The sequence below is a fragment of the Xiphias gladius genome, chromosome 1 (genome assembly GCF_016859285.1).
Source record: "Xiphias gladius isolate SHS-SW01 ecotype Sanya breed wild chromosome 1, ASM1685928v1, whole genome shotgun sequence".
Taxonomy (NCBI): Eukaryota; Metazoa; Chordata; class Actinopteri; order Istiophoriformes; family Xiphiidae; genus Xiphias; species Xiphias gladius.
Window position 1 is genome coordinate 31,085,924 of NC_053400.1, and position 144,179 is coordinate 31,230,102.

General features: G+C 42.6%; 1 protein-coding gene across 5 annotated transcripts; it reads right to left on the reverse strand.

The window, feature by feature from the left end:
• Positions 1-21,364: 21,364 nt before the first annotated feature.
• On the reverse strand, positions 21,365-92,402 carry mpped2a (metallophosphoesterase domain containing 2a). 5 transcript variants are annotated; one of them, XM_040136422.1, is made up of 7 exons: positions 92,114-92,402; positions 88,919-89,221; positions 68,281-68,462; positions 59,588-59,813; positions 25,748-25,863; positions 24,482-24,595; positions 21,365-23,552 (listed from the first exon to the last, which is right to left on the reverse strand). In XM_040136422.1, the coding sequence occupies exons 2-7, from the start codon at positions 89,029-89,031 to the stop codon at positions 23,434-23,436; spliced, it is 870 nt and encodes a 289-aa protein (XP_039992356.1). In that variant the 5' UTR covers positions 89,032-89,221; positions 92,114-92,402; the 3' UTR covers positions 21,365-23,433. The 5 variants fall into 5 exon arrangements, with proteins under 5 accessions (XP_039992356.1, XP_039992373.1, XP_039992364.1 ...); XM_040136439.1 differs by lacking the exon at positions 92,114-92,402 and adding an exon at positions 91,973-92,067; XM_040136430.1 differs by lacking the exon at positions 92,114-92,402 and adding an exon at positions 91,757-91,946.
• Between the last annotated feature and the right edge of the window lie 51,777 nt (positions 92,403-144,179).

Genomic DNA, 144,179 nt, shown 5'->3' on the forward strand with positions numbered 1-144,179 from the left:
GCAACAATCTGACAATTGTCACATCTATGTGTTGATAAACAGCTCATATTAAGCCTGGAGGACATGAACTCACTCAGCAAAGTAATGATTCCATTAGCACACAAAGCAGCCGGAGATGAACTTCAGAGGTAACCTTTTTTCAAACCACTTCACCGCATGAAATTGTTGTCATATTGCTGGCTCATTGTCACGGCTGCTTTAATAAAAATGTCTTTTTTGTGGATATGTAAATTCTCAGTAGCACGGCCAACTCTGTGAGCCAGCGTATGAGGTGAACTTAACTCGAGGGTTTTAAACGCCTACTGTGAGATAAAGGAATTTTTAGCTGAGGGATCTGAGTGAAAGGTTGGCAACTGTCTTCGCTGGACGGCATTCAAGTTGTGTTTAATCTGCTCGTGTGAACTCTGTCGCTGTGGCCATCTGCTCACAGCCACAAAAGCTGTGCACCGATGCAGTTCAGTGAGTTTTTCAAATTTCTCACATGAAAACCAGTTGTTTCACAAGTGGATGTTTTTCTGTCTTTGTGGGATTCCCTCAGCCCCATGAACATGAAAGCTCTGTTTTTGCAACTTGAGGTGAACTTGGCCAACACTTTGCATTTTAACAAAACACTGAGGTTGTAAGGCAGAGAAACACAATATTTTTAAAAAAATATGACCCTTCATCCTTCTTCTGTCAACTGCAGTGGTATTCACAGCCACAGTAAACGCGTTTGCTATAATTTAGACCCCTTTTTGAGAGGGGAACTAATACAATAAATGACTTTTGAACTGTTCAGGTTAAGTAAAAGGTGGAACTGAGGGCAGGCTGGACGCTGCAGTGACTTGCTTTCTGAGAGGGACGAGACGGGCCGGCCCGAGCCGGGGCTAGCCGGTTAGCATGCTAACTTCAGCAGAAGAAAGGAATGATAGAAATAGAAGGAAAACAGGGGTTAACACCGGCGTCGCTTTCCCTCGCTGGAGACGGATCTCGGCAAGGAAATCAATGAAATTTGAATTCCTAACGTTTCTTCTAGACTAAACAGCTGTTAATGCTAACGTTGGCTATGTAGCGATGGCAAAAACGTACATATAGCTCATTTAAAGCAGATAAATGTTTACTTCAACAAAATGTCATGAGTGTTTCTGTGGATGTATATACGATATATGAACAGATCAGTTTTATCATAAAAGCCGCTAATAATCCGATTCCATCTCATACTGAAAAGCAAAGCCATGTGCCAAGGGGAAAATTATGGACAATGGAAGTGTATTTTTTAAAACCGTTAATTAATCCAATATTTCTGCTTTTAGTAAAATATTTTAATGAACTGACAAACAGACACAGACTTGTTTGTTACTTTCCTCCCTCAGCTAACTCTTGCTAACGGTAATGTTGTTTTTTGTTTTTTTTGTTTTACGTTAGCGAGATGAAATGCTAAAAATAATCAGCTTAGTCCTGTTTACTTGTTTACGAACGGAAAATAAATCATTATGTTTTTATGTATTCCACAGGAACTAATCATCCTTCGGGGATTGCTTGGAATGGATCTGCCGAGGTTACGTTAGTGGCAGTATTGGCAAACCGTGAGGCTGATCCAAAAGGGAAATAAAAAGTGTTTATGACTTTCCAGACACCACTGACTCTACTCAAACAAAGTAGGCTATTGGCATTCTTTTAACCTCAAATTGAGGTACTGCACTTGTTATTTATTCTGTACTTTCGTGTGTTTATATCAGTATCAAGTTAGTTGTTTATTCTGGATTTACTAACTTTACTATATTTCAACGATGTGTGTTAGTCGGTCACTTAGTCGGCGAGGGCCTGACACTGCCTCTGTGCCCAGGAAAAAACACTCTACTCCTACTGTGGTTTTATTCATCAGGGCCCAAAGGGGTTTTTTTTGGTCGCAAATGTTTTTAAAAAATAGAAAAGACCCGAAGATTTTTGGCACAGAGATCGCTGCTGGCATACTGTGTACCTGCTGCCATAGTCATGAATTACCCTTTGTACTCTGAGTAAAGGCACGTGAGACCTCTGTGGTGGGTATCTGGGTGCTCCGCACGGCAACTCAACACATCATCTTCCTTGTACGCAGGGCGTTTTTTTTCTTGAGAAGAGGAGTGAGTGACCTTGTGTGATGGGGCGACGCTCTGCGGAGTGAGGGGAGCTGTACATTCTCAGTCTGGCCACGACTCTGTGACTTGGGCCGTAACTCCGGGAAAGAGAGCAGCGGGAACATCGCAGCCGTGTCCTTGATCGGTGGCTCATCACCACCCACAGCATGGCACACCAGCCGAAATGCCGCGGCACTTTATGGCGGCCTGACACTGCTCAAGTTTAATGTGTTTGTGCCTGTCACAGCTCTGACAAAAAGGCGCAATACATAACACGGGAGTAATAATGGAGGACAAGCCAATCAATAGAAGAGATGCCGTTTGATCCAAATGACAAATTTCCAGCCTTGCATCGCTGAGAGTGTCTCTCTCCTTTCAGCTCCGGCCAGAAACAACCTGGAGGGACGGTGTGCAAAAATAACCCGCGCGGACGCAGTGTGTGTCAGGTGGCAGAGTCTCGCTTTCGCCGGCATGCCACTGAAAGTACAGCTGCCTTCTACATGTTTGTAATCTCCGTTTCAGGTCCAATCTCAAAAAGGCCAGAGTGAAAGTAAGAGTCTTGTAAGTGAAGACTGGGGCTTCACCTGTGAAAAGGGGCTTTTGTAGAAGCAGTCTCCTGTTTCCCGACAGATAAAGCACATCTGCTTTACCAGGAGATAATACCCTGCATACACTCACACAGACCCTCTCACTCACACGTTCACCTTTTCTTTACCTTCCCCTGCCTCCCAACCTCTGCTCTTCATTCATATCTATTTCTGTAATTCCCTCTCGCTAAAGCAATCCCGGCTGCATATGTTTCTGCAGCGTTTGCTCAGGTTTTTCCCTTGTCTGCACCCTTCATTTCTTCTCGGACTCATCTCCAGTCTTTTCCCAGCCTGCCCGAGCACCAGCTGCTTCACATGAACGCTGTCCGCTCTGTTGTAATGCGTGTGTTGTCCTGAAGCGGACTGTCCAAGGGATTACCCTGCCCTCTGTCAGGGTGCAGCCTCTGCCTTAGACCGGTAACCCCATGGGTTGTGTTTGTGTGTGTGTGTGTGTGTGTGTGTGTGTGTGTGTGTGCGCACGTGTGTTTTGCTTGAGGGCATCTGGATAAATGCCTCAGTGGGAGCTACCTGCTGTTGTTCAACTTGCTGGATGAATCATGATTATTTCTAGAAAGCTAATAATGAATCTATGGGCCTTTTTTTTAATCTTGACTCAAACTATCTGTCTGTCCTGTTTCCTTTTGCCATCTACAACTAAGAAAAAATAATTTGCATTTAACAAATGTGGCAAATTAAAGTACATTGAAATTAGTACCAACGTGAAATAGCAAAAGGTTTATACTGCCCATTACCTCCAATCTCTTGAGAAAGAAAAAATAATAGCTCTTAGCAGACGTTTTGTGCCTGCAGGGGGAGAGTTTGATCACTACAACACTGAGATAATTTGATAAGTTTCATCCCTGCATCCTCCAATCTTTACTTTTTAAAGACAATACTGCAGTGCTTCAATAAACAAAATGACAAAATGGGAGAAAAATGCCCTTAAAAAAGAGCTCAGCCAGTAGAACAACACCCTAAAAACTGTTCTCCTATCAAACAGTACAGAGGACCAGGTCTTTCGAGAATATCTACATTAGTGATTACTGGTCCATCTTGTGTTATGTGTAGAATTTCATCATTAAGTAATCAGTTAAACGGTGCTGACCTCTGTAATTGAAGAGAGGACGAGACAACAATCAGAACATGGCAGCCATAATAAATGCTCCTGAGCTGCATAAACTCCGGAGAACATTTAGGATCAACTTTAAGTGTCAAGGACTTCCTCCCGATTCGAAGCAGTGGCCCATTTTTGCACAATTACGTATGCGCATTTCTGAGGGGAAATCAAAAAGCAATAACCTGGATTCATCTCATGCTGCAATTTCTTGTATTTTGAAGAGTGGATTCTAAGTGTTTCAATAATACCTTTTGGTTTTCTGACTTTGGAAATGTCCCCTTGCTTGGAAAATTGGCATTTCGGCATTTCAGCTAAGATTGTTTAGGAAAGAGCGGAAAAAGTGTATTAATAATTGTTTAATTCTAGTGTTTAATATTCAGTTTTTGTTTTTGTTTTTTTGGTTGGTTGATTTTTTGGAAGATTTAACCATTTTGACACGGAATAAGACCCTATAAAATGTTCACTGTGATGGACATATGGAGTTCACATTGTGATATTTGGCTGGACTGCAACAGCGGGGCCGGCCCTATAAACACGAATGTCGCTGAATGACTGACTGACTGAGCGCTGACGTTGCACCACTGGTCGGCCGGCCGAGTGTTGAAGTTTCCCCATCGGCCGTCGCTCGTTCAAAATGAATCTGCATGAACAGTTTTTCTATAACGTCATCGGGGGGGGGGGCATTTACCAACTTCTCAGACCCCTTTAGTGGCTGTTTTAAAAAAAAAGCACCTAGCGACAAATCTAGCTACCTTTCGGATAAACCTTAGCTGCTTTCTGTAGAAGAGAGTCGGTTATAAACCCAGGATTTTAGCAGAGCGGAGCGGCGGCTTGGAAATGGCTCGGAAGTGGCTGCTGCTCAACATGTGGTCTCGATGGGCCACGTGTCAGTCACTATTTCGTACGTGGTCCGTCGTCTGACAACAGAAACAGAAAAACATGTAAGTGAGAACAGCTTTATGGGGAATTCGGCTGTGTTGAATCACTGTACGTGTGAGCAGAGAGAGCGGGAGAGAAGCAGGCGGGTAACGGACTGAAACCGACTGACGCTAGGCAGAGTGCACACATGACGTGGTGGTGTCGTGAATATGCTAATTAGCGTATAACGTCATCCGTTGCCGTTTAGCAGCTTTTCCAGCGGGATTTAGCTACTGTTCACTATGTGCTCAATTTTCACACATTGACCACAGCCGTTCAGCCGTATACTACGTTTTGACCTGGTCCTTTTTTTTTGGATGAGGCGACACCACAGTATATCTGCTTTGATTGAACAGCCAGCATTTACATTTTAAATTCCATAATTGTTTGTAATACTGGCTGACCTTTGACTGCCAACGATGTAATATCAGCATTTTCCATTTGTTTCATATTTTCCTATTTCTCCAACAGTATAATTATTTTTCAACTAAAATTTGGTTTTTAAAATATGTTACCCACTTTTCTTCCCTGACTTGCCGCCATGAAAGTGAAACCCATTCTCGGTTAGTGCTGAATTCTCGAGTCATTTTTGGGAATTTATTCACAAACTGGGTGGGTTTTTTTTTTGGTTTTTTTTTGAGCTCAGAATCATTTATGCTTTTCAGTATTGTTAGAATAATTTCATGATCCAACAGTTTTCCACCCATTTTTCTGAAATGGCTGTTTTTAATGTCAGCATGTTTGGAAAATGTGAAAACATTGAAATTTAAAAGATTTTCAGTTTGCTTTGTCTGAGGAAAAAGTACAAAAGGAGACGCAGAGGGACACAGAAAACATGTCAGATAAAATAAAAGCAGCATCAGAGCATAACATTGATTTGACAAACAAGACAGAGCCAGAGCCATTGATTAGAAAATCCACTATTAATGACTTTGCTCAGCACAGTACACAGTGTTATTACTGCTGAATATCAAGAGGATTCAAATCAGAGAAAAGCAAACACAGTCTGGTTAGAGTGACTTTCAATATCTATGAATTCATTCAAATAAATGCAAAAAAAATATGAAATATCAGACCGATAGTTTGGTAATGGCATCACTTAGATGTTTGTAAATGAAATCAAGGCGTCACTGCACCGAATTACAGGTGCAACACATACTGCGCACTATATGTAAATATGTTTTAGTGTAAATGCAGATACTGCCGGTTTCCTGGTGTGTGATGGGGGATGGAGAGAGGTCGATGTGTGGAAGGTGGGAGGAGGTGTGAAGGTGGTATTGGGGTGGGCGTGAGGGGGCTGGTTGGAGAAGCTCATTCATCAAGTCATTACGGGAGGTGGCTCCTGTGGTATTTCAGGCTGTCCATCAGCAGGGGAGGAGGAGGATGGGGAGAGATTCCCAGAGGAGGGCCGGGGCTTGGTCGTCCTTCCTCCATATCCCCCCCCTCCTCCGCTCCCACCTCTTCCTCCCCCTTGGAAGTCCCTGTCCTGCTTCTCCTCTGACAGCTCACCTTCTGACTGCTATTACTCCCCCTTCTTCCTCTCCTCCATCACACCGTCTTCCACTTTATCTGCCCCCTCTATTACATCTTCCATCTCTCGCCAATTTTCCATCTCTCTCTCACAAACACACCGTCCTCCCTCCACATTCTCAGTACTTCCCTCACTCTCTTCCTTTTTACATTTCTCCCGGGAGGCAGCCCTTGACTCTCAGATGTCCCTTGCATGCCAAAAATTACTATTGACATTTCAATTTAGTGGGTTTTTTTCTCTCACTGCTCTCCGCTGATGCCTTATAGCAGGAGGACATTTACATGTCAATGGATCAGACAAAAGAGAGGCAGAGTGTGCCTGCTCCCCTGTCCTTAAGACAGTGGCCATAACACTGAATTTGTGGCTTCTGTGGTGACAAAGAGGCTTTGTGTGCTGGATCTCTGGCTTAGTAAATGGATTGTTACTATATAAAGAGCTGAACTGGCCTACAGAGCCACTACACCTTACCGGGGCTACGCTATGTTTCGGCATTTATCTAGATATATAAGTTTGCAATGTATATTGAAACAGTAAACAAAATTTTAAAACTAGAGTTCAAAATTGCAAAAGGAAAAGCACAGCATTGCAATAAAAGTATGAAAAAGGACAACAATTAGTTGCTGCCCTGGACATTAAACATTAGATCGGTTATTGTGCTGCTGTTCCTTCAATCGTCTTTACCATAGAAATAGCCTGAAATGGGCCTTGTTCATGCATGCGAGAGCGTGTGTTTGCATGTTTCTGAGTATGCACGCCTGAGTATATTTCCCTCACAAGAGGGTTTTTCACACATGCATCTTCATCTCAAAAGCCCTGTAAGGTATCACCACTTGACTGGTCCCGAGGCACCAGGGCTCCTGCCTTGCTGTGATTGTCTTAAAGGAGATGCATTGCATATGTAAATGTCCTGTTTTGGAGAGAGCTGGCTGCTGCTCAAGTGAGGGAAAAAAGCCCCTCGGCATTGATCTGCCCTTCTGCATTTAGTCTGGGTTAAGTGTTCAGCTTCCATTAGGACCAAATTCATGCAGGGGTTTGTATAATTATGCCAGAGTCAATCCCCATTACTCCTTAGCACTATCGAGCAGCTGCTTACTTTAATAAAAACACATGTCAAATTCAGGGAGAGGGGCTGCTGTGTATATCTGTGTGTGTCTGTTTGCCAGTGTGCGTGCATATTCTTGTGCTTGCACATCATTTGAATCAATACACACAGGAAGCTTGCAAGCGGCAGAAACGGCAAGCAAACCTCGTGCACCAAATGTTCCTGCAACTCCACAATCCTTTCAATCAGTGCAACAAACAGCTCTTTCAACATTTGTCTCTTTCTACCCCGGGACACGATTCCTCTTCTCTTTCTGCTTATGGGAGACCATCAATCTTTAGCTTCTCCCTCTTGCCCTTCTTTCATCATTCCAGTTTTTTTTATCCTTCCAATGAGAGCTTTCAAGCCTGACCTTTGTGCCCTTGGAGAAGGACCGCTGCGGGTAACAAAGACTGCCAACCAATCACGGATCGGTCTGAGTGGCCTTGGGTATGTGAGCCTCATTCTTAATGACACAGGAAAGCCTGAAATGGATTTTAGGGTAGCTAGTGATAACTCCTCGCATGTACTCCCGTGCAAGCACATGCGCAAAATCTACCTTATAACTCTTACTTTGAAGCTGAAATCCATTTTATTTTGTAAGTTATAGACCAAACCATCTTGTCCTTCTAGTAGATGTTAAGACTGACATACTTATGTTTGGTTTACACTTGCTCTGAGAAGCAGCTTGCTGTTTTTTTTTTTCTTGTTCAAAGTACAGTATGGCAGGGAGTGACAAGGTTTCCGCCATTTTTGTAGTGTTCTGCATGAAAGTCAACGGCAAAACATGAGTAGAGGATTGAAGGAATGGAGTTAGATGACAAGGTTGATACCAATCTCATGTCTGCACAACATCAGATAGGGCCAGGCTTAGCCCCCCCCCCTTTCCATTTTTTGTGCTAATCTACGCTGATGCGTGATGACGTGGGTTTGTTGGCTTCATCAGACTGTGACGCAGTTGGGATGAGGGTCAGGACCTCCAAGTCTGAGGTCATGGTTTTCTGCTGGAAAACGGTTCGTGTTGGGATGAAGTTTCTGCCCCAAGTGATGGAGTTTAAACATCCTATTAATATATAGGATGGAGCAGGAGCTTGACAGGAGGATTGGTGCGGCGGGTGTCCCTCTTCACCCACTGTTGTGGTGAAGAGGGAGCTGAGCCGAAAAGGCAAATGTTTTGATTTGGTTTATGGTCATGAGCTTTGGGTAACGACTGAAAGAATGAGACTGTTGATACAATTGGCTGAAATGACTTTCCTCCATGTGGTGTCTGCGCTCAGCCTTAGAGATAAGGAAAGGAGCTCTGGCAGCCGCGGTGAGCTCGTAGTTGAGCTGCTGCTCCTTCACGTCAAAAGGAGCCAGTTTAGGTGGTTCGGGCATCTGATTAGGACGCCTCTTGGGTGCCTTCCATTGGAGGTCGTCCAGGCATTTCCATCTGGTAGGAAACTCTGAGGTAGACCCAGAACATGCTGGAGAGGTTATTTATCTCATCTGGCCTGGGAACGCCTCAGGACCCCCCAGGAGGAGCAGGAAGACATTGCTGGGGAGAGGGACGTTTGGGATGCCTTGCTTAACCTGCTGCCACTGCGACCCGACTTGGGATAGGTGGCAGAAAAAAAGGATGGATGGATAGATGGACAGTTGCAGTGATTGAAACACATGCCAGCCTTTGACGCAATATTCTGCAATGAAAAAGAAGAAGAAGAAAAAAAGAAGAAACATCAATCTGAGGCAGGAAAAAGGCCAAAAGTGAAAGAGAGAAAAATCAATTCAAAGATGAGGTTGAACATATGTTTAGGGGCCTTTGCGTGGTGAAAACAACCACCACAGTGTGGCTGTTCAGAACAGCTATAAAAACTTCTGTGTTTATAGGGCGGAAAACATGTTGTATGAACCACTTCATACAATTTTTCAAACAAAGTGTTTGTTGCATCATCCAACAGAGTCTGAAACGCCCAACAAACTTTGTAACACCCAAAACCGACAATCCAACATTCACACCCACTTTTTGCAGCGGCGGGCCAGGTGTGCAGAGGTGAGAAAGAAGGCGGAGTTTGAACTTCTCTCTTAAGGTCTCCTTTCTCATTCTTCACACGGCTACTTCTGTCACGTTTCGTCTGCACCGCCAAGTGCATCAGGGCCCTGACGAAGGCGAGAAACACGCCTTGAAGATAGAGCGTGGTGAACTGGAGAAGGGTTGTGCAGAGCGTTTCAACTGTGACGGCCTTGCACTGAAGCCTACACTGGTCTGCAGGTTGCTGTGTGTGCGTTCTCAAAATAAGAAGTTGTTACAGCTAAGTGCAACACCATGAATGCCTTCAAAGACAGACTACATGAAAGTGTTTTGCATCTCTCTGTGATAGCAGGTTTTTTCACACCGCCTACAAGTGTGGCCATCGGGAATAGCTATAAACACTTCACTTTAGACATGGTTGGATGACAACAAAAGTTTCTTTTAGGGGTACCCTGGCCTTTAGTCAGGTCTGCTAATGGCTTAGCTTTATCTCCCAACAAATGCTATGTGAGATCACTAAGCAGAAGCTCCTGTAATTATGTGATTTGTGATTTTTTTCTTTAAAAATAAAAAGATGATTGTGTCAGAGTGCGTCTTGTAAAACAAAACCAGCACGCCTCTGTTAGCTATGAACAAAAGCTACATCCGCAGTAATGTAATACCCCCAGTAATAATCACCATCAGTATTTTACATTTGTCAGCGGCAAAGTTTTCAAACAGTCACATAAAATGAGATCATCTTGAAGGTGAAGGAGATGGTGATAACATCTAATGTTTTGTGTATAGCAATAATCTCTCATTTTCACGTATCGCGTCGCCATTATCCGTGTGACTGATTTAACAGCTATAACATGCGCATCAGCGGTTAGCTGGCCTTCAGATGTCTTTGCCGTGTGGTAATGTGCAACTTTTACAGCGGGGACGCCAAGCGTTTGATCAAGCAAGCCTTTGTCAGAAAAAGTTCTTTAAGGATACGTACTTGGAAGTTGAAAACGTGAATGAGGTAGAATACATTTTTGACGATCTTCCAAAAGGGTTATTAAATCCAGATCCACCCTCGTGGCTTGTGTGTTGACATATAAAGCTGAGGAATTCGGACAAGGGACAGGAATTTATCTGCATACATATTTAGGAGATACTCCGGTGCAGTATATGCGGCTGTCTGTGCGAGTGTCTTTGCGATTATACTGATCCACGTAGAACAGAGCGGGAGCACTGCTGCTGATGAGAGGGGAGAACCTGGGTGTTTTGGAGATGGAAACAGGCCGGGGACTGTGCAGAGAGGCTGCTGCTGGCAGTAAAAGACGAGTAGGTGGAGCTCCGTGAAGTATCCACAGGGCAGAGAGATCTTTGAAGACCTGTCTTTCGTCTCTGTCTGGAACTGGAGACGGAACTGCAACCAGTCCCACTGAAAGTAATACGCAGACCTGACCAACCCATCCGCCTGTCCCCGGTTTTCATCCCGCTGCTGCTCGCCCCCCCCCGATCTCCCACCACACTCTCATTCATCAGAGGTTTGATGTTGCTGTAGGCCTCAGCGGGTCGTGACAACAACATTTTTCTTTTAAACAGACAAATTATTGTTTGGACACATTAATACGAGGAGGTATAATTACTTTCAAAGTGTGGATTTGAGTCTGTTAATCAGGGTTATGCGGGAGCCAGTAAACCAAATAGAAAGAGGGCGACAATGTCAGGGATTTTCACCTGTGTATGAATCAGCGGGTAAAATTAAGTGAACAGCAAACTTTAATATATTTTTTTATATTCAGCACGGTTTTGTTTGACATCAAAAGGATCGGGATAAAAAACATCAGAGGTGCAGACTCCCGACAGATTAACCAAGAAAGTCAGTAGACCAATCAAAAGCAGGGTCGAGTTTAGAAAAATGATTTAGAAAAAACCCTAACAATCACCTCAGACTTGGTCTTTGGGTTCAGGGGAAGCTCCTCAACCTCGGCCTCAGGAGCAAGAAGAGCAATGACTTTACTTCCCCTTTTTTTTCTCTCTCCATTCTTATTTTTAACAACCTGATCCCCTTTGTTTCTTCAGGTTGGCTAGCTAAGGCTAATTTGTGAGTTGCATAGCAACAAGAACAATGATGAACGCTCCTTCAGCCCTTTGAGCTCCCGCTCTCCCTGTTGCCAGTGAACCTCAGAGCCGAGCTTTGTGAATGAGCTGCAAAGAAACCCCGTGTGACCAAATAAATCGTGACGGTCATAACGCTGTCTCCCCATAACCCGGTGGCTCTATAAATATGTCGTGAATGTCTGCATTCATATAGATCTATACCTCTTCTAAATCTCTCATCATCTATTTTTTCCCTGACATCATCTGCAGTGCTATAACTACTGGGGATTAAGTTAGTCAGAGAACAAAAGCAACCTGACTTACTCCGCAGATTGAGGATAGTTGCGCACGTCACACAGACAGGAAGCAGACAGTTCAGATTTTCCACCAGTCCGTGCTCTTCCACGAATAAACTTAGTAGCTTTGTAATTCTTGACCAAACACACGGATTAGATACCTCAATACAAACTCACGTTGAGTTATTTACCATGTTTACGGAATTGGGAATTGTATGTGCCGTGTTTCTGAGCACCACAGGTTCGCTCACCTTTGCTGAGTTTCACAGGAGAGAGGGGTATGCTCTTGCTATCTCCCTAGCGCTCACAAAGACAGTAATTACACAGAAGGCCATTCAATTAAAGGAGGCCGTGCACCTACATGGCTTGTCACAAAAAAAAAAAAAGGAAAAAAGAAAAATCACCATGGCTAATTAAATGATTCAACCCTGGATTTGAGGCCACAGCAATGAGACGCAGTCGTACACAGGCGGGGGAGGCGCTCTGGGTGTTAGCCAACATACAGATGACTACTGTGATCTGCACCTGAGAAACACAACACACAAAAAAATGCAATTAATAGATTCTTTTCGATTTGTCAGAGAAACTGTGCTGAAAGTCGAAAGGGCTACCAGTCCTGTACGGGCCGCTGATGGATGAATACGATCATGATAATATCCACGATGAGTCGTTTGTCACTGCTACTGGTACAATGAAGCATGGGAGGTTTTCTGATCTGCCACACACCATGGTCAACGGTGCCACGTGTAAGTTTTCTCCGCCGCTGAACGCAGTTTCTTGCCGGTAGCGGGCGGTGGTGGTGGTCGCTTGCCAAGAGCTTAGAATCCGCGCTCTGGGCAGCGCTACTTCTTCATCCTCTCACGTTGGACCGAGGGCAGCCTGGACGCTACGGTGACTCAGTATCGCAAAGTGGTGTTATGAGACGGGGCGGGCCGGGGCTAGCTGGTTAGCACGCTAACTTCAGTAGAAGAAAGGAAGCGATAGAATCAAAAATAAAAGAAAAACAAGATTTAAGACTGGCGTTGCTTTAGGAATGAAGTTTGATGCTAACTCGGAAACTTGCAGCAATGCTTATAGACTGGTAAGTAAAGAGCTGCTAATGCTACCGTTGGCTATGTAGTGACAGCAAAATCTTACATATAGCACCTTTAAGGTTTGTTTAAGTTTAGGCATCTAAAACGACTCGGTTAAACCTCAAATTGAATTGAAAATTGAATTGAAACAGTTGCTAACTTAAATGTTGTTAGTTAAACCCGGAAAGTAAAAAGACACTGAGACTTAAAGTTTCAGTAAAATGTTTACTGGCAATTTCGTTTGTTTTCAAATTCGTTTGTTTTCCGCCAAAATATCTGAGCTTGCAATGCCATATCTACTCGTAGCGACTCCAGCCTCATTAAACATCGTTTGGTCAGGCCAAGGCTGGGGAGCTCGAAGGTTCAGGGATAGAAGGCCTCTGTGGTTGACAAACACTGATCTTTGGCACAAACCGCAAGCTTTGGTGTTGCCCCACAATCCGCCCCGAACAGTGTCACACTACTTCAGCCCCGTCACTCACACGTGCACAAGGCATCAGTTGTTAGAAAAATGAAAACAGATTGTTTAGTGACGGAATCAACGGTGGCAAATTGATTGATGGGTTGTTTTTTTTGAGTCGAGAATGCGTGTACGAGTCAACATTTCTGTCTAGACCGACATATTCTTTTCTCTAGTTTTTGGCTTTAATGAAGCCAAAGTTTTGCAGTGAAAATTTATGCATCCTTCAAGTCCTGTTTTGTGTGCATGCAGCGGTTACACAGTAGAATAAAGAGCCACTCAACGCGTCTACTTCATTCGCCTAATGGAGACTTCAAATACTTTCACATTCTGCGGTCAAACGTCTTGAAATTCACGGTGAGCTGGTGGAGAAAAGCGAGTGGCTGGGTAAACAACTGTGACACCGACGGTATCATACTCAATTAAGCCGTCATTTCCCAGATAGAAACGGATCTTTTGTCGAGCTGAAGGCAGAGGGGCCGAGGGTGAGGCGGTGTCTCATGTCGAGTGGCTGCTGTTAACTCTCAGGGCAAACACAATTGACACTGTGTGCCAACTACAACAGCTGTAGTGCGTCTGAGTGAGCCTGAGTGTATATGTGTGTGTGTGCGTGTGTGTGTGTGTGTGTGTGTGCGCGCCAGGGGTATGCGTCATCGGGGTAAGGGAAGAAACGCTGGCGCCGACTGACTGTTTCACAGGACAGGAGGAGAAATTCCACAGGATTAAAGTAAAAATCCCTCTCAGATACTCTTACGCCGTTGCTGATCTCGGTGATTTCTGATTTTGTTTGCTGTAGTTTTTTTCCGTGAAGAAAAGACGTGCGATGTGAAAAATGAGGCCGTGTTTACCACGTCAGCTTGAGATTGAACCGGTACTCCAGATCTCATAAATGGACGTTTGCTGATAGCTTCAAGATTACCGGTTAGCTTGATGAAATGTCTTGGAAGTCCTTGGAAGTTAGTTTGTTGTGGTTTTTTTTTCTTCTTTCTGAACATAGCCCTGAAAATATCTAAATACTAAATAATTCAGCAACAAAGAGAAAATCCTACAATGTTAAAACAACTAAATAAAAGTGGTTGCGCACGGCTGCCCTTTCCAGCACAGGGAGGTTCCACAGTTTGTTTACTGACTCTGTGGGACTTGGAGGGAATTTTGTACAATTTCTTCCCATCGCTGTTACATTACTGTTTTATTATCCCAAAAGATATTGTGAGCAGAGCCGTAACCAGAACTTGCCCTTGGCGATATAGAAAAAAAAAAAAGAAAGGTACCGCAGGCTCCATGGTTTATTCAGGGCGAGTTGTTAGCATCCTGCACCATAAACTCGGCTGTTGAGCCGGTTTATGGTGCAGGCTGGGAAACCCTTTTTTTTTCTTTAAAGACAGTTTTTGCCAGTGCTGGCCGCACCCTCCCAGCCAACACAGCCATAATGCTCCCCCCCATATGGCAGACAACATCTCCTGCTGAGGGACTCCTTCACCTCTTTAAATACACAGTGGAATAAAGGGCTCAATTGAATTAATCAGCTCGAAGACATTAATCAGACATTAATGAAGTATTGACCTGTGCACTGCACTGCTGTTCACGGTGTCTGTCTGCCTGTTTACGTCTAGAGTCATATCGACCTGCTGCTCTTTTTCTTCAAGGCTTTTTTTCGTTGATTGTTGCGAATCTCCCGATTTTCAGCTGCACGACAAGCCGACAGCAATGGCCGTCTGGAAACAAACACTGGGGCCACTCAGAAGGAAAATAAAATCAGTGTAAGAGCAAACAGACATTTTCAGCGTAAATAAATCAGCGTGCTTTTGGATTCACTCTGAAACACGGTGTGTGTGGGTGTGTGTGTGTGTGGGTTGGTGGGGGGGCGTGGTCAAGAACAGGCTTTCAGACGATTAATAAACAGCAGGAGTCACTGAGGTAACGTGGTAACATTGGATGAGCGATTAAACACCCCAGTCGCCTGAACTTCCTGAATTTACAGACTCGAATAGACGGTGAATTTATGCGTAGCTGGTTTTCAGAGTAAAACATTCTAATGCTATTAATTGAGATGGTATTTAACTTTCAGAACTGACGATGATCAATGATTTCACGAAAAACCCAAATTCTATGGCCTCTCTCTGCTTCTATATGTACGTCATCGCCTGCAGCAGATTTGGGGAACATTGTGAGAGAAGAAAGTGGAAACATCCACACATCAGTGGTTTGGGAGCGCCTCACTTTTCCGTCCGTGCTGTCGTCGCTAAATTCACATGTAGAAAAGCGTTCTCTGCAGAATCTGGAACCGTAACTGGTTTAAAGACCCGTACGTTTACATCTAATCTGCTACGCTGGTGTCAAAACCAATTAACATATTGTAACATATTGATGGGTCCCAGTATTTTATAAATGGCTGATACGGAGATTTCACCACAGGAGGAAGAACTGAACTGACCTATTCAGTTGTCAAGGACTTTGACTGTCCACGGAGTGATGCTCTTGATCAGTGAATAGTTGGACAATGGGGCCCAATAACTGTTATTACGGTAATTTTCCAAACTCCACACAACTAATTAAAGAGGCGCTTTAAAAAAAACGGCGGCGAGAAAAGAGCGAGCAGAGCGAAAATCAGGAAGGAGGTAAATTATATACCATTAGGCAAATGTAGGCTTTGTCTCTGTGGAGATGTAAAGATACGGCGGAGGTAGTAATCATCTCCCATCGTTCAGCCGATCCACTTGTGATAATCACGTATTGTTACCGGGGTCGGAGGGTCAGTTCTCTTCCACTTCAATCAGCTCTCGGAGATTCCTTTGGAACTCAGAATCTAGAGAGAAAAACGGCGGCATCAGTCTACTGTACAGGGTTGAAAAGTAATTAGGAAAGCTCTATCATTAGCCAATGAACTTTCAGTGTAATTTAATCATGCTTTACATTTGGAACTGACTAAATTAAAACTGAACCAGTGCCTGTCTGACTTGCGCATGGCTGCACATGGCATATTGGCACAGTATATTCGCATTTCTGTCAGAAAAATATGAAATTCCACTGTGTCAGTTTTGGTTTATTTTTAAATTTTTTATAAATCTCCATTTCCAAACATCTTCCTCAAATAACGTAAAGTGTAGCAGTAAAATAATTAGTCTAAAGAGGTGTTAACTTAGGCCACATGGGAAAGATGACTGCATGGAAAGCATGAGCCTGCATGACTCTGATTCAGAGAATTATTTCATAGTAACTCCACTCGTGCCAAATGAGCTCCAGATTATAATAATACCCCTGGCGGGCAATTAAGTCCATATAAACACTGCATGCAGAGCGCTGGCACCAGAGTAAGCCACACACACACACACACACACACACACACACAGGTTGATATGGGCGCTGAGACTCTGTCAGCCTTCACCGTGTCTTGCCCCGCATCCATCAGCAGCAGACGAAGGCTAACCTGACAAACACCCAATATCACCAGCAGCTGCCTGGGCGAGGATAATTAATACAGCCAGCAATTTGGCAGAGCTATAAACGTCCCGACACTGAGACATGAAGGGGTGACTGGTGGAGAGACTATCACAAAACAGACTGGGCAGGAGGGGGAGAGAGAGAGAGAGAGAGAGAAGCACTGACAATCCAGAAAACAGAGCAGGCGTCTCGTCACACACCAACATAAACGTCTGTCAAAGGAAAAATTAAGACACTTCTAAGAGGCAGTCCTCAGTTCGGTCGCCGCAGAGACAATTTAAGGGGGACTGACTGTTGGAGCACTCCCGAGGCTGGTGGACGGACATGGAAGTCTCCCGGTTAAAGCGTCGGTGCAAAAGAAGAACAACTGATATCGCACGTGTCTTGATTCTCGGATAAAGAGTCAAAAGTAAAAATAATAATAATAAAAAAAATATATATATATATATAGAAAATAAAAAATAAAAACCTGAGCAGAGTGATTAACTACGGCTCCCGAGGTGCGTTTGGTTAAGAAATACACACTTACACACTCCATATTGAACTGACAGCCACAAACAACATAAAACCTTTAGTATCTTTCAATTATCCAGGAGGCTCCGTTGTTTCTGCTGCGTACTGAGGAACCCTCAGGATATCTGCAATGTGTTGTCCTCTCAGTGTCTGGCGCTCTGGGGCCGTCCTAGCAAATTCCTCCCGCACAGTCGATGCTACCCGACGTTCAAACCTTTAACATGTTTGTTGGCGCCGCGTTAACATGCGTTCAGTATGTGTTTCAAAGGTTGAGAGCATTTAGCATGTGTTGTTTAGCTCGCGAGCGTGTTTGCAACCTAATGTCCATCGTGTGATGTTCTAAAACGTTAGCGTCCCAGCAGGTTGTGGCTGGTTCAGGTGACAGGCTAATGTTAGCCAGCGTTCGGTAAGAAACACGAAAAACGGGACTGAGTTACCCTCAGCCTACATATTAAAAGGTAACTTACTAATTACTCAGCAGCAAAAAAATTTAAAAAGTAAAGACCTACATCACTGGTTACTTTCGAAGGCTTTCTTCAGACTTCAGCCAAATCCGGTTTGTTTCTCAAATCAGACTCTTTGGACAGACGGTCCGCACTGTTTGGATTTGTGTGTGTAGACATCACCGACCGATCCGCACGGGTTGCTGGGGTGACGCCGTAGGCGTAGCTACGCTGGTGACACAGCTTTCCGATGCCGTAGCATTAGAAGTGGAGGTCCATCATCTCTCCAAACTCCACGGCCGTTGTCCTCCGTAGCGCCAAAAAAACCATACTCTCTCCGATGGCGCTCCGTCACTCTTGATTCGACGCCGCCACTGGGTGTCTCTTTGCGACTGAACCAAAACACACTTTGAAATCTGATTTGAGCGGTCGGAGCGTCTGGACTGAGACGTATCAGTAGAAAATCTGATTGGAAGTCGCATTCCTAACCATCTCCAAACGTGCTTTGGATCCGATTCGCAAAAATCGCATTTCATTTCATGTTTTTTTTTTTTTTGCTGTCCAGACTTTCTAAAATAAAAAAAAACAGATTTGGGCTGGGCCTTTGAACCCCGCTCTTTGCAGGGGTTTACTTGCATCACCAGCTCTCTGAACCTCAGCCCCACTGAAGCCCCGAAGACATGGGGTTCACACACACACACACACACACAGCCGACGTGTAGACACTACTTCGGAGTCACCGGGAGTCGCATTTCTCCTCTTTTGGTCGAGGCCAACAGCCTTCCCACACCTCCAGCCCCGGTGCGACTGATGTCGACTCGCCATCTGTGTAACTACTACTACGCCAGCGAAAAAGCCAACCCCCCCCCGAACGGGCAGTGGAACGGCTTTAGCAACTGCAATGTCAGTGACCACATTACTGGAAAAGCTGCCAGGCACTGATCTGAGGCTTATTAACATTCTAACGAAGAGGGTGTAATGTTGAAATTCAAGCATGTCATCAGGTATACATCTAATATGTTAAACGACGCCAACTAACGATTATTTTCATTATCGGTGATCCGTTATTCGTTCTGTCTATAAATATTAGAAAATGGTGAGAAAAAAAAAGGAATTCCCTGCTCTAATTTCTCGCAGCCCAAGGTGACGTCTTCGGGCGTCTTGTTTCGTTTGATCAACAGTCCAGAGCCCAAAGATGTCCAGTTTATTGTCATGTACAGCAAAGAAACGCATGAAATGCTCTCACTTGAGAAGCTGGAGCCAGAGCATGTCTGTCTTTTTTGCTTTAAAAAGACTAAAACGATTATTTTAGTGATCCAATTAGTTGCCAATTATTTTTCTGTCGATCAGCTAATCGATTAATCGACTAATTGTGGTGGTTCTAGCACGTTAACATGGGGATGTTTAGCATATAACATCCAGTGTGTTAGGGAGTATAGGGCTATATTAATGGACTTAGAAAAACCCAGTATATTAAGGTTCTGCTCACTGCTGAGACACACAGCGCGGCACAGAAGTGCCCGTACGCATTCACACCCACACTAAGAGGCTGTACGACACAGCAGAGCCAGAGCAGCCGTGTCTCCTCCTGCTCATCTGTGGCCTATGTTAATATGATTAGACTGGATTATGGTAATGTGCAGAGGGAGGGGGGGGGGGGGATCCGGTGGGTGTGGGGCGATGCTTTGCCGCTCTCGTTTCGGGGAATAGTTAATTGGTTGGGCTGCTTTGATGTCGTGGTGATGAGAGAAGGGGGTTGGTGGGAAAGACTGGCAAAGCCGCCCTGCAACTCAAGCCCATTTTATTTTTGGCCTACGAGGGATCTGTGCTGGCAAGCGGTGAAAAGGAATGAAACCTGATGAAACCAATGAAGAAACGATGCAGATCTGGAGCCGAAACATTGTGAATATTCAGATAACAAGTACGGGGGAAACACAAGCCATAATTTCATACGCTCCCACTGAGTGTGGCGTGCCGAGGCGATTGTTGATCTCCGTTGCTACTGAGTTGTGTTCCTGTTGTTTCGAAAAGCTGTCCTCCTCGTAGGGTGTCACGCGCCCTCGTTGACGGCGCCATTAAAGTCAGTTCGGAATCGGGGCCCAAAGAACCGGAAAATATCGGTTCAACGTCACGTTTTTCCTGCATGGAAGTTAACATCGAAAAAACAAAAAACACCCAGTGCAGGATGTTACAAGTCATTAGTGGTTGATACAAATACACAGCGGCCTTCCACAACTGATCTGCCACTTTAGCTGTAGTTCCAACATCGTTTCAAACAGCCCTCGCAGCTGGAGAGGTTATAACAATGTGCAAAAGAGTTTTACGTGTCAGCTTTAACGGTTTTTAGCTACGCAGCCGCAGCGGGGAAAAGAACTGCTGCTGCACTGCCTTTATGTTTATCTGTACGGGGGCAAACCCTGGACAGGTCTTCAGTCTATCACAGGTGTGTTAACACGGCATGTCAGGGACTGGGAAACCCACGCGGGCACGGGCGAGAACAAGCTCCACGCAGAAGAGGGGTCCGAGGCCAGAACCCTCCTGCAGTGAGGCGGCAGCGCTAGGCCCATTTACCTGAAGTCTGATCAATAATTTATTATTCAATTAGCTGTGGGGCGTCGGAAACTTCAAAACAAGCAAAGGAGAACGCCTGCAATGCTGGTTTGGCTGTTAACGATCACCACGGAGCACAGACGGTCTTGCTTCCGTTACAATAAGAGCTAAATGCAGCAGTGTTCTGGAGAGGTGTGGACTCGAATCACGTGACTTCGACATGAAGTTTAAAAAAATTTGAAAAAATACTCGCCACTTCAGATTGAATTTAAGACCACCGAACTGTGGACTTGAGCCTGAACGAGAAAAATACGCTCTTTAAAAACATGTTCAGCGAGCCAGCTCTTCCTTTTTCCCTAAAAATCCACGTACTTGGAATCGATCGGACAGCAGCCAATCGCATTGTGCCGGCGGGAGGGAAAGGTGCATGCAACGGCCGATGATACCTCAGGCTGTCGCGTTCAGACGCAAGGACTCCGCCGCGGCCACCAAGAAACACAAAAGAACGGCAACGTGAAGAACACGTAGGTCAGAAATGACAGATGACTGAACATTGGTCACAGATCGTCAAGCCACACCTGGTGATTTGATTTTTAAATGTTACAAACTGTGAAACTAATGAAGTTGAATTTTTAAAAACCTCAATATTTCTGCAATTGCTACACTTTTAGTCAGTTCTAAGATTTTTAAAAAAAAAATGGCATTAAATTTGGTGAAGGACACGTAATGACTCGTGTGGGACTTGGACGTGACTTGGGACTCGTTGGTCTTGACTCTGGACCTCGTAGCCAAGACTTGAGACTGGCAAAAAGACGACTTCGTCCCACCTCTGGCCAACTGCTCACCCTTCTTGTCCTAAGTTGACCGTGAGGTGCAAAACGTAGCATTTCTGAGTTGCGTTTCAGAAAAACTGTTTTATGTTCTGTTGATTTGTTTTTGTTTGTTTTTTTTATCTAATAATGTTTTGCGCCTTCGTGCCTCTGTGCAGGCAATACGATAGGATTTACAAAAGATTTTCGAAAATCCCCAGTTTCAAATGATTAAAATAGTGTGAGCTTGATCTGAAGTACTGAGGGACTACTGACCCCGGTGACTCAAAGTTGGATTCAAACATTCAGGACCAAGCCGGGACTCGAAGGCTCGGTCGCATTTGAAAGATTAAAAACCAAGACAGAGATTGATAAGTAAAAATCTTGCAATTTTATTTGCATATAAAGGCAGCTAAATATATCACAATGAACTGAAAGAGAGAACTAACATTTTCCATGAAGAGGGATACAATCAGAGAGCGAGAGAGGAACAGAGCACGAAAAGAGCATTTACAGCGGCAAAGTTGAGACAACTATTGGCAACATTTTTTTTTGTGCTAGCAAGATTGCATTTACACACAGTGCAAAATTAGAAAAAAAAAAAAAAAGCAATAAAACACAAATACTATCAGATTTACACTTTAAAGGACAACTTAACAATGTTTAGGCAGGTGTGTTGTTGGGAACAAGCAGCACCTGTTGGATTGTGACTCTGACAAATTTTTCCTCTCTCATCCAAGATGAATGTCTACCCTACTGGGAGAGTCGATACAAAAAACATTAAAGAAACCTCTGGAGAGCGCCTGATGGGAGCCTTGAAGAAACATGTCAGTCATACAGGTGCATACAGGAAAAAAAAAAAAATGCACCAGATTTTCTTTTTTCGTCAAACACAACTTTTAGTACGGATGTTTTACAACATGAATATATAATATATATATTTTATACATACATTTTCCAAATTAGATCAGAAATCCATAATGCGATGTTTACAAAGTAAATTTTACGGGCTGTAATTCGACAGCTTTCTGTCCCTGCGTTAGTCAGGTCTGGTTTTTTTGCGGGGGATGATGGGTAATAAATAAAGACTTTTCTCTGAGCTCGCAGAGAGTGGGGCTCTAGCCGAGAACATTAAAGCTAGTTTAAGGCAGCGTCCCTGTCAGCGAATATGAAAAGAGGAACTGACGAGAAAAACAAACGAACAAACAAAAACAAACAAACAAACAAAAAAAAAAAAAAAAAAAAAAAAAAAAAACGAAAAGAAAACAGAAAACCTACTCGCGGAATATCTGATGATACAACATAAAACAATGGCATCCATTGTCCGGCCAATGCAAACCAAACAAAGAAATTATACAAATTCACAAAGCATCATTTATCTTACAGATCTGTCCAATATTTATCAAGAGCAAGATTGTTTAACCACAGAATCCCTCTGAAAAGGAGAATACCGGTGTCTATTAGACTCGTAGCTCATTTGAACATTCCCTCCAAATTCATTTTGCATCCCATGTTGTAACTATCCAGATTATAACACTTCTTCTTTTTGTTGTTACTTTTTAAAATACAAACTGTCCAAACTAACTGCTGTCAGCTGACAAAAACACAGACTAAAGACGCGCAGACGTGACGGAGAGGTGGTATGAAAGGCCAGAGAGGACAAGCGTGTAAATGATCTTCACGTTTTGTTTTCCTGTGATCATGAAATAGTTATTTTGTGATCACAAAAAAAATAAAAAAAATAAAAATCAATTCAGGATCACCAAATAGTATTTTCCTTTGGCCAAAAAAAAAATTACTGTTCTGTTGTCTCATTATGTTGAAAAAAAAACAAACAAAAAAAACCAAAACCTTTCACGATAAAGAAAAAAAAAATGCTCTCGTCTGGTGCTCTGCTCTAAGGCAACGTATTTTTGAGGGATTATTTCCTGGATGAGGTTTCCATTTCTTCTCGTGGCTGTCGGGTGACTGACAGGAAGCCAAATGTGACATGACGTAGCGCTGACATAAAAACGCTCCACTCTTTTTGCTCCTTCATGGATAATCTCGCTCTTTGTGGGAAGTTGTTTTTCCTCACTGAACAACGCTGGAACACATTCTTGTTCTTCTGGAGGAAAACAGAGCCCTGATGTCTGCATTTATTCTGACTGCATGCAGAGAAACAAAACTCTGGGAGGGAAACCAGCACTGTTGGCATGAACTTTAAAAAAAAAAACCCAAAACACCGATATTCTCCTTTAACCCTCCCAGACAAACTCCCTCCGCCGCCCTTCTCCGAATCTTCTCAACCTCAACAACAGCTTAGAGAAGACCAAAAGTTTGCAAAGAAACACTTAGAATTTTTTTTTTTTTTTTTTTTTAAACTCGACATATTTATAGAAAAAAAAGAGTAGTTTATCCTGCCCGTGACCCTCCCCACCCCCCTCGTCCTCTGGTCTCAGGAGCTGGAGGGGTTGGGCAGGTCAAACACGATGGGGGGGTTGGTGGGCTGGAAGCTGACGGTGCAGGTCGACGCGTTGATGAACGTCGTGTAGCCGTCTGTCATGATCCCATAGCCTGAGGACGGGTGGGGGACACAGGAGTCAGAAACAGGCCCCGTACACTCAAAACACCTAAACATCGACGTCAAAACCACACAAAAACACATTCGGGTGGAGGGTGGGGGTGGGGGTGGGGGGGTATTTGATAAATTGTCACTCATTTGTGTGCTCAATACACTACTTTTTGTTCAGCTTACGAATTCCTGCCGTCGACTTTCCGCGTTCATTTCGTAACCTCCGTTCCATTTTCCTGTCTCAGCACTAATTGGTATGAATAGCTTGGGTTTAATACAGTTTAAATTTGATTTAGAGCTGAAATATGTGCATAGAATTTTGGGTTTGGGCAACTAAACACAACGCTGTGTTACCTTTGACACCCCTTAAAAGTTTTTTTTTTTTTTAATGAACCAGGGATTGTTTCAAGGAAAAAACTTTGATGATATTTCATCCAGTGAGAATCCAGTTAATTAAAAGTCAGTTTCAAGGTCCTGAAGCTCTTTATAGCTCAAGATGGATCACAATAATTGGATGTAATGTATTAATTGATTTCAAGGTAGAAGCTTAGTGAACAAAATAAATTTATTGAGTGTATGAATAAGTAATTTGTGTGAATTATCTGTTATTTCAGGGCGTGATGTACTAATCCAAGAAAACCATTAATCTAAACCTTTCTCCCTCTGCAAAACAACACATTCCCCCTGAATTTGTCTTTACTCGTGTGCTGGTCAAAGATCCCTTTTCTACATTTGCCCACTATCCTGCTTTTGCGTAGATTAGAAAAACAACTCTCCAATGCAGTTCACTAGAGGAGAGTTGCAAATATATATATATATATAAAACCGCTCAGATTTATGGTCAGAACAAGCTTGGGCGACAAATTAGATAACATATCGTCCACTTTTTCAGACCCTCCCGACCCCTGACCCTGGATTTTATTCTCAGTACCTTCATGTATGCCTCCAAAGGCGTGAAGTTTGGGTCGCACCCTCTTCTGGACCGTGTTGAGCAGCTCCACACAGCCGACCCGCTGCAGCTCTTTAGGGACCCAGTCTCGAAAACCTGCAACCCGACAGACACATCAGTCGTTTTAAAATTTGCAGTTCCCCAGGCAGTCCTGGTGTGGTCTATCAGTCTTATTCAGTGCTTTCCATTATGCCTGACCCATCACATGGCACATATAAATTGTGCTCATTGAATCTGGTTTTTTACAAAATCCTGGCTCTGATTCCTGTCATATGGTCGGAATAAGAATAGAAACAGATTTTACTGAAAGCAAATATCTGTATTTTTAGCAGAGTCAGGCTGCCATATGCAGTTCTGGTGCATCACAGGGCGACCGTACTGACGAAAATTCACTGGCACTTTATTTTCAGAATCCAAAAGTACTTTTTAGAACAAATTCCTAGTTCTTGTGTATTTGCAGCCTTTTCAAGTTCAGAACCAGCTCCTGATACACAACCCTGTAAATAAGTGAAAGCCTCACAACAGAAAACCAAACACATTGTGGCAGATGAAACCCGTCCTCGTTATTTCTTCCACAGTTGTGCGGCACATGGATTTTTCCTCCTCCTGTTTTAGAGAGCCACCCTACATCTTCAACAGGCCCCCCTCCCCCAGCCCCGTTCTCCTTTCCCATGGTCTCTCTCCAATCGTTTGCAGCGTCTGTCACTTTGCTGCAAAAATCGAGTTTCCGTGCAATCAAATGGCCACAGTGGTTGCTGCAGCGGCAACAGCAGCAACCCTCCGTAGGCGAGAGGGAAGGAAATCACTCAATAAAGCCAGATGGAGAGCAGAAAGAAGAAAAAAACAAAAAACAAAATGGGGAAAAACAACCCAGAACTCTTTTTTTTTTAGCTAACAAAAAGAAGGAGAGGAAAACTGAATCAGTCTGTCGCGAAGAGAAAAAACTGTAACCAAACAGTATGTATTTTATTTTTCATAAAGTCAAACACAAATAATGAATCATGGACTGTGTTCGGGGTGTTTACTCAAGATACTGTTGGACTTAGATAGAAAACAGAGTTGACTATAACATAAGTCTCTCTCTCACACACACACACACACACACACACACACACACACACACACACACACCTACACACACACAGCCTGCTGTGACGCCTCCAGTGATTTCATACGGATTCTGAATAATGAGGCACAACCTCATTAGATATGGTGATGAGGGGACCTTGATTGGTTAATTGGACTCACCGAGAGGAGGTCCGTGGGTCATCAGGATGTCGATGCCTTCGGGGACGAGGTTCCATTTATCCAGCAGAGACTGGCCCCGAGGCAGGTTGAACCCCCAGCCGTTAAACCACGGAGTCCTGCAGAGAGAGGGGGAGAGAGATCAGGAGACTAACTCTGCCACGATTATGGCATGAAACTAAATCGGTACCGGGAAGCAATGGATATATCACTAAATTTAAGCACCTTTTTGTCAGCATGCCATTGCTTAAAAGATGCAACGACAAGAAGGTCTTGCTTTGATGCTATTTACTAAATTCACTTAACAAATTTATATTATATTTATACCATACACTTTTAAGGCAAATAACCGCAAACAAAAACAAAGTGTTCACATGACAGACAGATGCATGTTTAGGGTTTTATAAAAATTCTAAAATAGTAAATTAAAAAGGCTGTGCATAACACAAAGTGCTGCGAGCTTTCTTAAAGCAGGTTCATACAACAACGACGCGCTAATGAAGTATGTGACTGTTACCCACATTACGTAGTGAAAGTGCATGAGATGGTCAATCACTGCATACATGGAGCACACACCTGCAATTGGTCAGACTGTTTACCCATTGACAGGGAGCGTTTGGTTGGATGCACCACCGAAGGCGACTTAAATTCGGAGTCACAATCAAGTTTAATTAATTTTAGAAGCCAAAAATATACGACCGACTGTGCAGAGCAACTGGGGGGAAAAAAAACAACACAAAACAAAAAAGAAAAACTGAATTTCTATACAGCAGGGAGCCACATCATGTGTCAACCCCCGTCCCCTCTGCTACCCAGTTACAGACTGATTGACAGCAGCCAGGCCACCTCCAGCTGGATGGGAGTCTGCAGCTCCAGGGTGAGAGGCAGCATCTCAGCCTCCCCCAGCAGACACAAAGAAAGCCTCGATCTGGCTGAGTGGGAAAGAGGGATGGATGGATGGATGGATGCAGGGGGGTGAAAACAGATGAAGAAATAAAGCAAACCGTGCAGAGGTTCGATGTAGGAGCGGGGGCGGGAAAACAGGGGGGAGAAAAAGAAATCGAGCAGAGGCTGGTTGATAAATTGAGCCTTCATTTATCACAATAGTGGTAATGGCAGAAGAAAGCTGACAACTGAGGAAAGGAAGATAGATTATCATCACATAATACCCCAGTATATAAGCTGACCTACCGCTACACCCCAAGAAAAAAATCTTTTAATTTTACTTTGAGGTTTGCAGCACGGAGCAGCAGAGAGTTGCTGATGAAAAGATTATTTTGGCTCCGTTATTCCCAGGTTACTTTGTGACAGGCCGCTGAGTTCTGAGCAGCTCCCAGTCACTTAGCGATGGTGCTACATATGGTTTTTTACCGAGGGGAAATCAGGGCTCCACAAACATCAATAGCCTTTGTTACAGTGAAGGATGGATGCTCCAGCACCAATCAATACTTACTGTTCCACAGGAAGGCCGAGTGGGGCTAACCAGAGCCAGAGCCGACTCAAGATGTGTAAAACGTGAGATCAGAAGCCCTCCCGGTTCATTTTAAAACACAACCAAGCTCCTAAAGTATCTCCTCTGAAAATAAGATGCAAAAAATTCCCATTAATTCAGCTTGGCCAGACAAAGGAGCATTATAATGCAGTCTAAGCGCCGGCTCTGCCCGTTTGGGGTCTGGTGGCTAAGACAGTATCGAGTGTTTATGCTCTCGGACAAAACGGCAGCGGCAGACCTGAAGCTCGCTCTTTGATTTGCTCGCTCGCTCGTTGCCTCAGTCTCTCGCTTGGTGGAGAGCTGAGAAATGAGGTTAAAAATGAAATGTGAGGAGAGCGCAGGGGAGTGAAGGCCACAGACTGAACTGATTAATTAGAACTAATCACACAAATCGGAGCTAATGGAAGTCTAATGGATTACTGGGAAGACTCGCCGCTTCTTGGATGGAAATAGCGCTGATAGCGCTGCTGCTGCCGCCGCTGCTGCCACTGCTGCTGCCGCAGCAGCTACGGAGAAACTTAGAAAGTAGTGAATCAGACCTGAGCTGGTCTGGTCAGCCGGATGCACAAAGAAAGCACCAGCAGGGTATTTGTCATTTGTCTGGCTCCGGTTTTGACTAATAGCGACAAGGCCAAACTTTGAAAAATGGCTGAATGCATCCCCCCATTTGGAAAAATAAATCATGGTTTCTTGCTGCAAAAATAAATAAACAGCTGCAACGCTGATATTGCTCCATGCTCCACGTTTTCTCCCGCACATACACATTCATCTGGGAGACGAAACATAACCCCTGACATGAGCTGTGGATCCAGAGCCAACCAAAAGGTCCTGACTGAATGCAGAGCGGGGTGCTGCAGCTCGACGGCACAATGGCCCCATTGTCGGCTGTCTGCCTAAGAAATATACCTTCCACGTAAGTGCATTTGTTAACCTCCGCCAAGATTAATGACATCCCGGTCACATAAAGGAGAGATTGTTTCCTGTGTGGCTGTGACACAGGTTTTATTATACTGTACTGCTGAGGCTGTGTGTGTTTGTGTGTGTGTGTTTGTGTGTGTCCCCACCAGCTTCTGAGTAGGATGTGAGTGTTGAACAGAATGTACGCTGCCAGTGTCTCAGTCTGTTCTCAGAGTGCACATACAGTATGCGGACCAGTGTGTGTGTGTGTGTGTGTGTGTGTGTGTTGTGATCAGACTACATTCAGAGCCCAGTCTTGCCTTGACACTCACCATCTGGAGCACGTCGCCGTGGCAACAAAGGAGAAGTGTCTGGAGGCAGGCACAGTGGGAAGTAAAAAAGCAATGCAGAAATAGAAAAGAAAAGGAGCAAGGAGGCGACAATCAGAGAAAAGAGGGAAAGAGAGAGATAGAGAGAGAGAGAGAGGAGGAGTTCTGCAGAAAATGACGAGGAAGACGAAGACAGGAAACTCCACCTTCCAGCTTTCATGGGATGTCAAGGGTTTAACTTCAGGAGGAACATCATCAAACCTCCCCGCAGCCAGCAAGAAAACTTACTGAAGAGGAAACTAGAAAAAAATACACTCTTTAACTCAAACATCGGCTCCAAACGTCGACACACATAATGAAACGAAACACTGCCTAAAAAGGACGAGAAGCCGGTAACCATGGTAACAGGGGCATTTAAGGATCCCACTCCCGGGAATCAAACGGTGGAAACAGGTTAAAAATCTGCAACCCAGGACGGCAGCGGGAGGTGAAGCAGACAGAAGCCCTTTAGCTCTCGTGTGCAGAACGTCAATATTCAATTAGGCCTGTGGACATCATTAGGACGGCGGCGTGGCGTCTCTCTGGACGTGACACAGCTCTTAACCCCTCTGCTCCCCGAGCTGCTCTCTCTGGGTCCCTAGGCAGGCTATGATATCCCCCTAATACCACACACACACACACACACACACACACACACACACACACACACACACACACACACACACACACACACACACACACACACACACAAATTGAACGCTTCATTCCTCTCATTACGCCTTTTAATCTGACCCCTCCCACACTTAACGGATCTTTGTGACCTTTTTTGTTTTTTTCTTTTCACACCTCACTGGACCAGCTGTTTAAAGGGAAAGCTTCTCTAATGTTCTGGTGTCTCCAACCCCCAAATTATTTTGGTATCTCACAGCACCTGGCGATATCACACTGATTTAATCACATCAAAATTCTGGTGTAGAAATGAATGTTTCCAAAGAAATTGTAATTAAAAACCATATAGCTGAAATATTTAGTCCCATTTGTTGATCAACAAAAAAATAATTGGCAACTATTCTGATAATCAATTAAACATTGAAAGAAATTGTAAAGCAAAATCATCAGGGTTTCCCTTGTGAGGATTTTCTCAGTTTGAAATAATTGCAAACAGAATATCTTTGGATCAAACGATTCATCGATTATACCAAAAACTGATCTGCAGGTTGATCAATACCTAACATAGCTGGAGCCCTATTTTGGAACTGACTTGTATGGTTTTTTTTGTGACATTTCCTGACCTTCAGTTGAATCTCATCATATTGATCATATGGTATGGTTATCATATTGTTTACATTAACGATTCCAAGCAAACTGTTATTAAACTAAAATTAAATTAAAACAAAATGAGCTGTTCACATTTTTTTTTTTTTTTTACATGTAAAGAGAATTTTTCTGATGTTATGTTGGTAATAGATAACAGAAGAGCACAGTTCACCGAATTGTTGGTCTATATTTGGTCAAAGTTTGTACCACTGAAGCTGCACACTGGCAGATTTGTTTCAAACAAAGACCTCCACACAGGTCTTTGGTTTCCAAGCAGTGTGCACGCAAATCCATGCTGCATTTTGCTAAACACAGTGTTGTCTTACATCTGGCACTTTACATAACCCCCTGTATCTTTGGCATTCATGGACTGTTTGACTCAGTGCCATCTACTCTTAGACATTTTCTATTTTCTGAAAAATTAAATAATACAGCAATGATTCTAAACTGGGAGCCTCTGAGGTTACAAATGTTCAATCATTTTCCCCTTCATATAACCTGTTGTTTAATCAGAGGTTGGCCCTACAAAGCCCCCCCCCCCCCATTCTGCTTAACAAACTCTCTTTCATACTGTCCCTGAACCACACACACACACACACACACACACACACACACACACACACACACACACTCATTTACCCTGTGCAAAGCAGACTGTTTACCAAACACAGACGCAGACTCTCAGCCACCTCTACTTGTGTCTCATTCGTCATACAACGGAGACACAGCACTACAGACCTGACAACAAAAAACACAAGCTGGAAAGATGAGGCTGTCTGTCTTTCTGTCTGTATCACCACACCTGTAAGACCTTGGACTGCGTTCCTTTCTTGAGCCCGGAAACTCAATGAGGACCCCCCCCCCCCCAAACACTGTAACAAACAATTCCTATAATGTCCTGCAAAGTTCCTAAAAGGCCTGACTACACTCCCTAGAGGCTGCGATGTCCATTTCAAAGATATACCGATGTTTCATTTACTTAACACTCACCATAGTCGGGATCAACAGTCTTAAAGTCCTACTAGAATTAGGACTTTAAGAAATGTATGTCCTGAGATGGCACTAGAGGATTCAAGTTCATACTGATTGAGGTTCATATTCTGAGGAGAATAATGTGGTCGCAAACTTCACGATAATCTGCCCATTGGAATATTATATTTCTTGTGTACAGGTGAAAACCAAAAATGTAGTTGTGTGCGTAAGTATTTGGACGGTGACACAATTTTCGTAATTTTTCCTCTGTACGCCACCACTATGAAATTGAAATGAAGCCATCAAGATGTGATTGAAGTGTCGACTTTCAGCTTTAATTCAAGAGGTTTAACAAAAATATTACATTGACCGTTTAGGAATTACAGCCATTTTTATACATAGTCCCTCATCAGAGGCTCAAAGTAATTGGACAATTGACTGACAATCAGTCTAAAGGCCAGGTGTGGCTTGTTCCCTCTTTATTTCATGACAAATTAATCAGATAAAAGGAGTTGATTCCAAGTGCTGAATTTGCATTTGGTAGCTGTTCATGGGAACTCTACAATATGTGGTCCAAAGAGGTGTCAATGCAAGTGAAGGCGGCCATCATTAGGCTGAAAAAACAAAAACAAACCTATCAGACAGATGGCAGAAACTTTAGGAGTGGCCAAATAAAGAATTTGGTACGTTCTTAAAAAGAGGGAATCCACCGGTGAGCTCAGCAACACTAAGAAGCCCTGAAGACCTATCATCTGTTCAGATTCAGCCAAATACTGCAAAACTGACGGACGGTGCCTCACAGTGCAGATGGATGATTACGCTTCTCAAGGCAAAGAAACGGAATATTCTTCAATGGCCAAGTCAGTCATTTCACCTCAACACAACTGAGCATGCTTTTCACTTTCCGAAGACAAAACTGAGGGTGGAAAGACCCACAAACAACCAGCACCGGGAAGCAACTGCAGTATAGACCTGGCAAAGCATCTCAAGGGAGGAAACTCAGCATTTGGTGATGTCCATGGGTTACAGACTTCAGGCAGCCATTGACTGAAAAGAATTTTCTGTTTACCAGTTTCGGAAAAGTTACCGACACCAGTTCAACAGCCCCGGGAACGGTCTTGGAAACGTGTTGGGGGAGGGAGGGGGCTTCCAAAGCTATCCGACCACCTGACAAGCAGGTCGGACAGTGTATGAAGCCCGCTTAACCCTCGACTGGACCAGCAGTAAAGTGAGAACTAGCAAGTCCTCACATTAGAGAAGTTGTGTCACCTCCGTGTGAACATTTGGTCTGCAGAAGAACAGCAGAAGAACACACACAACCACACACAGATGTACAAACACACGTCCCTGTAGGGTGAGAGGGAGCACTTTGTGTGTGTGTGTGTGTGTGTGTATTTTGGTCGCGTTGAGAGCAGAGAAACATGTCTCAGGTAAAGGATACTCCTCCACCTAAAAGCCGGAAAACAGCTGCACCCTGGGATATCAGCCTGCCAACGAACACACGACGGGACGAACAACCTGCACCGTGAATAGCCCAGAGATAAAAGGAGAGAGGGAGGCGGGGGGGAGTTGAGAGTGTGTGTGCAGGTTCAGCGATCCATCGTGTCTGACCTCTCAGTCAGAGCAGCCCTGGGGTCAGCGGGGGGAAGGGTCTAATTGATCAACCTGCCAGAACCAATGAGGAAGTCCATGTTAATGGGACTTTTATAAGCCCCGCGGGACGTACCACCTGACACTCAAAGCTGTATGAGTATGTGCAAGGCAGAGTACATGCCCTGTGTGTGTACGTGTGTGTGTGTGTGTGTGTGTGTGTGTGTGTGTGTGTGTGTGTGTGCAATCCCTGAGCCCAGGTAGCCTTATTAAAAGGAGCCAAGTGGAGACTCCGGCTGGGTTTTGACAAATGGCCTCTCAACACCAAGGCCACCTTTGCAAACTTTGGGGACGAGGTAGAGGGTGAAGTCACAAGGGGGAAGGGGCCGTGAATGTGTGTGTCTTTCCGTGTGTGAGTGACTATGTATGTATGTTAGCGTGTGCTCTGCTCTGCCCCGGCACTAATAACCTGTGCCTATTGACTGATGGAGTGTGGAATGGATTAATCTCGCTGCAGTCATGCTGCCAAATGCCGAGGCGCTAAGGGTTAGCCACCAGACTTAGCTCGCTTAGGAAAGGCTACGACAATGCAGACGGGCTGGTGTACACACACACACACACACACACACACACACACACACACACACACACACACACACACACACACACACACACACACACACACACACACACACACACACACACACACACACACACACACACACACACACACAAATACTCAGAGCAGAGAGAAGCACACACGCTCTCTCCCTTGGGTTTGTCCCCACCCTGAGATGCAGCCAGCTGCAGTTTGACCTGCAGGCTGCTAATGTAAAACAACTGCTGCATCAGCCAGCAGACGCTTCGCAGCAAACACAGCTGCCCTCAACGACCCGGCAGCTCCCAGCACTTCATGACATACAGGTCTGAGTGAGTGTGTGTGTGTGTGTGAGACTGTGTGTGTGAGTAGACAGAGAGACGTTGAGAGAAAGAAAAAGAAAAGGGCAAGTGCCCAACATTGGAGCAGGAAATCAAATGAGAGCACAGAGGTTCGGAGTGTATACCCTGTCATCATTACATCTAAGAAACTTCTTCCTGGGGGGGGGTTAAGGGAGGTTTACTGAAATAATATTTGCACTAAATATTTGCGCATTTATCCCCTCATAAGCACCTTACATATTACTAAATTCCCCCAATATGTTTTTGCTGTTCCTGGGCTTCACTCTGCCATGATGTTTAAACCAGACCCAGACTATTACATTGGCCGATATTAGCTTATCACAGATATACACCTATCAGTATCAGTATGTGAAAGTTGGCAGACTGGAGGAAACGAAAAGTTTTACTGGATGCATCTTCTTTTTTTTTTTTTTTTTGCACAAATGTAACATATAGGCTGCAACTAATGATTGTTTCTATTACAAATTTATCAGCTGATTACGTTCTTTGATTAATCAATTCGTTTCAACTATCAGATGTCAGAAAACAGTGGAAAATGCCCATCATAGTTTCCTAGAGCCCAAGGTGACCTCATCCCGTTACTTGTTTTGTCTACCAACAGTCCAAAACCCAAAGATACTCAATTTGCTTTTGTATAAGACATAGAAATGCAGAAAAACCTCATATTTAGTGTGAACTACTAAACGTCTTTTAGCGAAGTAGTTATAGTAGTTGTAGTGGCGCTGGTACAAAACTACTTGTGGATGTGGCAGGTGGGGTTTGGGAGGAGCAGCAAGGTGTTATGGGAGCATGGATATGTCTACATGTGAACATGGAATCTAAACACTTTGAAATATGGATCTGTCAGGAAGCTGGGCAGGACTGGAGAAACTGGAGACCAGAATAATAAACAGAGGGGGGAATCTGGGTCCTATTCAGAGAGCCTGTATGGGGGCTGGGGGCTGGGGGCTGAGGGCAGGGGCCGAGACCCATTCAAACTGCCCTGAGACACAGGGACAAGGGTCCCATTACCCTCCTCCAGCCCCAACCTCCATGAACTTGATCCCGGAGAACAATGTAGAAAGAGGAAGAAAGGAGTGAAGGGAGGCAGGAGGAAGGATAATATCTCTGGGAAATAGTATGCTTTCATCTGTGACAATAACTGACAGGCAAAGTTTCATTTTCCAGCTCCGCTCCAAGGACCGGGGCTGCAGCCCTTTTTCTATGGGTTTTAAATGGAACGAGGTGATCTGAAAACGGAATGAACGCACTTCGTTGCACAGGTGTGTCTTTTGGGCCGTTTCAAAGCTGTACCCTCTTCACTGCCTCTCTTCCTCAGCACAAAGACTACAGCTCCAGATCTGCAAGTTAATTGAAAAAAAAAAAAAAAAAAAAAATGAAAAGCTGTGAAAATCTCAAACTTTCATTTATGACATACAATACTGAGAGCAGATAAAGGATGAAAGGAAATTATTAAAAAGGACCATAGTGTGTTTTGGCCTCTGCCAGTCATTGTGCCAATTCAGGCCCAACGCCGACGGTCTGCTGCTCTATAAAAAAAAAAAAAAAAATTTTTACCAGAAGGAAAGAAAGAAAGAACAAAAACAACAAAGTGAGGTGGCTTTGACAAGAATTAGCCCAGAGGGGTGACATTAGAAGTTGGGAGATTCTGACTTAAAATCCTTGTTACTTTAATAAAAAGCCAGATTGTTTCTGAAACCATTCATTATTCAATACATGGGCCACTATTTTTGCCCCTGTCCCAATTGTCACTCCTTTTTTGTATTTTTACACCAGACTGCAGGAGCTGTTTAGTCATTTTAGCCTCACTTTCCACCAACTAATATACAGTATATAAATCAATATCATAGACGCATTCTTCGCGAGTTACGTGCATGATGTTACAGGGAGCCTTCAGTGCCAAATGCACAAGGACACAGACGTCGGTAGTGTGATTTTATAGCTGCGTTCTCAGCTGTTTGTGATTTGACTCCCTTTTGATTACTTGTTGTAGCCTGGGGCTCTAGTATAAAGATTTTACTGTTTCCTATTGTGAGCTCGATGCCTTACAAAAGTCTATGACCGAAACATCGCATTTTCAATAAACTTACTGCTGGCAGCGTGAAAGGAATTCATTCTTTCCTCTGCATAATTTCATTTTTTTTCTCTACGTACCTGTCTACCAGGTGTCCATTAAACAGCAATTAATCTGACATAGTGAAGTTTTAAATTTGACATCATCATGTTTAACATAAATTCAGAGTCAAGAGGAGTGAGGGTCAAGTACGGCATTTTGTAGAAAGAACGATTATACCACGTATACTCCAAGACTCCATGTAAAAGTTATGAACAAATAATGGTCACTAACGAGGCCTTGCTTTGAGAGTTTACAAGAAAAACAACAAGCACTCTAACATAAAGTTCCTAACAAATTTTGCCACGCAGTGAACACTGAGTTAGTAATTTAAGATTTAAGCATCAATAAAAAGCATTTATTTTAGAGGTTTTTATGCTATTAAAGATTACAAGTCGCAAAGACCTTTTGTACCCTGACAATGGCCAGCATTTGCCTCAGTGCAAATTACATGCCCTTGATTACTAAACAGGTCCTTTTAAAATTAATTTCCCAACATAAGGGCGCCCCGGCTTTGTTTCTCTTCACAGCTTTCACACTAGTTGGCTTTCCTTGTCACAGTCAGATGAAGAGGAAACTAAAAACACTAATAAAGCATACTGCAAGCTGTTAAATGCCATTACTGCTTTTTATTATATTGGTGATTGTCTGTTCTGCAGTGTGGAATTATTCTCCTCCTGAGGATTATGAGAAAGAAATCAGCAGGTTCTCACAGCGCCCTGTAAAAATGCCCCCAGTGCACCCTGCCTTGTCCTGACATGACAGGCCAGCCAGTCTTTGCTGCAGAGGTCAAAGGTGAAGGGGGAGCACGAGGAGTTGGCGTTAAAGGCAACAGGAAGGGCCACGGGGTCAAGCCAGTGCAGATTTGTGGCACTCTGTTAGTGGTTATTGTCCCGACCTTACAACGAGTGGATGTTAGTGAGGACACAAAGACGGAGTGGCAACAATAGGCACAGGAAAGCACACAAACTGGCATTGTTAGTCTCATGGGTTTGTATACAAAGAGCCGGAACACAGACAAAACAAAACACAATTTGAACAGGGCAGCCTGAACAAAGGAACTCAGGGGTTGTGCAGACGCACCCATAAAATATAAACCAAAAAATACAAAGTTAATATGAAATATGATTCTTTAGGGGGACAGAAAATGTTTGAGATATCCAGAAGCACAGGGTTTGTTTGTTTTTTTCCCTATGGAAGGTAAACCTACATCGATCTACAAAAAAATTAATCAACAAAAATTTTGATATTTGATGAGTCATTGAGTGCTTGACATTTGTTGGTTCCAGTTTCATGCAATGTGAGGATAATCTGCTTTTGTGTGTTATACTGTACATATCTGAAAATTGAATAATGTAAAATTTTGGAATGCTGGTTGAAGAAAAGCCGTCAAGGACATCAACTTAAGCACCGGACTGAACTATGAAGGGCAATTTCACTATTTTTAGATATTTTATCAGCTAAAATGATTAATCTGGAAAATGACAAATATTAATCAATAATGGAAATTTAAGATGTTAGTTGCCCATGCTACAGCCACCACACTGGTCAATAAGCCCTTCTCTTTTCTCCGTTAATTTGACATCTTCCTTTAAATACTTTTCCTAAATATAAGTGAGTTTCGTTTCTATCGTTGGTTGTTTGCCTGACACTGATCACTGAGTGGAGGTCACAGATTCCCCACCTTTTTATTTACGATGCTACATCCCTGCTGACACCTGGGTGTTCCTACCACCGCCATCGTGGGTCTAAATTCAGCAAGTGGAGATAAGCAGAGGCCCCGTCCTTGCCACTGAAACTGTGCAGAGGTCAGCAGGAAGGAAGGGAAGTGCCGCAGGACGATGTGAATGCTATCACCGCAGAGCAGAAAACCAGTAGGTAGGCTGCCCTTCTGTTTATGGAGCTGTCGTTAACGCTGTGATTGATGGCACACTATAGACAATCCACGACGCCCTCATGAGCCACATGGTGTGGTGGGAGACGAAATGGAAGGAATGTGTGTGAGTGTGTTTGTGTGTGAAGAGGATTGAAGAAAAAAAAACTACTTAGAAAACCAGTTCCAGCTGTGGTGAATGTTAAGTCTTCCAGGGAGCTCTGCTATTCTGTGATGTTCTAGTTGTCCTACGCCGCAAAATATAGTGTTCCCCCTACCGCGTTTCTCTCCTCTCCTTTGCTTTCTGTTTCACCGTGCGTGTCTCTTAGCGCCTCCCCACACACACAGAGCGGAGCAAAGGAGGCGCAGGTTTGACAACTCGTTATGTTAAGTGCAATAGAAGCTTTCCAACAGGTGTTAGAAATCCCTCTAAAACCGAAGATGGACAGACGTCAACCCCGAAACGTTTCAAAGTCAGGCCAAAATATCGGTGTTTTTGTAAAATGCATGCAGTCTGGCGACAGTGGCGAGGATGCTAGAAGCCCTGCTGCTGATGGCATGGTAAGAATAACAATTATTAACAAACTGTCCAATTTTCATCTGTACAGAACTACAAAATGAAAAAGGAAAAAAAAAACCCTTTCTGAACATGGCTGCAGGTATTTGTTTCCTTTCAGACACAACAGCATTAGTGAGGTCCACCCCTGATGTTGGGTGATGAGGTCTGGCTCATTCCAGTTCATCCTAAAGGTGTTGGACGGGGTTGAGGTCGGGGGTCTGTGCAGGTCAGTCATGTTCTTTAACAATCTCTAAAAAAAAAACATTTCTTTTTGGAGCTGGCTTTGTGCACGGAGGCACTGTCGCACTGAAACAGGAAGTGGCCTTTCCAAAACCGTTGCCACAAAGTTGGAGGCACACCATTGTCTTAAAAATACAATAATAAATTCTAACAATAAGAGTTCCCTTAACGGGAACTAAACAACCCAAATCATGAAAAACAGCCCCAGACCCAAAGTAACCAAATCTACGTGAACAGAGATGTCCAGGCTGCAGAACAGATACAGAAGTGTAATCCTCACCCAATGTGATACGCTCTATACCAAGCTAGACGTGTTGGCTGCTTTCAGAAGATGTGAACTGCAAAATATAACAGTCTGATTGAGCCTTTGCCTCATCTTTTTTCCATGTCACTCCATCTTAAATCATTAATGTTTTCTTCCTTCTAAAACTTGCAAGACAACTCAGCGGAGCCTGCACATCTTTTCTCTCTATCAAAAACCTTTGAGCACTTAGCATCTCTAGTTTCGTGTCCAGACTTGTTGTCATTGATGGTATTACTTATTCATCTGAGCTCTTTACATCCACTGAATTCAGCCGCACCAGCACTTAGATTGGTGACCTTTCACACCAGGTTCTGCAGAAAATAATGGCCAGGACTGTAAGGTAAACTTTGAGCTGAGATCTATGTTTAGGCATAAAAAACTAAGTCGCTGGTAAAAGGTGCAGCTAATGCAGGGCTGGCACACCTCAGGCCACAGCAGCTGGGGACAGAGGGCTTCCTCTGCTTTTCAAATATTTATCGCCTCATAGCTTGAGACACAGCATGGGACGGTAACAAGATGGAGTCCTGCTGGGCCCAGGATCTGCCAGTGTACACACACATACACCAGGACAAACACAGCAAAGAAAAAACAAACAGATGGGCAGATTCAGATGTCGGAGACATACATGTGCTCCCTTTGTAACCACGACCACAGCCTCGATAATGACAGAAACTCACTGCTGCCTGCCAGCTGAAAGAGCAGCCTGGAGGTTTACCACCTTCTCTCTTGAATGAGCAGGTAGCCTGAGGTTGGGTTCAGGGGGAGCGCAGGAGACCGTCTGCTGACAGACTGCCTTTACTCCCTGGCTGGTTACTGAGCGATCTTGGGCTCCCTTCCAGGGAATTGTGATTGCATTTTATAGCCTCGAGCAGAATCCCCATGTCACGTATCCCTCGTCATGCCACATACATCTGGCTACCTCTGGGCTCTCCTAGTCTCCCCTGGGCACCCTGCTATGCTGGATCGTTTGATTAAGCCTGCATCGCTTGTAATCAGACTCAGGGCTCCTTCCCCATACCTGCAGCCTGGCTTCTTAACCGCAATGAAGTCGCATGACAAATGCAGGACAGTCTGGGCAGGACATAAGATATCTGACAACAACCACCATAAACAACCATGGTGTGTTACGCAAAGGAACAAGGTTTTGAAGGTTTACACACCCCATAAAGAAACGCAATAAGGTGAGTGGTTTAATATGCTGAAAGGGGAACTGATGTGATAATCCTTGTCTTCCTCTGCTGATTCCAAACAAACCTTATCTACATCACGTCCTGTTTGACATATTTTACCCTGAAAAAACCAACCAGCCATTCAAATCTTCGCAGATCATCTGCTCCTTCTCTCGAAAAGTTAAAACTTCTTACAGCTAAAGCATCATCATTTATCGTCTTATTTTAAAACAAATCCACTGATCCATTTTTAAACAACCAGAAGGTTATCACATCTTAATCTTCACAAAACACCTCACTATCAGAGGTCTATTTAAAGATACAGGGGTCCTAACTTATGGAAATCATTATCTCAGTAAATCTATCTTTCTTTAAGTCCTTCAGAACCCATTTTAAAATATTGTAAGCTCTGTTTTATAGTTTTGTGTTTTTTTTCTTTCTTTCTTCAAAAATGAACACACATCTTTGACATTGTGAATATTGTTTTAGATTATTAAGGTTGAATTAATGAATCGACCTTTCTTGAGCTACTTTCAATGCTATTTTTTTTAGGTCCTTTGTTTGATTTTGACTTGTGCGAATGAATAAAAATCTAATTCTGGTTTAAAACAGTTTTTTTTATAAACTATCTGCTGGTTGAATCACTATTCTTTTACCACACTGTGCACAAATTGATGACATGTCACCAAACAGCAAAGGATCAACTCTGCTTTTCATTCACACTCGCTAATCTGTTGAATTGTGAGCAGCAACCTATTTATTGCCACTTACCCCTCACCTGCCCCAATACTAAGGTATTCATTACCAAGGTGACTAACCTGCACAGCCATTAGCTGCAATGCTATTCATAACCCGTTAGTTAGCACAGGTACGCTGTTAATGGGCAACATGCCATTAATTCTGCGAGGTACAAAGAGAGACGCGACCCTGTTTCAGAAATCTGCGCTGAGCCGCCATCACACGGCCTCAGTGCGTTTAACGGGCCTCATAGGGGAAAGAGACTTACAATGTGTTTACACAGTGGCATCTCTGAGCTGGTATTAATAATAGAGCTACTTAGCATTCAGAGGCACTGGTCTCAGCCACGCAGTTTGTTTCACAGGTCATTAAATTTATACCGCAGCCCTAATGTTCATTAAAGCAGCAAGCTGGCCAGGGGTCTGTAACATTCGCTCACCGTCTTTAATCTCCTGCTGTATTCCTAACATCAGGTCTCTTTTCATCCCTCGCTCATTCTCCCTCTCTCGGATATCAGTCCATTTGCTTGACAACAATCTTTTCCTGGTTTAATTAAAAAGGATTGTGCCAGTGTTTCCAGGTATCTTGTCTTTTTTCCCCTGCTCTGACTATATTTTTCAACCGCCACACAAGGGCGAAAAGCATCATTTCAAACGAGTGCCTGGACAAATATTTCAGTGTGGAAGAAATGTTTGTGTTTTAGAAAAAATACACTCTTCAGATGTGTTATTCTTCCACCTGTAAAAAGCTGTAGCTGCTGTGAGGCCAGTTTTGCCAGTTTCACTTTTGCAGGCAAGGCTGGCATGTGGAAGCTGATCCCCGTTCAGGCTTAACGGCTGGTAATTCCACTTCCACTGTGAACAAACCCAAGTCACAGTAGCGTGAGCTAACACAGGCTGGAGGTCAAAATGACAGACAAAAGGCTCACACAATCTGAAAACTCATTAGGTAGCTTTACAGAGATTTTAGAAAAATGACGAAAGTGGAAAATAGCAGGGATTTATGGACATTAACAAGGACACATGAAGAAATTAGTTAGTGATACTGGCAGAATCTTTACTTTTTATGGTTATTATTTTCTTTTAAATAATTTCCCTTCTCTTTTTCTGTAACACTATACTCCACCCTCCCATTTGAGCATCGATTCTTTGCCTCTCATCAGGTGCTTCAGCAGAGAAAAACATCAGTCTTAACCATCACAGACATCAAAAACATGAACATGCTGCAATCCGGCAAAAGCAGCAAAACAGAGCAGTCCTGATGCTGGGGCAGATCCAATGGACAGACTGGGGGGGGGGCACATTTAACACGTGCACACACATTGTAAATCAACACTGTGTGGATTCTTGATTCAGCCACCAACAGCAGCCTGGACCTACAGGCTCCAAGCTGCCCACCAATCCCTTCATTATTTCTTAATACAACTGATTATTCTCTTAAAGAAAAAAAAACAACAAAAAAAACAAAAAAAAAAACACACACACAGCCACACAGTCCTGTAGGAGAAAACTCAAACACTTTAAGGAGCGAGCAAACATAGTTTAATCTAATTAATCCTCTTGGAAATGTAGCACACTTTGAAGGCTGACTGTTGCCGCTGGAGAAAAACTACAGCAGTTGGACCACAGAGGAAAACAGAAAGGATTCCTTACAGGAAGAAGTTTTGTGGGTCAGATACCAGCGTTTCCCATTCATAGGCTCTACCTCTGCTGCTCGCCCAGGCAGATTACAACCCCTCCAGGTAGATGAAATCACTCGGTTGCAACTTAGGTAAATCTTACATTAGAACAATTGTATTTCGTCCTTTTCAAACTAACTAATGTTTGGCCACACACCTGAGTTTCGTGCGCTGCAGTAACTGAGTGGGGACTAGAAGCTTCTCCGTGCACATCGGCCTAGCTATCATCCACCGATAGTCTGCATGTGAGGCAGAGATTGAGGGACAGCTTTAAATTTTAGCTACAGAAAATAACCTGGGTTAAACTCTCCTGCTCTAAACCGCACGAGTCTCTGCATGCATATCGGTCTCATGCCACGCCACCCACCACCACTAGTAGTAAATTCTCAACTGGTTGGAAACACTGCATACTCACTGTTCCGGCCAACAGTCTTCTCATTTGAAGTACAAAATCTTTTGATTAAGAAAACACGCAACATTTGTTCGTCAAATAAATAAATAAATAAATGAATGTACTGCATTGCCTAATAATGTAGGGTAAGCGACATGGCAACGTTAATCACATGTGCCTATATTGGGATGTTACTTGTGACTATTGGCAAGAACACAAAACAAACCAGACCCAAAAATTGTAGCTAATGTTTATAAATTGCAGAGGTAGACCGGACACAGTCTAAAATGCATTCAGTACAATACTGCGATAAAGGCGTGGTCTACCCTACTGCTGCAGGAATCGTCCATCCATCCATCCATCATGATTAGGTTAAGAGTGAAGGATCTGCAAATCTGAAGACAGCAGTGGTAATGTTACAGCTCTCACGGAGCATTAGCCCAGTAAGCCATTCCTCAGACGCACAGAAGCAAAATCCTTACACTTAAGCCCCTATGACATTAAAATACCCTAAACCCCTCTCACGACAAACCAGCAAGCAACTAGCTGACAACATTAAGTCAAAACTGACTCACCACCCTGCCCTTGGGTGAGAAGAACAGGATGATGAAAGCAGCTGCATCCTCCGAGAGTCGAATCCTTTAGAACCCATCAAATTTGATACTTACTCGTAACCTCTTGGACATCGTTCAAATCCAGTGGGTTTCTAATGTTAGCTAATGTTAGCAAATGTTAGCAAGTTAAAACGTGTACTGGGCTCCCTGCAAGCTTACCATACCATAAAATATATTCCCAGTTCAAAGTCATCCTGCCCTCTCTCAAATGTTTCTTGTCCACATCTAATCTTTGCTGTTAATAAAGGTTAGAATTGATTTTAGAAGATTTATAGAAGATTTTTCTATAAATACATGACAAAGTGTTCCTTGTTCAACATATTCTAGGTTTCTTCAGGAATGACAAGAACCAGGATTTGAACAAGAGTCTGTGTCTGTGTCTGTCTGTCATTACACGCATCTGTCGTCCCTCTCTACCTGGTCCAGCCTGAGCCTGAACGTTTGCAGTGGAGGATCAGAGGCTCTGCAGAGCATCTAGTCGTGTGGCTCTCTAATTAAAGCTGACGCTGCCACTGAAGCCTGCCAGCCCCAGGGTCAAAGGTCAACACGCAACCACTGACACAAGCAGGTAGCCATCCACTGTGAAACGGGATGAAAAGCAGGCTGCCCCTATCAGCCTCCCTTTCCCTCCTCCATCTCCTTAACCTGTCCTACTCCCTCACTAGTCCATGCTTTTTCCTTTCCTTCCTCCTCTTCTTCTATAAGTTTGATCTTCTCAAGAAAAAAAAAGAAAAAGAAAAAAATCCGTCTCCACACATTTATTTCTTCAATGACATGGGAGTGAAAAAATACAGACGCAAGGGAAAAGGAGGAAGGAGGGAGGGGAGGAAGAGGAGAGGCTTTCCAAGAGCGATTACAGAACATCTATATGGAACTCGCACTTCAGACCCTTTCTTCGTGATGAACGCTACTCCTGTTTGACCCTCCGATGATGGCCTTTGGAGGGCCAAACAAGTTACTGGGAAATATATTTATATACGTATACGGTAGGTGGAGAGGTGAACTTCTCAGTGTACCTCTCATATCTGATCACCAGAATGAGGTGACGCCGTGGACCTTTGCATGTCCTTTCTTTTACAGCAGAGAGGAGCTGGACCTTGATGTGTTTTCTTGGAGATACAATGAAAAAGAAAAAAGGTCTTTGAGGACGCTGGTGGTTGAGGTAAAGGGATCAACTGTGCTGAGGAAAGTCCTTTATCATGCTTACAAAAAAAAGAAAAAAAAAAAGCTCTAAACCACAGTGCAATATAGTACCGTGATGTATTTGGTCAAGAACAAGTGACCCAGGGCTTGTACACAGAAGTCACATGGACTCAGAGATGTCTTGTTGCTGGTCAGAGACACTGCAGCCTGCAGAGAAGGCCGACTTCATCTACAGTGCTCTCAGGCTTTATTTTGTGCTGCTCGGCTTTCCAAGCATGAGAAACTGCTGGTTGTCAGATGTCATCATCCACCTCCTCCTCCTCCTCCTCCTCCTGCCCAGAAACCCTGGAGCGTTGGGGCTGTTTCCTTGAGCTGATTGAGTTTACATGCTCACTACTAACAAACTGTACTGCTGTTCTTTTTCATGTGGTTTATTTGATATGGACACACACAAATATACACACTGAGAAACTGAACACACAAGTACAGTGTGTTGTATCAGATGTGACGTGTTTATAGCTTGTGTTAATTTGAAACACCCATCCCTAGCATGGCTTTCTTTTTTTTTTTTTTTTTAAACCAGCATGACTAAAGGAAATACACAATTCAACAGCAACATTTAACACATTTTTCAGTAGTAAGAAATCAGGGTAAATCTAATAATTTGAAAATGTTCTATATGAGTGGTGATACCAAAATGATATCTTAAATTTAGAAATATAAACATGTTTTTCCATTATAACTTATCTTTTATGTAATTTAAAAAAAAGCCAAAAGCCGCAAATGCTCTTACGGCCTTAATGACTTGGAACCTGACATTATGAAAATTCACGGCAAGAAACACGTCAACGTCCCTGTTCACACTGCAACCAAAATTAGGTGAAGATGAGATGGGATTTCTCTTTAGCCTGCCATTAGGTGTCTCGCTTCCGCAAATGGATGTGTGTTCCTCTCACTTGTGAAGAAAATCAAGGGATTTCAGTCAAAAGATGGAAACCATATTAGGTGCACATTTATGCCACAACATGCAGACAAAGAGTAAAAATTCCCTTACTGTTATTTTAAGATTTTTAGGTGTTTTTGTTTTTTTTCATGCGCATTTTATATCCATTAATTTCCAGAAGTGTGGACACACAGGCAGAAGAAGAAGAAGAAGAAGAAGAAGAGAGAAAGCGCTCCTTATCAGTCTTTAGTGACCCCATCAAAGGGACAAGGCTGGCAACATCTCAGACAGGTTCGACCAAGTTCTCACACTATCAAGAACACACATACACACAAAACCACAGACATGCAAACTGACAGGAACAATTACCTTCCAGCTGGAGGCTGTGTGTGTACTGTAACCACAGTCTGTTCACACCGCCTGCGACAAACACCGATCTGACCTCAGAGCAGCGCTAACAGTCTGCTACACAACTCGAGAGCAGAAACACACCGCCGGCTGAAACACAGCTGTCTCTCTCCATTATCTCACATTATTACTTTTATTCACAGGGCACTTCATTTTTGGCTTACATTATAGTCGAGGTGAGAAAACCTCACAGAAGACTGTGACGCTGACAGTAGTAGATTTAAGAGTTAAAATGATTCATTATCCCCTGATAATGCTCAGAGACAGGCAGAGCAGGAGATCAAGTTACCTACAAATGTCAAAATCAAGGATAACTTTGTTCTGTAATGTGTTTATCTTACCCTCTCTTTTTTTTTTTAAATGTGTAACACAAATCACATGTGTCTCTGATAATAAAAGATAAATGCTACAACCGAAGGTATACTGCACCTCTTCAATTCAAAATAATCAATACAGTCCAAAATCCTGACGTCTGGAGATGTTTCCAAATCAATACCGAAGTAAATGACTAGTTTGTCTTTTATTGGATCCAACACAAGTGTCAAGAAAATGTCGACACAATTCTCAACATGTCTTGATTTGCAGTGACGTGATTGAAAAGGGAATGGAACAAAGAAAGGGGAGAAGAAACAGAAGATTTCTTTTTCTTTTCTTGTGTAGGAAAATATTTTTGACATGTTATTACACTAAAAGGAATAGGTATTATTCCCTGAAAATTAGCGAATACTCCCCATAATTCCTAATTTTTCAGAAGCAGTTATAAGTCACGCCATATATAAGTAAATCACTCCACCTGCATCATGATAATGTCGCCTTGTCTTGGATTCAGACTGCATTCAAAACAAGAAAAAGCAAACAAACAAACAAACAAACAAACTCAACTCGAAGAAACTCAACAACCACTTGTCAAGAGTGAAGAGGGAATCGGTGAGCGAATCAGCCGCGAATCTCGTGTTGTGGCCTGGATCCAGAGCGGGATTTCGGCTGTGTCAGCGCTTTTTAAGGTCCGGCAGTGTTTGATGGAGCTGCCGGCCGTCGTGCGGCAGACCTCTGCCTGCCTGTCCGGTGAATGATGCACACACAAGGCCAGGGAGGAGAGCTTTATTAAACGACGGTGAGAATCCATCACTCTCCCTCTGACATATTGGGGGCTCATCTTGGAGTGGGGGTGGGTGGTGCGCCAGCAGGAGTCAGGGAGATGTGAAACATTTAGTCTGCCTGTATTAACACATGTACACTGTGTGTTCATTGGTTTCCAGTATGTTGTGCTTTTGAATTTTGACCGTTCCATATTTTTACGGTGCAACGGCCATTTGAGAAACACGCCTGTGTGTGCCTGTATGTGTGTGTGTGTGTGCGCGCGCAGGTTGAGTCATTTGGCAGGGAACGCTTTGAGCAGTCATGCTGCAGAGAGCGAGGGCGCGATAACAAATCCATCACTTAACCCTCTCATTCACCCCACTGACACACACTGGGAAACACTTGACGCACACACACACACACACACACACACACACACACACACACACACACACACACAAACACACACAAACACGCATCGTACAGCTGCGGACCTGGACGGCTTGCAAGAACAAACTGCCAACACACCCCTCCTCCTCCGTCAAAGCCTTCATCACCAGCCACAGGAGGCTCCATACAGTCTGAACATCTGTAACCTGACGACCACCTGCAGCTGCAGCGGCACCCATGGGCGCACCGAGCAGGGCCAACAACAACAGCATACACATTTACAGTCTAACACACACACACACGCACACACACAGAGCAGGAATGTCCACCACAATCTGCCCCCTTTAACAGATGCCTGGAGATTTTCTATTTTATGCTACATTAAGTTAAGGTGTCACATTTTAACATCAATAAATCATTATCTCATTAATTCTGAAATATTACTGTAATTAACGCAACACTGCGGTCTGACTGAAAATATTTCATTTCAAAGAAGCTTTGCAGGAAAACTGAAAAAGAAAGCCGTCCTAGTTGTAGCTTGAAAAACATTTTTTTTGGGTTTTGTTTATCTGATCACATTAAGAAAAGGCTTCCTTAGGCACAGAGCTAGTAAAACTTTGAACATGTAACCCGCCACCTGGGAAAAAAGAAAAATATTGATTCTTTCTTTATATCTCCGTAACAATTCACTCCTGAATCACTTTTGAACGTCGGTATATTTAAGACGGACAAGTACTATTTGCATATCTATACTATCTAGTGTACCCGAGGAAACTGTCAAAGTCATTAGATGTGAATGGAATCGGCTGGATTGCTTCACATCTTAAAACAGAAAGAGGGCGCTGTTCTACTCAGGTGTGTTTAAATCAGCAGGGTTGAACTGTATACACTGACAGACAAAGTGTCTTTAAAATACTAACAGTTAATAGTTTTTCATTTGTCTATGTTTACATCTGTTGATCACATTTGGGGCTGCGACTAAAGTTTACGTATTAATCAACTGACTTTTTTGTTTATAACATTTCAGTAAATAGGAGATGCCCATTATAATTTCCCAGAGCACTAGGTAATGTATTCAGATTACTTGTTTTAACCGACAATTGGCCCAAAACCCAAAAGATTTTCAGTTTATTTTCATAAATGACAAAGAAAAGCAGCAAATGCTCATATCTGAGATGATGGAACTAGGGCACGCTTGGAATTTCTGCATTAAAAAAAAAAGACCAAAAAATTTGTAATCAACAACAGTTGCAGATGAATTTTCTGTTGACAAATTGCTTTGGTCATCATTCGACAAAGTTTGCAATATTTTAAAACACCAACTGACAGTCATACAACACTGGCATGTCTTTACATCGAGAGAAAAAGTTTGTAAATCTTTCTGAAAAGCCATACAGGACAGATATTATCCAGGTGGACACTAAAAATGTTCATCCAAAACTTTTAACTTTTTTTAAATGAATAAAACAAAAACCAACGCAGTGTTCAGTAAAAAAAAAAAAAGAAAAAGAAAAAAAAGCCATCTCTCTTAAATTTCTAATTTGATAATTCACAGTGTTCATGTAAAACTTTGGTGGCGAACACCTACTTGGAAAAAAGGAAGAATTCCCCATTTCCATTTTGCTACATAGTTTTGATCATGAGATGTAATTTCAGAGGTTCAGAAAGTTTCAAACGATCGCTCTGAGGAGTGAAAGAAACGAGGGCAGAGCAAACATTAAGCCCTTGACTTTCTGGTGACGGACATCTATCAGGGCCCATTGCCTCATTGGAGGCAGCGCTGGCATGTGATCACACTCTGACAGAGAAAATAGAGTGTGTCACTGTTTGAGTGTGTGTGGTGGGCGAGCGGCCAACATAAACTGACAGAGGCTGGCGCCGGCGAAGAGGTGACTTAGGGGTGATTAAGCTAAAAGCAGCCGACACAAATGTCAGATCTCAGTGACGTGGACAGATGAAAACAACACAAAGTTAAAAATACCTGTATTCACTTTCACCCGTGTGGTATATCGCTGTCCAAACATACTGAAGTTTTGAAAAGAAGTACATAATACTACAGACAATGTTATCGAATTAAGTTGAATTCAAGATCACCCAGCTCTTTTTTTCTTTGGAACAAATAGAAAGCTTTAAGAATCTAAGTAGTGGAGTAAAAATGAGTTTAAATCACTTAGTAAGTATCACAAGTAGAACGTGGTTTGGGATTACAGGTGAGTGAATCACATTAAGTAGAAACACATAAGTATTTCTGGCTCTGTATAGAGGTAGTGCTGAGCACTAATTCTGGAGATATCTTGTGTGTGAAAACAAACAAACAATTTTTTTTCTCGTAAAACACACACATCACTAGAGCTGCCCCCTAATAGTCGTCCAGACGTTTGTCGACGAGAGTCTTAGTCGACCAAGTTTTGATCGGTCAGTTGGTCGCAGGGAAGAAAATGAATAGATAAAAATATGAATAAATAAATAAATATCCACAGGAAATGGCAACACTCAATCACTCAGTAAGCCACGGACAGACGTTGTCCACACGGCTGGTCCCCGAGATTATTAGATAGTAATGTAACCGAGTGTCCTGGGTTCGCCTAACTGGGCATATTTTTTTTTGACAAAATAATAAACGAGACATAGAAACTTAGTACGATGAAAAGCAGCAACAACTTCTTTACGTTTCCTAACACACGTGTCATAGGCGGGACTCCGCTAACAACTCCTGCCTTACGGCAACTCTTAGGGGACATACCACCTCAAATATCGAAACACAAGCAAACACAGGACAGTCTGTTACAGTAATTACTTATGTCGGGCAGGAAAGCCAAAGTCTGGGATCAATTCGAGAGGGTAAAAGGACGACTCCAAGAAGGCGACATGCGAAACACTGCAGGCAAACATTTGCCAATCATTTGTTGACCTCAAACGTGGCTTATCAATTTAAACATGTAAGTAGCCTAACGTTAGCCACGTTAGCATGGCCACTTGCTACGTTTTCCTGGCTCTTTGTTCCGACACATTCCGAATCATCACTGCGTTTGCCGGTGTCGTCAACAGGCGGCTAGTCTCGCTCGCGTCCTGCGAGCGCTTGTTAAATTTATATTTTAAATGCTCATTATTACAGCTTTGTATTTCTCTGTAATGTAGCACAGTGTTAGCGGCGTTACTTGTGACATTCTTTCTCAACCATGGAACTCGAACCATTTTCTGATGCCCCCCTCCCCCCAAAAATATAGATTTAAATAAGTAAATTAATATCACAAACGCACAATGACTGGTCGACTAATGGCTTGGACTAACGACTACTAGTCGATTATGAAAACGTTTGGTCGGGGGCACCCCTATGAATCTCTAATTTTTTCAAGTGCTTTTTAATACTTTGGTAAACCTGTTATGTAACCTGTTCTGTATGTTTAATATTAATTTTGTCCTTATCACACATGTAGAGGTAGGGATCTGGATGACTTTATAAGCGATCAAAAATTCAAAAGCTGCAAAAAAAAGTTACAGTTAAAGGAGATTAATATCAAAAAAAGAAAAATATATTTAAATCAGATCATATGTTATGATCTTAAAGGCCTGAAAATTAATTTCTTTTTTACCTTTCAGTGTAAATGAAGATATTTTAAGACCTGCAGATACCCTGTATGTATAAGCAGACCTGTCATGTGAGTTTTGTCACATGAAAACCAAACTGTGGGTGAAAGGAAGTCTGCATCAGTTCTGTGGATATTTTTTATGTTGAGTTAGAGAAGGCAGCTTTACACAAACTTTCCTCAACGCTGCTGACCAGACTTGATGGCTTTAACACAACAAAGGTCCAAACTCAGTCAACTTTTTAAATCTCTTTCCTTATTGCGTTTCTTTGTGGTTTCAGGTTACTTTGTTTCTGTCTGATGCATTTTTTATTTTGTTGTTCATAATGAAGACATGACTTGTTATGGTCAGATGAGATGAGATGTGTGTGTGTTTGTGTGTGTGCGCGCGCTTGTGTTATGAGACACGGGTGGTCCTCATTTTACAGCACCAGGATGTTCATTCAACAAAAGGCCACTTCCTGAGAGAGAGAGAGAGAGAGAGAGAGATGGACGGAAGTAACAGGTCTTTCCTGCCATACACTGCCTGGACAGAAATATGTGGACACCTCAACATTACACCCACACCGTATGTGATAGTTGAACATCTCATTCCAAAACCACTGACATTAATCTACTGCTATATCAGGCTCTGCTCTTCCTCTACGTATTTCCAACAAATCTCGGGAGCAGGGATTTGCTCCCATTCAGACACAAGAGCAAATGCTGATGAAGTCTGGCTCGTTCTAGTTCATCTCAAAGGTGTAGGATAGGGTTGAGGTTAGGGCTCTGTGCAGACCCGTCAAGTTCTTCCACGCCAAACTGGGAAAACTACTACTTCTTTTGTGTAGGGGTGGTAATGTCAGGTTGAAACAGGGGAGAAAAATGAAGCAAACAACCGTTTGAGCATTAAGATTTTACTTCACTGGACCAAAAGTAAACAGGAGTATGTGGACAGGGTCATATACTTACACTATACATATAGTGTAGACAGACAGACAGGCTGATAGATAGAGTGGGAGAGGATGGTTAAAGGAGACCAGAGGAAAACAGCCTTCACAGATCTCTACCCCCTCATAACAAAAACAACTGAGGCTAAACATGCCAATATTCAAACATCACCACTGTGCATCACAACCTCCCCCTCTCTCCCCTTCTCCTTTCCGCGCTCTCTTTCTCTCTCTCTCACACACACACACACACACACACACACACACACACACACACACACACACACACACACACACACACACACACACACACACACACACGGCTGACCTTTACAGTGAAAAATGAATACATGAATAAAACTAAAATCTGCAAATGACAAATCTGCATTTGGCCCTCCGGGTTTCCCCTTTAGGTGAGCTTCAGAGAGTCAAACGAGGGCAGTCGTATTTAATCTGCTGCCTCTGGAAGTTACACACACACACACACACACACACACGTGCGTAAAAACATACACACACACACTGATTTGCTATCGAATAAACCAACCAAAACTTCGATTGCCATTTAATTGGTTAACGGGAACCAAAGTAAGTACTGTGAAGACAGAGGAGAGGGAAGAAAATGAGATGGCAGGAGATGAGAAACAGAAAACAATGACCAGAAATGAAAAGAAGAGAGGACATGATGTAGGGAGAAGAAAGTAGGGGATGTGACACAAAGAAAATGGAGAAGAAATGAAGAGAGATGAGGGGACGAAAGAGGACGAGAGAGAAGAGAAAGAATAAAGGTACTGTGTCAATGGGAGAGGAGAGAAGAACAAAGAAGAAAATGAAAGAATAAAATTATGACTGGAGAGGAGAAGAATCAAGGAGGAAGAAATGAGAAGGTAGTGCCTCCCTAGTGGATGAGGCAGAGGAGGAGAGAGGAGGCCTGGGAGGATCAGGGAGGAGGCAAAAGAGGGAGCAGCAACAGTTTGACTTTTGACCGGGGAGTTAAGTTGTGGTCAAGTCCAGAATCACAAAACAGGTTAATCCCTACAGGGAAGAGAGAAAGCGAGAGAGAGAAAGGAGGGGGTCTATGTCTCTCTCTCTCACACACACACACACACACACTATTCCCTGCTCATACTTCTCTGTTCTGAATCAGTCAGCAGCTTATCAGAGTTGTTAAAACCAGCAGGATTCCTCACATATCTGTGACCAGCCTGCCCTCACTCCTTCTGCATCTATGTCTGACCTGACTATTTGAGTGTGTGCGCAGATCATTTTCGTTATTTATTTTAACTAACTCATAATTTAGTCTAGGAAATAATGGCCAATGCCCATCGCAGCGTTCAAAATTCTGCCTTCAAAGCTCCTTGTATAGTGTAACCAAAAATTAAAATACTGAACAGAGCAGCAGATAGTTACGTTGGAGAAGCTGGAAAAAGAAAATGAATGGGTTTAGTTAGAATGGAAAAATTTTAATGATTAATCAACTATCAAACCTGCACGATTCACTGACTTTTCTTTTTGGCATTTGTGTGACGTGTATTATGCTGCGACTAACGATTATTTTCTCGATTAATCAGTTATTCGTTTTGTCTATAAAACGTTAGAAAATTGTGAAAAATGCCTGTTATAAAGCCCAAGGTGACGTCTTCAGATGCCTTGTTTTGTCTGAGCGACAGTCCAAAACCCAAAGATAATCAGCCTATTATCATGTACTACAAATAAAAGCATCAAATCCTCACATTTGAGAAGCTGGACCGACAAATATTTGGCATTTTTTGCTTATAAAATGACACAAAAAAAATGACTTGATTATCAAAATAGTTTACGATTAATTTTCTGTCGTTTTACCGATCAATTAATCATCAGAGCTCCAATTACGTGCCACGACCTTGTCACACCAGCATTTCAAAGCAGAAAAATTTTTGTTACAAAATCAACTAATACGACTGCAGTTGCAGCAATCGGTGGATTTCCACACAGGAGAGACGAAAATCTGCACAGGTTGAGTTTAACTTTGGTAACTGAGACTCAGAAAATTGCACCTTTGACCAACAGTGAGTCATCCTCAAAGTACTAACCTTTCAAGGAATGGAGATTTTGAGGTCCCAAAATGTAGGAAGCTATTGTACTTTATAAGCTGTGTTGCACAGTCCGCTTTTACTTAACCTCATCTGTTAAAACTGCTTCGCATAAGAGGAACGGGCAGACAGTTATCAGACAGGAGACGCTCCACAAATGGATCTTTGAATAAACTGTGTCAACTCATTGTTCCATTAGCAACTGAGCTAAATAGCTCAGTCGCTGGGTCAGAGAGAGATCCCCCCCCCCCTTCAGTAACTCTTAACTGAATGAGATCATGTATAGTCCGACACAAAATGCCCGGGGGAAAGTAAAGCTCTGGTCCAGAGAAAATGGGGATAAGAGACCCATTAGGAATGAATAGTGCCGGGCCTGGATGGCCAGCTCTTGGCTTATCTGCTGCAGGACGTTACCAACTATCATCCGGACCAACACGTTCTGCAAAAAAACGTGTGAATGAATTTTGACCAGACTTTAACAGTGCCTGTTTGTGTGTGTGACCGATTAAAAGGTGAGAGGGGCATTAAGTGCATCTTGAAGTAAGACCACTACTTAAACTAATGATTGGTTTTTCGAATAATTTCTGAATCACGCAGTCTGCTGAATGTCAGATAATGACAAAGATAATGCTGTGTGCTCGTCTTTGTCATTAAATTTATGTCAAATGGTTTATTTCGTCTCACCTACTTCCATACACAGCAATACCAAACAGAGAAAAAAAACTCAAAAACTCCTCATGTTTCAGAAGCCGTCACCAGAAAATGTCAGATTTTTAGTTTATAAATGTATGCCTTAATCAAAGTTCTCAGATGATATACCCCTAAGACTGATCATCACAAAACTACCATTTCAGGAAATATCTCAAGTGTTTAACCTAAAGCAAAAGGTGTCTCATTACTAATCGACTGGAACAACTTCTTACCATTTACAAAGGGCAAACAACAGATATTCATATCATACATTAAAGCAGTAGATTAGAGACAGAAGATTAAAAAAGAAGATTCAAATTTAAACACATTAAGTGGGTTTAAAGGGTTCAGACAAAAGGACTCAAGAGTTTTACTTTGCCTAAAATCTCGTTGTCTAAAGCAGAAGGAGTTAATGATGTGAATAAAATCCAAAACTGTCTGGCTTCCAAAAGACCTTCAAGGCCCTCTTAGAGAGGTTTGATTGACAAGTTGCAGAAGCCTGCTCATCTTTCGGCAGTGTGCGTGCGTGGGAGTGCGAGAGTACGAGGAGGAGAGGTTTAGGTATTCGGTCTGTTAAGCATCTGTCATTAAACAGTGCGTGTTGTGTGTCTTTCACGGTACACTGCTCTCACTCTGAGCAGAGGTGAACTGGGCCAGAACAGACTTTTGCTCAAATTGTTTAGAACAAAGCATCAGGAGCTTTATAAGGTATTAAAAATGTCCTGTAGAGTGATTTGCTCAGTAAGGAGAGGTAGTGGAATAATTCGTTTTTTCGAACAGGCTGAAATGAGCATCTGGACATCTCTCGACAATATATTTTCCTTAAGGTCATAAACTCTTACAGAAATGAAAATTGTGGAGATGACTCAATCAGTTTGTTGACAAAATAATAATAAGCAACTATTTCGATGACTGATTTATCATTTAGGTCATTTTTCGAATAAAAATTCAAAATATTTCCTAGTTTCAGCTTCTCAAATTGGATGGATTTGCTGCTTTTCTGTATTAATATAATTGTAAATTGAATCTCTTTGGGTTTTAAAGTTTTGGGTGGACAAAACAAGGAACCAGAAAAGCACTGTTTTTTTGGGGGGAGGAATGGAAAGCCTTATTTACATTTTTGACTAATTAAGCCTCATGGTGGCCATGTAATTCCGTACTTTACTGAAATGGTGTCATGAAAGTAAAAACAACAAACTGTAATTTATAACCCACTACTGAAAATAACACAGTAAAAGTAAAGTAATTTAAGGAATTCCAACTCACATCACCATGCTTAAATCACCTTTTTCTACATGAATCTCATCTCTGAATAATTTGTTTTCCAGCAATAAACCCACACCTTGATGAGTGCTCCGATTTCAAACATCTGGGGCAATTTCCCTTCTACAGTCTGGTTTTTATTTTTAGATAACGGGTTTTTCAGATACTCTAGTGAGATTAATTAAGCGAGGCAACTTGTTGGCACAATTTCAATGTGAACACATAAAGGTAACCAATAAGCTACGTCAGTGAGAAAGCTTGGCCTTGGTCAAATCCACCTCACTCCCTGAAGAGTCAAGTTCAGAGCAGACTTTACTTTCTAAGCTTTAGGAGATAAAAGGTTGAAATTAACGGCGAGGCAAAGTGCAGATTTTTACTGATATGATTTGAAAACGTGTCATTAAGTAGCCCACACCCGGACCTAATTAGAGGGCATCAGACATGGATGTGTCAAAAACCCTTGAAGAAAAAACATATTGTACCGAATCAGCGGTCGATCCGAACCTTCCCCCTGCAAATGACCACATGCTGACCCGACAACCTGCCGCAGATAATTATGAAATGGACTGTATTTGAAAAGTGCTGCAGCAGAATGTCATTTTTATCCACGAGACCTTTAAAAGACATTCAAATGATGGGTTAATATAAAAATAATGGCAATGGCGGGAACCGAGATGGAAAGGAGGGTGTGATGTTGCTAATCAGCAAGTCGGGACAGAATGTTTCCTTCGATCTTGAACACATGAAAACCTGCTTAAACTTAAGACTTAAACTTAAAGAGTCCTGCTTGCTCTCGTGGCAGAAATCTGACTGATTGATCCAGCGACTAGTATGTTATGAGGCGATGTAAAGAGAATATTATAGTTGTAATTTCCACTGTGCTGATGATAATGTTCAGAAAGTTTTTTTAATTTGTGGCGTTTGAGGTTAAAAACAAAACAAAACAAAAAAACAAATAAAAATGATTATTAGTGGGTACTTTCCTGTACAAGGTCATAAACAAAAATACCCAATTTCTAAAAAAAAGTTAGTGGCATATTGTCATAAAACCCAACGACCCTAAAACTGGCTAAACACACAACAAAGCGCAGTATTTCCACTTTGTGAGGCATCACAGATTTACATAAAACTTCTGAGGAAAATATTCTACTTAACATCATGTATTTTATTGCTGTAGTTTCAACTCGTGAGTGTAAAATTTAACAAGCAAACAGGCGACGAGCTTATAAAACAGGATTCACTTTTACAGTTGAAAACTATCAAAGAATGTATGGAGTTGTTAGACCGAATACTGTGAGGATTATCTACAATATCAAAAACATTGTTTTGACGTTTGGGCCGAGGCATCAATAATTTAAAACTCAGAAAAAGGAAGATAATAAGTATTCATAGTACATAGAATTAGCTTAAAGCTTAGTTCTTCAGAATGAGTGTTTTTGAACTACTTACGTTCTTTGTAAATGAATTGTTTTGCTCATACCAATTTACTTAAGGAAAATTTTGAGAGAAAGACGTTACCAAGGATTTTAACACCCTTTTCAGCCCTGAATGCGACTACTTGATAAGATGCAAAGAACTGGCCAGCAAGATGACAACCTAGCATATTTCTTTGTGGCTGTAAAGCAGCAACAGAGCGGAGCACTGCAGCTACAGCGGCCTTTATCAGGTGGTCGTTACACGCTACATTTCCTGAGTGATGCTGTCGCGTCCCGGCTTGCAGCAGCAGACCGCTGAGGGCTCTGAGGAACTCGGCCACCCAGGCGGCGAGCTGGTGAGCTGTTGATGAAGTGAGGGGTCATTGCGGGGCTAAGTGAGACCTCACACTGGACAAGTAGGCCAGACCTCGGGCCACGATGGCATATGGGTGTGAAGGAGGTGAGGAAGCCGAGGAGAGGTGGAGGGGAGGGGGCAGCCAAGCTGTCCACTCTGCCTCTCACGAGACCCCCAGCTGTCACAACAGACACTTACCAGCCCTCACACTAAACACCCACCAGGGAAAGGGGGGGGTAGTATCCTTCCTCTTTCAGACAGAAGGATGGAAAAGAGGAAGGATGGAGGGAAAAGAGTGTAATCTCTTCTTCCTGCTGCTGTGATGTCTGAGGAATTGTGGGATCTTCCCCCGCCTCCTTGTTGCTGCTGTCCTGCGCCACTTCTGAAGCCAAGCTGCAAACCTGCTAATTATAGCCGCCACAGGATGAAGATGTGACCTAAATAGTTATTTAAAGTCTGGAGCAGACTTGTGAGAACCACGTCGCAGAGGGAGCAGAGGGAGCGGGGCAAGGCAGCGGAAGCTCCAGCTTTGACTGTCACACAACAAAAGACACACCTGCAGGTCAGGGGAGCAGAGGTCAGACTCCAGGACCGTTCAAATATTTTACGACGACAACAGTTCAGACTCAACTACAGAGCTTTCTCTCCGTTGCACTATCTACCAAAGATGAATACAGCTAAAAGAGGGCATCGCGCAGATGATAATAAAGGATCATTAGAGACACAATACTGTATGTATATCCACATCAGTCTAAAATTACTTCCACTGCAGAGAATCGGACAATTGCAAATCTAGCATTTCACTGATTTTTGTGCCATCTAATAATCATGCTGACATGATTAGTCACTTGATAGATTGACAGATCAATCGACGGGGAAAAATCCAATCTTAAATTTGATCAGTGATTTATAATTTTGGTTATTTATTCTGAAAAAAATAATTTTAGCTTCAGTCATGCTTCATTTCTCTGTCTCATATCATAAAATCTTCCAATCTTGGTCAGAATAAACGAGTAATTTTAGGTCAAAACATTAAGATCTTGACACAATATTTTTTGAAATTTTTAAAGACTAACTCATTAATAACCGTGAAACTGTCTTGCCAAATTTATTCATGGATGGCGCTAACTGTTCCAGTCCTACTAACTGTACTACAAATTGTAATATGATATTTCAACGTGAGCAGGATGATGATGACTGGATGTACTGTAGGTTTCATGTCATGCTTGAGCTTTAATGTACACTGTGCTTTATGTGAGTTTATGTGGTAAATTTTAGAACACGATTGATATATTTGACCTACTAGTTTTATGTTTTCTTATTATATTTTGTGCAGCTCATGTACAAGTCTCTGTGTGTTTTATTGTTTCACGTGCCTGCAAGAATAATTTCCCTTTGGGGAAAGTGAGGCTGAAAATTAACTAGCAAAAGCATCACAGCCTCCTTTAAACATAGTTGTGTGTGAAGTAAAATAGGCAGCTGTAAAAACATCAACTGGTCTTGCATCTTCATATTTTCCGAGATGCAAAAAATGTATACAGCTACTTTATGTTATATGTAAAAATACTGGATTTTGTTAATGCTTTTAAAACAATTCAATAAACTTTCTCCCAAACAGTTATTTTAAATACAGCCGTAAACTATCGTTTCCCATTTCAAGGTACAGAACCCACAGTTTACCCCAGAAATCAATTCAGAAATTAATTCACTAATTTGCAAACACAGGTTACCATTTCTAACATTGTCTATGGAATTTTGACATTTACGAATAAAACTGCATGAGAACTTATACATCCATAAACGCAGCGGCGATCTCAGGAGAGTCTTCTTCCGTCACAAGTGTAAGTATTCTCTCTGCACAAACAACTCTCCCTTTAACAGCACGCCCACCTGCCTCTGTCTGTTGAATGCACGCTGCGTACACTACTCCTCGACCAAACGCACTTTCCCTCCAGCGTTCTCTCCATTCCTGAGAGCCCACTGACAGTGTCCCGGTACCACGCATATCACTTAACCTCGTGTCAAAACACAGGTGTAACGTAAGCCCAGGGAGCAGGTGAAGGTCCTGAGCTCATAAAGGAATGTGCGAGCCGGGCATAGCACACTGCACGTAAGAGAGGCCCCTCTCTGACAGAGTACAGCGGAGTACAGAGTTACTGCAGAGAGGGGGGTTGGAAAACAGCCAGACACTGACAGAGTGCAAGACACACCTTTCCCTCAGGGATCCGCAGCACAACGAGGCAGAAATGCAACTCAGCGGTTATGGAAGACAGACAGTGATGAGAGAAGTTTTGGACGGAGGATAAAAAGACAGAACAGTTGGTGCTCTTACCATGGCGTCCCGTATATCCGGAATCCCTTTATGGTGACGTCCGAGTCCTGCAGGTACACACAGTTTGTGAGGAGCGACTGGACATTGTCAAAGTCCTCTGGTTTGAGTTTGGAGACTGAGGGGAATCGGTAATAATCCTGCTTGACCAGCTCAGCCATAAAGTCCTTATCAAAGGTTAGCTCGTGGTTCCCGGCGATCACCACTTTAAATTCATATGGAAGGCCACCTAGAAGAGACGAGAGAAACCGGGGAGAGGGTGGTGAGGGTGGAGTTCGGAATCCACATACAGTATGTAATCACGTTAAGCTTTGTCATGTTACTCTGCAGCACTTTCTTCTCCTACTCATAGGGTTTGTTAGACAAGGATTTCTTCCTCTTACATGTTTTAATACCTCCGACCTCACCTGAAACAAACCATATGCTGTACATGTGAACGTACAGCATATCTAGAACATTTGCTCCACCGATATGTAGCTGATCATAACACTGAACGAGCCGACTGAAGAGACGGCAAGATGGAAATGAACTGAGGTTGAGTCCGGCCTACCGGGAAGCACATATAACAGTTTTTGAGCAAGAACCCCCCCCCCAAATTTTTTTTTTCTCTTTTCCGAGTTAATCAGCTGCTGAAACCATTAAGACAGCACTAAAACTCTCCAATGAACTCAAACTTCTTACACCGAAGATACATTTTAATGAGCCGCATTGACGCCTGCAGTATCAAAGTTGCACAAAACAACATAGGCACCGACCAGTAAGCTGTGTTTTCCTGTAGCTGCCATCTCTGAGGAAAGTTTATTATATTAGTATATTAGTATTAAGTGGACAACTCCAATGAGCCTATCCAAAATAATTAAGAGGCAAAAAGTCAAGAGGCTGGTATTTGATCGATACATAATCAAACTGACTTGTTTTTCAAAGATCTTGTGTCCTTTACTTCTGTTACAGCTCCCTGTTAGGGCTGCATAATGTATCTGTGTTGTAACGTGTACTTATTTTCAACGAAATATGAAATGAATATGAAATTGTAGGAAATATAAACATAAAGTAAATTCATACTGAAAAATCTTTCAATCTATTCTTTCAATCGAAACATGAACGAATAAAGATTAAGACCAACTGTTCACTCTGAAGTGATTCAGCATTCCTGAGAAATTCAGACTTGCTGAAGCCGCTGCATAATGTGGCATACACAAATGACTTGATTGTACTATTAGTAATTCTAAATCTATATTTTTACGCATTTTACTGCATGTTGTCAGCAACTCAGTAAAGAATGTTACTGACTCTACACTAACTCTGCAGAGTATTTGTAAGGTTGTTAAATGAACAACAAAATATTTACAAAAATAAAATCACAACAAATTATTTTGATTTCATTACACTACAAATAATTCTTTACACCTAAAAAATTCTTCAAACACTGCATATTTTGCCCATATTTTGCACTCCTTCGAGTCAGAACAGTACTTTATAAAATCAAAAAGGAGTTGTACTTTTCACCTGCTCAGTCTATTTCTACAGAAACAGCAGGTTGTCCTAATATTTTGTACGTGGAGCATATACTCCCTCAGATGCTCCCCGTGCACCTAACCCTGAGCACAGATCAGGACTGGAAAGACAACTCAGATAAGTGGAGGGGAAAAATACCCTCCATTCAGACAGTCAGAGAGGTTACAACCACAGCTGAAGGCTATGCTTGACCCCAGCAGACCACTGTCCATCTCTGCAGACACCGGGCAGCTGGAAAAAGCATGAACCTGAACTAAATAGAGAAGAACATCTATTACGATTCTCATCCCCTCATCTTTCAACTTCTGCTGTGCCCTTTTCGCTCTCCTCGGTTTCCCCTGGTCATCAAGAGACTGACTTACTACTTTATTCCAGCCGATTGAGCACTCAACGAAAGGGTCTGGCCTTCATCACCCTTCCATTCTCTGTCTATATTTCAGTTTTTCCTCTCCTGGATTCTGTTTTCTAGGTTTCCTGTTGATTTTGTTCCAGTCTTCCCTCCTTCCTTGCTGTCTTTTTTAGCCTGCTCTGTAGGTGCTGTACAGACGAATCCGCAGGCTAATTTGTGTGTAGAGTTGACTGAACCATAGGTACAGGAAGAAGAGGTGCTGAGGGTGCTGCAGCACCTCTGTCCACAGTTGCAGAATCCCCAAACACAGGGGACATAATTATATTAGGGCTGCAACTAATTATTATTTTCATTATTGATTAAGCTACCTATAATTTTCTCTATTAATCGTTTGATCTATAAAATGTAAGAAAACTGTGAAAAAAAACTGTCACACTTTCCCACAGACTAAAGTGCTGTCGTCTAATTTTCTTTTGTCCCACCAACAGTCCAAAACCTAAAGATTTTTTTTGTTCACTATCAAAAAATAAAAATAAAAAGAGCAAATCCTGATGAGTAAGAAACTGAACTAGAAATCTGAACAAAAATACTCAAGGTCAAGTGTTATTTTTCAACCAACAGCTGCACTTGAGAGGCATAGCACTCTGTGCTAAGCTAATGAATTCATCCTGATCACTAAAGTACGTTTTTTCTTAAAATACTGTCATATTTTTTTGGCTGACATTGTGTAATAAAGTGCTGTCAAGAGGTGATTTACAATATTGTATGGACCCAATATTGCGCTGTTTTGCTGATATATATGTAAACCGAAAGCACTGATGTTTGGATTGATCACGGTTAGCAATCACCAAAAGATGGATGCCTGCGTGAATGTGGATGTTTCTCTGTCTCTAAACACTAGTGGGAAACTTGCAAACCACGACTTTACGGCATTTCCTTGACATATTTATTGACAAAAAACTGTACAAAGGCCCTGAACAAAATTACATCCTTTACATAGACTATAGGAGTTTTGCACTGATTTACAAACCAGATGTGTACATCCACCTATAACATTGAGTTTAAGTGAAAGGAAGGTATTCAGCTCGCCAACATTAGCAGAAGGTTATGATGCAAGCCGAGAGGGAAGACTAAAGAAAATGATGAATAAAGAATCCAATAAAACTTACTTTTTTAATAAAAATGTTTTCGACTTGTGACAGTAAGTGAAAGAAAAGATGTAACCGCAGTGCTCAGTCATGAAGCGGTCAAGTTGGAAATAAAACTAATAGAAACTGAATACATGAGAATAAAAATTGAGTCAAAATACACCGGCTCGATGCAGAGACATAAAAAATTCCACCGCATTCGTTTAAAAGTGTGTGTGTCAGTGTGTGTTCTCTAATGCTGAAAATGAAAGAATCATGGTTGCCCGGTCTATAAGTTTCATTCCTGCTGCTCTAAATTAGCTCTTGTCGCATCTCAGGATCATAAATTCCAGGTTAACCTTATATGAGAGCGCCGTCTTGCAGTCCCCCAGCACTCTAACTGGATCACGCATCCATTTACAAACACACACACACACACACACACACACACACACACACACACACACACACACACACACACACACACACACAACCCCACAAAGCGAATCTTCTCCACCACCAGGCTGGGAAAAGGTGGCGAAAACATAATTACCATCAAACAACTCCATCTCCATTACTCTACTGGGAATTTTTACTGCTTTTTATTACCATGGTACATCCTACAGAGGGTTGGTGGAGTGATACACCTTGATTTATTTTTTACTCTTCGCCCACAAACGGATATGAAAGAGAGCAAGAAAAGCAAAACACAACTCTGAAGAACAAGAACTATGTGTGCAGAGATGTAGCTCTCAAGAATGCAGACTTAAATTTTTCGAAAGATTTAAGAAAACAAAAACATTTGCACAAACATTTCATTTCATTTCACATTTGGTGTTTTTTCACAGTCCAATACTAAAAATACACTCTTTCCAACCAGGGTAAACAGGAGTTCAATAGAAAATCATAATCTACATGACATCCTGAAAATTTAAGAGGTGACTATCATAGAAAATTAAACTGTCATCCCCCTCATCTCCTCAAACAAATCCTTGAGAAAACATGAGGGAACTGAATCAACGTGTTTTTTATTACTTAGTGTAGAAGCAGCTAATATGCACTAGTTTTATAAAACAAGCCTTTACTTATTAATCACTATTTAGATATTTGGATAACATTGAAAACACCTGGAAGTCAAAATATGCAGCTGGAATGAACTTTCTGGTTCAACCGTCAAACTCTCAAGACAAAATCTTGCTTTGCATTCAGAAAGTATTCTGACCCCTTCATTTTTTCCACAATTTGTTACATAAACATAAGTATTCAGACCCTTTGCTCAGTACTTAGCTGAAGCACCTTTGGCACTGTTTGAAGCCCCAAGCCTTCTTGGGTATGACGCTTTGCACACCTGGATTTGAGGATTTTTTTTGTCATTCTTCTCTTCAGATCCTCTAACGAGTTCTTTCAGGCCGGATAGGGACCGACGGTGGACAGCCATTTTCAGGTCTCTCCAAGGATTTTGATTCAAGTCAGGGCTCTGGCTGGTCCAATCAAGGACATTCACAGAGTTGTCCCTGATCCACTCCTGCGTTGTCTTGGCTGTCTGCTCCAGGTCATTGTCCTGTTGTAAGGTTAACCTTCGGCCCAGTCTGGGGACCTGAGCGCTCTGGACCAGGTTTTCTTTAAGGATATGGATGGATGATTGATCTTCTGGAAGTTTCTCCCATCTCCACACAGCATCTCTGGAGCTAAACCAGAGTGACCATCGAATTCTTGGTTACCTCTTTCACCAAGGTCCTTCTCCCCCGATTGTCCAGTTCTAGGAAGCGTCCTGGTTGTTCCAAATTTCTTCCATTGAAGAATTATGGAGGTCACTTTGCTCTTGGGAACCTTCAATGCAGCAGAATTTTTTCTGTAGCTTTCCCCAGATCTGTGCCTCAACACAGTCCTGTCTCTGAGCTCTGCAGGCAGCTCCTTCGACCTCATGGCTTGGTTGTTGCTCTGATATCAATTTTCAGCTCTGAGACCTTACATAGACAGGTGTGTGCCTTTCCAAATCACGTCTAATCAATTGAATTTACCACAGGTGGACTCCAGTCAAGATGTAGAAACATCTTGAAGATGATCATGAGAAATGGGAGGCACCTGAGCTAAATTTCAAGTGTCATAGCAAATCGTCTGAATACTTATGTCAGTGCGATATTCTCAAGGCTCCAGTCTCCCAGTCAGCCGGTCGAATGGTTGGTCGGTATGGTCTCTTCCAACATTCCCGGCTTGTGCCTAACTTAGTGGAGACTGCTAGGTCGAATTTTTAATTTTTATGAAAGTTTCTTTGGGTTGGCTCCAAACTAACTGACAGCATGTCAAAGAGGTCGTTGGTGTGGCTGCATTTTGTTTTGCAATTTTTTTGCTTAAACAATTATCAAAATAGTTGCAAATTACTTTTTCTGACTAGCAACTAATCGATTAATAATTTCAGATCTAGTGGAAAGAGGCAACTGTTTGCTAACTTGTTCGCCACAACAACTTTATAAGGTGATAATACGTAAATATTGTTTTCACAGCTTGTTTCACTGACTCATCCATCATGATTAAAGATATTTTTCATCAGTATCGACACGCCTCAGCATCTCTGGGGCTCATTCCCTCTCACTGTATTTGAAATGGCAAGAGAACGGGAAATTCTGAATTTAATCAGTGAAAAAATTACATAATATTGGTCCTTGTTCATGGTTTCATATAAATAAGTGAGGTCACATGTTCTATATCAACTGTTCCCTCAGATGTCACTGTGTAAACTGTTACCACTAGAAACACATCAATGTACAATATATAATTTTGGTACTGTATGTAAAGGGAAGGTGATGTTTACGGTGTGTGATGGTTGATTAGATTGTGATATCTGCACGTCTATTTCAAATTATTTACTCTTATAACAAACTGAAAAAAACAGACAAACAAACAAACAAACAAACAAAACAAAACAGACCAACTCACTCATATACAAACTACAGAGGCCTCTGGGAGCAGCTTAAAGCGGGAGATCAGAGTCGATGCTCTACCATCAGACAGGCTGGGTCAGGGAAAACTCGTTCCTCAAATATCGATCTCCAATGATATCCTCCTGGAGACCAAACAGCAGTCAATGGCCCGGACAAACTGCTGCCTCCTCCAGAGTCTGAGTGGAGCAGACAGAAACGAGGCCGAGGCGGAGGAGGGGCAGCAGGGGAGCGCGAACACATAATTCAATTTAAAAAAGCTCTAAATCTACCACACCCATCTTCACCTCCAAATATCAGTTTAGATTTAGATGGTTTGAATTTGTTTTTAAAAATTCAGACTGTGATTCCAATTCTTATAATTTCTACTTGCTGCCAAAAATACTCCTGCACTGTTTCACTTCCTACACACCTAAAACTTCTTTTGCACAGTGATTACATTTTTCTATGTAACTATGGACTTTTGCGAGGCTTTGTCTTTAGAGCCATTGCTCTGGTTCTTTTGCAAACCCTACACAAGTACAGTACACTGATGCATGCTTAACAGGTGATGCGGACAATAGCTCAGGAGGTCCAAACTTTACTTTCAAGAAATGCAAAGTAAAAACCGCAGTATGTTCCTTTAAAAAATCCCTGGCTCTTATAAATTTGTAACTGGTTCTCGTTACCTTACCTTACCCAAGAGTTTCATACAAGTCAAAATGGAGTGATATCAATATCCAATTCTCTGTACCCAACATTTAATTACCAAAAGATTTTAAAATGCTGTTCTTTTACGTGAAACTCTAGTGACTGTTAACAGGAAAACAATGCATTTTCCAAATACTAGAGTTTGACCATAAAAATGACAACCATTGATGATAACAGAATATATTTAGCTTCACAACTTCCAAAATGACACAAGAAGAATTAAGCCACAACTGGAAAAAAAACAAAGACCTTTTGTGTTTTTCCTGAGACGCCACAGTTCTGAGCATGTCTGAGCAGCCAGTCACTGCATTGCAACCCTCATCTTTCATCCAGAAAAACATCAAACTATTGAACTAATGTTTCTTCAAAATGCCATATTTCCGTGCAACTTTCATCATACTGCTGTTTCTCAACCTCCTCCAGGTCTGACTCCATCTCTTCCTCTCAGAATTTATCTGCTTTCGTCAAAGAGGACAAAAACCAGCCTTGGAGAGAATATCGAACCTTTCACATGCATTTTCTTTACTGGAGCCAATTCCGTATGCTAAGCTCACAGCTGCAAAGTAAAAGCCAGTCAAGTTTTGACGGCCTGCAGACTGTCTGTTCTCAAAATGGCAGTAACAAAAGATACTAAACAACATGATTTCATTCACTTAAAAGCCTCGAAACTACCATCTGAAACAATTACTAACTTTTGCCAGTAAACTTTGTGTTAAAAAAAAAAAAAAAAAAATTACATGTCTATTAGGATTTGATCAATATGAGTATATAAAGAAAAGATGGGCCAGTTTCTATGAGGGTGATCAGTATCTTTAAATTTGACCAATATATTGTCTATATTTATCAATTCTACATTTATCATAGGTCACTTCTGTCCAATGCGACTTACAAGTAATGAATTTATCCTCTGTAAGAACATGAATTGAGGTCATTATATAACAAACTCTCTTCTAAAGCCTGACTGATGGTGCTGGGTTAAAATTATTAATACTTATTAGAAGGCTTTTTCTTGAAAATATGACTTCCCTCTCATAAAGTTATCACTTTTCTTCCAAAATTATGGCTGTATTCTCAGCGATCTGACTTTTGTCTCAAATTTTCAATGTTTCTGAAAGTATTATGAATACAAAACTAATTTCATGACAGTCTGACCTTTTTTTTGTGAAATTTCAACTGTATGGCAATATTACTTGAGTTTTAAAACTTTGTCAAAAATCTTTTTTCCCCTCTTTTTCGACAACTGGTTGTAATTTTCCACCCTCCAACCTCATCTGTCCTTTGAGTTTGAGGTCCAGGTGTACAGCTTCCTGTCATTTTCCACTTTGAGTTCTGAGGTCCAGGTGTACAACACTGTGTCATTCACCCACTTGTGCTCTCACACACACACAACACACACACACGATGTGGCTGTCTGTGTTGATGGATGGAGAGGTTTGATAGACAGGCAAAGACAAACCTTTTAAATACAAACAGAGAAATTCAAATGTGTAAAAAAAAAAAAATAAAAAGTCCAGGCCAGTGTGGTGGGTGGTACTTATTGATTTATGCGCTTGGTGAGTGGGAATGTCAGAAGGTGTTTATCGTGTGTTTTTTTTTTTTTCCCAGTGTGTGAAACATGACTATATTAGTGGGACAGAAATACTTGAGAGTTGCCGTGAGTTCTCGTCCGGAGAGTCCAGAGATGAAACACTGGCTGCTGGGACTGAAACCACTCACACACACACACACACACACACACACACACACACACACACACACACACACACACACACACACACACACACACCAGAGCTCCCACCCACAGCATGGGGCCAGAAGGAAGGTCAAAGGTTAACTGAACCAGGGTGTTAGGTCAGAAGGGTTAAACTGGACACTTTAGCCCAGCAGTTGTGGGGTCAACAGGGGGGGGGATTTCATTGTGTGGTCCAGTTACTGGTTATGCATGCAACATGTCTCGTGCCTCCGTCCCTTCCCCCTGCCCGTAACAGACCATGTGTGTCAGTGGCGTGCGAGTATGAAAACGATTCATGCCACCAGCGGTGTGTTGATGAATGCATGCGTTAACCAGCTTAGTACCTAGCCAGTCGTTGAACTTCTTAACCTCGGAGGGCAAGCCCAGCTCGGTGAAGTCGCCCATGTGCAAGAGCACATCGCCGTAGGGCATCTGGATGCCGTCTGTACGCGAGTGTGTGTCAGACACACACACGAACCTGGTGTGTCCCGCTGGCTTGGGAGTGTCATACGGAATGGGATCCACCCTGTAAAAGAGACACAGAGAGAGAGGGAGAGTAGTTCAGAGTGGAGCTGGAGAATATGAGCTACGGTCTGACCAGTTAGAGATTCTGGACTTCGGGTCTGCACAGTGGGCTGATTGGTGGGTTGAATGTCCTCTTACATTACATTGGTTATTCTCAGTTTTATCACACAGGATTCAGACTATTTATTGAAATTTTTAATGAATTTAAGTTGGTGATTTGATAAATTCACATTATTGTTCAGAGTTTGTTCTCTTCTTTCTATTCCAGGGCTTGTTTTCCTGCCACAAAAGAAGACACTGTCTTTGTACAGTATGAACAACAGCTTCCACACAGAAACATAACCCTTGTTTTATTCTTTTCTTATGTGTTTTCATGTTGGTGCAACATTTTGTTATGCTCTAATCTGTTAATCACCTGACCCCACAAGAGCAGTGTTTGCAAGGAAATGCTCCTTTATCAAAATGCTGCCCTACTGAAAATGCAAAGTAAACAGACAAACTGTAAACAATGTTGTTCTTTTTAATGACTCATGAAAAACTGTTGATTTCATCAGGAAAACTCACCTAAAAAAAAAAAAAAAGGTAATTGCCTCTGTACAGGGTTTGCAAGATTTTACCCTCAACTATAGAAATTTTGAGACAGTTCATGAACATTTTCCATCTTTGAGGTTGTCTGCAGCCATCTTGCTGTCTCTAGCAAAATTTCTGCAGCACTTTAAATTTGACCTTCTGTTAATCTCTATGTCTGGCTCACGCTGCACAGCTTCACGCTATCAATTTTAAAAGTGTTGGACAAATTCTAAGAAACCGATTTCTGACCGATGAAATCACACTGTCATCAGTCAAGTATGTCTGATTCCATGTTGTCACCAACAAATAGACCCAACTCAACCAATCCTGCAGGGCGTGAAATTTATGAGATGTTCGCCGTTGGTTTTATTTGATCATTTTATAATTCTGAACAGCACTCTCTGCAAAAAGAGCTGCAATTTAAAGAATGCGCCCCTTTTCTTCTTTGTTATATTTTAAAAAGGTGTACTCAATGGAGAAGCATATTTTTAGGAAATGTATGCTAATTTCATACCAGATAGTAGAAGGGGCACAGCTGAAAACTGGAACCTTAAAAAGATAATTTGTTGTGCAAAATAAATTACACGGCCCACGGAATAATGCATGCAGCAGAGCAAAATGCATCTCTAAGAAAAGAGGAGACATTACAACAGTGAAAAATGTGTAGTCTGGGCTGGAAAATAACCAGCACTCGGTTTGATTTGTGCACACAAGGAGGGCAATGGCTGTTTTGTGGCATCAGATTGGCTAAAGAGACAGTGAATTAAGGCATGCCTTGTCCTTTCTATCCATTATCTAAAGAAAAAAAAACACTTAGACCCAAGTCTGACTGGAAAAAACCTTTTATATAGCCTTTTTGTTCAACATAAGCGCGTCTGTTAAAAAGGAAGAAAAACCTTTACTTTTTTTCCTACTGAAAGGGAAGACGAAAAAAAAAAATCATCTTGTCTGTAATTGAAGTCTACAATGTGCAATCCTCCAGCACTCTGCCACTAGACCATTATTTCATTAGAAGGGATGTCACTCTGTCGACAACATCAGACACATAATCAACGCTGCAATCTCCAACCTGACAAGCACACAGGCGCGAGCGCACACACACACACACACACACACACACACACACACACACACACACACACACACACACACACACACACACACACACACACACACACACACACACACACACACACACACTTAACTCGCATGTATGCACAAACATGGCACGGAAACAGCCACGTTAGCAGATGAAATCAAAAGGTTTCAGACTAAAGAAGACGTTATTAACACAGATGGAGAAAACAGGCACCTCGGTACAAAAAAAAAAAATCTTATTGGGTGGGAGGCAACATTGCATTTGAGGGGTCCCATTTAGGAGGCAATTGTCCTGTCTTCCAGCAGAATATTAGATGTGGAAAATCTTCACAAAGAGCCTGGAATCTGTTGTTGTTCTGTTTTTGAGTTGAATAGTCATCTGCAAGGTCATGTTAATGGTAAGGCAATGGTGGACAAGCTGGCCACTGTCAGTAGACGCCTTCTCTAATGTGCAGGCTGTGGCCACTGTTAGAAGTCCACCCAGCATCTGTAGTCCATGTCTGTGGTCAGAAGGCTTTAGTAGGGAAGGGCAATATGGATAAAATCTTCTATCATGGTATGCAAGTGGGTGACAAATTAAAGGAAAAACCACCATAAAGTGTCTAAGTAAAATGTTGATCCACCTCGAGACTCCAGAACAGCTTCAGTGCCCCTTGGCAATTATTCTGCAGCTCTCCGAGCTACGCCCGTCTTCTACAGATACTCATGTCGTTTGGTGTTTGGATGAGGGTCCAGAAATCTTCCATAGGTATTCAGTTGGTTTGACATCTGGTGACTGTGAAAGGCCATGCCATATTATTCACATAATATTCATAAAACCATTCAGTAACCCCTTGGGCCCTGTATAGATAAACTTGATAGGTTAAATTTCTATTCTTATTTATTCTAGCTTTACCTTTAATTTGTCACCCGTCTGCATGTTGTGATTTACATGAAAATTTCTGACAATTCAATTGAGAAACCATTTCTAGACAAAATAACTGGACGTGAATGTCTTTTTTGGCTAATCCGTTGAATTAAATACTTGAAAAGTCATGGCTCTTCATTACATTGCAAAAATCATGTGAATGCAATTTTCGCCACAAAGCAGAGACAGCATTGCATCACAACATTGACCACAAAGGCCTTATACGACCAGATATTAAAGGGGTAGGGAGAGTATGACAGTAGAAACAGCATAGAAAAATTTGATGGACATATTAGTGTCGCCTTACTGTATGTGTCACACAACTCTTGTCCACCATTTGTAGTCACCATCTGTGATCAGTAGCCACTGTCTGCAGCCTGTAAAGCAGCTGCACACATGCTGCATTTTGAGTCCCCCAGGGGTCTGTTGTTTCTGCCTCTGCAAAACTGGATGAATCTGAAGCTGCTAGCAAGAGGAGGCTGCTCAAAGGCTGAGTGACACGCTGGCTTAGGTTGAGTTCAGACAGACAACGGCACTGCCTGAAAAAAAAAAAAATGCAGCCCCCTCATCACATTTGAAAGAGGTGACTCTATTGGCCCATTGGGTGCCTCTTAGATATGTATTTTTTCTGGTTTCTTTAGTCTTCCAGGACAGTAAAAGGAATAATTTTGGGTATTGGACTGTTGGTCCGACAATACAAGATGTCTGAAGATGTCACCACGGGTGCTGGGAATTTGTGATGGGGGTTTTTAAACCATTTTCTGGCTTTTTATAGACAAACGACAAATTTCATAATCGAGAAAAGAATAATAATAATAATAATAATAATAATAATAATAATAATAATTGTTAGTTGCAGTCCTAGTTGAAAGATGAATTTAAGTTTGGATGATTGCCGGCGGGATCATTTTTCACAGCAATAAAAATACTTCTATATATTATGTCACATTAAGTCTTCAAACCCATGGATCTGTAACTCAAACTGGACTTCCTGGATCATATTTTTATTGTCTCACTGGCACCTGATGCGACACACCCCCACCACCGTGACACCCTTGGGCTGTTTTCAGTCTGACTGCCTGAGCAAGCACAAAACATACACTGTAGACCTACAAAACTTTTGATGCAGCACAAAATTAATATTTTCAAAAGCCTCTTCTATTTAGTAAAATAACTCTGTAATTCTTTGTCCTTTTTGTTGTCAAATATTTTGTGATTTTGACAGTTTTTCTGATTGGGGAATTTTACGATCACAGACTCGGTCATTGCTAATGAAAACTGTCCATCACCGATCAGCCTCCAGTCAGTCAGAGCATTTGTAATCTAATACTGTAGTCATCAGTGTTTGACCTGTGTCTATGGTCTATAGCTTGTTGTCTGTAATCAAGAGCTTGCAGCTTTGTGTCTGCAGCCTTCGGTCTTCAGTTTATTACAAGAAAACTTGTCTTTTTTCTGCCTGTGGCTTGTATTTTCACGTTTATCGCCTGCTGTCAGTCAGTAATCAGTATTTTGTAGTCATTGGTCCTGTCCCTCCTTCTCTCTCTTCGCTCTTTCACAGCTTCAGCTGGGAGATCTCAGCTTTTCTCTGAGACACTGGAGCAGAGTGAGCTTCTCAGTTCCCCCAGCAGGCCTGGCCTCCATATTAAACACTGGACAAAATGAAAAACTAGCCACAGAGATAATAATATTTACTATGTGCAGTAAATAAGTTTCTGTGCACCTATATACACACAAACACACACATTAACTGAAGCCAGCAGAGGAGGACATACATTGCGGCGTAGGTGCCGATTAGATTTGGTGCTCTGTGGTGCCTGGACGTCATGCAACTCTACAGGATTCGACCGTTCTCCATGCATGGAGGAAGGACGATCGCAGAACCACACGGGATGACAAAACCCACACATGTATTACATACAGTGTATACGTATGCAAACAGGCATGCATATTAAAACAAAGCCATGAGGAAAACAAACCTCCATCTCCTCCCCTTTCCTTTGAGATTTAATCCACCAAGAGAATGTAAGTAAATACCAGCAGCCCCTATCAATTAGAGCAGGCCTGGGCCAAGAAACCTTCATGATAGTGCTGCATTGGTCTCTCTCTCTCTCTCCCGCTCTCTCTCTCTCTCTCTCGCGCGCACACACACACGCACACGCACACAAAGAGAGAGGGCCCCTGTCTTCCCGGCTAACGTATGACTGCATAACAATCCAGAGGTTCATTAGTAATGTATACAGGAGTTCAGGAGTTCAGGAGTGCAGCAGAGGCTTCTGATCTATTGTAAACGGAGACAGTGAAAATGAAAGTCTTCCTGTGCTCCAGCAGCAGGTAAAAGAATATTCTCCAGTGACAGACTGAACTGTGTTAGCATGAAGGTTCGTGTTAACATGTCTGAGCTTCAGCGTGACATCAGAGGGAAGACTGTGGAGGGAAAAGAGTGGGGGAGAGGAGAAATGCTAATGCACTCGAGGAGGGCAGCAGCACACTCTCAAATCCGCCATGACATTGGAGCTGACACAAAAACCGAGGTCTGTGGCTGCAGAAATGTCTCCTCGATGAAGAAACGTCTGTGATCCTTCGGCAGAGAAACCTCAGTGCATCCACTTCTTCTCACCTACGGCTGCAACATTCGCAGCAAATATGAGATTTAAGGTTTTTGCTCAAAACCGTGGTTGTTATCGCGTTCATCAGTCTCCATTTTAAGAAACAAATTCATATTATTCCACTTCTGCAACTTAAAATTAATTTTCACTTTGATTATGAAGTGCAGTGTTTCTTGAGCTTACACCAGCGAGACCATTCTTTGTTCTTAATTACAAAATTCAAAGATGACAGAAGATGTTCCACATTTGGGAACAAAAATGATTTTTACTCTCTTAAAAATCAAGCCAATGTGTTCTTTTTCACGTTGCCTGTTCTGTTTTTCTCAGAAAATGTCAAGTATATCTGCTGCCTTAATATCTGAAGTTGTCATTTATTCACATCACATAATGTGGCAGATTCAAGGGACTGAAAATGAAACACTTCAGTAGCATTTTATGATGATTATTAACATTAGAGCCCGTAGTTATATCATAAAAACCCTGTGGCCTCCAAAATTCACATAAATAGCACTTTTATAATGTCAATGCTAAAAAAAGGACTGACAAGCTTGAGGTGGTTTGCCCTAAAATTTTTTGCAGATCAGAAAACTACACAAGATAAGTGTGGAAACAAATAAATCCTGGAGCACTGTATTGAACCCAGTGGACAGCCATTGGTTACATGTGTCACATAGAGGCGAATAACACAGAGAAGTAAAAAAAAAAATCAGCGTGGGAGAGACAGACGGAGGGAAGGAGGAGTGCTTGCTGATGTCCGTAGGAGGATATTTCATTTGACTGAGCACACTTGGCTCCGTGGCCTTTTGGAAAAACACACAAGCAAATGGGGTCAAAGTTCAGCCTGAGCTTGCTTCTTCAAACGTGACACTTAACTCACAACAGATAAGAAGGTCGGCATCTCTTGTCACTCTCTGGCTCCTTGAGCTCTTTAAGGACGCCACATAATCACTGTGATTGATTGCAAGTTTTTTTTTTCTGAAAACCTCCCCAGTCTCCATGCCATTCTTATCATACCGTGGCGGTTTGCTGCATGGCCAAAGAACTGTCCGGCTAAAGAGCTCTTATCATAGATTTCAGTATTAGTTACATTTAAACCCAGCCATCCTTAATGTATACCTCTAATGTATGAATAGACCTGAACAAAGCAGCACTGTAATCTCACAGTGATTTTAACTGTGAAATCGACCATTTGATTAAAGAAGGGGATTAGAGACAAAACACAGACATTAGGCAGGTGAGGCTGGAAATCCTAAAGGAGCTTGAAACGGCAGTGCGATCCAAATTCCTCTGTGAGGGTGTAACACCTCCTTCTCAAACGTCTACATCAGCTCTCTGAGCTCTCGTAGTTAAAACTTGTAAACTTTTAAGTGATGTGTGTGGTTCAGCCGAGGTCAGACCTGTAACTTGTGTGCTCAAACACCAATTTACTGAACTTATTGAAAACATAAGCCCAAATGCTTTCCAGACAGAACACATGCACATTCACAGAGCCTTCTTTAGATCTATTTATTCCGCTGTTCATTACTTAATAATAATAATAATAATAATAATAATAATAATAATAATAATAATAATAATAATAATAATAATAATGCTATTAATCTGACAGACTTGTGATTGAATGATAGTTGTGCCTGATCTTGTTTCTCACTTATTTCTCTTGTTATCTTTGGGAAAGACAAAACTAGTTTTCATCTGTAGACACGTCGTTATTCCGCACTCCATTATACTGTACATTTGCTATAAATAATACATAAGGAATATATCCAATGTAACAGGTGGCTCTACAATATTCTGCATACACACTTCACGACCAAAAGCATGTGGACAACCAAAGAATGAACGTGAAAACCTAAACATTACACTCGTGAGATTCCAAAACCATGGCCATTTATCTGCTGCTTTAACGAACTTCACACTCCTAGGAGTTGATGAACCTGGCTGCGGGGATTTGCTCCCGTGTAGCCACAAGAGCAATAGTGAGATCGGCCGCCGATTCTGGGTGACGAACCATGGCTAAGGTTTCAGAGTTCCTGTGCAGCCCAAAGGTGCTGGATGAGACTGTGGTCTGGGCTCTGTGTAGGCCAGTCAAGTTCTTCCACACCAAACTGGAAAACCATTTCACTATGGAGCAGGATTTGTGCAGGGGGACACTGTTGTCTAAAATATCATTGTATGCTGTAGCATTAAGATTCCCATTGGGGGTGTAATAGTACAGTGTAACATTGTACATAAAAGCTGGGTTGCTGAAGAATTGTTCAGTTTGGAGAGTTTTTTTTCACAACTGTTTGGGTTTGGTTCTGGTCAGAATTGGCAGACCCCCCCCTCATTGTGTCTTGGCAGGGTTAATAGGGTCAACGACCTCTGAGCTGCCCACTTGTCTCAGACAGAAATGCACGTCAATCATAGTCTGCCCCGAGTCGCTGTCCATTTTATACCTGCTGCCACCTGCTGCCGAAGGATTAGCCTCCAGCTCCTCCTCCTCTTTCCTTCCTGTTCCTTCATTGTTAATGGAGTTGCCCTGCTAATGATTTCTCGTCAGTGAAGCCACCAGCGGGGACAGGGCCACCTAAAACCTCCGGGGACCCACACACTCACTGGTTCACAGGCCATGGGAAAGAAAAAGCTCAACTCAACAGCATGAAAATCTAAATCATGAATTTCCATGACATCTTGCTCCCTGAATTTTGACAAATATCTGTATGAAATAGAATCAGGCGAAGAGGATGTGATGGAATTGCTGTCTGGAAATCTTAGGTTTGCTTCTAGTACAGCGTGATGTTACCACTAAAAATGTGTTTTTATTGCTTGAAACAATTTGTCAATATAATTAATTAGTCGACTGACAGAAAACTTATCAACAATTTTGGCAGTTGTTCAATTGTTTTAGTCATTTATCAAGCAAAAAGGCAAAATCTCTGGTTCCAGTCTCTCTAATGTGAGATATTTGAATTTTCTATCAGTATGTTTCACTATTTCTGACATGACTGATGAATCAATAATGACAAAAAAAAAAAAACAAAAATTGTTGCAGCCCCTGATGTTTTCCAGGTAGTAATACTTATTGTGATATAAAATGGATGAAATCATTTGTACATTTCACCTATTTAACAGTTAACGCCAAATATCATAATGCAGACAATCGGTTACAAAAGTTAAAGATAGTTTTAAGTCACACGGAAACTATCTTATTGAATTGAGCAGTAATTCAATGCGTCCTTGCTGAAATTCACTAAAAAGACCTTCAGAGAAAATCTGATGTTTGTATGTCCACCACACCAAAAGAGTGGCAAATTTCAAAGCTAATCACAGCTGAACTGGAGAAAAAAATACTGACCTCACTCTCTTTTTTATCGCTATAGTTCCCCTCCCCCTCCAATAGACTCTCACACACAAACCCACACACACACACACAAACACACCGCTCACTCATCCACGGTGCAATACCATTTCTCTGAGTGGAGTAGAGACAGCTCCTCTCTTATCTTCTGCGTTTCAGCTGTCTGCACTAATTCAATAAACTTCAGAGGAACAAAATGAACACAGGAATAACGGAGAGGGGGTGGTGGTGGAGTGGGGGAGGTGGTGGTGGGGAAGGGGGTGCACAAGGGAGCGCAGAACGAGGCAAAGGTGGGAGACAAGAACAAGGAAAAACAAGAGCCCAACAGGAACAAGGGGGCAAAAGCACAAACAGAATTGTAAATGCAGAATGATGGAAATTCACAAGAGAGGAGGAAAAACATGAAACACAAGAATGCTGCTAAAAAAATTCAAATGAGAAATGATTTGAGAGAAAATATGATGGCGTTTTGCGTCAATGCCCCACCCCCTGACTCCATTTGTTCAGGCAGGGTGCGTCCTTGTCATCCCTCCCCGTTACTTCTCTCATAATGGCTGTGTACGGCACACAAAGCCTGTGCTGGAATATCAGTGCAAGAGAAACCTTCCGGCACTGCGCTGGGAAATAAATTACTTCTGCTAATGCCCCTTTCATTATGGCACAGCCCTTAACTGTGCTGTTGACAGTCCACCTGGCTGAAGGGCTGATGGGAGGAAGACTGATGAGATGGGCATTAAGTGCCTCCAGGGGCCAAACACCAACCAGCAGACTGCTGGGGGAAAAAAAAAAAGACAACACGGCTAATAACAAAGTACTGGGAAACAAAACAAAACAAATCGAAAAAAAAAAAAAAGACATTTGCACCTTTATGGCACTGTGTCAGGTGAAGGTTATAGCTTTTCGATTTTTTGACGGACACGTCTTGTACAATCAAACACTTCACGTAGCCCTTTTCAGACACATTTTCTTGTACTCAGCAATACCCAACTTATGTCAATATTCAGTTGAGGACTCGAAAACCAAAACATAATTGCACTTTTAGAAGATATTCTCACACAATTAGGACTGGGTATTGAACCTCAATACTTTTTTGGTACCAACGAAAAACTAATGATAACTGCGTATAAGTAAGTAAGCTATCAACTCATTTCTGGTCAGATTCTTAATCTCGTTTGCTGATTCTTTAAATCATAAATGGACTGAAAACTGGACTACTTTATTTAGGCGAAATCCTTGTACTGTAGAGCTGCTTTTACATTTGAGGCTTCTTTTGTTAAATGAAAGACAGGGGCTTGTAGAAAAGCATGTCTATGTATCTAACGGTAAAATTTACACATAGCCCTTAACACAGTAAGAATATCGTTTTGACAAAGGATCATGTGTAATTAAGAAAATGAACATTTGTCTGCCCCTTCGTAGCATCTACACATACCTACTGAAAACCCACACAGCTGGTTGAGATGGAAAATTACAGAAAACGTTCATGTGTAGTTTTTTGAGAGGGAAGAGTGTACAGGCTTCCATGAAGTGTGAAGTAATGAAACAGAATGACTTTAAAAGATTCACATTCATCAAACAAAACACTGATTACCAGTAAAGTCAAACTACACACACTTTAAACTGCATGAATAGAGGACTTGTCACATTGAGAAGTTGCAGGCTCAGAACGCTTCACGTCTATTTCATGTCAAAGGGGAAGTGACATCACCAGGAGATCGTGCCCTGCAATGCCAGTCGCCGGGGGGCTCCGAGGCCAAAATCTCAAAGACATCAAAAGGGCTTCAATCTCACTAACAGCAGACCTGTCCAATGTCAACTGTCACTTAATCCCCCCCCACCACCACCGTAAACTCCACCAACACCACCACCGCCAACACCACGCCGGGCTCCAGCAGCAGGTCAGGAGTGGAGAGGGAACTTAATCAAGGGTTCTCCTGTTACAAAAGCCCCTCCACTCCTGCTGGTGAGCAGCAGCAGGCTGACAGAAACAAAAGGCCACGAAATGGGACTGGCTCTTTGTTCTCAGGAGAGCTGAAGCCTGACTGCTGCTCCTCCACAAACTGTTTGGGAGGAAAATAAAACAAGGGATGGGGAGGTGAGAGGTAAACATGAGGCTACACTACTAATTAGTAACTCTCTTTTGTTTAGGCGTTATTGATTAAAAATCATAGATTTTCAGGCTACTGAGGCATTTTCAGTTCCCAAAAAAGTACTATTGTGGTACATCAGTAGCGTGATAATCAGACTGAACTGCGGTTTCATTTTCATTTCAGTATTCACTCTGACGTTGCATTCATGTTCGCCGCTTTAAGTTTGGGGAAGGGGAAGGGGAAGGGAGGTTAATTTGCTCTCAGTAGGATGTGATGTATCCACCCTGACGACGTCCCTTTCAGTCTACATGACAGCGGCTGCTAAGTTTACTTAACGTATGTTAATCAAGAAAAAAAATGTTGATTTAAGACTTATTATTTCTGTAATTTCACCTGCAACAACCTGCATAGCTGTGCCTATCTCATCAACACTTGTCACTATTTTTTGTCTGGTGTGGATTCCGCACTGGAGCATATACACACACCTTAATCCTGCCTAAAAAGCCGACTTGCTACTTTGTTTTTTCCGGCCTATTTGACCTATTTGAATCACTGAAGAAAATCGGAGAGGTGGGTAGGGATTAAAAGGTCTGCATCCAGGCTACGACAAGCACTTCCAGTAAAATGCACCAATCACAACCACGTGATCCAAACAAACATGAAGGTGGAGAAGCAGCGCAGAAAGCTCACACAAACCATATGTGGAAAATCAGATCAACATGCAACAAAGAAAGACAAGTGGATCATCATCTGTCATCTGTCATCATACAACCACAAATAAAAACAGACCCTGGTTGGAGTTTACATTCAGGTTGTAGCTGCACCGCAATCTAATAACATAACTAACAATTACAGCAAAACAGTAAGTCCAAACCAGAATTTGTAGCTGACGGTACTTTGAGAAACCCTTCAACAAAAAAGTAAAAACAAATGTTTGGGCTCAAACATGAAATTCAATAGTTATGTTTCTTAAGACCAAAGACAAATAAGTGTTATTTATAGCTTTGACAATATTTAGAAAATGAGAAAAATAAGTGGAAGAAGTGGAAACAGCATGGCCTTATCGACCCAAACTACTGGTTCCCCCCAAAGAACTCAAACAATAAGACATTAAGCGAATGATCCACTTGAAAGGGAGAAACGTTTAGTTTTCTCTGTTTGTGTTTCTATCAGATCTATTAGCGGCAACTAATTCTGTGAGGACAAGGTGAAAAACTGACACTTCTCATGTGTTCAATGGTAATTAATACGAGGAGTTTTAAAACATCTGTTTGCAAGTCACATTTACTGTTTTCCACGAGTAAATTGGCAATTATCTGAGCATTATCATCGTCAAAGTGACACCCGCTGCTGCAGGGTTTGCATAAACACGTTTTCCCCAACAAGATATGCAAGAAAATATACAGGATCCCTTCTTGGACACAGGGGCGGTTGATTCTGTGTTGAAAATGGAGTCATGTCAGCGGAAAAGCTACTATTACCAACGCAGAGATGGAAATGCCCTTTTTAATTATCATCTGAGCACCTCGACTGGGTTCGTCTGTCACGTGACTCTACAAGCTAAATATCTTCCCTCCTTCCAATACACAAACTCATTTATGGTGACCGTTGATTTTCTTGCAAAAATGAATCATGTACGTATATAACACTGTCAGCTGTGAAACTGGGGCTGTTCCTCTCACTGTGCAGAAACACATCCTATAAAAATCCAAATTCCAAACAATTTCCTTCGCCACATTTACGGCACTGCTCCGCTGCACCAGGAAAAGGAAATACGGCATATAAAAAAAATTCCTCAAGGAGTTCATTAATAAAAACCAGAACGGTGTGGAGATGAATGTGAGACGGCCGTGTTCTTCTGGTGTCGTTTCCTCACCAGCTTGTGTCAGAATATCCACGTGTATGGATGCAGGCGGCGTCGTCGTCATTGAATGATTCATACTTATGAGCTCCTCAATTATTCAGAGGGCGGGAATAATTAACAAGGCATCTGGAGGAGATGGAGTCGGTTGAATGTGGATTTTTTTTTTTCTTTTTTTGGGGAGGAGGGGCTAAAGAATTTTCATTTCCCAGCATTAAAATTAATCTACTGAGCTAAGGTGTCTTGGGTGAGTGATGTTTTATATGGAACAAATATCTACCTAAAAAGGAATAAGAAAAAGAGCATTTAACACGGTATGTTCTCCAAATCGTGAACAAGTTTTTGGGATGCAGCATCTCCTCTGTGCTTTTCCAAGTGATGCTTCTGCAGGCTGATGGAGCCGTTAGACATATATTATAGGATGGCCGTGAAAAATACTCAGTTGTGAGTGGCTGCTTAGTGTCCACATTGTTCCACTCAACAGTTTTTATACCGTTCTAAAATCAGGTAACGACAACAGCAGCATTTCTTGCGTTGTGCAATGTTACCAGTTAACTCCAACTGGTGAAACTAACCTAAAACACAGGTTAAACTGACAACACACACATCAACACAAAACCAAAAAAAAAAAAAAATATATTAAAAAAAGACACCACAGATGATGGTGTGCACATCTTTTAGCCTGTGGTAAGTGGTTATGGTATAAGAGTGATAACACACTCCAAGGTTCCCTGATATGGGAAATAATGGACTAGGTGGAGAAAATAGCTTTCCACTTTGCAACATTTGTGTGTTTAATTATATTATCAATGATATTCAAGTGCCTCTGTTTTGTCTTCCTCAAAACGTTTAGGGTATGAACAGAAATTCAATTCATGCAATTACAGATTTTGGGTCAATGCGGCCAATTCTTCCTTGATATATTCTTTAATTCCCCTTAAATCAGGCCCCTCTTCAGGATAAATTTTTGGGATAAAGGGATAAAAATAAAAAAAGCCATGCACTCACAGATTCTGAAAGTTTTATTCATGTATTATTTCATCAGATTAAAATCCTAATTTTGCTAATTGTATTTCATTTTACTTAGGCAAGTTCTTCACCAAACGCTTTGTTTTTACAATAAAACGGGCTTACTTTGTTGGAAAAGAGTTTTGTAGAAATACCTTTCTATATTCCTCAAGGTAAGGAGTTGTAACAACTTTTGCTGTGGTACTGGTACCTGAACTAAGGTACTGTACTAACACTGGTATTGAAACGTTCCAAAAATTTCTCTACTGGAAACATCACATTTAGATCCTACAGTCACTTCATCAGCAGGGGATATCTGTAGGTTTTACGAAGATGGATTTAGTGCTTTTCAACACCCCGTTGACAAAACGTGGAATTCGACTTCAGGCCAATTTAAAACCTGAGGTACAAAAACAAAGCCGTATTGCAAAAAGAAGAGAGAAAGCCACGAGGTCCATATTCACAAAATGTGTCTCCAAAATGCTCTGACAGCTCTAAACTCAGCAGAGTCCCATTGTAAGTGCTATTTTGAAAAACTCTGAGCGAGGAACGGGCAAGAACGTGGTTGACCATGTGGTTCTCTCAGGCACCGTCACTGGTACATCAATAAAAATCCCAGCAGGCTTCTTTGAGGGATTCTGAACCCATGCAGGGAAACACACTCCATAAACGGTAAAATACTTAAACGAGGTTTACTAATTGCGTCCACAAGAAAAAAAAAAACCCTTTGATACATGTTGTGATCTAACGACCAAACTGGCTGTGGAGTTCATGAATACGATTCAAGATTTCGACAAATTAGTATAATTTTCCCTCCTGTATGATTAAACGTTGTTGCATGAGAGATATACCTCTAATGAAACAAACGTGTCTGCCATCACTGATTCTGGCAGCAGTGGGGAAGTCGGCTTCCTCCACTTACATGGTTTTGTTGGCTTGGACGGTGCGCACATCCAGTGGGAATTCAATAAATTAGCACTCTAAAGGCGTTAATGGTGTTATGCAGTTAAGTCATCGAGTGAGAAATGCCAACACATCTGCAATCGGGATCAGCCACAAACAGCATCATCCCTGCACAATCCAATGTGGTGCACATGATCTACTCCGTATTATTTAAGGTTTGGATCACTTGACTCCCTCCAATGCTTCATGCAGCCATTTTCTTCCGTTTAAGAAACTACAACGGCACATACAGCCAAGCTCTCTTACATACTGGAAAATAATTCATCTCAGCAATTGTCTATACGGCTAGAATGCTAAATTCCTAGCTTTTATATTTACTAAAATTTGTGCAGAAACAATTAGTTGATGAACTGTGGGCCATTTTTGATGATGGGTTAATCCTCATTTATCAAGTGGAAATGCAGAATATTTTCCCCTTGCAGCTTCTCAAATGTGAGGACTTGTTACTTTTTTCAGTTTTCTATCATTACAAACTTCAGTTGTTGATTGTTCGAAGGACAAAACAGACAATTTGGAGAGATCACCTTGGGCTTTGACAAATTTCTTTCCACAATTTTCTGATATGTTTAAATGATCAGCTGGAAAAACAGTCAGCAGAGTAATTGATAATGAAAATAATCATTAGTTGCTACCCTACTAGAATTTTTACTCTGCCCCAGGAAATTAAATTTTAAGGACAATTAGGTATATGTGTATATCAAAATATTGTACATACGATTTACAGTTAACATTTTTCTGGAGTCCAATAACAGGATCTGAGGCATTTTAAGACCTCTTTAGTCCTTAAATTCAAAATGTTTTCAAACTATTTAAGGGCTCTAAAAAAACACTCCCAGTCTATAGTCCTTTTAGTTTCAGCTCTGTCAGTTTTTCTGCCTGCATCTGTGTGTTGGGCCTTCCCACAGTCTGGCCCAGATCCTGCTCAAATTGGATTCGAAGCCATTAGCGTCCCAACTCGAAGCATATGTTCCAAGTTGCTGAGCATTTCATTTCACGAGACGACGACGAGGGGACTGAAGAAAGAAAGAAAGAAAGAAAGAAAAAAAAAAAACCAAAATACAGACGGAGCAGAAAAATAAACCAGACATAAACAGGCCTGGACTGAGTCTGTCGCTCACTTACAGACAGAGAGAGACGTCCCATGCTCTGAAGAAAGCCCACTTTGACTTCGGGGTCACGTTCCTGAGCATTAGTCATAAGTGCCAAGGTGTGTGTGTGTGTCTGTGTGTGTTTGTCAGTCTGAGTGTGTACGTGCTCTACATGCATGTTTTCATATGTGGTTCGGATAGCGATACCTTCCACAGCACACAAAAGGCTCTGCTTTACTCAATCACAGAAATCTAAATATTCTGTCTAGGGGGGGAAACCATTAGCGCAGGGATTGTATTTCAAAAGGCTGGCAACCCCCTCGCTTGATTTTTTTCTCTCTCTTTGCTTTCAGAGAAGCTACAACTTTATTTATGTCCAAATACTGTGGATGCAGTTAGAGAGGAACCTAGAGCAAGTCGGATCATTATCTCTCAAATCTAAACAAGCATTTGCTTTCCCAGAACAGAGCTTGTATTCTATAAGCACTTAAACATAGTTGGGGGGGGGGCTTGTAAAGAGTGTGTGTGTGTGTGTGTGTGTGTGTGTGTGTGTGTGTGTGTGTGTGTGTGAGTGTGTCTGTGTGAGATCCCGGGGTTCCCAGTCTTAGCCTCAGAATGACAGAGTAAAACACTGCAGGCTCTGTAGAAGCCAGGAAACAGCCTAATGTATTTATCCAAACACATATCTGCTGAGAGGCCCCATGGCTTCAACACATTCCCTTCCTACAGGGGCTTCACTTCCAAAAACTACCGCAGTGAAAATGGAAAAAAACAGCAGGGCTGCACAATATGGGCAAAAAACATTTATACCAATCATCTACATCATTTGTTCCAAGTTTCAGAAAATTAACTGCATTTCTGCACCTTAAACCAACTGTCAATGGTTAATTTTTCATTGCTGTGTTTCTCAGAGTAGCAGACGCTAGAAAATCTCATTTTCAGTTCTGCTGTCTGACTCTTAATATGTCTCTTTTTTACTAAATAAACCTAATAAACAGCTCCCTTCTTTTTTTTTTTTTTACAGTTACAACCTGAAGGCACACATCATCTGCAATCTGTTCTTGTTTGTCGTCATCTGGAATAAACTTAACTGTCTCCAGATGACAGATGATGAGCCACTTATAGAAACTCTCATTTTCAGGATTTTCCTCTTAAGCATCAGGTAGATCCATTCTTTTCCCTTTCCATTTTCCTACGAATAGGTTTTATGTCGTGCTTCTTTTATGTAATGTTAATCTGCTGCTTCTCCGACAGAACTTCGTCTATGGTCAACTGGTGCAACACAGCAGAATAAAAGGCTAAATTAACCATACCTAGGGCTTTCCAGGGAACTGGAAACAAAACCTGTCCATGTCAGCATAAAATAATAAATCCAAAAATAAGAAGTCAAATTTCAGCAAAAATTGAGCTTTGCAGAGTTCATTCTGTCAAGTCTGAAAGCTGGAAAATATTGTTTATACTATTATTTGTATTGTCCAAAAGAAAAAAATGAGGGAGCCTCTTCAAACATCAAACTAGAATCTATTCAGATGAACCCCGTGCTGTCTGGCGTGTGTTTACCTTGATTTATGTTGAGGCATTTGGCCTGATTTGTTGCGGTCTTCGTCAACCTTTAAAATGGACTGACGTAACACAAACTGCTAGCTGACCTTGTCTCTTTTTCCACATTCGAGGCACCGACACTTGCTGTGCTGGCAGCTCTGCTCACAGCTGAGGCATCCCGAAACAGCACAGTGGCACAATAATGTGAACACTGCCAACACCAGGAGGAAGGTAAGCGTCCCACTTAGCTGTTTACATGAGTCCATGATTTGACCATCTCCCTAACATAATCCTGTTTACATGAATGTGATTATCCAGACAGAATTGTGGGAATCTGAGTGTCTAAGGTTATATCTATATCTATCTATCTATATATAATATCTATATGTATCTATATACCTATATCTATATATAATATCTATATCTATCTATATATCTATATATATCTATATATACACATACACACATCTATATGTATATCTATATTTTTTACATTTATATATATAGATATATATATATATATATATCTATATATATCTATCTATGTCTATATCTATATTTTTTACATTTATATATATGTCTATATCTATATATATGTCTATCTATATATAAAGATATATATAGATATAGATATATAAATGTAAAAAAAATAAAATAATAAAATTAAAAAAAAACACGACAACTTGTTTGCCAGATGTTGATGGTCCCCAGAGTGAAGCAGTGCGGTTGGTTGACTTTTGCTTTGCAGCTCTACAGTCTCTGCAGGGATCTTGCTCTGCTGGCCAAATCTTCCTCGACTTCTGATTTATCTTCCGTTTCTCTAAAAATGTCTTTTTTATGATGTTTATGTATCTGTATTATCTCAGTCTCTTGCACATCATGTAACATACTCCAGTTCTGAGTGTCAACCCTGCCAGCTGCCATCTTGGTTCACCTTGGTGCATATTCAAATTCCCCGCCACCTAAACGTAACTCAATGAGCTGTGTGCCCGTGCAACTTGACTGAATAAGCAAAGACTTAACGGTGTTTTCTATCTGATGTCCTTAAAATGTCTGTTAAACAAAATAACTTCCAGTTATGATTCTGAGAGTCTTCACTTGTCTTTAATTTCAGTCTGATCAGAAAATACTTTAATTATGCAACAAGAGATTTGTTAATGTTATGTGGGCAAAAATGTGTTTTTATTAAGTGCTGCCATTCTCTGGACGTGTTTCAGGATCCCTGAAGCAACTGACGGAGAGGAGTTTTAAACTCGTGGTGAAGAAATGGCTGTTTAAAAGTCAATCACAAGAATGTCTGCATCGTTTTTTAAGCGGACCTGCCTGATTTGACCATCTGTGATATTACCGTTTTGCCTTTTTAACAAGGACGACAATGGAAATAAGCATTGAGCATTACTGTGGTTTTACCCTGATCAATTAAATGATATGTCAGGACTTGGAGATTGCAGAGTTTTCCTTATTTGTTGCACCTGCAATTTAGAAAATGCAAATGAGAAATTGAAAAGGCAGCAGGAGTGTGTGACTGCTTTTCTCAAAAAAATAATCATGCATCCAAAAAAACAAAAACAAAACAAAAAACCCCCAAATCAAACCAAAATTACACAACAAAGAATAAAGTTCAATCCAAGAGAAAAATAAAATGAATGGACAAACAGATCCACAACAATTACCATGAAAACAGCGGGCAAGCAGCACTCCGGTGCTCCTCTTCAATCACTTCCTGTCCCTGCTGCAGGCCAACTTTTTTCACAACACTCTCAGCGAATATAAAATGTCTCAAGCACACTGTGCATGTGAACACAACCAACAATCAGTCACAAACCTTCTATAAAAGTTCAAAACTGCCGCAACTGGGAAAAGACACGAAGCGAGCTACAGCTCTGTGTTAATATCTGTCCCCAGATAAAACACACAATGCTCTGATGAGTGTGTGCGTGTCGAGGGCTGACAGGTCATAGCACTCTGACCCGCTAATGAGAGGCAGAGAGTAACCACACAAGACAAGAGCAATGCTAAGCAACTGGTCTGATAAATAAATAAAGAGAGCGCCCTAATGCAGACAAAGTGTTCATGCACTACAATGACAACATGGCACAAACGATAAAAGTCTCATAGTAGGACCACAGCGAACAGAAGCAAGCCATCTGCGCCACACGACAGGGAGGAAAAACACCCGAGTCAGGAAAGCTTTTGCTCAAATCTGTGTGAACCATGGAAAGCATTGTGTTTTCAGTGCGTGACAGTGTTTGTGCAACTGCTGCGTGTTTGTAAAATCTGACTATGGTGTGTCAAGCAACATGTTTCACCTGCCACACTACTTTCAAACTTTTATAAACAGTAATATTTAATTTCCTCAAATTCTACACAGTGCGGTTTATACTGTTCTTGAATAGAAAAGTTCTACAAAATTCACCCCAAGCAGCATCTATTTTTTTTTCAGCAAAAATGCTGATAACACAAAAACAATGATGATGACATGTTTACTGCGCTGAACCACTGTTGTCCGTAAAAAACAAAAAAAACAAAAAACAAAACAAAACACATGAGCCACTTGTCAGCGCAAAGTCTAAACGGACTGAGCAGACTTTTCTTGGCGTTTAGAACTGAAAAGAACTTCTTTATTATAGATTTGTTCACACTGTTTATACAGTTTAAGTATAAATAATTTCATACTGATTGAATGAATACAGTTGGAAGCAGGAGTAATAAAAAACCTAATGTACTTTTTGTATACAAATAAATAGAATAATTTTGCTTGTAAATGCTTCCTTGTCTCCTCCCTTTATTAAAGGAAAAACACAATATCTGATAAATTGTCATTGCGTTCCTAAAGCTCTTCATCCACTCCTAAATTTTTCAACTTAAGAGCACATGTGCTCCTCGGGAAAAAAAAAAAAAGCAAGCGTCAATTCCTGCTGAGCTTGAGCCAATTAAATCAAAGTATAAACAAAGACTCTGCATCAAAGAGGCTCTTGATTGGCTTCCTGTTGCTCCTCAAAATGTCTAAATATCTATATATAATCCAGTGCCTGGATTATATATTCTTCTGAAATTTGGTTAAAACTTTATACAAAACCAGCCTGAAACCACCTGAACATAAAATTGAAATAAAATGGTCATAAAATAAATAAATGAGGAGAAAAAAGACCCGGATAGGTTTAAAAGTTAAATCTCTGCCCTGTGTCTTTATATATGTTATTTAAGATTGAAAATAGGCAGGATGAAAAACTGATTGAAAAACTACATATTAATTTATTTTTGCGGGTAAAAAAAAACAAAAACATTCTTTGCAGGTAATTCTGAATTTAGTTTACTAGCTCATGGCAGGTGATCCACAGTGTGTGTGAGTGTCTGTGTGTGTATGAGACTGCATGCACTTACATGTGGACGTGGGGAGGTTGGAAGCGGCTCTGGTTGATGTTGTAGTGTGTGAAGGCCTGTGTGGGGTTGGAGCTGTACTCGTCCACCGTGATGGTCACTTTGCCATGAGCCATCCTTCCGCCGTTTGGACATGAGACGCCGTTCGTTCACCGGGATTCAGCAGCGAGCCGTGCAGCAGTCATCCTTCAGAGCCGCTCAAGAAGCCCAGGAAGTCTCCCAGGAGCAGCGGCAGGAGCAGCGGCAGGAGCAGCGGCAGCAGCAGCAGCGACCCAGCCGACCGACTTGACCACGACACGCTGCAGTCTGCACCGACAGGGGCACAGAGGGGGAGAGGGAGAGAGAGAGAGACACACACACACACACCCACCCACACACACACACACACACACACACAGACACCCACACCCACACACACACACAAACATCAGCTGCTTTAAAACGGGACCACAAGGCATGCACCCACATGAAAATGCACTGGTAGGGTGGTCTTTCACATAACAGGAATTTAAAAACCTCCTACCCTCACAGAATATCGTCATGCACATTTAAATTGTTCAAACAATTAAACACACAAGAAAAAAAACCAACATGTTGGATGGCTTGAAGAGCTGAAACAGCTCTGGGTTGAAGCAGTGCAAAGACACAGACAGAGCACACATCGAGTGAAGGAGGTGATCTTTTTCTAATCGTTCATAATCCACAACATTCATATAGTTGGTCTGCACTGTACAAATGTAACCACAGTTTTCTTGTTTGGCTTCAGAGAACACATTCCTGAAACACCTCATCGAACCATTCTTCAGAAAATCCTAATGAGAAAAATGCAGTGAGGCAACTTAAACATAATTAGCGGATTTGCTCTACTTTTTCAAACAATGCGGCATCTCGTTTAAAGGATAAAAATGGCTTGTTAAAAGTTTGCACATAAATGTTCTTTCAAAAACTAAACACTGGGCTTTTGAGGCGACAGTTTTCAATATGGAAGGCACATTTTTAATTGCTGCTCTGCTGCTCATAACCTGGTTGGCTTTTATGCAAACTAATATATTCAAATGTAAAAACGACTGCAGGCATGGCCTCTAAGGTACCAGCCTTTTGAAATTAAATATACCAAGAAAGAAATGCTGCAGGTATAATCTCTGCTGGTGATCAAATTATTGCAAAGCACTTCAGTAAAACAAGAAATCCTTGACGACGCATGCACGAAACAGGTCTGCTTCCCTGCTGACAATTACCCCCAAAACACAAGAAAATAAAACAAAGATCTGCTTTTGTTATTCCAGGCCTGGTGCTCCAGTTCTGAAATGAACCAGTAACAATTAATCTGCCAGCTGAACTGCTCTAGTGCCTTTGCATGACCGTACAATAAGAACTAAATTAGGTAAAAAACAGACCGTCACCCCTTAATTCTGGAACGAAAAGCAGCTAAAATGCTGTGTGCTTTTGCATCCCCAGAGCTCACTCACCGGGCTTGGCTGTGTTTCCCCTTGCACCCTGAGCTTCCCTTGTGTCTGACCTCTCTCACTGATAGTAAAGTGGCCACTGTGGGCTTGACAGGCTTTATATACCAGACCTCCCGTTGTAGCCACGAGCACAAGAGGAAGAGGAAAAGAGGAAGAAAAAAAAAAAAACCCTGTTAAAAAAAAAAAAAAAAAAAAAAAATTGCCCTCAATTTAACAAGTCTGTCATCGTTTTTTGGAGGGAAATCAGCAGATCCAGAGTTCATTTGATGGTTAAATCCTGTGATGCAGCGTTGAGTAAAAAAACCAAAAACAAAAAAAAAAAAACAGAAGACCTCCAGTTGCTGAATATCTTAAAAGAAGACAAACCCTAATTTAAACTAAAAACTGTCCTTTTTTCACAGAAACATTGATTTGTGTTTTCTGGGTCAACTGGATGGTGCTTCCTATGATGTGTGCAATGACTTTAAGTCAGAAAGCTTCATGCCAGCGTAGGAAAATAGTGGGTAAACTAAGTTCCTCCACACAAACACACACACACACACACACACACACATATATACAGACAGACACACGAAAAGAAAAAAAAAAAGAGAAAAAAAAAAAGCTTAAACTGAGTTTGAGCAGCTGCACTACACACTGGAGTCCATACACTGCACAGTTAAAGTGAAATTTTTCCCATCTCCAATGAATCCTTACATGCTGGCTGCACAAGAAACAAGTATGCAGATCTTCCTGGATCTTTGAAAATAATAATAATAATAATAATAATTTTCACTTCAGTTAAAAGCTGCCCTGTCAAGATGCCTTGCACACACACACTTTGCCTCAGCAATCATTTCTCTGAAGTACTGCTGCTACTCGGATTTTGCGCTCTTTTTTTTTTTTTTTTTTTTTGCAAATGTAGGCCGAAAAGCTGAGGACGGATTTGTGTGCAGCATGCTTCACAGTTTCCTCGCTGTGTGCTGTCGGCGTGTGTGTGTGTGTGTGTGCGAGCGAGCGAGCGTGCGAGCGTGTGTCGTGCAGCTGAAACTCGCCTCGCTCGCTCGCTCGCTCGCCTGTCTGTCTCTACCTTATGGCTACAGTAGCAGCAACTAGCTCTGTAGCTTAGCCTGCTAAAACCTGCCCTGGCAGTAGATTTTCATTACGCACGCTGTAGCTTCGCACTGAGCTGCTTTCCTCTAACAGGGGGTTGCACAGACACACACACAGACACACACACACACACGGACACGGACACAGACAGAGTCACACACACAGACACTGTCAGTCCTGTCGTTGAATATACAGAGCGCCTATGCACAACATATAGCTAACTTCACGGGCAGCAATCACTCCGGCCGGCACGGGGGGGGGGGGTAAAGGCGAATAAACTGACCCATTCTGATACCATGCACATACACGATGTGTGCTATGCGCCGCTCGCCGTTAACACTGCCGCTCGCAGAAACGTACACAAAAAGAAAGGTCCGTGTAATTCCTGAACTCTGCTCCCGGGCATAATAATAAAAATAATGAGAGTAATAATAATAGAAATAATAATACTAAAAAACACCCGAAGGTGGTCACAGTGTGACAGCACCGCCGCGCTAACCTCTTGCTCTTCCTCGTAAATGACAAGCCACCTTTTAACCGACGGCTTTGTGTCAGGAATTTCTTTTTTTTCCTCCCCGTTTCCCCTTTCTTCCCTCCCTCTCGCTTCGGTTCTCCAAGCAAAGCGGAAAGGTTGCTCTACCTTCGTCGTGTGGGGGGGTTTTTGTGCGTTTTTTTATCGGGCCGGAGAAAGAGTGTCGGGTCGGGGTCGCCCTCTACGCGGCGGCGGCGGCGGCGGCGGAGAGACGCGGGTCCATGCGGCAGCAGTAGGGCAGCGGGCAGGTTCGTACGCGGTCGTCCGGGGGTTGCGGCACTCTGGGCGTGTAGGGGCAGAACCTTCGACCCGGCGGGACCTCGGCTGGCTCCTGTGGACAGAAACCAGACAAGAGAGCGAGGGGGAGAGAGCCGGAGAGGAGGGCGAGAGAGACTGACTGACACCGCGGGGAGAGGGAGAGAGAGAGAGAGAGAGAGAGAGAGAGAGAGAGAGAGCGAGAGATGAGCTTCGGTCTGAAGGAGAGGGAACCGGAGTGCAGTGAATCGGAGCTGCCACTGGGGTCAGAGAGCAGGAGCGAGCACAACCCCCCGCCACCTCCCGTGCGCGCGCCTTCACCGGCGGGCACACGCGCGGTGAGGGGAGGGGAGGGGGGGCGAAGGAGGAGTCCCGCGCTGCCTCCGTGGGGCATTCACTTGCTGTCGGAAATGGCGCGCTCCGGTTGAGCTGCAGCTCACACACATTGGTGATTTTTTTCTTTCTTTCTTATTTATTTGTTTATGTTTAAAAACTCCGCCATTCCAACATCAACATACAGGCACTGCATTCTGCACGCAACATACCGGAAATAGTCCAAGCAGCAGACACGTATAAAATAATTAAATGCAAGAGAAGCATAAAAAAAATAAATATACACTGCCATGTGTTCACCTAATCTTAGGGCACTTTTGTATTTATGTTTTCTGAGAGATTACATTTAAAGTTGAGTTTAGAGTTGGGGTTCCAAGTAGGCCTCAGTGTGCCTCTGTGGACTGACCACTGGATGTGAAAGTGAGTGGTTAAATTGCAGCCACTTATTTGCAATGTCTGATTTAATATATGTTTGTAGTATTTGTTTTTTTGTCGGGTTAAATATTGTGTTTTGTTATGTATGTAAAACAGCTACACCTTGGGATGTCAGACGAATTTCAGAAAAAATATTCTGTTAATAAAGTGAAATCAAATCATATCAAAAATCATATTCAAAACCTGAAGCAATTAGATAGACCTTTCAATATCTTCATTTATGGATATAGAATTTTTTTTCTATTGTTACAATGTTATTACATAAACACACCGAACCTTTTCTCGTGTGAACAGCCCAAATTCGATATTTCAGAACTGAAATTCAGGAATACCAGTTATGGTGGCCAACCAGCAAGGCTGCTCTCAGGTGAAGTGGGGCAATTTTTGGCAAATCGCTATAACTGTAATGGACTTTTAACAGCTTGTCCAGTCCAACTAAAGTGACTTTTTTTTTTCATTTAAATAGGTCCTCATGAACATGCCTACAGTGAAATCAAATTTTAGAAATTATTTTAAAACAAGTTATAGCTACATAAACGATACTTTAGCATTAAAATGCGTCATGCATGTTAGAAAATAAATATATGACTTTATGAAAGCTTAACAAATCAATTTTTGGTGATGACCCTGAGATGCCTGGAAATACATAAAGTCAAAAACACAACTGAGCTGTCACATATTTTCATTTTTAATAAATTCATCACACCACTTTCCAATAAACCAATGACTTATGGCTTCATCAGTGGTAAATAAATGAGTTTCTGGTGGTGACCCAGAGTTGTCTGGAAAAAACCTGTTAGTTTATGAATCCAGAATCACCAGAAACTCACAAATCAGTTCTCATGTTTTCTTTTTTTGATATCATATAGGGTTTTTAAGTCTTAATGAACAGCTTTATTAATGGTTAAAAAGTCATATACCAGTGAATAGTAATAAGATACTAATATGAACATATGGGCTGTCTGGTAAAAATCCCTTTTACTGGTTTTTATCCTCCTCCATTATGACTTGCTAAATCTTTAGTCAATCAGGAAGAGTTCTCCAACGAACCGTTTGACCATTTACAGTACCTTCTGGAAAAGTACGTGACATTTACAACTGCAGACTTGACTTTATAGTTACAGACGACTTACTAACATGTGTTGGAAGATGATGAACACCAGCCAAGGGGACTTTACATCTTATAAACCCTTTATGAAGAGTCTCTAATGATAAAGTGGTATCAAATCAGTTCAAACATCTCTGACTCGCCTAATTTACGCTCTCTGTCTGTTCCAAAATTCGATGCGAACACGAGGTTTGGGTTCTCAGATTAGATAATAACCCCCGGGCGAGCCCATCAGCATCCTTACCCCTGGTCACTTGTATCATCCCGGAGACTCCGAGAACACAAACGCTAACACCGGCTCTTAAACTGACTGTTTTCTCTCTGTGTCGTCCATCTTTGTGCGTCTTCTGTTGGCCCCGGAGAGAGCTGTTGCTGTGGTAGGTTTACCTCAGGCTGCGAGGCTACATGAAAAGGCATTATAAGAAGGTTATTGATTTTATCCCATGATATCTTATGCAGTCTTCAATATTTTGGTTGCTGCACCTTGAGCTCAACACTCACTGCCTTGTTTGTAAACCAGCATGCATGCTGAAAACGAACCGATCGTCTTGACGACGCTCATCAGTAACAGTGGAATCGACGCATTTCTGTTCGTAAATTGGACATTGGATAATTGCGGCACCTGAATGCCGCATTCTTCCTGTTTATTTGAGCATCAGGTAACATACATATTCCCGTACGGATGCAACGTTCAGTGCAAATTTTTCGACCTGGAATATTTCTTCATAAGATCACAGCTGTGTGAGAAAATGGTGCCAGAGTGTAGAAGGTGTTGTAAAATCTATGATTAGAAGACAGCATGGCCCCTTTGGGTTCACAAGTAAACAATACTAATGAGTACCTGTGGGAGTCCTTCACACAACCTGAAATAGGGCAACATAGTTTCCAAACTGAGAAAATCCTGCAATTTGGATGGCTGGACGTAAAAACAGCATCCTGATCATAGGGTTTAACTCGCTGATTATCAATTCACTAAATTATATATGAAGTCTGGGAGGGAGCTGGTCTTGATTTTGTCTCATCAGTGTTGATATTTACCATATTTGCTCAAAAGACCTTTATCCCAAACAAACAAGTGCACTTGAACTCATCATATAATTGTTGATATTGAAGTTTGTCTTACATTTTTTTTTAAATCTCAGGATGTCCAGGCCTGTCATTTATCAATTTGTGAATAATAGGGGTTTATTTCAAAATGAGTTATCCTGTATTTAAAGTACAGCACAAATTGACATACTTGCAACACTGCAGTCAAAAAAAAAAAAAAAAAGGGTTGCTTACAAATTTTCTGGCCTTTCAACTGGCTCTTATGGTCTTCTTCACTAAATGGAGCTGGCTCAAGTGGCAACACATCACGTAAGTGTGGAACCTGGCCCCCGTGATGATATATTTTGACCTGGAGGGCTGCCACCTTCAAAAAAATCAAGTTTGAGTGAATGAGAACTAACACAGAATGAAATCAAATGCAACCCACCTCGCCTACCTGTACAATACATACAAGAGTTCATGCTGTTGCATTCGCTGCCTCACTTGAGTGACAAACTAGAGGGGCGCTAGAGTGCGTTTCGGTGGGTCGGTCCACAACTGAATGGATTTCCATGAAACTTTGTGCAGACGTCCGTGGTCCCAAAGCCGTGTCCCCTGTCTCCTAGAAACTACATACATTTACAACTAGTCTGTTTTCCCAGTTACACTGTAGTGGCAACGTTATCGCTGGCTGGACCACGTTCAGAGGCAACTTTTTTTTGAACGAATGAGTGAAGCACCACGTGTGTTAACAGCAGCAGCAGAGTCGCTAGGATGTGGTTGGGGCGGATGGTGGGCATACAAACTGCACGACCGTCACACCAGAGACCAGGGCTCACATCCAGAGGCCCGTCTGTGGTTCCGGCAACAAAAGCACTTTGGTTAAGGTTAAAGTTCTGTGAGTGTTTAAACCATAAAAAGTGTAGTAATGCTGTAGTCACTACAAGAGGATACTGCAATGCAAGATCGGATATTTTGGTGGAAAACGAATATGTTGTGTGCGAACATTTTACTGATACATTCAATATCAACACATTTGCCAAGTAAATTCCATAAATGAACAACATATCCACATTAGGCTGATAGAAAACGTAATCCTGTCACAATTACGTTTTCTACCAAAAAGAATTTGCTGTTGTAAATTAGTTGCATATGAATGCAATTTCTAGGAGGCAGGGCTGCCCCAGGAGACGAAGCCTGCAGATGTCGATGATTCCATGAATTTTCCACTAGCGCCAGCGAGAGGTAGAAATTTTCGGTTTTTGATTGAAATGCCCTGAAAATGGATTGGATGGATTGCCACGAAATTTTGTTAAGACGTTCATGGTTCCGAGAGCATGAATCCTAATGACTTTGGTGAATCGTTGACTTTTCATTTAGTGCCACCAGCAAGGCAAAGTTTTAATTTTTCCCAGTATCTACAAAATGGATTGGCACAAATTTTGGCACAGGCGTTCATGATTCCCCGAGGATGACTCCCAATGTCTTTTTTGATCGCTGACTTTGCCTCCATTTGGTTCACTTTTTGATTCAGAGTGAAACGTCTCGACAGCTCCCACACAGTTTAGTGTATATGTTTGTTATCTTTGTGTGACTTTGTGTGAACTTTTGCTCATGGCATCCTGATCAAAGGGTCCTCTATGCGTGTCCAGTGTTTTTTTGTTTATCCATTCTCTCTTGTGGAGGATCCTCACTGTTTCAAGAATTGTGTTCACTACGGCTTTCACATGTCATACACCACTCCGGTTTTCCAGTCCACGCGGGGTCCTGTCTTTAGGGGCGTACCAGCAGAGATCCAAAGTCGTCGAATGGTTTGTGGTGAGTGCTACTGAATCTTGACTGTAGATGTGGTTGATAATTCAATATGAATGACAGCTGCACTAAAACAGTTTGTGGCCGGCAACCAATCACAGTTTAAATGAGGTAAGCGTGCAAGCTGTAAGTTATTGTCCACTTCTGAAAAATAGAGTTGCCCCAGTGCTTCCATCACAGTTAATGATGCATCACATTTATGTCACATCCACAGCTGTACTACAACATGTGCATCACATATGCACAGAACGAGTAAAAACAGCTTCGAACTACACAGACTTTGATGAGAGGGCTGAGATTAGTTTGCTCACTGGCTAATTTGTCTGCCCGCTATTAATGATACAGCCGTCATGTATGGTGTCCAGCTCTCATTTTCTGTTGATTCCCTGTGACTAAAGTATAGCTTCAGTTTAGCTCATTGTCTCAGCATGAGCTACGTAAGTACGGTTTTTGGTGCGTCAACTGTTAGTCTCTTTGTGAGGGAAGAAGTCCGATAGTGACGAGAATTCGACCACCACGTGGTCCAAAAGGGAGACTCGAAGTTGCCTGCATCGCCCGTAAGGATGAGGGCAGAGGAGGCTACCTGAAAAGAAATGGAAAAGTACGCATTAAGTAACTCTGACAGGGTGTAACTGGGCAACGGTCTACCTGTGGTCTGCGCTGGCTTTACCGGAAAGATCCCAGGAACTATTCATAGATGACTCACTGGAGAAATCAACCTAACCGTGGGTTAAACTGCCTACGGACAAACTTTCAGCAACGGATGATGCTTTAAATGCTGCGTCCTTTGCTGAGTGACCACGGTATTAGCTCGATATTGGGCTCTAAGCCATGCTAATATAGAAAACAACAGACTATTAGGAGGAGATGCCACTCTTCTTCTCATCAGGTGTTCTTCATCTCCACCTTGTCCATTTTTTCCATGTTTTAGGATCCTTCGTCGGGGATTAGATAGAAAACTGACTCTGTTTATGAGTTCACGCATACTGTGCTCATTTCGCTCCACTCTGCTGTAATCCTTTAATCCTGTAAAACCTATTACTAAATATTCATGCATGTTTCGGGTGTTTTGTGGCCTTCGCCGACTATAGAACCTGTAAGGCCTTGCGTACAAGAGTGATCAGAGGCTTCTCGGGAAAAGAGGTATAATCGACATGCAACATAGCTGTGTAAAATAATAGAGTTGACCTTCATAGCATTACACTGCATGCTAAAGAAGTATTATAAAACTCGTTATTACAAATAATTTTCTGTTTTTTCAGTTCTTAATTTGTCAGACATGTACAATATATTGGACAGTATTTACATAATATAATTAATTCAGAAAATACAATTGTATATTATGATGAATCGTTTCCGTTTTTTTTCTTTGCAATATTTTCATCTGAATGAAGATGAATGATAATGTTGAATTGCTGCCCATCAGTTCAGCAGTGATTCAAATCAGTGAGGGGGAGAAAAAAAAAAAAAGAAAGAAATAATTTGTCAGCACCAAGGCTATACCTTTTAATACACTGATGGGATTTTTGATGAGAAAGGGCCGCGTAGGATGGTCCATAATGGACTCGTCTGAGGGGCTCTGCCACATTTACATGTCTGCCGGTTTAGGCAGGGCTGGCTTTTTCTAATTTTACTGACATGCTTCAATTTCCCAGGCCCATCAGCACGCTCCCCACTGCCACAACAGCACTGCCAGTCATTTCCATTCGACTTTTCTCTTATCTGTGCAAAAAAAAAAAAAAAAAGCATTTCCATCTACTAGCCGGCGGGTTTAAATTTTATGTGGAGAGGCCACATTTAAACATTTGACCGGCGTTTGTTCTCCTGGCTGCATATAGAAAACTGATGATAGATAGGGGACCAAATGTCACCGAAGAAATGGCTTTTGCCATGAATGTTTTATTCAGCCCCGTGTCGTAGTGATCACATTCATACAATAGAAAATGTAAATGTTATGCAGAGTATTAAAAAAAACACTATATATTTTATGACCTTCTATAAAAGAGACTTTCCATCCAAATAAGGCAGAAATGAAACACATATTTAATGGGAGGGGGAAATAGGAGTGTGAGCTCTTTCAGGAGGCAGACGGTGATATTCACTTAACCCGCCGGCCTAGGCGCTCCGGTGGCTCTAACCTGCACAGATTTATGCCTGGCAACGCTTGTCTTCCCTGCCCGCCATGTGGATAAATAAAATGGAGGTCTGTCTGTCTGAGAGGCCCATCCACAGATAGGCAGGAGTTGGGTTTTTTAAATGTTAATGTCATTCAGATTTATGGGAGGCAGGTAGATGGCTGCTGAGGGTATGGCGGGCTGGGTGCTGTTTATGTCATTGAAATGCACGCAGAAAAAAATGCTTGCCACTGAGCCCCAGCGGCCCTCTGAAGACCGAGCCGCCGCTAGCTCCAGGCATGTGCTATGAAATGAACAGAAAATTGAATACAATCTAAAGATTCGAGAAGTTGCGCCCCAGACCCTTTTAAAACTTTTTTGCTCAGTCTGGTTGTTATCTTCTAGGAAAAAAAATTAAAGCTGTATACAAGTTAATTTTATTAGCACATAAAGTGCTTTTGTCCAGTGGAGCTTGAAGAGAGAGAGAGAGAGAGCAGGGGTGTAGGAGAGAAGAAAGGCAAAGAGAGAGCACGCTGGCATGAAAGTGTATTAATTCTCCCCCCATTCTCCTGCTGTGTTGTGATAGACTGAGTAATATGCAGGCTCACTTTCAATGCCAAAGGCTAGACGAAGGCTCACAGGAGATGAATCTCTGACTCAGTCTCTCTCTGCCTCGCTTGCTTTCTGCCGCCCCCCCCCCTCCTTTTTTTTTCCAGCCCTTTAAACTTTGGCAACGTTAAACAGTAAAAATTAAACAATCACTCCATTTCCCCCTGAGATCCAGCTTTACCCGCGACCATTCAACACAATCTGCCTGCCTCCGCTTCCCCTCTGTCTCCCACTGCCTCGGCATGTATGTGAAACGGTCGATACAGTATAAATTAGGAGAACGCTGAGCCACGCTGGCTTCCAATGCCGAGTGCCTGTGTATTAAATCACGTTAATTGATTAGCTGAAGTTCAGAGGAGGACAACACTGGATTGCACTCGGTCCTCAGCCGCCCTGTTAAAGTGGCCCCCGCTCGTTTCAGGTGACGACCTGAACACCTACACTCGCAATTAATCCGCTGTCTGCGCTTTTTATTGCCGTGGTAACTTTCTCCACCCTCTGCCTGTGTTTGACAGGAATCCCCATGTTCAATAGCACAACCCCAAGCCTAAATGTGTGCACTGCATGCAGTAGCCCAGTTCCGTACTAAACTGCTTCCAACTCCCAAGGTTTTGTTGGGCACACACAAAGAATGTCGGTGTTGCAGGCAAAATTGACTTGAGTTTTGAGTGTGCGTTTGGTGGACACGGGTGTCCAAACAGTAGCTCGAGTAACACTCGGAGAAAAAAACAAACAAACACAAACCAAGTACTAAAAAAATGCATTTGGCTTTATTTTTGTTACATTGTCCAAATTTGCAATTTGATTAACGTCCGTTGACACGCATCTTGATGAATTTCCTTTGGTGCAAAATGGTAAAAGTATTTTAATTTCTTACATACCAGCTACGAAAACGGTATGCTATAAAGGTTGTGGTATTTGTATGTGGTACAGTGTGTAATATGGAATTGGGACACAGCTAAGCCGTTAACTTCTACAGCAGAAAGTACAGATTAGAGGAATTTGTTAAACGGACGTGATGTATTGTGCACGTCCCACGCGAGGGGAGAAAGGGTGCAGGGCAAGTTCGGCAGCTTTATGCATGCTTCTGTAATCGTCATATACAGTATGCCACTGTTGTACATTTCATCAGTCACCGACCAGTTTTTCCCGTCTCTGAAAAATGAAAATATTTGCCCAACAAGAAAAGCACCAGAAATAAATGGATCTCAAGAATCCTGATCCATTAGGGGAATGGGTTTTAGGGGAATATATTTGACTCAATATAGTTTGAGACGTCCAGTGACTGATATGGAACTGATGTGTCATGTGTAAATATTGTCTTAATTGATGGGCTCAACCGTCTCAGGGCTCAGTCTTTATTTAGACCATATTGGTCACATGTTCAATATTACCCGATGAAGATATGATGTCGAAACATTACAGTTGTACTTAATCAATCTTTTTTGTGGTTGTTGTTTCTGAATTACTTTCTGAACTGTAATACTTAGAAGTGTTTCCAATATTCTGTCTGCTTAACGTAGGTAAATGAGGTGAACAAAACATAAAAATAACTCTCAATAAAATGTTATCTTAATATAACACCACCACAAACTGTGGCCCTGCGTGTGTGTGTACCTGTGTTTGTGCACGCTCGGTTCACCATTACGCTTGTCCCTGAGAGTCAGGCGGGGATTGGGAGGACTGGGAGAGATGTCAGTAGGTGTGCGGGTCAGCTGGGGGGGGGGCAGTGAGGGTTGAACGTCCAAACGCTGAGACTCACCCAGAAAACAGAGCGAAAGAAAGAGGCCAGAGACATCGGATCAAAGACGATGAGCCCAACAAGGGCAGAGAGCTTGGGGGAGACGACGCTCGGTGAAGGGAAAGGGCTAAAGAATGTGAATTACTGAAACATATGATCAGATGGTGGGTGTGCACTATGGCGCCAGTGCCTTTAGTACCAAAGATGAGTGACGTCTTCCTAGAGCTGCCATTTTGCCGGCTTTTCCAGAGGTGGAAGATTTCAGAATGGTCATCGTTTTGCATCTACTGTAAAGGGGAAAGCATTGCACGGTGGGATTCTGGGCAAAAAGTAGCGTGCACGCTGTGGACACTGATTTTCTTAAAGCGGCCAATGTTTTACAATAACAACGCGTCAAATGGCAATGTCAAAACAGTGTTACAATGTGAAAGGGGTCGCTGGTGGTGATGAACCTACAGAGAATTATCAAGTTTGCAGCTGCACTGAGCTCTTTAGTGAGTTTCAGCTCGTTTCTTTTTTTTTGTTTTTTGTTTTGTTTTGTTTTGATTCACTTTCACCGCTCTCATCACGTTGTTTTGGCAGCAGCAGGCAGCTGTTTTTGGCAAAAAAGCTTAAAAAGAAAAACTGTATGCTACCTGCTCAGCATCAAACGACAGACAGGCACAGTTAGAGACCAGCTGGCGAACATAAAGAGCCAGATATTCCCCTCGGGGGTTGGTGGACACTAGGAGAATAAATATTACCGTCACCAAGTGGCCAGAAACACAACTCCAGAGCAAAGCTAATGTTGCTCCACAACTGCTGGATGCGTAAATTTAGTTTACTAGATATCCAACAGAGTGATTTCATTGAGTACATCCCAATCCTTTTTGTATTTGGCAAAGTTTCACTGAGAGCAATGTGTTCTTTTTCAGGGAACACCCTCCTCACACTCACACAGTCACACACATTCAAACCTGAAAGCTGCAACCGCAGTCTGAACTATTCACCACTGAGCAGCTCCACTGGAGTACATTTTGACCACATTTGGAAGAAAAACGTAATGCTGATTACATTTTCTATTAATATAATGAGGATACTGTTCATTAAGATATTTGTTGTAAATATGTTCATACCGAACGTATCAGCAAGATGTCCATTGACGATGTGCTTCACGCCAAAGTCTCCAACCTTGCAAAACGCTATCCACTCGTAGTGAGTCACAGCGTTGTTAAACTTTTTAATGGTTATGTTTGGGCCCTCACAGCACCTGGTTGAGGCTAGGGAAAGACAGTGATCCTGGTTTAACAGTGAAGAAGTGACCCGAATCGCAAAACACAACGGGAATATCAGCATTTATCAGAAACCACAGCCTTTCCCTAACCTCAACCAAAGAGCTTCGGTTGCCTATGCCTAAGCACAGACGGGGCCCGAGACGCAAATCCCGGTCTCTGGATTCCAGGTCCTGGTCTTTGTACACCTGCCGTCCACCTCCTGCCTGTGAATCCGTCGTGGTAGATGAACGTAGCTCTAATTTGTTTTCCCTACCATATCAGCCTGTGGCAACTAAAGCACGATAACCGTTGTCATGGTTACGCTGAGGCAACTCAAAGCACTTGGTGGAATATTGAAAAACTCATCAGGGTGTGTGTGCCTTGTCTTTACGTGACCTTAACCGCAGTCTGTCGCTATCCCAAGTGTTTTTTTGCAGCGGAGGCCGAACCGTATCTTTGACACAAACCCAGGTTCCCAACCCAAAAGTGCTGCACTTAGTGCACACACCGTTAACCCCCGAACACTTACTTCTGTGCTGCACCGGACCGTGGCTCTTCCCGGGGCCTTGACCATCATTGCCGGTGAGCATATTCCGAGCAGCAGTCACGTCTCCTCCAAAACGTATTAGGCAGAACCGCCCGGTAGTACGTTACGTAATTCTTAGGAGACAGGGTTGGCATTAGTGTCGCTTCCTCTGAACGCCCTTTACATTGTCGCGCGTCATTAACGTTATCGTAGCTTTTCTAGAGAATTTTACAAACGTTAAAATTTCGCAACACAAAGAACTGTACTGTAATAGACCTAGTGTGCCATTCAAGGTGTCATGGTGGTCTATGGGGGGAAAAAAAAAACAATTTTGATTTTTTTTTTTTAGTTGCAATACCACAATTGGCCACTGGGACATTATACCAGCAAGACTGATTTGTCATGCGGTATCCAGCCGTCTTAGTACATCACTGATTTTGGGTGAGAAGGCATTTTTTTTTTTTACTGAACTGGAAACTACCAACATATGCTACATCGGGGGAACATACGCTTCCACTTTGTCTAACACTGCAGTTCTTCCAAGGAAAACGATGATCAGAAGCAGCATTATCCTCAGAAAAGTCGCTCCGCTTATTCATTTGTGGCTTCTGCAGGATACTGCCAAGGCATCCAGGGGAACAGTCTGCATCCTTATCTGAATTTGATACGGCTAGCTAAAAAGAAAGTGGTACACAGGAGAGTTGGTGAGCATCAGAGAAGAGAGAGAGAGAGAAGTTCCATATGTACAGGCGTGTTGTGGGCACTGATATTTATTTTACAGCACACTGAAGCCTGAAGTGTACGTTCGGTATCTTCTATCAGAGGCGATCTGTATGAGTATTACCTGAGGGAGCCCTTTGTATTCCTCGTTTCAGACCACAGAGGAGCGCAGTGTTTAACCTCCTGCGGCACCACTACATCTTTGCGTGGCGTGCATGAATGTGGCCGCAATGTTGGACTCTGATAACCCACTACCTCTCTGAGTAAATGTATCTGCACTCTGTGTGAGTGTGTGTGTGTGTGTGTGTGTGTTTGCGTGTGAGTGTGTGAGCCAGGTACAGCAGTCTGGGATGTGTTTCATTGCTCTGTTCCCTGCTGTGAAAGTTGATGGGGTTTCCCATTGAGGACGTGCGAAATGATCCTGGCAAGTGATTTGTGCGTGCCTGTGTATGTGTGTGTGAGAGAGAGGCAGACGTTTTTCGTGCAGCTCGACGTTATGTGTGTGTTACAATTATGCTTGAACAGGTGAGATAGGAAGAGTGTCTGATTGAAAAACCTGGCGATGCGGCCTCAAGCTGCGGCTCTCATTTTACCTCACAATGACTCCGAAACCCATTTGATTGCTGCTATGTGACTCAATTCAGTGTCTGCCAATTTTCTAAAGCCTGCTTCCTCCGGTCAAACATCCCTCATCACCCTGTCGTAAGGTGGCCGAGAGAGCTCAACACACTGCGGCTTAAATAAACATATGCAAATGGACAAAAAAAAAAAAAAAAAAAAAACACAAGCCAATCTTCGCCACATTGAAAAACAAACAGTGCGTCAAATTTAAAATAGCAAATAAACAAAATCTTCTGGGGGAAATTAAAAAAGCGATGAACACACACAGGATTTGCACAGGATTTGCTGTCCTTCACCTCTCAGCAGGGATGTGGGAAAATGAGTGAAGAATGTTAATTTCAATTTTGATGTATATTTGATATATGATATTAACTTATCGCAGATTCGGTATGTCAGTACTGGCATATGCTGTGTGTCATTTGATAGGTAAGACGAGATTGTGGTACAGAAAACGCCAAACTTATATTTAACACAGTTTGAGGGCAGTGTTGCCATTGCGAGCGGTGATTGATAAGTTCGTGGCCGAAGGCAGAAGGAGATGAGTTAGACAGATCTCATTACATGCACGTGCTGTTCAACTCTCTGAGTGATTATGCAGAAGGTTTGCACGTGATAACTTTTGTGGTATTTCTGTTCTGGGTGATTGAAAGTTGCAAGTCAGCACCGTCTGAGAAAATGGACAACATCGGCCGTCGGGCGGTCGTCCGCTACCTCGGCCTCAAGGTCCTATCGCCCGAGGAGGTTTCCACGAGGACATGGTGACAGCACAAGGGGAGGGACCTTCCTACGACATGGTGAGGAAGTGGGCGGCTGAATTCAAAACGCGGCAGAGAGCGGCCCGGAAGACCGACCCCGTTCCCTGTTCCTGGAAGGCCAGTCGCCGTCACCATGCAGGAGACCACTGAAAAGATCCACGGTATGATCTTGACGGGATCCGTACGCTCCACGACCGCTGGACTGAGTGTGTAAATGTAGGGGGGGGGGATTATGTTGTGAAACAAATGCTTTAGGTTTTCTACAACTGACTCCCTCTACCCTAGGCCACGATCTTATCAGTCCCCCCTCGTACATAGTTTGTCAACCAGAGAGAACGTATAAATTTAGATTTTCAGGTGTAAAATGTCCCTATGAGATTTACTAACTTTAAAACATCCATGTCAGGTTTTTTTTTATTTCACGATGAACTGAATTATTTGGAATAGAGGTCTTCATGGGTACAGAATTTTGGATCAGATTTGAAACAGATAAATACATTTTCAAAACACAGAGACACTAGATCTCTATGGAACCCAGAGACAGTCGGAACACTGGTCCGAAACAGACTCAACGATATGTAATAAGACCTGACCCGAACTGACCCAAACAGACAGAGCAAACCGAACACTTGCAGCAGCGTGACGAGCCACCATCGGGCCTTTTTCACAGAAGACATTTTGACGTGTCACAAGAGGAAAAGCACAGGTGTAAATATTTAAACGAATGATGACTGAATTCCATTGAGGTGCTTCGGTGCCAGAGCCCTGGTACTGTTCATGCTGGATCGCTGTCACACTGTCGTAGTTTACTGGGACGACTGAATAGAACAGAGCCATTGTTAATGTTACCACTGACACCGGTGCTTTTCCCACCGGTGTCAGTCCCTAAGTCACAGTGTCTGCTTTGAAGAAGGCCAGCAACGGTCAAAAACGGCAGCAAGACGTGGGTTTTTTTTTTCCCTCTGCACTTCGTGGTTCACGCTGATGATCCCAGCTGATGGCGAATCCGCTTGGATCCACTCGGGACGTATAGACACACAGACCCAAAAAATCTGCAGCGGTAGAATGGGACCCTATCTTGACCGAATACAGTTTGGACCCGGCTCGATTCAGGGTCTTAAGTTGGGTCTTGGTTGTAGGAGGTGCTGAGAGCTTTATCTTCTCTTTCAGTTCATGTACTGCACATAAACCCGCATTCTTCTGTTCTAAGGTGATGGTTTGCGGTGATTTATGTGTGAATGAAATCGCCGCTGCCTCTGTGTCTCTTGATGGAGTCGATGGTGTTTTCATTTGACCGAATGCTGTCGGTGTTTTCTGGAGGAGAGCGAGAGCTGGCAGAGGTGTGCAGAGCTCAGAGTGGAGAGTCCGCCTGCCGCTCTGTGTTTTATCTTCTGTCACTGCGCTTTCAGTGCTGCGCTCCGCCTTTCAGTGATTTACTGTCATACAGCAGCCTCGTCACTGCGCTGACGGAGGGTGTGGATGTGTGTGTGTGTGTGTGTGTGTGTGTGTGGCACAGCACCAGTAGAAATTGATGGTGTGAGCTATATGAGAATAGAATGATGTACAAAATGTCCGCTGAAGACAAGCTAATTACATCCCAAACGCTTAATTTAATCGACATCTACAAAACACTCACTATCTTGTGCCTGTAAAGGTTCCTTTCCCCAAGTGAAGTCAGCCACAGCTCTAGATACGGTCTTGGTATTTGATTTGATTTGAGGCTATTAAAGGAGAAATCCTCCCCAACAGATAATTCTCATCTCATTTCGGTAATAAAGTACAACTCAGTTACTGTGTAATTAATGAATCCGAACCGATCTTTCATCAAACTGAGGTACAGAGAGACGGACTGTGGGGATGATGTCATCCGGAGACAAAAATCCTGGAGCTCCTCCATGGACGGTGAATAATGGAACAACTGCAAGGACACTATGACAGCAGCCATAGTGGTTTTACTGAGACAACCCCCCCCCCCCTTTCAAATAAAACTCACTTGGACCGAATAGAGAGGAGAAGTGTGTGTGCAAGGTTATATCAGCCAGCCAGGGTTCAGGAAGTAACGGTTGATTTTCATTCTCCCAGAGACAGTGTTAGGTTTTTTGGTTTTTTTTGTTTTTTTTAAAACTATTGGATGTCCCTGAATCAACAGAACAGACTATTAGCAGCTACATGCAAAAGTTATGGTTCATGGTTCATTATAAAAAATATATATGAAAAGGTACAATGTGTACATGATTACTCTGGGGGATCAATTCATTATGAGTCCAGAGAGCAATGCAGCAGAGGAGCTCTGTAACCGAGTTCTGTAAAACTTCCTGGATCAAATCAGCAATTTGAAATAGTAATAACACTTTTTAATCAGGGTACTACACACTAGCTACAAGTGGAGTTTAAAATGAAACATAAAAGTATATTTACTTTTACTGTCCCATGAGCACACTTCTGAATTGCTGGACCATTTTGCCAACTAAAGGCATAATTGCAACCAGGGTCTAATTTTCACAGTTTTGGCCATCACTTGCTATCAGTTATCCTATCACAGCGTCCTCTCGCAAGTGGGCTGCTGAGGCTGGAGAGCACAGCGCCAGCGCTACAACCACTTCTGACAGGCCCAGAAACGCGGGCAGTCAGACAATCAGACGGGTCGTAAACAAGCAGATGATATAAATCACTTCATCTGGACGTAGAGCTGAAAGTGAGCACCCCCTGAAAAGGGGGAAGCAGGAAGTCAGCTGTGATGGATGTCTGACAGTTTGGGTGGAACTTTTACCGATCGGCTTTGTTTCAAACCCGAGGGTTTGTTCAAAGCCTGTGTGATCCCGTGACTGCTCATGGTTTTTGACCCACGTCGCTTCTTTTTAGTGATGCTGTCGCGTTCCCCGATCTCAGCGAAGAAGTTGGTGAGTACAGCGTTATTATTACTTATATATGAAAATATTATTACGACCAGAGAAACAAAAGATTCACATTGTAATAAGGTGGAATTATCCTACAGAGCATGACATGAACAGATCTTATGCATTTGCTATCTGCTTGTTAAATTTGGATTACTTTAATAGAAGACTCACTTGCGTTCATTTGCGTATTTGAAATGTATTTGCTATTTTGTCTTGTGCTATTCCTGCTTTAATTCATTCTGTCATTGTTCTCGCACCCTTTTCTCTCCCGTTCAGTTATTGTGATTGTGAAGCACTTTGTAAACTTTAGTTTCGAAAAGTGCGTTATAACTAGATAAATCCTCACTTACGTCTGGAGCTCTGATCAATTCGGTGACTACAGTGCAGCGTTTTGTTCCTGTAAACGAAATTAAAACATGCACTATATTGTTTTTTTTGCTGGTAGGTTGTCATTTCTGGAGTCTGACAAGAGTTGCAACAGTGTTGTTGTGTAGAGAAGAAAAATAAAAGAGTCTCAGTCAAAAACTCAGCTCACAGACTAAGTCACTATTTTGGGACAACGAAAGTTCTTTTTTTTTTCTCTTTGAGCTGGATTTCACCTTTAATGACGTTTTAAGATAACGTTTACTCTATGCAGTGTGTAATTTTGGACGGAAACGTGCCACATGCTGCTTTTTAATGCATTTAGATGTACTGGAATGGTACGCGACTGTGTTTCCTCACACATGTTGCGTGTAAAGCATGTGATACTGTAACTAAGTGTGTTCAGGTTTTCTCTCCGCGCCTGCATGTTTGGCACACGCTGTCAACGTGAACTCTTCCTCCCTGGCTTCCAGTGAATCCAATGGGGCTGCCCAGCCCCCATGAAGGAGATTACACAAATTTATGCAAAGCCTGTAAATGATTTATACTGCAGAGCACAACAAAGGGCTTTTTTTTTTGTTGTTGTTGTTTTTGGTTTTTTTTTACAACACCGTGGACAAGATGAGGAGAGAGAGAGAGAGAGAGAGCGAGAGACACGGAGACCTGAAGTAATCCTCACAGTCACCACGGCCAACAGAGTTAAACATGATGGAACTTGTGCATTTTTTTTTGGACAATAAAACTATTAACTAGACTCAGAATGCAAGGAAGTGCATAATGCCCCCTTTTTTTTCCTTCACACAGAACGGCCATTGTGGCCAGTTCCTCTGTCATACAGGCAGGGAGAGTGAGAGTCATGGTGGCGCTCCATTCAGGACCGCAACACTCACTGTTCGGCCTTGAGTCTATGTTTAGACAGAGCTTTTAAGCACTCTCATGTCTTGTGTTCACTGCAAAAAAAAAAAAAAATCAAACAGCGTGTGTGTGTTTGCATGTGTATTTGTTGTGTGTGTCTGCGTGCGGACATAGGTTATGTTTGTATAAGTGGGAGTTCTTTATCGAGGGGGGGGTAAAAGGCAGAAATGTGTTTGAGCTCTTCCCACCTCCAATGGCAGTGTCACCCCCACCACCCAACCCCCACCCCTCGCCCCCAAGGATCCAACACGTGGCCAGGTTTATACACTATTCATAAAGACCACTGTGTGGGAGAAAAATGTGCCCATTATTTCCATGCAGTAATGGGATATATTAGTTTTGTGGCCCTGAGTGTAATGTAGTGGTAGTGGCTCTCTATGCATCTGTGCGTGTGTGGTTATGTGAGTCACATACATAACATGTTTGCACGCTTAGACCTCCACAGTTCGTGTGCTCAAAACAGAAACACACGGACACATTTCGCATAACTTAGCACAATACCTGCAGAGGAAGCGAGCCTCCGTTAAAAAAAAACAAAAAAACTGTTCCTTTCTGAAAGTACAAAACTATCCCATTTACAGTCTTTATCCGGCTAGCTAGTGCAGACAATAAATCCATAAGTTAGGTTAAAAGAGTGAAGAGGCAATTACACAAAATTTGGTTTCGATTTAATACCAACCAGTGTCAGGATCATAGATATTCAATACCAATATCAATGTTTATTATTAATAAAAGCAGCTAATGTACAGTCATCTAAGGGAGAGAAATATGCCATGATCTATGAGCCAATCACCACGAAATAAGTTCCTAGACATGAGGTGTTTCCTTTTTTACTATTCTCTTCATTACTTAATTACAGTGACAGTTTTAATGGTAAATAACAAATGTTCTCTATGTGAAGTTTCTGGGCTAAAGAGGTGATCACTGCGCACATGCACACAACAGTAGCAGTGCCCCAGGATGTGATCTCACATGTAATGCATCCAATTTGTTTGTTGTTTTTTTTGCATCAACCCTATTGACACTAGTATCAATACTCAAAACAGGAGTTGGTATCGGTAGTATCGACACGTTTGGGGATAAATCGGCCAACCCCCAATGAAAACGCCGGAACAAGCCTTCATCTGCGTGACTCCTTATCGGTAACACGAGCAAGCTCACCACAAGTACATCCAAGGCTCGCCTTGGTTTGGCTCAGAGTCACGAAAGTGTGCGACAGTTTCGCAATAAGAGCAGGACTTCAGAGATGTTGCTGTCAGTCCCTGGGTTTCGGCGGCTCACGGTCAAAAAAGTGCGTGGTCCAGTGCATACGCTTCTTCTACACATGTTCAGTTCACACAATCTGTAAATACGACAACTTTAGAGCGGTTGGAAAACTCCTTTGACAGACTCCCCCAGCCCCCTCTGGGTATGTCTAATCCACTTTATGGGACATAGTCGCGGATGAATCCAAAAAAAGTTGAGGGGAGCAACGGTGACCTGCTCTTAATTTTAGGTTGGACGGTTTACCTGATTTATATTTAGTCCTCATTCCTGAAGCCTTTTCTCTTGTTACCAAAAAACGTATTGTTTGAAAACACTTCTAATAAGGTGTAAATCTTATTTATGAGCTTTCCAAGTATGGTTTTGTGTGTGCTGACTTCTCCGCATCACACAGGACTGGAGAGGGCTCTTTTCTGCCCCTTGTTAGCACACACTAAAACCAAAGTGCTAAAAACGCCAGGTTCCTGAAGTTTTTTTTTTTTTTCCTCAAGTAAAAGGAAGGTGTTGGATTTGGGGATGCTGACCATGTAACAGCAGCACCCCCCTTCCCTCTCCGTCTCTCCTCAGTTCTTGCCAGCTCTATAGTCCCGGTAATTCTGGGATCCCGATTCCCAAACCTCAACTTGCTCGAGGACTGGAGGGAACATACGCAGGCTCTGAGTGCGTTTGTCTTCCTGATTTCCTTTAAAACTACTTACTGCGTTCCTAACTACGCCCTCTCAAGGACCCCTGCTGGCTCCCAGACCACAGCTTGGGAAAGCCCGCCTCAGGTCAGCGGTCCTGCCCAGCGTCAGTGCTGCATGTTCGCCTCCAGCTCTGAACACTGCCTTTGCTGACTGACGGACTGTGTCCACCCCCCTCCACCCCCCACTTCTAGCTCCCATCCATACACTGTTACCAGGTGCTGAGCCCCCCACTGTCCCCTCTGCTCCACCACCCCTCCTCTGCCCTCCACCCCTTTAACCCTGTCCTTCAGACAGCATTGTCTGGACGAACAATGGATTCATTGTTACCTCAAGGTGGTGTATTGTGAGGGGTGTTCACGAGGGCTTGCAGAGGTGACCCTGACAGTGTAACTCAGCACCCCCCACACCTCTTCCCACACACACACACACACACACACACACACACACACACACACACACACACACACACACACACTCACACTCATACATAGCCTATGGTTCCCAAACTTTGCCGCTCTAGTTGGGCTCTGGGTCACAGGGGACATCCAAGGTGGGGAGCAGCTTGCCTGGCCTATGGCACAGTATGTGTGTGTGTGTGTGTGTGTGTGTGTGTGTGTGTGTGTGTGTTGTTTTCGAACAGCGACCCTTCACATTTACTGTTACAGAGCACCTTGAATGACAGTCACACTTATGCAGAAACATGGTGGTTTCTCACCACCAAAAATGAAGCTCCTCAGAAAACAAAGAAACGCTCTGGAGGGAATATTCCAAGAGTGCCGACATGTGTCCTCTACCAGTCTGTCAACACGTGGAACTGAAAGCGCAGACTCATTTGAAAAGTTTCCCCCTGGTTTATGATACACTCACTTTGTTGTGTGCTGAGCCTATGAGGTCTCTCAAGTTTTGGGAACAGGTTTCATTAGTGACCACGCTCCTGCCCAAGCTGCCCACGTTTCTAATGTAATACACTCTCTGTGTCTCTGGACTGCTGGGACTCCGTGGTGGATTTTACCAGCCATGTAATCTGGAATAAAATTCAGATAATCATGAAGCCGTTATTATGACGGTAACATTGCAGGAGCATTGCAAAGCAGAGCAGCCCACATGTCCTTCCCCTCGGCCGCGTCTTCCTGCTCCTGGTGGGGGATCTTCAGGTGTTCACAGTCTAGATAGGATATAATCCCTCCAACGTGTTTGCCTGTCCCCGGGGCCTTTTTTCAGTTGGACATGCCCAGAATTACTGCATAAATCATGATCAAGAGCCCAAATCCCCTTAACTTGCTCCCTCTAAAGACCCCTGTTGGTTTGTTTGAATTGGTTAGAGTCACCTTGTCCGGATAAGGGAGACAGATTAGAGAAGTTTGCAGGTAAAAAAAAAAAATGGGACCAGGCCTGTACCGGTCGGACAATTTGAGACGGCCGCCATGTGAGCTCCTCGCTCACGTGAACAGGTGCAGGAGAACTGACCGGTGGCTTTGAGAAAAAAATCTAATCATGTTTTCTTGAAATATAAAAGTTAAGAAAAATCAGTAAATATCAAAGCCCCTGAAAATTGGGTCTTATGTGGTTCTGTTTCATAGTAACTGTTCATGACTAAATAAGCAACCATCAGTTAAAAAATGTCTGTCTTTAGTTTTAAACATTAAAAACATGAATTATTATTATGAACAGTTTAATACTAAAAAGAACATCGATGTACGTAAGTACATGGAATCACCTTTTTCAATCTGAGCTCCAAACCAGCGAGCAAAGCAAAGACAAAAGCACAAATACAGAAATCTGAGGTGAAATAAAACCGTTTCAACTTTGGCTGAAACATTTGTGCTCATGTATGTTGTAAAAGCGCTATGAGGTTCATTTTAAATCATTTTATCCACAGTTTTGGGCTGATATCATTACCTTGCACTACACCCCCCGCCTTAAAAACTCTTGACAGTGAGACAGAGAACTTCTATTTCATAAAATAGTCAGTCTAATCCCACGTTTCCTCTCTTTCGGGATCTTGGCCTGTAATGTCAGGGTGTCGATGGACGACCCATCTGCCCATCTCCTCTCACTGAATACCAGGCTATCTTCTTACATACACACAGCTCACTGTCAGTCTGTCTCCATCTTTCTGTCTGATGGACTATGATGGGGAAACAGACCTGCCTTTGTCAAGTTATATCTCACTGGCTTTTGGGAGCGGGGCGCTGACTTCCTGTGCCCAGACTCTGGAAAAACAAACGTTGGCCACTCGGCAGTGATAGTACGCTATGTGCTGGCATCTGGCTTGTAAAAATGTTATCATACTTTGTTAAGCTTAATGGTTTTGCGATTTGTATTGTTTTAAGCTGTATTAACCTCGGAAAAACAGGTGAACTGAGAAATCTGGTGCATCAGATATTCAATTAACCTGCAAGAGTCAAGGCCATGACCAAGGGTTCTCTGAATCCCCGAGGGTGAAGTGATTGTTTTTGTCAAATTCCGAAAAGAGTCAGAGTTAAAAAGATCCCCCCTTAAAGTGCCGGGTCATGGCACGAATACAACCAAAAAAAAAACCAAAAAAAATCATTTGCTCTCTGAGAGAAATTCCCTTCTGGCGTTTTTGTCTCTCAAAATCCCTTTTTCTCTACTTCTTGCTGGGTAATACCACTGTTTTCATTTTTACTGGGATACCAAATATTACCAGGGAGAGTTTGAAAATACCAATGCTGATGTTGACAAATGTAAAAGTCCTCTGTGTACACGAAATGGGAAAGTCTTTGTAATCTTTACTGCAGATTAGTGCCAAGATTAAAAGTACAATCCCGTATCCACAGCGGGCTGTTAGATGGAGAGTTCTGTTGGAGTTAGAGGGGTCAGGCCGCACACCTCCGCCAGCACAGTAACCAACTTTACCGTGTCCTAATCGCGAAAAGAAGACATCTACCCTAATGGCTCGACTATTACCCGGCACTGGTTGTGATGTAAAAGTAAAACAGGAAATGTGAGTGAGTTGTCACATTCTCAAACACTTACGGCGGATACCATTTTTCAGACCGTCTTCCTGAGCCCGTCATCCCCTATGAAAATGGTTCTTGTCGGCTTGACAGGTGGTTCGGTCTCAGGTCAGTCTCTGCAATAAAGACGCCGGGAGGCGCTTTCGACTTGTTTTCACTCGTCATGAATTTATTTCCTCCGTGGGAGCAACACACTGTCAGCGAGCCTTCGGAAACTCCCGCAGGTTTAACTGGCCTAACAAAACATTTTTAGGGCTGACTGACTGTAAAAGCCTCACTGTAAACAAACTTGAGGACACTCACTAGACCATCAACATTAAGGCTGCAGACAACCCATAATGCAACACTCTCTGCAGGAGATACTTTTTTCCATTTAAACAGAATAGCTGATTGTTGTGAATAATATCGAATTGTATGGACCTCAAATATAATACAATTTCCAGGAGAAAATACCGTCATATATTCTGGCAAATAGGGTATTTTTAGAATGGTCATGTAGCGCCATTTACGCATGTACATGCTCACGATTCATAGATGCTAAAGGAAAAAAGATTGAATCAGGTGGGTGTCCAATTAGTAACAAATGAACCTACTACTCACATACATCCCTAGTCCTAATGCTGTGTGGGAAACTCTTTGCATCGTGCACAGCAAGAAATCAGATCGTAGCTGACTGACATCTTGATTATAACAATGTGAGTTTGTTTGGCTGCAGCGTAAACAGATGCACCGGTCGCTCCTCTGTTGTATTTCTGACAAAGTTGCTGCTCGAAGAGTGTTTGCATTAGTGTTAAACTGCACTCACAGTTACCTCGGTAACCACAGCTGTCACCAAATCAACCAGGACTGACACCTTAAGGATCACAACTTAAAAGAATGATTCAATGGCCTTTGCTTATATCAGCGATTAGCCTTCCTTTATTCTTTCGTCAATAACAGAAATGAAACTGTTTTAAAGCAGCTCTGTCGTCCCGTCGTCTTTCTGAAGTGTGTTTGATGCCGTGTGGGCAGGAATTTTTGGAAAGACAACAGTTTGTTTCGATGACGTCCGCCACTTAGAGACATGCAAATATAGCAGAAAACAAGAGTGGTGACCGCTGATGTCAACAGGCATGTGGCCTCGCCACTGAGGTCAGCGGGGTCATGCCGGGTGTGAGGGGTGACGTGGGAAGAGACGAGGTCAACGGCTAATTAGAGCTCTAAAACACTGAGCGGGGTCAGAGGGTCAGATGACATCACCAGGACACATCAGTATATTGTACAGCGCTGACTATTGAAGTGAGCTCCACTAGAATCCCTCTGACCTTTGACCTGTGGCAAAACAGGTGATTAGCTAGTGTATGGACCATGATGTCTCACTGCATAATGCCATTGTTTCTGGTCTCCATCTATTAGCTGCAGAATTTCACTGCTGCTGTGCTTATTTAATGCTATTGATTTTAGTATTTTTAGGCTTGAAACCCTATGACGGTCCACTAACTTTTAATGAGGTAGATCATTATTTTTATTTGTCATTAGATTAGTCTCTAAATTTGAAAATATCTAGGATATGTTTACTTTCTATAAATTTCTTCTAATAGAAACGAGTGCACTCCTCGTCAGGATCACTAAAATGTTAATTACAAATCCTCTCCATTTGAGACAATTTCATTTGTTTTTAGCCAATGGCCAGGAAAAATGAAGCCAATCTTGCCAGTGTCTGCGCAGGAAATGTTCAGTGACAGTGCTGTGTGTGGGTCACCCGCATTTTGGCAGCACTCAGACTTCCAATTCACCATCACTGTACGTATATACATGTACGTGTGGGAAGCGAAAGAAAATAGACTTCAGCAAAGTAGCAGCAGCAGCAGCAGCAGCTTCAGTCCTCCTACGTCACGGATAAACGTATAGAACGAGACGTTACATGGGCCGTGTGGACAGCTGTACAGATGAAAACAGAAGTATATCGCCCGTCTGAAAAAACACAACTGAAACGCCCCCCGTGTAGACAAGCTTTGACTGGCTTGGGTATCGTACTACTTACAGCCATCCATCATACCATACTGAACACGATTACAATGAGTGATCAAGAAGAGTAAGTGTAAATAGTATTTTAAAGTTAGTTTTCACATTGATTTTGATCTTTTCTTTAGCCATGTGGTCCTGTCAGGTTCCCGTCAAACACTTCCCTCCTCCTTTCTTTCTCTAGATGATGACCTCATGACTGTAAGTGTCAATCTTTTAAACAGCCCCTCATCTCTTTTACAACACCAGCCAGTCCTCAGCCAGGTCCATATGCTACCAATCAGACTAAAAGTAGAATTACACTCCCCACACCCCTTTAACTCCTTTCTCCTGCTCCAAATATGTCTCAATTTCCTCTGTCTGTACAAGAAAACAGAAAGATGTTTTCATTATCTTGAATTAACTGGTTATCCAGCAGCAAGTCAAGAATTTTTAAGGGAACCAATTCTGTTTTGTTTCCTGCTCTATATTTTTATTCTGGAACTCCACTAGAGTAGGTTTGCGTGACTCACATTTCAGAAAAAGTCCTTATTAAAATCAAACCGCCTGTTATGCAGCCAAGCCTCTAGCTGAAACAGGCAATATTAGCTCAGGCCTCCTTAAGAGTCCTCCTTAAAAGCCCACTTTCTTCTGATTGGCCGAAAACATCCTGGAAGCCTGCCGAGGAGCAGCGCACCCAGCGCTTGCGAGCACCGCCTCATCCTCTTAACGGTGTGGAGGTTCTGAAAGCAAACTGTAAAACTAAGTAACTGGTAACTAAAACTAAGTAACAGAACATAATTGACTGGAAACGTCAACTTCTCAAATCCCTCCACACGCGTTCAAACCAAAATCTGATCCGGAATTTGAGAGCTCCAAATCCGCAGCAACAAAGATTACAGCAGGACGTCTGTGTTTGGTAAATATTATGCCCATTGCCTGTTTATTTTATAACTAAATCCACCATAGCGGTGGATTTAGTCTAACACTCACATATATACATTTTTTTTCTATATATGCCCCTTTTAATAGTTGTACATGTGGAAAATGCAACTGAATTGGAAAATGTCAGGAAATACAAAAGCTAACAATGCTAGTAAAATGTTATTCTGCTGTCGTCACACGACTGTATAGTAAACCTGCACCGTCTATTATTTGTATGCTGGATCACAATAAACCCCTATAATACTACTCAAGTGGACTGTTTTGGGAGAATGAGCTGTGATTTGAGAAGACAACTGTATGAAGAAATCTGTGATGAGCTGACGTCAGCTCGTTGTGGAACTAGAAAAACCATTTTGTCTCACAGGGATTACCTTTACATAAGTTTACCTCATTATTTGATACTTGGGCCACGTTTAATGTGGACATCCGACATTGTAAATTTACAAATATGACAGAAAATAATGAAAAGCGTAATAGGTCCCCTTTAAAAACAAAAAATTGAGCTAAAGTAGAGTACAGTAAGGAATTAATATGTGCATAATTGGGTCTGGATTTATATGTAAGGCGTAGAGTTTAGAACAAAAAGATGAACACATTAGTCACGTTATTATTTTATCAGCAGACAAGGTGATGACTTTGAGGCTAATTGTACGATTCACAGAAAGTTCCAGTCTGACTTTTCTGAGGAAGTGAAGATGGACGACTTTCGTTTTGAATTGTTTCAATATAGAAGATTGCTTTCAAAATTAGTCTCTGGCAAAGAAAGCGTCCCAGCCAGATCCTTGCATTCTTGCATTATTATATATGAAGGAATCTATGGTGTTTAGTCTGAGGCAGAAGTTATTTTACTGTTATTATTTTTTTTTTTACTTTCCCCCAACCTGCCTTTACAACTTCCGCTTCAAGTTTCCTTCCTAATTTCCCACATTTTCCTAGAGGGCCACAAGTGTCAAAAAAGTTTTTAGAAAAAAACAGTGGAAGTGGCACTTTACTCAAATCCTACACGCTTGTGGAGGAAACGCATTCTTATATCTGGAAGGTCTCATTTTTTTACCCATGAGACCCACTTTTTGGTGCTTGTGCTGGCATCTCTCAGCTGTGAAGTGAAAATGTCACGGGACTGTCACACTATCAAAGAAAATAAAAGGTCCACTGTAATCCAAGTTGCAGTGATAAAATGTCAATGTACTGCAGAGCGCTCTGCACGGATGCAGTTGCTGAGCTCCTGAGCAGAGGAAGCAGTCATTTTCATCATTTTCATCTGTGCTTTGGGATATGTATGGCCTTCTGCAGGAGATTAAGTTTTATTTTTTTTATTTTTTTTTCTCTATTTTTGGTGGTGGTGGTGTTGGAAGTGCATGGCTTAGACCATTTTCAGACCAACAGGCCTTTTTCTCTGCAGACATTTTGACTTGTCACGGTAGGAAAAAGTATGGCCGTTACTGATAACATTATCCATGGCTCTGTTCTATTCATGTGTCCCAGTGACAGTGTGACCGTGAGCCAACATGCACAATACCAGAACCCTGAAACTGAAGCAACTACATGGAATTAATTCATCGCCAGTTTTATTATTTACATTTGCGCCCTTCCTCCTGAGACATAGCAGCATGGCTTCCATGAAACAGGTCCATAATAGTACTCAATCAATACAAAACAAGCTCCTCATTCATTCCAATGCAACAACTTTGCAGACGGAACATGGGGCTGGTGCCACAGAGGGCTCCAGTAAAACTGGGGGTTATCTCTGATCTTTTTTATTTTTAGTTTGTTGACCGGATCCTTCAAGGTGATCATGGAGAAGGCAACGTGTGATGCAGTGTTGATTCATGGGTAAAAAGTCAGGGTCCCTCTGACTTTCAACCCATTTTAATAAAAATATTTCTCTGTAATTGCCTCTCTGTAGTGCTTTTCATTGTTACGTACTGGACGCGGTGCGGAGGACCAAAGTTGGTGCACGTGCGCATTTCATGTGATTCACGACGCAACATTCAATGGTGAGTTAAGTTTTACTGTTTTGGATGACGTCGTTGACTGGCATTTTTAGTCTTTCCCATGAAAACAAAGCAAATGAGATGGACAGTCTTCAGCCACAGTTTATTCGGCTGTGCTGTACAGATGTGTTACTTTCTCTTCTTCTGTGCGTACAGTGTAGCTGCTAAAGAAGTGTCCGTTGCCCCCAGTAGTGGATATATGTTTCGTTTCAAACAGAAATGTATCATTATAACACACTTGCTTTTACCGCCAGGGAAGGGGGCAGCTGTGACCTAAAGATTAGATCCCCGGACCGGTGGGATAAATCTTGGCAACAAAGAAGAAGAGAGCAGCACTTGCCCTTCCCTCATTACCACCACTGAGGTGCCCTTGAGCACGGGCTTAATCCCCACCCTCTGCGGTGGAGTTGCTCGGTGGCCATCAGATCAGAATGTAGTCGATCTGGGACGCTTCCAAGTGTGACTGTGTAACTATGTCGATGAGAGCAGCCACGCTATCCCCTGGATAAATAAAGGATTGGAAAAAAAAAGAAAGAAAAAAAAAAAAAGGAACCACACATGTAGGGGTTATTAATTTTAAAAAAAAACAGCGCGTGACACAATCTTTTGTTGTCTGCACCACGTCCAGTACATGCACGTATCCGTCACCGGTGCATCCATCGTGCATGAGTCCATTGTGCGAGAAAGGTGGACTGCACCTGCAACACTGAAAAACTGCCATGTACAGATGGCACATGCAATTGAATTGCTAGCGCTGAAATGTAATGAACATTTTAAGGATCATACCGTGAAGTGTTTCAACGTGTTGAAAAGGTGGATTGCTTCTGAAAATCTTCACGGAGCGTATACTTGATGTTACTCGCGCGCGCGCCGGTTTCTTCACATTCACAAACAGCAGCAAACATTGTCTTTGATGATGGTAGAAACCACAGGAATTATCTGTTAACGGCAGCTTTTTACCTCTGAGGATCACAGTGGCATCTCTCTCCCTATCACACACACTCTCACACACACACACACACACACACACACACACACACACACACACACACACACACACACACACACACACACACACACACATACAACAAAGAGAACTGCGGTGATTGCTGTTGCAGTAAATGGTATTTGAGCAGCGGGGCTGTTTGACACAGCAGCTATGTGTAGGCTCTGGCCTTTGTACAATAGCCTCGGCCCCCCCTGGGGAATCTGGATCCCATCTTTAGTTTGGAGCTCATTAAACCGATTATTCCCATAATCTCTCTGACGGCAGGCAGAATAAAGAAACACGCACTAATAATTGCCTGCTTACATTTTGGTCTGTTCGGCCCAGCTGACGGCTTAGATGAGAGACTGAAAGATACACTCGGTTTTCTCCTCTGGCACGTATGCAAGTGCGCGCGTATTAACATCCATTGTGCCCTGAACCTCGAACAGACGAACACACATGTGGATGAAGTGATCAAGACAAAAAAGACAAATGGGTTCTGACACAGGAACGAAAGCATATATGACAATGTAGATTGAAATGCTTAAAATAACAGAGTATTGAAATGCTTTATGTAAAGTTTTCTACACAGTGTTAGTTTCACTCGTATGTCTTTCTTCTACATTTCACTTTCTTTCATTCGATCTTTTTCAATAAATCAATCTCTATCACACACACACACACGCACGCACGCACACACACACACATGCATGCACCAGGCCATTAACAGGCAGTGATCAAAGCAGACAGGGATGACAGGTAGAGGCACAGCAGCCAATCAGGGCCAAGTAACAGTGGGTGACCTTGCTGAGCCGCAGCCGATTGGCGGCGTTAGTGCTGTCAGTCATGTCACGAGCCCCCTGAAAGGAGACAGACAAAAGAGTGTGTGTGTGTGCTTGTGTGTTTTCAAGTGGGAAACATAATGGGGTTAAGTTGGGATGGGAAAGGTGGGAGGTGTAAATTCAAACTGAGACAGGTTTTTACAGGAGGTAATTAAATCACAGCAAATTCAATTAAAAGTGTGTGTGTGTGTGTGTTTGAGAGAGAGAGAGAGAGAGAGAGAGAGAGAGAGGCAGAATAGATTTGGTCAGGCTAAGTGGTTCAACAGGCAGCATCACTGGCAATCATTTTATACTGTTCATTGTTTACGCTGCCACCAACTGATGCCTCCAAATGAAAATGTCAGTTAACATTTCAGCAAATGTAATTACTTACTGCCTCATCAAGCAATGTTGCCCTGTAACTTAAAATTGCAGTACACCACAACCCTAACCCGGGCAAAGGAAATGGGTGTGTTGCAGAACGGCGTGTTTGTAACCCAGAAATGTCCCTGTTTCGGACCACAGTCCCTGCAGACCTCCAGTCAGACCCTACAGAAGTTTTTGCACGGTCTTGTCCGCCGCCCCTGAAAGCATTAGGTTTTTTGTTTTTTTTTTCCCCCAGCACACATTTGCACCTAGCAGGAAAAGCACAGGTGTTACCAAAAACAATAACAATGGCTCCGTTGCGTTCGAGTGTCCCAGGAGCCGTGGCATTGTGTCGGTGGCTGTGTCCAAAATCGCTCCTCATTCACTCCGCCGCTACTCCCTGTAGAGTGGACGCTGAAATGTTTTCTCAGTAGTGAGCAGTAAATTGTACACGCATGGTGTTCATGCCATGGACACTGCTCCTTTTTCTTCCATTGTTGAATTTTTGAGGGCACTGTGTGGTGGATAGATTCACCCACTCAGCATTCTGTCACTAAAATAAAATGGCGGACGGCAAATGTAGTGCGCAGTATAGTAAATAATGAGTGACTTCAGACACAGGCGGCGAGTCAGCGCGCGCAGTACCAGGAGCCTGAAACCGAAGCAGCTAGGCGAAACTCGGTCGTCAGTAAATGAATTATTTAGGCCCGTGCTTTTTCTACCGTGACGCGTCAAAGTGTCCCGAAAAAAGGCGCCGCTGGTTAACAAAGTCATATAAATTAGCTGCACTTTTTCCATGTGGACCAAGAGTGCATTGTCTCCAGGGTGAAGCAAGTTCAGCTGATTCTGAAGGAAATCGAATGAGCAGCCTGAACGCGAACGGATCTTCAGCTTCATTTTACAACAAGGGAACATTGTAGAAATGCATCGGATAATTGTAGTTTACTGTTGGTCATCTAAACCTAAGTGCCGTCATCTTCAATCTTTAACGACATAGACCGACCATTGTCACAGGTGTTGACCTGCTTTGTGACGGATACACACTCATTACACTACAAGAACACAAAGTACCTGGTCAGGACTTGTGCTGAGCAACTCTCAGGTACAGTGGTTCTGGTAATCAGGTTCAGCGTACAGAAACCTCAGAATCATGGCCCACGTACAATGCAAATACACCAAAAAGAAATACATTTCTCATGCAATGAAACAGTAACAACAAAGTCCCAGTGATTATTCTGCGGCCGTTTCTTGCTTTTCCAGCGAATTGCCTTTGAACGTAATGGCTGTATAGGATGGATTTGTTAGGATAGTTACTTCGGGAATCATCTCCTTCGCTGCAACTTCAACGTTCAGGCCCCAGGCGGGACCGTCAGTCACACCGAGTGCATTTGACAGCTTAATGAAAACACACCAAATTCAATTTTGAATCGGGACAGCCCCTTAGACTTCTTCCGTGGAGGTTGACGGCACAGACGAGCTCTGACTTTATTTATCATTATTATTTAGTTATTATCATTCTGTCTCGCTAAAGTCAATTGATGAACTCGTTCCTTGCTGAAGGTAAAATAACTGCTGAAGAAGTCAGTAAAAAACACGTAATGTCACGTGATGATTGCCTGAATAATAAGTCAGCCGTCTGCCTTTTCACATGGCTGCTGTTACAGCCCATTTATTGGATTCTGCTTACTCCGTCTTAATACATCATTCGTCAGTATTTTTGTTATTAAATCGGTTACCTTACTTCTTATGAAGTCTTAATCACTGACCAATCTAATAATGCCATGTGATTTTACATTACACAGCTAACCATTATTCATTATACATGTATATGTATATTTCATTATTTATTGTTATGAATTTCTTATGTTTTTGAGTGAGAGGTACATTTCTTTATATTTCGACACGTTCTTATCGATTAAAACGCGACGTGTAGGTACATATGACAGTATACCGCAGAAGATTTTTAAAAAAGCCCTGTAGTTCCTTTAATAGTTATTCCTCTGGCCAGTCGAAGTTTTAAGTGATCAACTCCCCATAGGCCGACGCTAATCAAGTCTGGTTAGTAAGCAGGATCTGCTGCCGGATTCTCCTTGTGCCCTGCTACTGCCTCGACCTCTGTGACCCCGCTGGCTGCCCTTTGACCCCTCGCCACATGATAAGTGTCTGTGACCTCTGACCCGTTTGGATAATTAAAGAGGCGCGACCTCGGGCAGATTGCATTGGAAATCTGTCCCTAATGATTAGTGAGTTAGTATGAGGTAAGTAGGCACGGATGAAGGCAGCGCCTATTTTTGGAAATGTTAATGGCACACAGTGTGAATGTGTGTGTAGGTGTGTGTGTTTTGTGGAGTATGACCCTCGTGCATCATACCCTTTACCGTTACATTATTTTTTTGTCTTTTAAATTCTTGTTTTACACTGTTCTATGGCTTTAGTTTATTGTTATGAAAATTGCGCTCTCGTTCTCAGTATATACAGTACATACGGTTCTCTTTGTTAGTTGGCAGGATGTATCAGGACATTTTCAGTGAATCCAGCAGAGAGTTAGACCGCCGGGCCGAGGAAATATTCATCGTCTTATGGTGTGGATCTAGATCAGGAAGTGAATCGTGATCTTCAGTCATGCTCTGTGGATGGCAACGCCCGTCAGTCAGCTGCTGTGGTCCACACTGAAAAATCTCAACAACCATTGGATTGATTGCCATGAAATTTTGCACAGGCATTGATGGGCCCCGAGGGATGAAGCCTGATATCTGTGTTGCTCCCTTAACCTTTCATCTAGCGCCATCATCAGGCCATTATTTTAATCTGTACAATACTTTGCTTTATGTGTAAATACCTGCAAAAACTACTTACGTTCCCGTCAGCTGCTGCTGTAGTTTGTGTTTTGTGCCGATTAGCAAATGCTTGCATGCTCACACATTAAACTAACATTGCACCTGCCCAACATTAGTATGTTAACATTGTTATGCTGTGACATTAGCATTTAGCTCAAAGCGCCACTGCGTACAGTACAGCCTCACAGAGCTGCTAGCTTGGCTGTAGACTCTCAGTCGTGCTTAAATTGTCCAGTTTTTTTTCCCATTTTTTACTCACTTGATTTAGAAAGAATTGTTACCTTTATCTTGCATCTGTTTAATATGTGTATTTTGATGCAGAAGCAGATTCAAATGAGGATTAAATAATAGAGCCAAACTGATCAGATAGATTTCTGACGGCAGATACCAATACCAATAATTGAAAATTAAACAAATAATCCAAAAAGGACATTTGACCTTTAATCTTTACACATAAAACAGAAAACATTCTTGATAATGATCCTTTGAAAATTATTATTGAAGACTTGTGACCAACGTACATGTACTGAGCAGGACATTGTCCATTTCAGTGTTCTCTGGTGGACAGAACACTGTCCAAAACAAAAACCTTTGTAGCACTCAGTAGCACTAATCAGTTCACTAAAATGGCCAAAAAAAAAGAAGACGTGGTATCTGTCTTCAGGTAGTTTTGAGGTTTGTTTGTCCCGGTTTTTAAGATGTCTGTCTCAGAAATGTCCATTTTAAATACAACTGACGTAAAAGAAAGAAAAAGTCCCATCAAAAACTGCCGCCAGTGTACGCTGAATCGCTAGATAGTAAAGGGGGAAAACACTTTTAAAATTTAACATGAACAAACCCTCCCACGCGCTAACTGTGCGCATGTTATCACACACACGTTTGCATGTTGTTAGCAAGAAGCCAAGCTGCTAAACGGTACATAATTAGCTACACGTACGGTGGGTTAATATGCTGCTGTTGCTATGGTCGAGGCTGTCATTTTTCATTTCTGATTGGCTGTCAATCTTCAAGGGGGGCGGGTGTTACATACTATGAGCCGGCCTGAGGGCAGATGCCGGAGGAGAGAGGAAAAGCGAGAGTAGAGGAAGCGGAAGAGGAGAGAGGAAAAGGAAAGGAAAGGAAAGGAGTGGCGTCCGACCGAGACCGTGTCGGACAATGAATTCTATGATGAATTCTGTCTAGTTTCTGTCCACATCTGTTCAGCCTAAGTGAACTGAAACTGATGCTGAGCTGTCGAAACGAGAAAGCGACTGGCGCAGACCTGAGGGGTTGACACTACAGGGAACGAGTGGAACGATGGCGGAAAAGTTAGTCGAGCTCACCCTCGTTTCTGCATCCTTTTTAAGTTGCATTTCTCATACTGTATGTATGGATTTTTTAGCAGTCGGTACAGCCATAAGGCCGGACCTAAAGAGAAATTATTTTACCAGTAGTGCCCGTGACAACGTCGTATTACGTTGTGGCAAAAGCTGCGCCTGGTTCATCTTTCTCATTGACATAAATGAGAGGTCTGGGTCCGTCTGATTTTCATCTTTTGTCAAAAAGTTCATTCTGGACCTGAAAACTTCCCTTTCTTTCGGTTAGTTTGAGGCGATGAGAGATGAAGGGGGTGATGTGGTTAGGCAAGGGAGGATCAAAGTGGGCAATGGTGGCCGCGTGTCACAAGGCTCACCTCGGAGAGCTGTAATTCACCTGACATTTTCCCATGTGCTTAATTGCCGTTCATTCTATAATAGAGCACACTGTGCTCGTAATGGCAGGAAATGTCAAGTCAGCTTTTAAAGGGGAGGATCCCCGCAAATTGCTTTCCTTTCAGATGAGAATATACACCTCCGTTCACACAGACAAGGCTGAGAGCAGTGTGAGGGCACTGTTGACACGCGCGATCCTCTCCCTGATTCATCAGACCAGAGGTTGAGCTGCTGTATGTTCATTCATGACATTTAACTCCAACCGCCGTCGACTCAAAACACATAATTTACCAAATGCTCTTATTTAAAGGTGAGGGCCGCTGACACATCGACTTAGATCCACTGACTTTTATTATTTTTGTATGATGGATTTTCACGCTATTTTGTTTTGTGCTCCCGCTGAGCTTTAAGTCACCTTCGAAGAATTTTCCAAACTTTGTGACACAGATTAATATGAGCAGTGATGCAGCGGAAGGGAAAGGACAAAAAAATTATGATAATAAACACCTGGAGAACTTGAGCTCAGGTACTTTGTGAGATGTAATTAAAGACTGTTTTCAGTAACCTACATCTGCGACAAAGGTTCAAGTTGCTATAGTTTAATGTGATTTTACATTGTAAAGAACAGTGGTGCCTTCAGTTTTTATAGCTCGCAGCCTTGCTGTAAATGCTTTTCTCAGATCCTAAGATCCTGTGGCCTTATTTCTTCTCTGTTCCATTCATTGTCACAAATATGAAGAATAAAAATGAAAGATGAAATAAAAATGAAAAACGAAAGAATATGCTTGTGAGAGGGAAAAAAAAAAACCCTTTATGTCTGTGGATGCATCTCTTGTATTTATCAAAATCCCTCACAAAGAGCCGGGAAGTCATTTTAAGAGAACCTTGACTGCTGAGAAGCCACAAAAAGTTTAAAACACTAAAGGCATCACGAGGAAGGTGAGACGAGAAAGGGGGAGAAAAGGAAGGACAGAAGAGCGAGGGGGTGAAGGAGGAGGAGGAGGAGGAGGAGGAGGAGGGAGAACAAATGACATTCAACTCCAAGGTCCACCTTAGCCACCTGATTGCTCCAAAATGAGAGCAATGCCCGACCCAAGAACGAAAAGAAAAAGAAAGAGAAAAATCAATACAGTGCAATTAAACACAAAGCATGACTCTGTGGAGCTGAGGGGAATTTGTTATTTATTAAATTCACTTCTCCACCTCCTTCGCCTCCAAACCCCATAACTCGCCTCAGTCTTTAATGCATGAGCTGCCCCTCTCTTTCCTGTCCTCTCTTCAGGTAATCTGACCTTTGTGGTTTGGACAGCGCCGAAACGATTGTCAGAGAGGACCGGGGAAGTCAGGAGTGTTCTCGCTTATTGATCCGAGCCTCCGCCGGCTTTGCAGCAGAGGACAAGCCGCTCTGGTTTTGGAGACTTTACACCACTGTGCTCACAGTGATTGGGCTCACAGTGCAATTCTGATCTATTTTCTCAGATCACATGTACATTTAGAGACAGACGCAAGCATCCAAAATGCGATTGCGTCTTTGTCTTTAACAAAGGTGCTGTAGACTTTCTCGTTTGGCTCTTGTCTAGGCATGCGGGTAGGGAGGCAGAAAACCTCAAATATCTGAGGAATTCTTTTCAAAACCTCCAAATTTCATTCAGGGGATCGTCCCACAGTGAAGTGGCTCTTTTGCTTGCAAATACCCGGTAAATTTGATGTGGTCTTGTGATACTTCCGGACTTTGAAGTGGAAAAGGACAGCCATTAAATCAGAAAGAATCTTTCACCTTTAGCCCCATTTCAATGTCTTCAACCTTTAAATGCAAATTTGGAAAGATAAAGATAAAGCCCCTGAACATGGACGTTGCTTAAATTTATAAACTCATACTGTACTGTATGTTTGGCGCTGATAGAAGGGTACAAGGTCATGGGGTTTTTGGAGGATGTTAAAAGATATTGTAAGAGTATCTGAAAGAGGAGGTTGTGATTTGGGCAGTCACTTTAAATGTTACACCAATTAGCCTTAAGCCTTATGGCCATATTATTCCTCCTGAATTCTGTGGGATTTGCCTTGTTTTAGAATTAGCCCCTTTGACCCTGACAGACCGGTGAGTCCATCTGTTACAGATTCACGTGAGTATCCTTTAAACCCAAAAATCAGAATGAGTTTGAAAATCTACTCGAGATTCCAAGGTTTGAGGCAAAAATAACGGGAAAGACGGCTAGAATATTTCCATTTTATGTAATGGTGGAGTCGTAAGAACATGTCCTCTGTTTGAAAGGAAATGTAGGGCACATTTACATTTACACATCCTACTGAAACTGTAATTGAGTCTGGCTGTCTGGGGGCAGCACAAGAAACTGTACACGCAGCACTGATATGTCATCAGATTATAAAGTTGACATGGCAAAAGCGTTAGCGAAAAGGTACCAAGAAGGAGCCAGACTAGTATTGATTTGAAGTAGTAAATCTGGCCACCTGATGAATGTAGGCGCAATATTCACTCTCGTTTTAGCTCGGTTTTAGTCCACCAGCTCTACATCTGGCTCTACAGCTGCCAAATGCTCCCTTATGTTCACCAGCTAGTTGCTAACTTTGTCCGCCTGCTGCGTGGTGCCGGGCAGGTAGCGCACAACGGGTTTATCGGAGCTTTTTTCACTCTAAATGGCTGCCTGGAGGCGCCGAGGCTGAATCACGACAGTAAAGTTTCAGGCCGTAAGACCAAACCAGTGAGCTGACTATGAGCAGCACCTGTCACATTACGCCACTAAGTCATTTGACCCATTGTTGATATAAAATTATTGATTAGCGCAGCTTTAAAGCTACTTAAAGGGGAAATTTAAAAGGAAAAAGAGTGGGTCCAAGGGGTTCAACTAAAAAAAAAACAAAAAAAACCCCAATTCAACCTCTACCAGGACCTTCACAGCGATAATCAATGCAGAGCGAACAGCTGTTCCAGGTGCATCAAGCAGACACGTTTCTGAATTCTGCAGAAAACACGCTGCCGAAAGAGCCCTGAAGAAGATGCTGAGGTGGACTTGTCCTCCAGCTAAACAAGAGGTGAAGAAGAAATGAACAGCTACATCTGTTTGACTGATTTCTGAAAAAATCTCTCGTACTTTTCTTTTTTAAGCAGTATAAAATTAAACATGGAAACTTTACATGGAACTTATCGAAGGTCTGAAATACTTTATGTTAGAGGGTCATCCAACCTTATTCAATTTTGATGTTAAATTAAATCGGAAAAGAAAGGAATTGCCTGAGAGATTCAGGCACAAGGACAAAAGCGTTGTGGAGTGTGTTTTTCAGTGAGCGATACTGAGTCTTCTTTTCTTTCTTTTTTCTTTTCTCTGATGATTGTGTGTGATTGACGACCTTGTGGGAGCATCTCTATATATTTACGCACACATACACGCACCTGACCTCCACAAGCACCATCTCCAGAGCTTGTGCTTTCCTCCCTCCTCCTCCCAAAACCCAGAGGAAATTAGAGGCCTTGTGTCGTTGTTTTTTCAATGGACCTTGTTTCTTTCCCTTTCTTCCTCCTTCCCTCTTTCTCCCGTTCCCTTGCTCTCTCCTTCCATCTGCCTCTGTTGGTGAATTTGATCTAGGCCTGGGATGGTGAGGCAGGGTGAGTAAATGAAATATTGATCCGCTGCTCCGTGGCCTTGCCTTCACCTTGTCCTGCGCGCTGAGTTACCGACTCTTCCGTTCTGCTTGTAATAGGAATTATTACAGGAGGCCGGGGCAAGTAATTACTTGGCATGGCGGAGAGGGCGCAGAGGAGGGGCCGCCGTATATTTCCTCTAAAGAAGTTATTTACCGCACTTGCTTCCTTCAACCCAGCGCTGCCCCCTCCCTCCCCTCTGACCGCCCCTTCTGCTGCAGCCATGTCTTTCTTAACCTTAATTCAATTCTGTTAACCATCATTAATCATACGAGGTGTCGAGGGAAGTTTATCAAGCACTGGCTGAACCGAGCGGGTGTGAGGCTAACCGAGAGAACGCAAGGACTGTATGCGCAGAAATGACACGGGTCCCGGCCAGTTTATGACTCAGTGTGTGTGTGTGTGTGTGTTTATAACATATTTGTCTTTTTCCCTTAACAGTACCTTGGTTGCTTGGCTTACTACAAACTCAAAACCATATTTTGGAGGTACGTAGTGGGTGCACACTGGAAAATGACATAATTAAGCGCACTTACAAATCTGGGCGTGCATGTTAACATCTCTTCATTTTTGAGTGCCCTCTTATCCTGCAATGGAAGTGCATCACGAATGCAGGAGGTACTTACAGTCGGAAAATAAAGTGACAAAAGATTTCATGGTGGTAGGTACGTTAGCTCAGAAATAAACCTGAAGATTTTGGACTCAATTTTTACTCCCTGTTCTCTTATTTTCGCCCCAGAAAAACACATCTCGTTGTTTGTCACGCCTTGTGTAAGCCCCTTTAACGGTAGGTCAGTTTCTCAGATTTTAAATGGAGCATGGCATTAGTTCAGGCAGCTGCTCCGCTCATTCATTCGCGCATTCACCCGTGCTCATGCTTGGCTACCAGCTGACTAGTTAACATCCAACATATTCACACACACAGCATGAGATGATGAGACGTGCCTCACAGCAAAGCCATCATAATCTGACACTTGTCGCTTTCACTCTGCCGATACAGTACCTTCATGCCAGTGCCTCCGCCGCCCCGACCTCAACCTCATATGTTGACGCTTCTGGTGTTTTTGACTCCAATAAAATCTGATGTTATTGTGTGTGTTTGACAAGGAGGGATTAGTTCCCCTCCCTGCAGAATCCTTGCTGCTCCCTTGAAGAAGAGAATTGTGCCATCATTTGCTACAAAGGGGTGATGTCCTTTACATAACTATCTTTCTTCTTACCTTCAGCTACCTCTGTCAGTCATGCAACTGTCATCATGCTCGGTATTTTTAGGAGTTGAGAGCGTGGCCACTAACATGATTGTACAATTGAAAATTCAAGATTGTGCGTCCAAAACCGAAAGCAATACATTTTCAAGCTTTTTTCAGCATCGGTGGAATTTAGGAAGTAAATCATCCCTAGTCTGGGTTTTGGTCTTGAAGCCTTGTGGTAAGTTTAAAACAAACTTCCCTCCCAGCTGCAAACTTGTGTCATAAGTTGGTGATAAAACCTGCTTTGTCAACACTGAGCGTGAATGTCTCCAACCGACAACCCCTCACTGTCTTTTACCTACTGCTCTCTAGTCATGTCTCCCCTGCCTGATCCTTTTCCGAGCGATCAAACATACTCGTCTTATGGACGAAGCGTGACAGTTCCACATATTTCACACACAATGTCGTATTGGCAAGCTTTAGCTCCTGTATATTCCTGCCAGATGCAGCTGGTGGTTTCCAGCCCAAAAACTGTTCGGAAAACGCCAAAATGCACATAAAAACCGCCCGGAAATATTTGATCAATATTTAGCTCAATATTTTAACTGCCAAGATTACTCAGTGTACCATACTTAAACGCAATGCACACAGCAGCTGACGCATGCATTAAAATAAATTCTACGGTGACAAACAGCAGCAGCCAACCACCGCGGCAGAAACTATGCATGGCTGCTTTCACGTGATAGGCCTCATTTATTTTTAGTTTTGTTCAGCTCGGCCGTAAAGTAGAGAGAGAGAGAGAGAGAGAGAGAGAGAGAGAGAGAGAGACGCTGTTCTTCTATGGTTTATTGGTGGTTGGCAAACAGCTTTTAGGCGCAATGCCGCCGCCTTCGGCAAGCGGCAGCTCAGACAGACAGCTGAACAAAGCAACTACAAGCAGCTACCGCTTGTCGTGTGAAAGCAGCCAAAGAATGGCAATACAATCTGTTCACACCTGTGCCCCTCAAACACACTCAGAGTGCATTCAGTGCAGCCACGCGCACACACACACGCAATGTACTTTTACAATACATTGCGTAAGTGCCCGGCGGTCCAATTTTTTTTTTAAGATTTAAGATAATTATTTACATGCACAACACTTAATCTATAATTATTATAATTATTAGATTTTACTCAGCACAGTGTGTGTGTGTGTGTGTGTGTGTGTGTGTGTGTGTGTGTGTGTGTGTGTGTGTGTGAGATCTTTAAATGCAGAGAAGGCTGGTGTCTCTTACTTGGACAGCCTGAGTTGTCACAATTGAGCTCAACACAATTGAACTTAACTCTGTAGAACTAAAGGCGGGTGAAAAATTAAAGGAGAACCCAACATAAAGCGTCCTCGTAAGATGTCGGGCCACCAAGTGTCGCCAGAACAGCTTCACTGCTCCTTGGCATTGTTTCTACAAGTCTGTGGTCCCCAAGACAGCATCTAAAGGTGGGAGTTATATCCTGGAGGATTTTAGTCTAATTCCCTGAGCTTTTGTTCATTATCCATATGGAAAACTCTCGGCTTGATTATATCTCCCATTGTCGACATGCACTATAAAGCCGGCTGAGGTCCTGAAAAACTACGAGGCTACCCCCGGTCTCTGACTGAAAGCGCTTGTCGACAGCTTTTATGTCCGCCAGTACAGGATGGAGAAAATGCAGGTAAAGGCTGTTGGTCTTCTCCCTCTCCTTCGCCTGGCAGTGTTCAGAGCTTGTTGCCGGACTGAAATGTAAAAGTGGGTGCATCTTCTTGATCACCGATTCTGTCGGTGCAATCTGCTGCCACGAACCAGTGGGTGAGACTTGGAGAAAAAAATTTCAAAGAACATCCTCCGCTGTTAAGTGTCTCATAAAGAGTTCGGTAGTTACTCTGATGTTCAGCTGAACGGGCAAACCAGTTGTAAGACTCCCTGGTCATATATTCAGTACTGCTAGGGAGCTGCTGCATTGCATCTTGAGCTAAAGTGTCCAGGGAATGGCATACGCATCCGATTAACTGTAAATTAGGCGGCTTCTGTTTGAGCAGCGTATATACGTAATGATGTCTCCCTACCATCTGTTCCTATGCCTACCACATTTGCTATATCCAGTGCATTAGCTTGCAGAAAGCCAATGATGGCATCCATAAAACCGCTAGCATCAGCATCTAAAAGGTTCAATCAGTCCCGGCACTCACAAAGCTAGCTTGTTCCTTTGAACGATATTTTACCCCTACACGAAGTAACCTGTCTTACGGTAATGCCGGTTGTTTAGTCCAAGAAAAGGGAGTAAGGTGAGTTCTTCTCTAAAATATGGCGCCAGAACCAACTCTTAATGACAGCCGTACATTTGGTTCTGTGCAACTGGAACGCTCCGGTCTGATCCCTCTGTATGTCTGATGAGTCGTCCATGGCATTAACTGATGTGTGGCAAGCAACGTATGTTGTTATCCGGAATTCACGGCGCTAGCTTTACTCACACTAAACGCCTTAGCCGTGGGCAGGCACGGACAGCATTGTCCATGGCTTCAGGTCCAAATCACTCTCCCACTCCTCTCTGCAAGTTTTTTCATATCTCTCCCACTTTGGCATCTTCACGCTGTGTACGTCAACAAGAGCCGACTCTACAGTAATGATGACTGATTGGACGGCGCGCATGCACTCTTGGGATTTGTTTCAAAATAGCCTGTAAAATGTGCACGTTTGATGACCGCCAAACCGATCCCAAACCAGCCCAAATTTTGTTCACCCGCCCGAACCAATGTTGACCCACACAAAAACAGCCCACCTGCCCATTCTGGCAACATTGTTCCTGTAGGAGGAAAGAACACCAGCGGGCTGAACACCTGCAGCAGTGACCTACTGTTGTGTCAAAATTTGATGTATTCCTACGTCGCTCCATGAGGAAGTGGCCGTTTGTTTGGGTGATAGATCCACAGCGGTTGCGTCCTTGCCTTAGCGGTGTTCTGTCTGGCGCTGCCAAGCCGGGTGATACCCCACTGCATCAGAGTCCTGCTGAAGGTCACCACTGATGGGACAATGGAACTAGCAGTGATCCATCCTGGGACGGGACACGGGCTTAACAAGGCTCCAGGACTGGGGAGGGAGAGAGGAGAACAATAAGTTACCCGGAGCTTCCTTTTGTGTAAGATGGTTGTCGAGACTTCTACCGGCACCTTCCCCGTCGGTTAAATCAAAAACAACGTTGAGAACTTTTTGGCAACATGTTAAAAATTCTTTTTAGGCACAAGAATTCCTTTTGATATAATATATTTTAAAAATATCATTCTTCATCTTTTAGTGACTTTACACACACTGTAATGGATTTCTGTTTGTTATAGTTAACCTTAATTTGACAGAGGAATGTACTGTAGCGAATAATAGAGCTGAAAAGGATTTGTAACTGTCCTGTAAACTAGCAGCTTTAAAACCAATTACAGTGTCCTGCCAAAGGTCCCATGTCATTTAAGTTTAGTGAACTTCATATTTTCTCCGTCTCAAAATCAAATAAATGTTCTGCGAGACGCTTTGTAAATAAATATATTTCAGATCCAAGAGAATTAATTGATTAAGTGATACAATAATTGTTCTAAATTTTGTTGGTATGTATATGTGTGTGTATGTGAGCAAATAAAGATATGAGTAAAGGCAGGGATGCAAAACAAATGAAAATCTGAAGTGTGCTGGTTTCAGTCACTTCATGACCCTAACTATTTCAGCCCTGTCGTTCCCATTGAGGCGAACCGGCCAGGAGACATTTTCTAACCCATGTGACGGACAACAAAGAAAGGAGGAGCAGCCAAATTCAGACGTGATCAACAGTTTCATGATTAAATGTGCTTTTAGTGAAGCAACAGAGCTAGCCTGGAAGGTTTTTCCTGTGCCACGGGGAGTCCCCTGTGTCGTGCAGTGTGCAATGCTCACTGGATACAGTGAGCATGTGAGAGCATCTGGCACGTGAGTGTGGCGAGAGGGCAGGTACATGTGGAGAGCGGCTGATTAGAGGGAATGAGGGACAGCTGTGCAGGCAGGTACAGATGGGGTGACTGGGAAATTTTGGAAAGAGCTCAGAGCAACTGCTGAAGTGAATCGAAGGGTCTGGAGCGACAATGAATGGGTAGAAAAGAGCAAAAATAAACTAAAATGGAGCTTTTTGTTCCTTGGGGAGAGCAGAACAAGCTGAAAACTCATTGTCATTGACACATTATCATCTCATAAAGTTAATACGGCAAACTTGTCAACAGTTGACTGTACATCTATCAGCATTATCATTGATTCGAAATGTTTCTGGCTACCTGATGAATAAGTCCAATATTAACTCTCCCTTTCATTCTGGTTTGGTTGCCACTAGCTCCTGAGGAAAATGGATGTGCATGGAAACATTTTTTATTAATATAATTAAAACATTATTGATAAGTTGGCAGGCTAATACATTTTTTTAAATTTATTAATATTTATAATTATTTATTATAATCAAATTCCATTGAAATGTACCATTTAATTGTTCATCTTTGACTTTAAAGCTTTAAATTCAGCTCTAAATTATCCTGCCCCAGTACGTCAGCTCTTTAATAATTACATTTAAGTGACCAATGTTATGTGTTATAGTGAATATCATTTTAGTTTTATTACTGTAAGTAATACTTTGTAATGTAATGTTTATTTTTGACTGTAATATTTGTACTGTAGGCCAGAACCCAACCCGAACCTGCAGTGTGCACATGAAAATGTAGCCCAAATGTTTCAATGCGCCTCGATTCGCGGATGGATTACCGAACGGTCCGACCAAGGGCCTGCGAGGTCGGGGGGGCCCCTGGGCCAGAGCCTCTCTATGAACTGACTCTTCATATGTGTTGTTTGAAAGTCACAGAGCTCACAATGACACTTAAAATATGCAAAATGACCACAAAGAGATGCAAAACAACCATAAATAGACGCAAAATTTGACACGAAATGACAACAAAGAGCAACAAGACGTGTCCAAGCTGTTTCGTGTCTCTTTCAGTCCAGTAGTCCTAAATAGGAGGGGTGGGGGGCCTTTTACCTGCCTGTGCCTAGGGACTCATCTTCTCATAATCCATCCATGCCTGGATTCTTTTGAGGGCCGGCGAAACTGGCAACCTGTTTGAAGCAGTTTAAACAGTCGAGTTAACAAGGACTGTCTGAGTGCACCATTAGCCCAAACCTGTTTGGACCTACCTGGAATAAAGCACTCTGTCTTTGAAAATACCTCCTCAGACAAAAATCACACCATAGCAATGTCTCCATTCTGCAGTTTTGATCATATGTGTCTAATTAAAGTACAATTTCGATACCTGAAATTGTTTCTTCATAGGTCTTGGAGTGAAAGTCTTGAACAAAGCCTCCACCCAGGCCGCCGATGCCTCAGTATCCCGATGCAGCCTCGCCAGCCGAGCCCTCTCTAACAAGATCAGACCCGGCCCTCACAGATTCTATTACCCTACCACTCTATTACATTACCTCTCCATTTACGAACCTTAAGCAGCTCCGAGCACGGCTGGGGCTTCGACCTTGTCAAAGAGGAGAAACTCTGACCAGAGAGTGAAAGAGAGAGAGAGGAGAGAAAAGATGGAATAAAAAAACCTCAGGAGAGACAGGCCGAACTGTAGGAAGTGTGTTTGAGAAGATTGAGAGAGCTGAACGACAGGGGAGAGGAGGGGGGAGAAAAGGGAAAATAGAAAATCGATAAGCCGCGGGAGCAGGAGGATGAAGATTGAAAGATGATGGGGATGGGATTTGGGGGCTGGGGAGGAGGTGGCATTCGAGAGAGATTGCGGAGTAGCTTAGGGCATTGACGGCGATGGCCATTGCTGAAAACGTATCGATGGAGGCCATGTGAGATGGTGAGACAGGACAGCAGCTCCCAGAGGAGACCAGCTTGTCTCCTGAGACATTTGGGGGTCACGGTTTTCTGACTTTACCTGAGACACAGACCAAGTCATTTTCTGTTATTGAGACCTGTCCGTTTTCCACTCTCCTCTGATCTGAAAACATGTCTCGGGAACCAGCGATTTTGACGCTCCATCCGCCTCACTGTCCACGAGAAAGAGGAGGACAATCACTCTGTCAGTGATTTATTTTTTTCAAGGTGATAGTCTGCCACAAAGAAAAATAAGTTGATCTGTCAATCCTCCCTCAGTAACCAGTGTCCTTGGCTATTGTGGTGTAGTCACTTACTCAACAAGCCAGAGAAAAAAGCCATTTGTCCATCAGGAATAAAGCCATGATTGATTCATTTTATTTACCCGCTCGTTCCTATTCAGAGATAGGGTATTGAAGAGATCCCATCATGCAACAGAAAGCTAAGGAAGGCAAGAAAACATTCTTTGTTTTACTGCAGGTCAGTAAGTCACGGCACTAAATACAGACAGACAAACACTCATAACCTTGAGTAGAGCGCAATCCTCCGCTAACACTGCGCTTCTCCAACAGTCAAAGCTGTAGCCTCTGCTTGATTTTGCAAGAAAACTAAAGCATGCGAAAGCAGCTGCCTTGGAAGATTTTGGATTTTTTCCAATAAGGTGAACACTACATAGTAGGATAGAGACATCAAGAGAATGGCGAGAGAGTAATAGTGTCAGTATAAAAATACTTAACACTTCAGACACGCTGCGTGTTAGATGGTTGACCAGCATCTGAAAATCCCCTCCCCGTGAATTGTGTCGAAGTGTCCGAACTGGGGAGGGGGGCTGCGTCCACTACACTGGCTCCCTGTTGCATCCTGTCCAAAACTCTGGTGCTGGCCCACCTCCAACCAATGGAGGTGGGCCTACACCCTGACCCGACCACTGCGTCCCATCGCTCTGCGGACCCCGTAGTCGCTCACTTTGGTCGGAGTCTCCTCTCTTCTGGCTCCGCAGTGGTGGAATTAGCTCCCACCTAAAGTCAAAAAAGCAAAGTTACTGCCCATCTTCTGCCACAGATGTCTCGTTTAAAAAAAAAAAAGTTTAATCTGTGCTGATCAGGTTTTTAGTCATTTGTTTAAAAGCGATTCACTCCGAATGTTGGAGTTTGGCGTTTTGCTCCTATGAGGTTTGATGTACTTACTGTAAGTTGCGTAGGTGTTTGCCAAGTGAAAACAATGTCATGTCCAACAATTTTTGTAACTTTCCGAAACGGGCTATCCAACAATCACACCAACTTCACGCCGCCTTAGGCTGGTGTGTGGAACAAAGAAAGTATGCGGGATTTTAACTTTTCTATCAAGCTCTCTTTTTTTTTCATTCTTCATACAACTGCAGTTGTCATTTTTTGTGTGTTCAGCTGACTCCAAGAGCGTGAAAACCTTTGAGGAGAGACCGTCCCAAAACCGTCTATTATGTCTGGACGACACCGTTTCAGGCATTAAGCTTTACACCAGCTGTTGGATATATCTGATCGAAAATGTTCTCAAGGTTTGATCCGTCCCTTGCTACTTTACATACAGACATTTCTGGCTGTAACACATATCAGATTTGTAAATCAGCGTCAACCATTAACGAACCAGCATGAATTTCCAAAATAACTAATCTGTGGAGCTTCTTGCAGCACCTCCGTTGTGCTTGTTATGATTGTTATGTTATGTTGAGCTGTAGATACTATCTCACTGACCTCTGATTTTGCTCCCGCAGTTCGGCAGTCACATTCAGGTGGGTCTTTCTAAGTCCTAACTTTGAGACAGACTGCTATTCCCCAGCACCTTTAATGTCCATGTTCAGAGCCACATTTTTGTTTGACTTTGTTGCAGAACTTTCATATCAATGGTGATTTTATTAGTATTATCTGCTTGGCTGATATGGCAAACCAATGGGATAATCCCAATCTAGAATGTATAGTGTCCATTTTTGAGCCACTTAAAAAACTACTGGCCAAGTGGCTTGATATTTATATTGAGAATACATTAAAAGGTTTTCAAATACATCAGCCCACAGCCTCTTTACAAGTAGACAATGCCACAACAAGTGAATTATGAATAATCACAACCATACCAACAGAAGTTTGATAGTATACAATCAATTTTTCTTGTGCCTGGTACAATATAAGCCCTTTGCATTATGTGTATTAGTAAGATTGTATAAATAACGCAATTTGGTAGCATTGTTGTGCCATTAACTTGTAATCATCAGAAGCAATGAGAATGATAATGATTGTAATTTAAAATGTAATAAAGAGCTTGAATCTTTCGTCCCACATTATACATTCAGCTCATGAGAAGAGAGTGGACTGGATTTATATAACATGTTTTATCCAAAGCAGTTTTTACAATTTGCCTCTAATTCACCTGTTCACACGCACGCTCTAAGAAGGCAAGGCCCTTCCATGGATTCCACTCACACGAAATGCCGGTATCGAGTTGAAATTGAACATCACTGTTCTCCCATGACGTTGAGCAGCAGGCTACATGAAGTTGATAAGTAATGAAATCAAGAAGTGTTGTTACTTAACTTACTGTGACAAACTGTGTTGATGCGACGCGTGTATTTTTACAGTAAATAAGCAATACTCTACCGACCCAAATACATGTTGTGTCATGACAGTGACGGATATAAAAAATAACCCGGAGACGATAAAAGTATATAAATTAAATTGTTAACATTATTAACACTAAAAATCACTAAAAGTTGTGGAACTTTAACAAACTGTAGCAGCGAGTCTAACCACCCGCAGCAGGAATCAGGAATAATACCCACAGGCCAACAGGCGCTGAGTCTACTATCTGTCTTCGTCTGAAATTAACAAAGCCAGCGAGCCCCGACGCTCCCAGGAAGTCGCCTCGGCATGCGGGCTGCGGCTCGCCATGTATGGGAAGCGTTGCGGCCAGAGAGAATGTACGAGAAGTGGTATCGGCGTCAGCCAAGTCGAGTGCGGTCTACGGGTTTTCAGTACTGAACAGTGTCAGCAGCGAGGTCAAACAGCTACGTTAAGCCCCGAGGGGAAAACATGTCAGTCAGTCACCACGTGCGCTGCTCAAAGCCGAACATTTATATGCTTGGCAGTTGAGCGGGAGGAGGTGAAAGCTTCTGTCAGCGTCGGACTTAGTGTGCAGGCGTTTGACTTTTTCCTGGAGGCAGTACGTACGAGTTTAAAATACAAGTAGAAACTATTTGGTCGGTCCTCTTGGGCCACTAACACAGATGGGCTGCCACGCAAGGCGCTGGCCTGACCGTCAGGAGCAATTTGAGATTCAGTGTCTTGCCCAAGGACACTTTCGTATGAAAAACAAGCTTTGTCCTCCGCACGGGAGATGTGTTGAGGTTTGGAATCACACGTCAACTGTTTTATCCACTGAACCACCGAGCCACCACTTAAACAGCCACAACGGTTTGATTTTAATGGCAAATAATCTGCTTCCACTCCATCCGTTTTGAGGCAAAAAAGTCACACGGACCCCTCTGGATAAAGAATAGCGGGGAGACTTATAAATTATTCTCCATTTGTCAGAATGAACGATTGTAAATCGGAGGCATCCATCGGTGATGGTGATGCATTTCCCCTCCCTTGGTCCACATAGTGATTATAACTCTCATTTGGTTCTCATATTACATCACTGGAAAGCTTGCCAGTGCTCAGGGCGTGCATTACTTACAAACTAATGTACCCACACAGCCCAGATAAGCCATCACCATGCCCTAATGTTGCCTGCTGCTCTATAATATGGCCATTATTTGCCGGCATACTGATGTTCTCTCATCATGTTTGGTAACTGAGGAATGACAAACAAACACTCGGACATGGAGGCACACCAACTCCATTTCCTCTCCTCCTGTCTGTCTCTCTGCCTGCCTGTCTCTCTCCTCCCCTCATCCCTCTCAGCTTCTCAATTTCCCAGGAAGACCTAATGAATATTTCCCTTTGTTTGGGAGAGTGTAAAACAAACACGAGCCTGGATCCTCCTTTCCCTTTGCATGGTTCCTTAGAGGGAAAATGTGAGCTGCATGAAAAGGCTGTGAAACAGAAGAGCACATACAGTATTTTGGCATCTGCACCACCTCCTCTCCTCTCACCCAATCCTCTCCAGTCCTCCGATCATCTCCAACAACGTGGAAAACACTGATGGCACAGAGCAGGGATGAAGCTGATGAGAGAGAGGGAGAAAGAGAGAGAGAGAGAGAGAGAGAGAGAGAGACGTCAACGTAAGAGCCTCTCTGCCACTCAAACTGAGCTGCTGATAAGTCTGCAGATAACTAGAAAAATAACACGGATGCCTAATCTAGGAAAAGCGAGAATATAACCACGTGACAGAATAAGAATGAGACGGAGACACAGCTGGAAACTGAAGCTGTTTGATGTTGAAAACGTGCAGCGGAAAGAAGAGAAGAGTTTACCTTGCTGGGTTGAGGCATTTACCTTAAACAACTGAGCTTGGTATCAAACCCCGGTCGTTTCTTGGTGCCAGCAGAAATGTGTCGGAAAACTGTCAACAAATGCTCGCTACGACTAATTTCTTCCACATTACAAAGCATTTTATGCACAAAAAAAATTGTTTTGGGCTGATTGTGTTTAGCCAGCTTATGAAGTCTGAGCATGTTGACTGTATAAAAGATGCCCTGCGATACACGAATAATACTGCTCCTGTATTTCCACGTATCCTAAATGGATCATCAGTTGATGAGGATGACAATAGCCTGTAACTTTAGTTTCAGTGTTTTAGCAGGATATCATGAATGTAGCCATCCTGTGCATAGTTAATTTTGTCAAACGAATCTTCTGGAAATATTGAAAAGTGTGAGACTGAGTTTTTAACCGACTCACAGCTTTAGTGGGAGCATTAGTTCATGCTAGCTACAGCTGATAAAGCTGCTGGTGACAGTGGTCGTTTCAGCCAACAAAACCCGTGGCTGGTGCCTAGAAATGAGGCTCCTGCTTTTGTTTACTACTGTGTGAAATCGAAGGCCCGTTGTTTGAAAAATAACTGCAAATTTCGAGTAATAAATCTGCCTTGGGCATATGTGCGGTGCAAGAAAGGAACTGGCTCAGCAAACGGTCAGTTGACCAACAATCAGCCTCAGTATTGTAATTCTGGGAAGGCATATCTGCTCCATATATCCTCCTCACTGTGAGCCTCGTAGCAACAAAGTGATTTCAGAAAACTCATGAAGTGTGTTGAGTGTGTGTTGTGTAAACTCACAGCTCGTGATAGCTTGCTCTCCACTGGGAGCACACATTATATTAGCAAAGCATGTCCGGGAAGAGTGAAGATCTTTTAGAAAACTGGAAGTAACGGGAAGAAGCATTTATATGATCAGGTTTTCACGCAGTGAATTGCATATAAATGCTCTATGCCACTCATTTCAAATGCTTTTCTTTATTTTTATTATTTTTTTTTACATAATGTGCAGTTTTTAATATTAGATCCATGTAAACTCAGCTCACGTTGCCCTCGGCTGCCCCCAAGCCGACCGCTGGCTCTCCAGGGTGGCAGCTCAGCACGGCAGGCCTACCCGTGGCCACACCGGCTGTATTGAGTCTGATCAAGGGGGCTGCAGCGGGGAGATTACCCAGAAAGGGAGCACTCCGGCCTGGGCACTGCCCGCCGGGCACAGATGGCACGCGGCGAGGCTGGAGACCCAGGGCAGGAGCGGGTGAGGAAAATGATAGGGGTGCGGGCACGGTGCTGTGGTTGTCTGGGGATAAGAGCCCCCTGGCCCCTGGTGTCCATCCAAATGGAGGCAATCTTACAGACCCTCAAGGGAATGGCTTGCAAATGTACCCATTCCGTCCTTCCTACGAGCCTGCCTCCATCTCCTCCATCTGATGTATGAATGAAGCTGAACAGGAGAGGGGGTAGAGATGAGGAAGGGGGGATGAGAAAGGATGATGTGGTGGAGGAGAGGCAGGCAATCTCTGTGTGTGCTTTGAAGCTTGTCTTATGGCTTTCCTCAGTCAGGTCTCTCTCCAGGGACACTCGAGGAATCTGGCTCTGGAAGGCATCTGTACTCTCAAAAGCTGAGGCTGACTTCAAGCATCCTGCCTGGAAAGTCTTTGTGTGCAGTAAACTGCTCACAACATAACCTGTGACATTCAGACGTCCGTTAGTACAGAGACTGTGACACGTGAACACGTTTCACAACAACATGAATACACGCGATGCATTATACGGCCTAAGTAAAAATCTAAGTGTCATTGTTGTAGTTTTTTCCATGGCAGGTATGAAGTGTAGTATGCACCTCCTACCCCGTTTGGGTACAGGCGCAGGACTAAACGCAGCAAACAGAGGAAAAGGGGAGGTTGTCGATCACCGATTTGCAAGCGCCCACAAAATTTACCGATGCAACGATTTGATCTAAAAGGGCTTCATCGTGCAAATTTTTGTCCATAAAATGACATGACAATGACAATGGATTGAATTCACTGACCACAGCTTTACACTAACAGCCATGAGAGCAGTGAACACAAGCCTTTATCCCATCCTTTCTACGACAATACATATCTTCGTCCTGACCTTTTTTTTTTTAACTGCCCTCCAGAACGACACACATGATCATTTTCCAAACTGACACCACTGTGGTTAAGCCCTGGTTAGGTTGAGGAACCAAAAACAGCTTGGCTAGGGTTAGGGAAAGACGATAGTTTGGGTTAGTAATGACCGTGCGGCCGAGCGTAGGGAAAAAACGCGATCATGGTGACTGTAGGCAGGAAACACGAAATGTAACAGCAGCCTCGTGTGTCATAGTCCACTGTTTTGTCGACCCATCAAACCACGCCAACATCCTCCATTCTATGTGCATTTTGTGGCTCAATAACAACACGGGCGGAAACGTTTGATGCTGTCCTTCCTCTCGAGAGGAACAGTCTCGCCTCACCCGTTTCCCTTGTGTCTGCTGGAGGTCATAATTACAGCAGACCAGGTTCAGCCGGAAGCAGATTGGCAAAGCAATTGAAAATCTAAGGAAGTTGCCTTTGGTGCTAAAACGATTTGTTCATTAAATGATTAGTTTAACAGAAAATAAATGACAGTCAGTTAGTAGTTGAAATATTTTATCAAGGAAAAAATAAATACATTTTTTTGGTTCCATCCTCCTGAATGTGAGGATTTGCGTCCTACCGAGTGCCATTCTAGTTTTCACTTTATTCTGACATTATAGACCAAGTTTATTAATTAAGTTTTAAGAAAGATCAAGTTGCCACTCCTAAAAGAGAAGAGACCATATCTCTGAATCTTTGTAATGTATCTTGAGTAACATACAATCAGAGTCGACAGAAATGTTGGCCAATACTACATGAAAAGACCCAGGGTTTTAAAAAGTTGAAAAACCTAAACTTCCCTCGAAGCGGACCTGCTC

Bases quoted from the DNA above. Each gene is read 5' to 3' on its own strand.
- mpped2a (XM_040136422.1), bottom strand. From the start codon at position 89,031: ATGGCTCATGGCAAAGTGACCATCACGGTGGACGAGTACAGCTCCAAC. The intron at 59,814-68,280 runs GTACTAAGCTGG...CGTCTCTTCTAG, and splicing joins GAAGTTCAACGACTGGCTAG to GTGGCCTTCCATATGAATTT. The intron at 25,864-59,587 runs GTAAGAGCACCA...CTCTCTCTGCAG, and splicing joins CGGATATACGGGACGCCATG to GACTCCGTGGTTTAACGGCT.